The sequence below is a fragment of the Lepidochelys olivacea genome (assembly GCF_965140295.1).
Source record: "Lepidochelys olivacea isolate rLepOli2 genome assembly, chromosome: 13".
Lineage (NCBI taxonomy): Eukaryota > Metazoa > Chordata > Testudines > Cheloniidae > Lepidochelys > Lepidochelys olivacea.
The window spans coordinates 37,632,173-37,770,712 of NC_140423.1; the positions used below are offsets into that span (position 1 = coordinate 37,632,173).

At 54.6% G+C, this 138,540-nt stretch overlaps 5 protein-coding genes and 1 long non-coding RNA gene across 14 annotated transcripts; 1 reads left to right on the forward strand and 5 right to left on the reverse strand.

The window, feature by feature from the left end:
* Positions 1-17,461: 17,461 nt before the first annotated feature.
* Positions 17,462-35,128, reverse strand: LOC311529979. Its single transcript, XR_014713890.1, has 3 exons — positions 34,707-35,128; positions 31,145-31,212; positions 17,462-18,711 (listed from the first exon to the last, which is right to left on the reverse strand). It is a non-coding gene; the product is annotated as an uncharacterized lncRNA (long non-coding RNA).
* A 1,032-nt stretch (positions 35,129-36,160) lies between these two features.
* Positions 36,161-62,808, forward strand: ADCY4 (adenylate cyclase 4). The gene is made up of 25 exons (XM_084645490.1): positions 36,161-36,325; positions 37,273-37,470; positions 37,772-37,933; positions 38,359-38,508; positions 39,726-39,868; positions 40,085-40,196; positions 41,800-41,927; positions 42,939-43,097; positions 43,643-43,775; positions 44,089-44,271; positions 45,136-45,179; positions 49,868-49,954; positions 50,339-50,408; positions 50,669-50,766; positions 51,163-51,247; positions 51,414-51,551; positions 51,779-51,883; positions 52,030-52,214; positions 53,004-53,088; positions 53,635-53,793; positions 56,287-56,433; positions 56,635-56,742; positions 57,006-57,120; positions 57,653-57,777; positions 60,425-62,808. The coding sequence occupies exons 1-25, from the start codon at positions 36,173-36,175 to the stop codon at positions 60,575-60,577; spliced, it is 3,225 nt and encodes a 1,074-aa protein (XP_084501616.1). The 5' UTR covers positions 36,161-36,172; the 3' UTR covers positions 60,578-62,808.
* Positions 62,809-62,870: 62 nt separating this feature from the next.
* On the reverse strand, positions 62,871-74,137 carry LTB4R (leukotriene B4 receptor). 4 transcript variants are annotated; one of them, XR_014713835.1, is made up of 4 exons: positions 73,887-74,137; positions 72,224-72,468; positions 69,118-71,610; positions 67,049-67,250 (listed from the first exon to the last, which is right to left on the reverse strand). XR_014713835.1 is itself a non-coding variant. In XM_084645493.1 (3 exons), the coding sequence occupies exon 3, from the start codon at positions 65,494-65,496 to the stop codon at positions 64,450-64,452; it is 1,047 nt and encodes a 348-aa protein (XP_084501619.1). In that variant the 5' UTR covers positions 65,497-65,513; positions 67,043-67,250; positions 73,887-74,137; the 3' UTR covers positions 62,871-64,449. The 4 variants fall into 4 exon arrangements, 3 of the variants coding, with proteins under 3 accessions (XP_084501619.1, XP_084501617.1, XP_084501618.1); XM_084645493.1 differs by lacking the exons at positions 69,118-71,610; positions 72,224-72,468 and adding an exon at positions 62,871-65,513 and having other exon boundaries at positions 67,043-67,250; XM_084645491.1 differs by lacking the exon at positions 67,049-67,250 and having other exon boundaries at positions 68,864-71,610.
* Positions 74,138-84,326: 10,189 nt separating this feature from the next.
* Positions 84,327-91,774, reverse strand: LOC311530059 (uncharacterized protein). Of its 3 annotated transcripts, XM_084646404.1 has the most exons (6): positions 91,580-91,774; positions 88,780-88,818; positions 87,881-88,180; positions 86,183-86,242; positions 85,572-85,673; positions 84,327-84,753 (listed from the first exon to the last, which is right to left on the reverse strand). In XM_084646404.1, exons 1-6 carry the CDS (start codon positions 91,608-91,610, stop codon positions 84,587-84,589), a joined length of 699 nt encoding a protein of 232 aa, XP_084502530.1. In that variant the 5' UTR covers positions 91,611-91,774; the 3' UTR covers positions 84,327-84,586. The 3 variants fall into 3 exon arrangements, with proteins under 3 accessions (XP_084502530.1, XP_084502531.1, XP_084502532.1); XM_084646405.1 differs by lacking the exon at positions 88,780-88,818; XM_084646406.1 differs by lacking the exon at positions 86,183-86,242.
* A 6,869-nt stretch (positions 91,775-98,643) lies between these two features.
* Positions 98,644-118,057, reverse strand: LOC311530053 (Fc receptor-like protein 1). Of its 3 annotated transcripts, XM_084646390.1 has the most exons (10): positions 117,924-118,057; positions 117,768-117,806; positions 116,685-116,984; positions 112,601-112,930; positions 110,842-111,171; positions 108,144-108,464; positions 106,508-106,828; positions 105,811-106,131; positions 104,355-104,459; positions 98,644-100,742 (listed from the first exon to the last, which is right to left on the reverse strand). In XM_084646390.1, the coding sequence occupies exons 1-10, from the start codon at positions 117,952-117,954 to the stop codon at positions 100,645-100,647; spliced, it is 2,196 nt and encodes a 731-aa protein (XP_084502516.1). In that variant the 5' UTR covers positions 117,955-118,057; the 3' UTR covers positions 98,644-100,644. The 3 variants fall into 3 exon arrangements, with proteins under 3 accessions (XP_084502516.1, XP_084502517.1, XP_084502518.1); XM_084646391.1 differs by lacking the exon at positions 105,811-106,131; XM_084646392.1 differs by lacking the exons at positions 105,811-106,131; positions 106,508-106,828.
* Positions 118,058-123,317: 5,260 nt separating this feature from the next.
* LOC311530033 (Fc receptor-like protein 5) lies at positions 123,318-129,277 on the reverse strand. Of its 2 annotated transcripts, none has more exons than XM_084646354.1 (7): positions 129,196-129,277; positions 129,024-129,062; positions 128,552-128,848; positions 125,242-125,538; positions 124,409-124,510; positions 124,225-124,297; positions 123,318-123,601 (listed from the first exon to the last, which is right to left on the reverse strand). In XM_084646354.1, exons 1-7 carry the CDS (start codon positions 129,224-129,226, stop codon positions 123,535-123,537), a joined length of 906 nt encoding a protein of 301 aa, XP_084502480.1. In that variant the 5' UTR covers positions 129,227-129,277; the 3' UTR covers positions 123,318-123,534. The 2 variants fall into 2 exon arrangements, with proteins under 2 accessions (XP_084502480.1, XP_084502481.1); XM_084646355.1 differs by lacking the exon at positions 124,225-124,297 and having other exon boundaries at positions 123,342-123,386; positions 123,548-123,601.
* Positions 129,278-138,540: the final 9,263 nt, after the last annotated feature.

Consider the following 138,540-nt stretch of genomic DNA (forward strand, 5'->3'; position numbering starts at 1 on the left):
TGCTCTCAGAAACCCCCTCCCCATGGAGGTTCCTACAGATGGGAGTTGAGTCCCCTCTTTGACTATGTAATGGTGCCTCCAGGGGTGAAAGTAAGTCTAGGGACTTACCGGTACGGGGCTGGGCTGGGGCCGGCTCTGGCCCCTGGAAGGGGCAGGGCCTCGGGTGGAAGGGGTGGGGCTGAGGGAGGTCAGAGCCAGCCCCGGCCCCCCTGTACTGGCAAGTGCCTATTTCCCCCTCCCCGGGGTAACAGTGGCAGCTGGGGGCTCTGACAGCGGTTTAAAGGGCCCTGGGTGGTAACGGCGGCCGAAGCCCTGGGCCCTTTCAATCGTCCCCGGAGCTCCCCGCCGCTTCCCCAGGACTCTGGCCGCCACGACCGCCCCGGGCCCCTTCAATCGTCCCCGGAGCCCCGCCACCGCTTCCCCAGGACTCCGGCCGCCACGACCGCCCCGGGCCCCTTCAATCGTCCCCGGAGCCCCGCCGCCGCTTCCCCAGGACTCCGGCCGCCACGACCGCCCCGGGCCCCTTCAATCATCCCCGGAGTCCCGCCGCCGCTTCCCCAGGACTCCGGCCGCCACCACCGCCCCGGGCCCTTTCAATCATCCCCGGAGTCCCGCCGCCGCTTCCCCAGGACTCCGGCCGCAACCACCGCCCCGGGCCCCTTCAATTGTCCCCGGAGCCCCGCCGCCGCTTCCCCAGGACTCCGGCCGCCACGACCGCCCCGGGCCCCTTCAATCGTCCCCGGAGCCCCGCCGCTGCTTCCCCAGGACTCAGGCCCCCACTACCGCCCCGGGCCCCTTCAATCATCCCCAGATCCCCGCCGCCGCTTCCCCAGGACTCCGGCCCCCACTACCGCCCCGGGCCCCTTCAATCATCCCCGGAGCCCCGCCGCCGCTTCCCCAGGACTCCGGCCGCCACGACCGCCCCGGGACCCTTCAATCGTCCCCGGAGCCCCGCCCCGCTTCCCCAGGACTCCGGCCGCCATGACTGCCCCGGGCCCTTTCAATCGTCCCCGGAGCCCCGCCGCCGCTTCCCCAGGACTCCGGCCGCCACGACCGCCCCGGGCCCCTTCAATCGTCCCCGGAGCCCCGCTGCTGCTTCCCCAGGACTCAGGCCCCCACTACCGCCCCGGGCCCCTTCAATCATCCCCAGATCCCCGCCGCCGGTTCCCCAGGACTCCGGCCGCCACGACCGCCCCGGGACCTTTCAATCATCCCCGGAGCCCCGCCACCACTTCCCCAGGACTCAGGCCCCCAACACCGCCCCGGGCCCTTTCAATCGTCCCCGGAGCCCCGCCACCACTTCCCCAGGACTCCGGCCGCCACCACCGCCCCGGGACCCTTCAATCGTCCCCGGAGCCCCGCTGCCGCTTCCCCAGGACTCCGGCCACCACCACTGTCCCGGGCCCCTTCAATCGTCCCCGGAGCCCCGCCCCGCTTCCCAAGGACTCCTGCCGCCACCACCGCCCCGGGCCCCTTCAATCGTCCCTGGAGCTCCGCCACCGCTTCCCCAGGACTCCGGCCCCCACGACCGCCCCGGGCCCTTTCAATCATCCCCGGAGTCCCGCCGCCTCTTCCCCAGGTCTCCGGCCGCCACCACCGCCCCGGGCCCTTTCAATCGTCCCCGGAGCCCCGCCGCCGCTTCCCCAGGACTCCGGCCCCCAACACCGCCCCGGGCCCTTTCAATCGTCCCCGGAGCCCCGCCACCGCTTCCCCAGGACTCCGGCCGCCACCACCGCCCCGGGCCCTTTCAATCGTCCCCGGAGCCCACCGGAGCCCTGGGGAAGTGGCGATTTAAAGGGCCCAGGGCTTGGCCACCGCTACCACCCAGGGTCCTTTAAATCGTCACCCCAGCCCCGCCGCCGCTTCCCCAGGACTCCGGCCCCCACGACCGCCCCGGGCCCTTTCAATCATCCCCGGAGTCCCGCCGCCTCTTCCCCAGGTCTCCGGCCGCCACCACCGCCCCGGGCCCTTTCAATCGTCCCCGGAGCCCCGCCCCACTTCCCCAGGACTCCGGCCCCCAACACCGCCCCGGGCCCTTTCAATCGTCCCCGGAGCCCCGCCACCGCTTCCCCAGGACTCCGGCCGCCACCACCGCCCCGGGACCCTTCAATCGTCCCCGGAGCCCCGCCCCGCTTCCCCAGGACTCTGGCCGCCATGACTGCCCTGGGCCCTTTCAATCGTCCCCGGAGCCCCGCCGCCGCTTCCCCAGGACTCCGGCCGCCACGACCGCCCCGGGCCCCTTCAATCGTCCCCGGAGCCCCGCTGCTGCTTCCCCAGGACTCCGGCCCCCACAACCGCCCCGGGCCCCTTCAATCATCCCCAGATCCCCGCCGCCGCTTCCCCAGGACTCCGGCCGCCACGACCGCCCCGGGACCTTTCAATCATCCCCGGAGCCCCGCCACCACTTCCCCAGGACTCCGGCCGCCACCACCGCCCCGGGACCCTTCAATCGTCCCCGGAGCCCCGCCGCCGCTTCCCCAGGACTCCGGCCACCACCACTGTCCCGGGCCCCTTCAATCGTCCCCGGAGCCCCGCCCCACTTCCCCAGGACTCCGGCTGCCACCACCGCCCTGGGCCCCTTCAATCGTCCCCGGAGCCCCGCCGCCGCTTCCCCAGGACTCCGGCCGCCACCACCGCCCCGGGCCCCTTCAATCGTCCCCGGAGCTCCGCCACCGCTTCCCCAGGACTCCGGCCCCCACGACCGCCCCGGGCCCCTTCAATCGTCCCCGGAGCCCCGCCGCCGCTTCCCCAGGACTCCAGCCCCCACGACCGCCCCGGGCCCTTTCAATCATCCCCGGAGTCCCGCCGCCTCTTCCCCAGGTCTCCGGCCGCCACCACCGCCCCGGGCCCTTTCAATCGTCCCTGGAGCCCCGCCGCCGCTTCCCCAGGACTCCGGCCCCCAACACTGCCCCGGGCCCTTTCAATCGTCCCCGGAGCCCCGCCACCGCTTCCCCAGGACTCCGGCCGCCACCACCGCCCCGGGCCCTTTCAATCGTCCCCGGAGCCCACCGGAGCCCTGGGGAAGTGGCGATTTAAAGGGCCCAGGGCTTGGCCACCGCTACCACCCAGGGTCCTTTAAATCGTCACCCCAGCCCCGCTGCCGCTACGCCAGGGCTCTGGCAGCGATTTAAAGGGCCGTGGGCTCCAGCTGCTGCTGGGAGCCACAGGCCCTTTAAATTGCGCCTGTGGAAGCCGATCCACCCCGCTACGGTGCACCGGCTCTTGCCAGTATGCTGCACCAGGGCATACTAGCTTACTGTCACCTCTGGTTGCCTCCCTCTCGGGCCCAGAGGAAGGCCACTCTGTCTCTTCACAGCCGATAGCGAGCACCCAGTTCCTGGCTCTCTGGGCAGGGCAAAGCAGTGAGCTCAGAGCCTTCTGACTTCAGCAGACAGCAGCCAACAGTCTAGGGCCAGGCCTTCAGGCCCCAGCTGAGTGGTCATCAGTCCCAGCTGTGGGGTTGGCGGAGAAGTGGGTATGGGGACCTGGCCCTACTCTACTCCACTGCAGGATCCCAACCCAGGGGCTTGTTCGTGGCAGGTGGTCCCGCCACGGGGTCAGCCGGGAAACTGAAATCTGCTGCTTGCTTCCCAGCAACATAGCCTGACCAAAGTCTGATTCCCGTGGGCCGCTTCCTGCCGCCTGTTTTGCACGGCTCCGTTGGAAGCGAGCTCCCAGTCAGCCAATGGTAGCTCCAGCAATTCCTCATGGCTCCCAGCCGCCTCCAGAGGCAGGGCGCTGTGCAGCTCGGCATCGGGTCCGGGATCCTGCAGAGGGCTTGAGACGTCCACCTCCTTCCTTAGCCCAGCACCACCTGAGCTGGTGGGCCTCTCTATACTTCCTGTCCTGCCCCCTCTGCTTCCCACGTGGATGATGGGGGTTGCTTGACTCCATCCACCAGGGCAGAGCGGTCCCTTGCTCTCAGGCTCAGAGGGAGGTGTGACAAGGTCCACAGGGTGCAGCCTGGACTGTGGGACCTCTGAGCCCTCCAAACCCACCAGCCTGGGCTGCCTCTCACCCTGTGATGCTGATGTCAGGCTACAAGCCTCTGGCAGGCCCTGCACTTACACAGCCATCCACAGGCAGGGACACGCCCAACCGAGGTGGCTGGTGACCACATGGTAATTCAAACGGAAGGAATTTGGTCGAGGACTGTGGAACCTCCCAAATGGCTAGCAACAGGGGTGGGATAAGCGAATACCCCTGGCGAAGTTCCCCTGGGGTGAACTTCCATAGCGTGTCTTTGAGGGTCCGGTTGAACCACTCTACCAGCCTGTCAGGCTCGGGGTGTGTCATAATTATACAGCTAAAGGTAGCCTAGAATTCCTCCTTACCTGTAAGGGGTTAAGAAGCTCAAATAACCTGGTTGGCACCTGACCAAAAGGACCAATGGGGAAAGAAGATTCTTTCATACCTGTGTAAGCAGTGTCAGGATGAGCTCCACCCTGACATCTGGTGGTGAGGTGTGGCAAGTTGTGGAAAAGAACTTCAGGGGCCGATCTCATTTGCATAGGCACACCCACCACGCCTAGAATGAGACCATAGCTGCCCAAATGGTCACTTTGGCTGCTGTGGGATCCCCAGTGTCTCTGTTATTGGGGCAGGAAGAATAAATTGTTATTACCCTGATTATGGGAACTGTGCTTGGAACTGTACGTGGCCTTTTGTTACGATGGAGGGATTCACCATCATCTAAGTAGCACTCGCTAGGCAAGGGTCATGGGTTCCAAAAGTGTGTGAATAGAGAGAGGCTGGGGACAAGTATTAATACTTGGTGGCATGGGCCCTTTGGTGAGGGCCTTACATGCTGATTGCACTTCCTCCTCTCTCCACTGTGGAATATCAGAGCTAATTTTGATTTCATTAGAAGTCTAGTTATAGGCTGCTGAGCTCACTTTGGGCTGACAGTGCACCAGCACTGGGGCTCCCCTACTACAAGCTGAATTCACCTAAGAGCTGAAATCACTGAGTGTTGTGTTAAGTAGTGGGGGAGCCTGAAGATATATTGTGGAGCAGTTTGCGGGATGGCTTGTGAAGCGGTTCGATGCGGAGCAGTGTGTGGATGGCAGGAGCTGCTTGTGGGCCGTGGAGCTGAGTGAAGGAGTTCGTGGGGCGGCTGGTGGAGCGGAGCGCAGCTGAGCGAAGGAGTTCGTGGGGCGGCTGGTGGAGCGGAGCGCAGCTGCGCGAAGGAGTTTTGTGGGGCGGCTGGTGGAGCGGAGCGCCGCTATGGAGCTATGGGGCGGTCAGCTTCAGATCACGTAAGGTGCCTCTTACCCCTGTCCCATTTCCACCCAGGTTGGGAGGTAAAGCTCCGCCGATAAACTTTCGAACTCTGGGGCTGCCCTGACCAGGGACAGAGACTTTTGGGGCATTGGACTTTTGGGGTTGCTGGACTCAAGAACCAAAGGGAAAAGGGCATGCCCCAATTTGCCTGGGGTGGGGTTGTTTTTGCTCATGGGTTGTGTTATGAATCCCGTTGGTGGGGTTTCCCCAACATAATGCCACATTGTTTCTCTCTGTTATTAAAAGACTTTTGCTACACTCAGACTATGTGCTTGCGAGAGGGGAAGTATTGCCTCTTGGAGGCGCCCAGCGGGGGTGGTATATATTTGTCCCAGGTCACTGGGTGGGGGCTCGAGCCGGTTTGCATTGTGTTATTGGAATGGAACCCCTAGATATTGAACCCGGCCCTTGTTGCTGCCAACTCTGACGGGCAGAAGGGTTACATTTTTGGGGGCTCGTCCAGGATCGCCTGGGTCAGTACCCCTCGCAAGCACCTGTTGAGTGATCCACTACATTGGGAAACAATTTATATTTTTTTTTTGTTTGTGCTTATATTTTGAGGAAATTACTGTTTGTATAATGGCTAATATGTCAGGTTTGTTGGGCCCTGGCTCAGCAGCTTCTAGCTCGGAGGCTGCAGCCTCAGCTGATGATTGGACAAAAGCTCTGGGGCAAATATTGGAAAAGGTTGTGCTGCCCCATGCTGAGTCAGACTCTTGTCGTAAGTTAAGATTATTTGCTGGGGAGGAGGAGTTTGAACCCTGGTTAGAGCATACCACTGAAATGCTGCAAGAGTGGGCCGTACCAGATGCAGAAAAGCGAAGATGCCTTATAGAGAGCCTTGGCGGCCCAGCATTAGATGTGATTCGCACCCTGAAGCTCATTGACCCTGGGGTCAGTGTGAAGGACTGCCTAGAGGCCCTTGAACACAACTTTGGGAGCGTAGAGGGCCCTGAAGACAGCTACTGTAAGTTCCTTAATTCCCGACAACAAAAGGGCGAGAAGGCTTCAGCCTACATACAGAGACTGGAGAGACTGCTTCAGAGAGCTGTCATGAGGGGAGCAGTGACTGCTGAGCAGATGGATCAGACCAGACTGGCTCAAATTGTAAGAGGAACTCAGTATCAGAACCCGATTCTACTTCATCTCCGGCTAAGAGAACGACGGGAACATCCCCCAAGTTACTCCCAGCTGATAAAAGAGGTCCGAGAGGAGGAAGAAAGGCAGGCTGCCAGTGAGTTTTGGGAAGCCCAAACATCGGAGCCAGCCAGCACAACACCACTGCAAATGGCCGGTGTACTGATGGTGAGCACCAGAGAGGAACTTGCCCAACAAATGCAGGTCCTGACGGAACGGATAGCTGAGCTGCAAAGTACCGTTGACCGAGTTAAGACTTCTAGGAATAAGAAGCCTCAAACTGTGGCGATTGAGAAGCCCGCACTTAGAGCCACCATCCCCCCCAGGCGAATTGGGGAAAGGTCAATTCTTCTGCTACCGATGTGGTCAGGATGGACACAGTGCTGCCAAGTGCCGTAATGAAGAAAACCCCTCCTTAGTGTATGGAAAGCTGAGGATCAGTTGGGAGAGATCCGGTAGCTGCCAGAGGGTCTGGGAGCAGTCCTGTACCAGGAAGTGGAAGGCAAATGTAAACCTGTAGCCTTTGCCAGCCGAGGATTGTCTGATAGTGAAACTCGCTATCCCACCCACAAGCTGGAGTTTTTGGCCTTGAAATGGGCCATCACTGAGAAATTTCGAGACTACTTGTATGGTGCTCAGTTCCAGGTGTGGACAGACAACAATCCACTGACTTATGTGTTAACAAGTGCTAAGCTGGATGCTACAGGGCAGAGATGGGTGGCCGCCTTGGCTAGCTATGAGTTCAGCATTCAGTACCGATCAGGGAGAAGCAATGTAGATGCAGATGCATTGTCCAGGCGTCCGCAGGCTCCAGAAGTTGCTGTGATACCCACAGATGGAGTGAGAGCTATTTGCAGTGTGAGTCGCCGAGAGCCAGAGGCCCGTGAAGACTTTCAGGGATGTGTTGCAGAAGCTTTGGGCCTGCCCCCTGAATGCATGCCTTCTGCTTCGGTGAACTATATTGCATTAGACCAATCTCCTTTGCCCATGCTCAATGCGGCTGACTGGCAAGAAGCCCAGCGGCAAGATATTGACATTCGTGATACACTACTTGCCAAAAGGGAGGGGCGAAGCCCAACTGCGGTTGTCCCACCTAACCCGGAGGGTAAACTACTATTGAGAGAATGGACCAAACTAAAACTGATTCAGGGAGTGCTACACCGAATGACCACCGACCCTTTACAAAAACAACGAGCACAACTAGTACTGCCAAAAAAGTACAGAGCCCTGGCCATGAGGGCCCTGCATGATGACTTTGGGCATTTAGGGATGGAGAGGACCCTGGAACTTATTCGTAGTAGGTTCTATTGGCCCCGAATGGCTGAAGATGTTCGCAGGAAATGTGAGACTTGCGCTCGATGTGTTCAAAGGAAAACTCTGCCCACGAGGGCTGCATATCTCAAGAACATCACCAGCAACAAACCTTTGGAGTTGGTATGCATTGATTTCTTGTCTGTAGAGGTAGACAAGAGGAATGTTGGAAACATTCTAGTAGTGACTGACCATTTTACACGGTATGCACAAGCATATCCCACACGTGATCAGAGGGCCACCACCGTTGCTCGAGTATTGTGGGACAAATATTTCTCAGTCTATGGATTCCCGGCTCGGATACACTCTGATCAGGGGCGGGATTTTGAGAGTCACCTTCTGAAGGAGGTGCTGAAGATAGCAGGAATTAAAAAGTCTAGGACAACGCTTTATCACCCCCAAGGTGATCCTCAGCCAGAGAGGTTCAATCGAACCCTATTAGATATGTTGGGAACTTTGCGACCAGAGCAGAAGGCAACCTGGAGCCAGCATGTCGCATTTCTGGTGCATGCCTACAATGCCACAAAGAACGATGCTACGGGAGTCACCCCATATCTCTTGATGTTTGGGCGAGAACCAAGATTACCCATAGACTTGTGCTTTGGTGTATCAGAGGATGGAGATAGCTATGAAACTCATCAGCAATATGTATCCCGACTAAGAGAAAAGCTGCGGGATGCTTATCGCTTAGCTACCGCTGCGGCTCGGAAGAACGCAGACCGCAACAAACATCGATATGATGCTAGAGTGCGTTCGCAGGCGCTCCAGCCGGGGGACAGAGTCCTGCTGCGAAATTTGGGTATTGCTGGCAAACACAAGATAGCTGACAGATGGAAGGCAATACCTTACCTGGTGATGGAAAAGCTGGGAGATCTGCCGGTCTACAAGATCAAACCTGAAGACGGTCCAGGGCAAATAAAGACGGTGCATAGAAACCTTTTGCTCCCTGTGGGGGAATTGGTAAGCACCCCTTGTGAGATGGGCCACGGCAGGGCCGCCGGGCAGAACAGAGGTGCTAGACCAAAGCCGCCATCCAACACAGACAGTGGGCCCCCTGCAGCTAACTTACCCCTATTCTGCACATCTGAGAGTGAGTCTGAGGAGGAAGACGCAACCCTGGTGTATCCTGGGATGGAGACAAGATTTCAGTCTCGATCAGCTGAACCAAACGAGAGTTTTCCCTCTTCCGCCCTAAACCCAATGGCGGAACTATTTAGGCCCCTTTCTGATACCCCGGTGCTGCTGATGAGACCCCCCTGTGATGACACACACAGGTTATTGGACAATGGGGACAGACAGGTAGAGGATGTCCTGGGCACCTTGGACCCTCCAGCGTTAGAACTAGGAGTGCAGGGGCCTACGCCAGTAGCCGAGGGACCCTCCAGGGAAGCCTCTCCATCCGTCACTCAAGAGGATGTTCCCCTTACTTTGGCAACAGAGATTCTCAATAGACGAGACAGGGTGATAAGACCAGTGAAACGGTTAACTTATGATGCACCTGGGGTGACTAGTGAGGAGCCAATACATTTAGCACACAGGCTTGTGGAAGCTAAAGTGGGCTTCCTGAGGCCCTTTGGAGGAAACCAATGAGTTGGTATAAAGGGAGTGTGATTTGTCGGGACGACAAAGTCTCGGCTGGGGGGAGGATGTAAGCAGTGTCAGGATGAGCTCCACCCTGACATCTGGTGGTGAGGTGTGGCAAGTTGTGGAAAAGAACTTCAGGGGCCGATCTCATTTGCATAGGCACACCCACCACGCCTAGAATGAGACCATAGCTGCCCAAATGGTCACTTTGGCTGCTGTGGGATCCCCAGTGTCTCTGTTATTGGGGCAGGAAGAATAAATTGTTATTACCCTGATTATGGGAACTGTGCTTGGAACTGTACGTGGCCTTTTGTTACGATGGAGGGATTCACCATCATCTAAGTAGCACTCGCTAGGCAAGGGTCATGGGTTCCAAAACTGTGTGAATAGAGAGAGGCTGGGGACAAGTATTAATACTTGGTGGCATGGGCCCCTTGGTGAGGGCCTTACATGCTGATTGCACTTCCTCCTCTCTCCACTGTGGAATATCAGAGCTAATTTTGATTTCATTAGAAGTCTAGTTATAGGCTGCTGAGCTCACTTTGGGCTGACAGTGCACCAGCACTGGGGCTCCCCTACTACAAGCTGAATTCACCTAAGAGCTGAAATCACTGAGTGTTGTGTTAAGTAGTGGGGGAGCCTGAAGATATATTGTGGAGCAGTTTGCGGGATGGCTGGTGAAGCGGTTTGACGCGGAGCAGTGTGTGGATGGCAGGAGCTGCTTGGGGGCCGTGGAGCTGAGCGAAGGAGTTCGTGGGGCGGCTGGTGGAGCGGAGCGCAGCTGCGCGAAGGAGTTTTGTGGGGCGGCTGGTGGAGCGGAGCGCCGCTATGGAGCTATGGGGCGGTCAGCTTCAGATCACGTAAGGTGCCTCTTACCCCCGTCCCATTTCCACCCAGGTTGGGAGGTAAAGCTCCGCCGATAAACTTTCGAACTCTGGGGCTGCCCTGACCAGGGACAGAGACTTTTGGGGCATTGGACTTTTGGGGTTGCTGGACTCAAGAACCAAAGGGAAAAGGGCATGCCCCAATTTGCCTGGGGTGGGGTTGTTTTTGCTCATGGGTTGTGTTATGAATCCCGTTGGTGGGGTTTCCCCAACATAATGCCACATTGTTTCTCTCTGTTATTAAAAGACTTTTGCTACACTCAGACTATGTGCTTGCGAGAGGGGAAGTATTGCCTCTTGGAGGCGCCCAGCGGGGGTGGTATATATTTGTCCCAGGTCACTGGGTGGGGGCTCGAGCCGGTTTGCATTGTGTTATTGGAATGGAACCCCTAGATATTGAACCCGGCCCTTGTTGCTGCCAACTCTGACGGGCAGAAGGGTTACACCTGGGGGGCTTCTTTTTTGTGTGTTCTCTTGGGAAGCAGAGAAGCATCAGGTCAGAAAACTCTTTCTCCTATAAACCATCCTAAAAGTCTCTCATATTACAAAAATTGTAAGTAAAAGCCAGGCAAGGCGTGTTAGATTATCTTTTGTTCTGCTTGTGAATTTTTCCTTTGCTGGAGGGAGGTTTATTCCTGTTTTTTGTAACTTTGAAACTAAGCCTAGAGGACGTTCTGCTGTGTGTTTGAATCTTTTGTTACCCTGTAAAGTTATTTTCCATCCTGATTTTACAGAGGTGATTTTTTTACCTTTTTTTTAAAATAAAATCCTTCTTTTAAGAACCTGACTGATTTCTCTATTGTCCTAAAACACAGGGGTTTGGGTCTGTGATCACTTTGTAACCAATTAGTTAGGATATTAGTCTCAAGCCTCCCCTGGAAAGGGGGTGTAAGGGCTTGAGGGGATATTTTGGGGAAATAGGAACTCCAAGTGGTCCTTTCCCTGATTCTTTATTAAATCACTTGGTGGTGGCAGCATACCCCCCAAGGGCAAAGAATTTTTGCCTTTGGGAAGTTTTAACCTAAGCTGGTAGGAATAAGCTTAGGGGGTCTTTCACGTGGGTCCCCACATCTGTACCCTAGAATTCAGAGTGGGGAGAGAACCCTGACAGGGTGGTAAATAGATGTCTGCAACTTCTTCATCTGTAAGATATCACAGACCTGTTGGAGCAGCCTTGAGGTAAAATTTGCACCATGATCCATTAGTATTTCCCTGGGGAGGCCCACCTGGGGAAAGACTTTAATTTGTTTCCCAGCAATGGTTCAGGCTGTGATATTTCAGAGGGATTGCTTCCAGGAACCAGGTGGCATAATCAAGGATGATGAGGATATATTTGGACCCCATGGTACTCTTTGTGAGAGACCCCATGAGATCCATAGCGACCCTCCTGAATGGGACCCTGATCACCAGCAATGAGATGAGGAGGGCTTTTGGCACTTCCCTCAGTGCCGTGAGTTAACTCTTAGGGCACGAGTTGCTATAGTCCTTTATGTCCCAGTGTATCCCCAGCCAGGAGAACCGTGTCAAGACCTGGACCAAGGTCTTTTCGTGCGCTAGATGTGCCATCACAGGGGTATCATAGGGAAATTTTAGGCCTGGGTGTCGGTGGCACCGCAATATGACCAACTGGGTCTGAGTGTCTTGGGTCTGGAGGTCATGGTCGATGCGATAGAAGCGGTCACCTGTCAATTCAAAAAGGGAGTACTGGGTCACCCACTGGGGTTCTGTCACTTCCTTGTTGACACAGGCCAACTGCTTGTACACCCAGCTAAGTGTAGTGTCTTCCTGCTGAGCCTGGCTGAAGTCAGTTCCCAAAGCTGGGGCCCCTTCACAAGCCAGTGACATGGGGGTGACCCCTTCATCAGGGAAGTTGCGGTCAGTCACGTGGGTTGGCAGGTTATTCAGGTCAGAGGCTTTATGCAGCTTTTCCACTCTGTAGAGGGGATCTCCCTTGAAGACCACCCTCCAGCAGGGAGGGTCCCAACGTTTGCAGCACTCAGGACTTCTGTGAACTCCCCCCAGTCCCGCCCTAGGATGACGAGGTATGCCAACCTTGGTGCCAAGCCCAGCGACATGGCCTGGATCACCCCATTCATCATCATAGTGACCCAGGTGCTGGAATAGGGCTTCACTTCCTCGTGAATGCACAGGGGCCGAATAACCCCAGGGGTCAGGTCAGAAGTGACGAACCCTTGATGGACAAGACTCTGCCCACAGCCAGAGTTGACAAGGGTGGCAACCTGTAGCCCGCCCATGTCCACGGGAATTGTCACCTTACCGTTGGGTTGTTTTGGGGCATGAGATTCCCCAATCCAGACCTCTCAAAGCTGCAGTCCATCATGGGACAGTCATGTTGCAGGTGTCTGAAACAGCCACAGGTGAAACAGGGACCAAGTTCCGAGCGTGCAGGCCAATTTTCAGAGTGCGCTGGCTGCCCGGGTTTGGGGACATCCCAACTAGGTCAAGGCCTCCAAATGCTCCTCAAAATGCTGGTGCTGCATGACAAGGGTTGACAATATCTCGCCCTTTGGGCTGTCTCAGGCCAGGAGATGTTCTTTTGACTGCGAGTCTTCTCTTCCTATGGGAGGGTCATCCCCGGTGTTGCAGTCCTGGTTCTAGACCTGAGAGGGGTCTCTGTGGCCAAAATATCCTCCATAAGGGAAACTGCCACACTCATCATTGCCAGGCAGCGGCAGAGGATCCAGGCCCTGCCCCGGGGTGGGAGAACGTGGGTAAATTGTTCGAGTGCCACTTGCTCTGGAACCACTCAGGCGGCAGACGTCTCCTTGGCTGGGCGCCAGGTGGGTAGGTCCTTCCCCGGAATCACTGTCAAAAGGTTTGGGGCATGATGTTGAGCACAGCAAGAGTCATCACTTTCACCTGCCCGTAGTGTTGGATCCCCTCGACCTGGAGCCCACAGTACACCGCTTGGGCTGGCCACATCAGATAGGGGGCCAGGAGGGTGGCCCACTGCTCAAGCTCCCCGTTGGCCAACAGTAGCTCCAGCAATTCCTTGCGGCTCCCAGCCGTCTCCCGTGGCAGGGCATTGTGCAGCTCGGTGCCTGGTCCGGGATCCTGCAGAGGGCTTGAGACGTCCACCTCCTTCCTTAGCCCAGCACCACCTGAGCTGGCGGCCCTCTCTTTATACTTCCTTTCTTGCCCCTTTGCTTCCAGAGCAGGGGTTCGGGGGAGCCTGGCTCTGCCCACCAAGGAATGTGTAATGGTCCCTCTCTCTCAGGCTTGGAGGGAGGCCACTCTGCCTCACTGCAACCTACTAAACCCTCAGGAGATCGATCTCCTTGGAGCTCCCCACACCAGGCAGGGTCTCCAGATTGCAGCTTGTTCTTGTAGCTCTTTCCAATTTGCCAACTTCCTGTTGGAGATGTGGACATCAGAGTGGGACACAGTCTCCAGTCATAGGTCAACCAAGACAATATCCCAAGATGACCCCACCTCCCTGTTCCAACTTGATATCCCCTGGCTTATACACTCAAGGATCGCGTCCGCCTGCCTAGCTCCAGCATGGGGCTGGGAGCTGTTGTATTAATTTAGATGGACTATATGAGCCAAAGTTTTAACATAACTCAGCCACTGTCCAACATTAAACAGTGTTTGTAAGGTCCAGAGTTTGGTGTACAGAGATCTCAGCCTGCTTAGGACCATGGCAAACACACCATTGAACATCCTTTTCACCTTTGATTAAAGATAGAGAAATAAGGAAAACCAGTTAAAGCCTTTGAAATGTAAAGTATTAAGTGAGGCTCTCATTATAACAACATCCCTTGTTCCCTGTCCCTGTAGCTGGAGAGAGATTTCAGAAGGAAAAACCCCTTGTCTGACAGACTCTTAGACAACATCAAAGCTGGTAGTAACTGTCCTTTGGGGGAAAGAGAAGTTAGCTGAGACTGGCTGGAGCTGTTGTTGTTAAAGTCTGATCCCGTTTGATCCCAGGTGGGGTTTGGGATTCAGCTGGAGCTGGGAGGGGTGATGATATGATCTGGGTCCCTCTCTCTGCCTGGTCCAGTCTCAGGACGTCTCTCAGGATAATGAAGATCTAGGGTCCCAGGAGATGGGTGGGGTGGGGTGGCAGCCATGATGGTGAGGCTCACTCCAGTAACCTCCATTTGTTCTTTCCTTCTTCCTTTTTTGTTCTTTCTTTTCCTGCTTTCCTCCCAAAAGATCTTTTTCTTTAAGGACCCAAAAAGGGCAGTGTTGGGTGGAATGGCCCATCCCCTTATAATGTTGTCCACCAATTAGGCCTAAACTCCAACAGACCAATTTTGGGTCATTAATTTATGGCTTCACATCATCTGTTTTTTAACAAGCATGATTTCAGCAAGGTCCTTGGATTATCTCAAAGTGGCCTTTTTGGTTTAGACTGATCCTGTTTCTCAGTCTGGTTTCCTTGTGCCTTCCCCATCAACATTTGCTACTGTTGGTTATTGCAACATCTTATGAGCTTTCACTCACTTCTCCCAATTCAGCTCCCAATTCGGGTAACTTTGTAGGCCCTGTTAGCGCAATACAACCCCTCTCTTTTATGAACCTGTTCCCCCTAGGATCAGAAATTTGTTCATAAAACCACAATTACAAAAGCCAAAATCTGATTTCAGTTGAAGTATTTAGAGGAAGGTGAGAAAAATACTTGACTATATTTTAAGGGTGGCAAATTCCTTATCCTAAAATTGGGATTTACAAATCTTAACTTGATCCAACATTACAGAAAAATGACAGTTAAACCTTTCAAATGTGAACAAAGTTTACGAACTTACAACTCACTTCCCTTGTAGCTAAAATGAAATGGAAAACTGCGGCTTTTCTATAGTTGTAAGAGATTTAAGAACAAACCAGCTGTTATCCCTGCTTTGGCTGTATGCCCAGAATGGGCAAAGATGGAAAAAGTCCCCCCGCCCCCTCTTTACCATTGACACAATTAAAGTGGGGCATTCACACAGAGGATGGAAGTTGAACCCACTAGTGGGTAAGCTTGCTGACTTGGAGAAAACTGTCTGCCCTGGGCGCATTCTTCCTCAAGCGTGTGGCCGCTGTTCAAAGAGAAGCAACAAGCCGGTGATCTTTTGGAATCGCTTTTGCTGGCATGAACCCGTTGCAACACCCAAAGATGGTAAAACATCCCAGACTTTTTTAGTCTATGGTAGACCCTGCCCACCTGTTTCACCACCACCATTTGTAAAGACAACTCGGCCACTGTGACAACTTGGCCCATCACGGGATCTCGCCTGCATCCCTAGCACTGTTAGACTTGCCGACTTTCTAATTGCACAAAACTGAACACCCTTGCCCCGCCCCTTCCCCAAGGCCCTGCCCCTTCCATGACCCTTCTCTGCGGCCCTGCCCCCACTCACTCCAGCCCCCATGCCTCCATCGCTCACTCTCCCCCAAGCTCACTTACTTTCACTGGGCTGGGGCAGGGGGTTGGGATGCGGGAGGGGGTGAAGGCTCCAGCTGGGGGTACGGGCTCTAGGGTGAGGCCAGAAATGGGGGGTTCAGGGTACAGGAGGGGGCTCTGGGTTGGCGTAGCGGGTTGGCGTGTGGGGGTGGGTGCAAGCTCCAGGAGGGAGTTTGGCTGTGGGAGGGGTCTCAGAGACGGAGCAGGGGGTTGGGGTGCAGGAGGGGGTGTGGGTGCAGGCTCCAGGAGGGAATCTGGGTGTGGGAGGGGGCTCAGGGAAGGGGTAGGGGGTTGGGGTGCAGGAGGGGGTGTGGGTGCAGGCTCCAGGAGGGAGTCTGGGTGTGGGAGGGGGCTCAGAGACGGGGCAGGGGGTTGGGGTGCAGGAGGGGGTGTGGGTGCAGGCTCCAGGAGGGAGTCTGGGTGTGGGAGGGGGCTCAGAGACGGGGCAGGGGGTTGGGGTGCAGGAGGGGGTAGGGGTGCAGGCTCCAGGAGGGAGTCTGGGTGTGGGAGGGGGCTCAGGGATGGGGCAGGGGGTTGGGGTGCAGGAGGAAGTCTGGGTGCAGGCTCCAGGAGGGAGTCTGGGTGTGGGAGGGGGCTCAGGGACGGGGCAGGGGGTTGAGGTGCAGGAGGGGGTGCGAGCTCTGGGAGAGAGTTAAGGTGCAGAAGGGGGTTCTGACCTGGTGCAGGGGGTTCTGAGTGCAGGCTCCCGCCAGGTGGCGCTTACCTCAGGCAGCTCCTGGGTGGCGGCACAGCAGGGCTAAGGCAGGCTCCCTGCCTGCCCTGGCTCCGTGCTCCTCCCAGAAGCGGCCAGCATGTCTGGCCAATGGGAGCTGCGGAGGTGGCGCTCGGGGCAGGGGCAGCACGCAGAGCTTCCCTTATCACACACGTGCCTAGGGTCTGCAGGGACATGCCGGTCGCTTCCGGGAGATGCACGGAGCCAGGGAGCCTGCCTGAGCCCCACTGTGCCGCCAACTGGACTTTTAACAGCCCGGTCAGCGGTGCTGACCAGAGCCGCCAGGGTCCCTTTTCGACTGGGCATTCCGGTCAAAAACCAGACACTTGGCCACCCCAAGCACGGTGCCATCCGACACGCAGCGAATAACTACAGAAACTATTGGATACTATCACAAAAAGCCAGGTGTTGCAACAGCCCTTGGTTCTGTTGATTTGAGATTCAGCCTGAATTCAGCTGATATTCTCTTAACAAGAGGGGGTTACCCAAGAAGTCATTTCAGTGGAAGTCTGTTTCAGCCACTTAACCTTCAACAATTTAAAACACTTGGTTTTTACAAGTTTTTTTCCCTTAAAAATACCCTGTCATTGAACCGCCAATTCTATTACCAATCGCAGAAACCACCTGTTCTATGTTATTGTGACGTCTTACGAACTTCCACTGACTTTTCACAGTTAAGCTAACAATTGGGGTAAATTTGTAGGCCCTGTTATCACAAAGCATCCTGTGAATAAGCCGAAGGGAGTTGTAAATTGCTGTCGCATGGCTCTTCCATCATCCACCTCTGGTAGTCGTTCTGCAGAGCTGGCTCAATGTGCGAATGTAAGCCAGGCTCTCCAGCCTCCGGGATCTTCTAGCATGGCCGAGCAAGTAGGAGGCACCTCATCCACAGCACGTTCTTGCTCAGAAGCCACCAAGGGACCAGAGGTGGATCCGGCGACCGGCTGTCCCAGGACCACCCGCTTAGGCTGGAGACACATGGATCACCCCTGGCAAAGGGATGCAAGGAGCGGCAGAACCTCCACCCCATGCTCCACCCCAACCCTTCAACCATCCCTGAACCAAACAGCTCCCGGCCTGCCATAAAACCTCCCCCGGTTTCCATTTTCTGTCCCCACCCAGGCAGCCCCTCGATTTGTGGCGCTTTTTGAGGCATGACCCATCAATAAGGCTTCGATTTTGTCATGGAGGTCACAGAAGTCACAGGCTCCATGACTTCCAAAGATCTCCATGACTTCAGCCCTAAGTGGCTGGGAGCTGCAGGGTCCCACCACCTCCTGCAGTGACAGGGGGCTATAAGGTACCCCCGCTGCCTGAGGCAGCAGGCCCCCAAGCTCTCAGCCGCCATGGGCAGCAGGGGTACCCGTCAGCTCCCCGGTCACCCCCATGGGGTAGGGAGATCCTAGCAGCCCCTGGCCACCGTCGTGGGGCAGAGGGAACCCCACAGCTCCCTGGCCACCACAGCGGGGCAGGGGGAGCTCCACAGCTCACTGCGGCCGCAGCCGGGCAGGGGAATGCCTGCAGCTCCACACCGCAGTGGCGGCAGGCAGATCCCTGCAGCTGCCCACCGCCACGGGGGAAGGGCAGGGTGATCCCCTCAGCTCCCCTCTGCTGTGGAGAAGCACGGAGACCCCCAGAGCCCTGGGCACCATGAGGGTTCAGGGGGACTCCCGCAACTCCCCACGGCTGGGGAGGGGTCAGGGGGATTCTTCAGCTCCCCTCCGCTGCGGGTGCCAGGAGGACCCTGGAGCTCTGAGCCCCCATGCATGGTGGGGGCCCCAGAGCTCCTAGCCACCCTGCAGCTGCCCAGTTCCTTCCCATTTGATCACGGATATTTTTAGTAAAAGTCACGGGCAATAAAGAAAAATTCACAGAGGTCCGTGACCTGTTCCTGCCTTTTACTAAAAATATCCATGACAAAATCTTAGCCTTACCCATCAATATAAATCTCACTTCACAAAGTTTTTTTATCGGATCCACGTCATGGCCTCGGTTTTCTCGGGTGCTACCCATGACTTCCTCTGTGCAGCTCTGGAGTCTGCAGATGTGGGGAGAGCCCATGGCATTGTTTTAGCTTTTTGCCAGTCATGGTAGGAAAATAATCATATTTTGTACATTTAAAAACATTTGCAATGTTGTATGGATACAAAACCATTAACAGCCTTTCACTGATAACGGTTTTGCTTTGTTGCTTTTCAGAATACGATGCTTTCGGTGTTAATTCGGGCTGAAAGCCTTGCTCATGTAATGGATCGAATACTTCTGGTGCTCGCTTCTGTTGAAAGGCTTGGTCATGTTCCCGCAGCATCGCTGGCCGGCTCATGAATCTTAAACGTTTCCTGGCATCCCCGCGCAGAGAGGGGGAGGATCTGGGGAAATAAGGGAGCACACTAAGAATGGGGTGACACCCCCCAGAGCCAGGATTTTGGGGAGGGATCTGAGAATGGAGGGAGAGGGTCTGAAATTGGGGTGACTCCTCCCAGAGTGGGGCTAGGGAACCTGGGGTATAGCTGGGGAGCGAAGTAAACATGGGATGATGACCCCTAGGGAGGAGTTGGGGGTGTCAAGGGAGAGGAGGATTTGGAGGACTCAGAAGGGAACCCTCTGAATACAAGCTAAGAGAGCCAGGAGGCTCAGCATTGGGTGATCTTGCCCCCAAAGATGGGCTGCGGGAGCCAGAGATGGGGGCCCCCAATGGTGTGACCCCTAAAACAAGGAGATCTCTGGAGGGGGAGGCTTTCAGTGGGATGACCCCCAAAATGGAAGATCTCGGGGGGGAGGCTCTCAATGAGGTGACCCCAGAACAGCAAGACCTCTGGGGTGCAGCCAGGGGTTCAAAGGGGTCCAGCCCCCCTGGCCCAGACCCTCAGGATGGGACATCCCTCAGGGACATGGGCAGGTTGGGGCAGCCGTTCTCCAGGGTTTGTTTTGGCGCAGCTGCTGGCCCTCTGGCAGCAGGACGACCCGCTCAGCCCCAAGGACAACCTGCACCGCCCAAACGTCGAAGGTGGTGGGTAAGGCAGCAGAGACCCCACTGAGCACCTCACAGATGCCCTCCTCGCTTCCAGCCTTGGCCCCATGTCCCATTCCCCACACCCCTGAGCCAGCCAGTCCCCTGCCCTGGGGCCAGCTGGGAGCCAGTGCCCCCTGGAGGGCCAAGGCCCCGGGCCCCATCATTTAAAATTCCCACATAGCCTGATTTGCTGGACCAGCCTCATTGTTTCATGTTGGTTCCTCATGGAAATCTTGTTCCCATGGGCCACATACTGCTTGGAATGCAATAACACACCTGAGGCAGCAGCCTCTGCTTGCTTGTGGGGGTAAGAAGTCTGGATTGGCCGGTGACCACCCTGCCTGGAGCCCTCAGTGCTGGAAAGGGGAGGAGATACTGCCCCATCCCAGCCCCCATCACACGGGCGCAGCAGGGATGGAGACCTTCCTGCTCTAACCCACTGGACCCTCCTCCCCTCCTAGAGCTGGGGTAGAACCCAGGAGTCCTGGCTCCCAGCCTCCCTGCTCTAAGCACTAGCCCAGGGGTGGCCAATCTGGGGCTCCGGAGCCACGTGCGGCTCTTCAGAAGTTAACCTGCGGCTCCTTGTCTAGGCACCGACGCCAGGGCTGGAGCTACAGGAGCCAACTTCCCAACGTGTCGGGGGGGGGCTCACTGCTCTGCCACAGGCCCCGCCCCCAGTCCACCCCTTCCCGCCCCCTCCCCTGAGCCTGGCGTGCCGTTGCTCCTCCCCCTCGCCCCAGAGCCTCCTGCACGCCAGGAAACGGCTGATCGGGAGGTGCGGGGAGGGTGGGGGAGGTGCTGATCGGCAGAGCTGCCGGTGCTGGGGAGCTGATGGGGGGCTGCTGATGTATTACTGTGGCTCTTTGACAATGTACATTGGTAAATTCTGGCTCCTTCTTAGGCTCAGGTTGGCCACCCCGGCACTAGACCCTGCTCCCCTCCCAGATCTGGGATAGAACCCAGGAGTCCCGGCTCCCAGCCCCCCTCCTCTAACCTACTAGACCGAATTCCCCTCCCAGATCTGGGATAGAACCCAGGAGTCCTGGCTCCCAGCCCCCCTCCTCTAACCTACTAGACCGAATTCCCCTCCCAGATCTGGGATAGAACCCAGGAGTCCCGGCTCCCAGCCCCCCTCCTCTAACCTACTAGACCGAATTCCCCTCCCAGATCTGGGATAGAACCCAGGAGTCCTGGCTCCCAGCCCCCCTCCTCTAACCTACTAGACCGAATTCCCCTCCCAGATCTGGGATAGAACCCAGGAGTCCCGGCTCCCAGCCCCCCTCCTCTAACCTACTAGACCGAATTCCCCTCCCAGATCTGGGATAGAACCCAGGAGTCCTGGCTCCCAGCCCCCCTCCTCTAACCTACTAGACCGAATTCCCCTCCCAGATCTGGGATAGAACCCAGGAGTCCTGGCTCCCAGCCACCATTGTTTAGGGCACTCCAACAACTTGGCTGGGATACTTCTCAATCTCCTTTCACTCTCAGCTACACAGAGGAATCTCACAGAGTTCAGAGGGATCTTGGTTTGACCCAGCAGCGCAGACCAGCATCCTGGACATAAGGAAAAGCCATTGACAATCAAGAGAAAAATGTTGTCCCGTACTGAGAAGAAAACACAGGAATCCTGGCTCCCAGCCTCCCCTGCTCTAACCACTAGACACCACTTCCCTCCCCAAGCTGGGATAGAACCCAGGAGCCCTGTACAGTTGATATTTTCAACGTTAATTTTCCTGTTTCATTTCGATCTCTGGTTCTGTCACTTCCAGGGCACCAGAGCCACCTAGTGGAGGTTATGGTTATTTTTATTAGCCATATTTTCAACACAGAGCACCTAGAGGCCCTAACTGAGATTGGAGCTGGGCACTGCCCAGCCCCGACCGAGATCAGGTCCCCATTGTGCTGATGCGGCAGTCACTTTGTGAGAGCCAGTCCCTAGCCCCAAGAGCTCACACAATTCATAGCCGAGACAAACGCACAATGGAGTCTTATCCCCATTGTACTGATGGGGAAACAAGCCCAGTGGAAGCTGGATTTTCACAGACACCCAAGGGGTTTGGGCACTTCACTCAATCCAATGGGATTTAGGCATCTAAGGCTTCAACCTCTTTGCAAAGCCCAGGCCTAGTGACAGAGCTGGGGCTGGAACACAGGGGTACTGTGCCCCATTGCCAGTGCCTTATGGACAAGCCCACCCATCCTCTCTCACTTGGTTCAGCCTGGTCGCCACAGCAACAGCTCCCAGTTTCAAGGCTTGGCAAGTTCATTCCGTGCCTGAGAAGGTGACACATTAATTGTGTAACTTTCTGTGAGGTCATACAAAGCAGGGCATGGAATGAAGCAGCAAACACGGCGGGGCAGACAGGTGATGGGACAAGTACAGTTCTGACGGGGGCGGGGGGGGAGATCTCACAGCAGGCTCAACTTGCTGTTTGTTCATTTCTCTGGAACATCAGTAGCTCTCTGTCCGACTTTCGTCTGCAATATCCAGCTGTCTGTCTTCTTATCTGCCACATCCATCCCTCCATCCACACTTCTTCAATGTCCATCCATCTCTCCGTCCACCCTTCTGCAATGTCCATCCCTCCATCCATCAATCCATCTGTCCACCATTCTGCAATGTCCGTCCATCCATCCATCCACCCTTCTGCAATGTCCATCATCCATCCGTCCACCCTTCTGCAATGTCCATCCATCCCTCCATCCGTCCACCCTTCTGCAATGTCCATCATCCATCCATCCATCCGTCCACCCTTCTGCAATGTCCATCATCCCTCCACCCTTCTGCAATGTCCATCATCCCTCCATCCATCCCTCCACCCTTCTGCAATGTCCATCATCCCTCCATCCATCCCTCCACCCTTCTGCAATGTCCATCATCCGTCCCTCCACCCTTCTGCAATGTCCATCATCTATCCCTCCACCCTTCTGCAATGTCCATCCATCCCTCCATTCATCCCTCCCTCCACCCTTCTGCAATGTCCATCATCCATCCATCCCTCCATCCACCCTTCTGCAATGTCCATCCCTCCATCCATCCATCCACAATACCATGCCAGCCAGTCAGCCATCCTTCTGCAATACCCAATCACGCTAGAGGAGATGGATACTCCCCTCTAAGGCCTCAGCTTTTGCAGAGTTTTCTTGACCAAGCACACATATTTGGAGACTCTGGTGAACACCCTGGGTGCTGACCCATCAGCGCTGCCATGGGAGACAATGCCCTGGGCCTTCCCATCATGGACCAGGGGGGCTCTGGAGTAGCCCTGAGATGCAAACAGCAAGTGTGGGGTTACACATGTCCAAGCAAAGGGAGGTCTGCTTTCTGTATTCACGTTCCTGAAATACACCTCTGTACCCCGCTTCCTGGGGACTCACGGTCAAGTCACTCCCAGGACGTGCCCAGGGCTCCCACTCCACAGTCCAGGGACTCAGCTGGCCCCTATCCCTGATTTCTAGGATCTGGCCAGTTCCAGTCCCTCATTTCTAACCTTCATCCTTGGGTCCTAGGATCTAGTCAGTTCTGGTTCCTGGTTCCCAGGATCTGCCTGGCTTACCATGGATCCTTGCTCTCCCCATTCTGCCCAGCCCTGTCGGTCTCCTGTTCAAGCAGCACCTTGTCCCGGGCACCATGTGCCCCTGTCCCACACTCACCCAGAATGACGCCTTCCTCTCCTGGGGGCCCCCATGCACAGCATCCTGGATGGGGCATAGGGCGGATACGACCAAGACAGACACACACCCTTCCCCATTACCTTCAGCTTCACCTCCTGCAGAGTGGTGGAGGTCCGGGCATTTGCCTCAGTACTAGTCAGCCCCAGCAGGCCATGCAGCACACAGCCCCCTCCTCACCTTCGCTGGGGCAGGGGGATGGTGCCCACAGCCTGTGTCAGCTTGGCCTTGTGCCTCAGCTTTGATAGGGGAGAGAGAGAAGGGAAATCAAACTCCTCTTGGGGGATGGATCTGCCCCAAGGGGATGGGGCCAGATGGGACTAGATGGGGCATCCCCATGACAACTGTGCAACACTGTGATGCCACGTGCTCACTGGGATGGGGTGATGGGAGGGGGGCGGTACCTGCAGCAGCGTGAGGTCACTGTGGGTGGGTTGTTGGGATGGGGATGGTACCTGCAGCAGTGTGAGGTCACAGGGGGCGGGGTGATGGGATGGGGGTGGTACCTGCAGCAGTGTGAGGTCATTTTGAAATGTCTCATCATTGTGTTCTCAGTGGGGGACTCAGCGACATACCCAGATCTTCCGCCTCCCCAGTTCATCTATTGCAATGTTGTGGGGGCCCCGCAGCACGGTGATGGTGCTGTGAAACACAAGGGGGATGCAGGTGCTGCAGACTCGCCAATGGATTCAGTCATGAGTTGTGTCACGGACTCACGCTCCTCGGCTCCGCACGGTCCCTGGGAGGAAATCCCCTTTAGAGGGACAGCCTTCCATGAAGGTTTCACTCTCTCACAGGCTGGAACTGGCTGCTCAGGTCATTGGGGTGCTCTCTCCTCAGGCTTTTGTCCTTCCACTGGCCAGAACCGGCTGCCTTCCAAGCTGGGCTGGGCCTCCCAGTCACCAGTTGCTGAGGTACCCCATCTCCAGGCCATTGTCTGGTGTCTTGACTGCTAGGTAAGTTCACCCTTGGTGTGCCACAACAACGCCCCCCCCTTCTCCCACCTCATTAAACACACAGAACACAGGGAAACTGAGGCACACACAGTGTTCATGCAAAACACGAAGAAAATTCCCCACTTCGTCACACTCCCCCCTTCAAGTCTGAACTGAGCGGGGTCACTTCAGCCAGTGACCTGGGGAAATTCAGGTACCCCTCTCCAGGACAAAGCATTGCCTGTAACATTTGAATTCCCATCAACATGGACCACTTCCATGTCATAACCCTGGAGGATCAGACTCCATCTCAGGGCTTGGAATTAGTCCCTTTCACTTGGTGCAGCCCTGCCCTGCATCTGAGGCCTCGTTGGACACCCTGAACGCATGTCCAAGTCTGGGTTTACCTGCCCCAGCCCAAGCATTAGCACCTCCTTTACCACACAGAGCGCCCTCTGGCACTGCTTGGTCCAGACTTCCTTGTCTGGCTCGACCTCCCTACAGAGCTCTATGATGGGAGCTGAAGTGGGGTACAAACCTCCAATAGTGCCCTGCCACCCCACCAGCGCCTGTTCCTTGTGTGAGGAATGGGCCAATCTCTGCTCACCTCCACCTTGGCCAGATCTGGCTTTAGACAGCCACTTCTCACCTTGCGGCCCACGTACGGCACCTCTGCCATCACCACCTTACTGTTTCCGGCCTCTATCATCCGTCCTGCATCCTGGAGGTGTCCCAGCCCCCTCCTCACCTGGTCACATGGTCTTTGCAGGTCGGACTGAAGACACAGATATCATCAATATACGCTAGGGCAAAGTCCTCCATCCCCCTTAGTAATTGATCCACCAGGCGCTGGAAGCTGTCAGGTGCCCCATTGAGGCCGACAGGTAGGACCAGGAATCCAAAGAGCCTATAGGGGTGATGAGAGCAGATTCCAACCCGGCATCTAGGTCCAAAGGCACCTGCCAGTAGCCCTTGGTGAGATCCATGGTAGCGAGGTCATGCCCCCCGCCCCAACTTGTCTAGGATCTCATCAGTCCTAGGCATGGGGTAAGGCATCAAACGTGGTGACGGCACTGAGCTTCCGATAGTCCACACAGAGTCAGATCGACCAGTCTTTCTGGGGGACCAGCACCGGGGGCAAGGCCCAGGGCTGGTGGATGGCTGGATTGCCCCTAAAGCCAGCATGTCTCTGACCTCTCTCTCTCTGGGTCCTGGGCTGTTTTCCCGGTGACTGTGAATGGGGAACATCTCCCCTCCCCCCATGGACAGCGCGATTAGTGAGCCCAGGCTGGCTGGCTGGCACCCGGCTGCAGGGACGAACACAGCCCCTCTGATCTCTGCCTGCGGATTGGGGTTAGCTGGTCAGAGAGGGGGATTGATTCCAGCAGGAGGCCAGCTCCTGGCTTAGGGCAGAGGTTTACTTTCCCCTTCTCCTTCCCCTGCCCACGCACATGGCCACAGCAACGTCTCCCCGTCAAAGCATGACCTGGTGCACTCGCCCAATCGGGCAGCCCCAGCACACGACTCACCCCCTTGCGCTGGCTGATGATTTCACAGGGCCCCCCCCAGGCACCCTTGGCACTGAGCCGAGATCCCTTCTCCTGCTCCCCAGTGCCATCGGAGCCAGCAGGCTGTTGTACCACTCTTTGGCTTTTCCTGGGCCCCGGCTAGGTTCTTCCTGGCCAAACTCAGGAATTCAGTGAGCTTTCCCCAGAACGTCCTCCACCACCGGTTTCCCATTCATCTTCCCCTTCCATTCGTCTCCCGTCGAGTCCGGGGGTCATCGAACTGTAGGACTGGAAAGGACCTCAAGAGGTCATCTAGTCCAGTCCCCTGCACTCATGGCAGGACTGAGTATTGTCTAGACCATCCCCGACAGGTGTTTGTCCAACCTGCTCTTAAAAACCTCCAATGATGGAGATTCCACAACCTCCCTAGGCAATTTATTCCCGTGCTTAACCACCCTGACAGTTAGGAAGTTTTTACTAACGTCCAACCTAAACCTCCCTGGCTGCAATTTAAGCCCATTGCTTCTTGTCTCATCCTCAGAGGTTAAGAAGAACAATTCTTCTCCCTCCTCCTTGTAACAGTCTTTGATGTACTTGAAAACTGTTATCATGGCCCCTCTCAGTCTTGTCTTCTCCAGACTAAACAAACCCAATTTTTTCAACCTTCCCTCATAGGCCATGTTTTCTCGACCTTTCATCATTTTTGTTGCTCTTCTCTGGACTTTCTCCAGTTTGTCCACATCTTTCCTGAAATGTGGTGCCCAGAACGGGACACAATGCTCCAGCTGAAGCCATATCAGCTCGGAGTACAGCAGAATTACTTCTCGTGTCTTGCTTACAACACTCATAGAATCATAGAAATCATAGAATATCAGGGTTGGAAGGGACCTCAGGGGGTCATCTAGTCCAACCCCTGCTCAAGGCAGGTCCAATCCCCAGTTTTTGCCCCAAATCCCAAATGGCTCCCTCCAGGATTGAACTCACAACCCTGGGTTTAGCAGGCCAATGCTCAAACCACTGAGCTATCCCTCCCCCGCAAAACTTCTTCTGGCAGTAGTGGGATTTGAACCCACATCCCCAGAGAGACTGGAGCCTAAATCCAGTGCCTTAGACCACTCAGCCACGCTACCACCAGCTACTCCTTCTAGTACATCCCAGAATGATGTTTGCCTTTTTAACAACAGTGTTACACTGTTGATTCATATTTAACTTGTGGTCCACTATGATCCCCAGATCCCTTTCCACAGTACTCCTTCCTCGGCAGTCCCCTCACCCTCCTTCCACACAACAACTCAAAAGGGTGGACCCCTGTGAATTCCTGGGGCAGTAAAAGTTCTGCAGAAGACCTCGCCTGGTATGCTTGACCCCTCTAGGGTGATCAGATAGCAAGTGTGAAAAATTGGGACAAGGGGTGAGGGGTACTAGGTGCCTATATAAGGAAAAGCCCCAAATATTGGGACTGTCCCTATAAAAGCAGGACATCTGGCCACCCTCGGGACTTCTGGGGAACCACCAGCTGCCCTCTAAAACCACAAGGTTCAATTTTCCCTCAGGGAGCCTTTTTCTGATACTGGGTCCCTTCTCTCACATGGATCTTTCCCTGCAATCCTTCCCCAGGATCTTGCAACACTGTGGCCCACAAGGGCCCTCAGCTTCTTCTAGGAGGGATCCTTCTGCTGCTCGGTCTGGAATTCAGCTGCTGGGTTCGGGGCCCAGCCCTCTTGGCTGTGCCTTAGTTTCCCCACCTTGGGACAGGGCCTTAGTCTAAGCCCTGTTAAGCCCTGTCTCTGCTAACTCGCTCCCCCCTGTTGGAGGCGTTACATCCCCTGTAGGGTAGATCGCTGGTGCCACTGAGGGGATGCCGTCCGGTCCAGTTCTCCAACCCATCCCCCTCTTTGGGACCCCCATCTTAGCTGTATCCTCACTACAGACACTTTAACCCGGGGTATCCGAGCACCCCGCCAGGGTTAGGTTTGCACCGAGCACTCCCTGGTCCGGGCCCACCACTTCGGCCATGCCATCATCACCTCAGGGCCCATGTTCCAGTGCCCCTGGACTTCCCTCCCATCTACTTCTGGGGGGGATGAGGTGGCAATTGCCCCATCGGGCTCCTCCCTGCAATCCTCTTGCCAGCGGAGACCTCCCCGATCCTGCCTGTGTCTGCACGGGGATCTGAGCCAAAGGCAGGGTGAATGGCTTTATATTTGGGAGCCTTCCCCCAAGTTACACGGCCCCTCAGCAGCCGGTGGGGTTGCCCCACACCAACAAGGGTCTCTTGCTCCCAGAATCTCTCCACCCCATGACTGTATCCCCGTTGACTCCCACCTACCGCTCCCACTGGGGATCAGAGGGGCCTGCACCCAGGAGAGCACAAGAAGACATATCTGCTGGGCTTGGGGTGGACGCCCGTCTGGCATGCCTCCCCTCCCCGGCCAGCCTGCCACCAGGCCCTGCTTCTCCCAGGGGATAAACACACAACTCCCTCTCTGGCCTGCCCTACAGGCTGTCTTCCCTTGGCCACGTTAACCCTTCGAGGGGTCTCCTGGCTGAAGATTCCCTGTGTCTTTGAGTATGGTACCGCAGTAATTACATCTCAGGCCCCATGGAGGTGGTCTGCCTGTTCTGGCATTCATGGGCACCCCCTGCATGGAGCTTGCTAGTCCCCCCTTGCAGAGATATTTCCCCCAGCTGGGTGGTGACCTCTTTGTACGTGATGCCTGGGGGCTTCTCGTACACCCCGGGATCTTTTCCTATCTGCCTCAGGAGTCCATTCAAACTTAAGCGGAAAAGCCTGTTTGAACATTCATAGTCCCCAGCCTCTGCACTGCCCATTTGGCTGAACTCCCCTCCATCATAGAATATCAGGGATGGAAGGGACCTCAGGAGGTCATGTAGTCCAACCCCCTGCTCAAAGCAGGACCAGTCCCCAACTAAATCATCCCAGCCAGGGCTTTGTCAAGCCTGACCTTAAAAACCTCGAAGGAAGGAGATTCCACCACCTCCCTCGGTAACCCACTCCAGTGCTTCACCACCCTCCTAGTGAAATAGTGTTTCCTAATATCCCACCTAGACCTCCCCCACTGCAACTTGAGACCATTACTCCTCGTTCTGTCATCTGCCACCACTGAGAACAGCCTAGACTGATCCTCTTTGGAACCCCCTTTCAGGTAGTTGAAAGCAGCTATCAAATCCCCCCTCATTCTTCTCTTCCGCAGACTAAACAATCCCAGTTCCCTCAGCCTCTCCTCATAAGTCATGTGTTCCAGTCCCCTAAACATTTTTGTTGCCCTCCGCTGGGCTCTCTCCAATTTGTCCACATCCCTTCTGTAGTGGAGGGACCAAAACTGGACACAGTACTCCAGATGAGGCCTCACCAGTGCTGAATAAAGGGGAATAATCACGTCCCTCGATTTGCTGGCAATGCCCCTACTAATGCAGCCCAATATGCCGTTGGCCTTCTTGGCATAAGGGCACGCTGCCGACTCATATCCAGCTTCTCGTCCACTGTCACCCCTAGGTCCTTTTCCACAGAACTGCTGCTGAGCCATTCGGTCCCTAGTCTGTAGCGGTGCATGGGATTCTTCCGTCCTAAGTGCAGGACTCTGCACTTGTCCTTGTTGAACCTCATCAGATTTCTTTTGACCCAATCCTCCAATTTGTCTAGGTCACTCTGGACCCTATCCCTACCCTCCAGCATATCTACCTCTCCCCCCAGCTTAGTGTCATCTGTGAATTTGCCGAGGGTGCAAACCATCCCATCCTCCAGATCATTAATGAAGATGTTGAACAAAACCGGCCACAGGACCCAGCCCTGGGGCACCTTGCTTGATAGCTGTCAACTAAACGTCAAACCATTGATCACTACCCGTTGAGCCTGACAATCTAGCCAGCTTTCTTGGTCCCTATGGCCTTGGGACCAAGCCGGGGTTTAGACAGCAGAGCCTGTCCGTGGGGTCAACCTGGTTCAGGTCACAGGTCTTCACGCAGGCAGTGAGGTCGGCATCGACATCTCCGCTGGGCACACTTTAGGATCTAGGTTTCCTCCAGAATTGGCATCTTGGGGTCCTTCCCCACTTACCGCATAGCAGGTCCTCTTGGCCCACCTCTCCTCCAACTCCAGTTCGTGTTACCGCTGCTCCAAGCGGTCTGCTAGCCTCCGTTGTTCCAGCTCCATCACTCTTAGCTCCAGTTTCCATCTCTTCACCTCCACCGGGGGCCAGGCAGAGGGGACTCAGCTTGGGAAGTCGCCCTCCTGGCTGGGGAACCGGGTCCCCCTACTACTCCCAGTCTGTCCAGGTGCCCTGCTGGGATCTGGATCTTGCTCCTTGGACTGGTCACTCTCCACCAGCCGGGTAATCAGCTGCCCCTGAGTGAGCCCCCCAATGCGGCTCAGCCTTCTCTCCCTGCACAGGGGTGCAAGGTGCCTGTTAGAGAACTGGTTATAGGCCATTTCCTTGCTGGTTCCTTTAATTTCCTTGTTTTATCGCTGGCAGCCACTCACTGCAAGCCCCTCCACTCGCAGCCAACTGTCTACAAGGTGCATCCACCAACCATCTTCTGCTGCCAAGTTGTCCTAGACTCACAGGATTCATGCTTCCCAGCTCCGCACAGCTCCTGGGAGTAACCCTCCTTTGGCGTGACAGCCTTCCATGAAGGGTGCACTCTCTCTCGCTGGGGTTAGGCCCTTTGGCCCCACCGCCTCCTGGGCCGGACCTCTGAGCCTTAGCACACCTGTCTCTCGCCATGGGCCCCCTCAGAAAGTCCACACACCCTGGCCCCCGCGGGGCCTCCACGCCCAGAGGGAATAATGCCACCCTGATCTCGAGACTGGAGTGACTCTCAGCCAGCAGAAAACAGGAGGTTTAATGAACGTCTGAACCCAGCACAGGAAACTTTCCGGGCCCTCGGGCCTAGTAACCCTCAGCCCAGTTCATCTAGCTCTCCCCCACATCCAGATGGGCTCTGGCTGCTCTCTCTCCCCCCAGTCCAGCTGCCCCCTCCTTCCTGCCTATATCAGTGGTTCTCAACTAGGGGCTCACATGCCGTTGGGGGTACACAGAGCTCTTCCGGGGGGGACATCAACTTATCTAGATATTTGCCTCGTTTTACAACAGGCTGCATATGAGGCATTAGCAAAGTCACCGGCTGGAACCGGCTACTCTGGTCGCTGGGGTCCTCTCTCCTCCGCCCACTGTCCTCCCACTGGCCAGGATGGGCTGACTTCCAAGCTGGGCTGGGCCTCCTGGTCACCAGTTGCTGGGGTACCCCATCTCCTGGCCGTTGTCCGGGGTCAACTGCTAGGTGAGGTCTCCCCAGTCCTCTGCAACAACTAACTCCCCTCTCCAACCCCCTCGTTACACACGCAGCACACGGGGAAACTGAGGCACACGCCGTGTTCCTGCAAAAGACTAAGAAAATCTCCCACTGCGTCACAGGTTGTTAAGCTCACTAAAGTAGGTGGGTGTAGATGCTGCCTTGTACTCAGGCTCAATGTACAGAAGCCAGCCCACCAGGGTCTTTCCCCTGCAGGGGGTGCCGGCCTTGGCCTGGCCCCAGGGTGGGGACTGGCTGGCTCCGGGGCAGGGGCTCTTGCATTTCTTACTGCAGGTTGCAGTTACAATGAGCTGCCGTCACCAACACGTCCTCCCGGATCAGGAACCCAATTTCGCCTTACCTCTATGCTCACGATGGCCATGTAGGGTCTGGTGTGAGGCCGGGTTTCCTGTCCCCCGATGATCTCCCCTGGCAGATCCCCCAAGAGAAGGAGTTAGTTCGGGCCCTTGATCCAGCCAGCTGGTGAAACCCACCCCTGACCGAGATCAGGGCCCCTGGGGCTGGGCACATTTGGAGCACTGATGCCCCCCCCTACTCACCAGCCTGAGCCCCTGGAGCAGCAATAGGAGCAGCACTGTCAGGGCCCAGCTGGGAGGGAGGGGGGCATCTGTCTGGAAGGTGGGTTCCAGGCCTGGCTGTGCAGCGGGGATGCAAGGCGGGAAACCTCAGGGCCATGCGCTCTAGGGCATGAGTGGGGGGATCTGCCGTCTTAGCACTTGGCCCGCTCACCACACCAGCTGGGTCCATCCTGGTGGGGCCATGGGCATCTCAGTGCTGCGCTCACCCTGGGCAGTGCCCTGCAGCCCTGCTGAGTGGGGAGAAGTGGCTCAGACGCTCAGCGGAGGGGCCCAGTTTGAGGCTGTGGTTAACTCGGTCTCATCTCAGTGTCTCTCTGCACCGGGAGGGCTCCTGTGTCCTGCTGGGACCTTCACAAGCCGCAGGCTCACAGACTCGCTGGCCTGCTGTCTGGCAAAGCAACGCCACCCCCGCCCCCTCCCGCTTCCCGGCCAGGTGAAAGAGCAGGAGGAAGGTTCCCCTGCAGCCAGGCGCCCTCCACAGCTGGGGCTGGGACACATCTGGGCACTGGCCCAGTCTGGAGCCATGCACATCTGGGGTGGAGCTGAGCCCTGATGCACCTTGCACAGCCCCCCTCGCCCCCCTGCTCCATGCACTTGCCTGGTGGGGTGTGGGGCTAGGGCTGAATCAATTGCCAGGATCGGAGCAGAGATGGAGGTGGGGGGATGTGATGTTTCCACCCGGCAGGTGGGATCTCGGCCGTCTCCGTTTCTGGAAACCCCACCACACAGTCTCGGGGGCGGGGGGGAAGATCAGGCCCAGCTGGGTCATGGCCCCCCCACGGCTCTGCCCAGATGGGGGCTGCCCGCTCCGAGGCCAGGCACAGCTGGGGACAGACCTATCTGGGACCCCTCCGTGCCCCCGGCAGCCATGCACCACTGGGTATCATGCACCCCTGAAGCGGAGCTGGGGGAGGGGGCTCAGCACCTCTGCAAATCCCCTCTTGCCCCACCAGGCAGCATTACAGCCCCTTGATGGAGATGGGGGAGAACAGGAGCAAAGCCGAAGGAGGTTGGAGGGATTCTCCCCGGCCTGGGCCCGCCCTGCTCTGCGGGGCCCTGGGGTCAGGGAGCAGCCGGTGCAGGGCTCAGCAGCAGGAAGGAAATCTGGAGCCATGGGTCTGCACCAGCTCGGGGCGTGGGCGCTTATCGGCCAGCCAGGCCCTTCCTGTGACGTATGGGAAACTGGCAGGGGAATCAGGGACCGGGTGGGACCCTCACTCCCAACCCGCAGCCCCCTGCCAGCCCAGCCCTGCCCCCCCACCCCCAGCTCTGCCGGTGCCCCTCACTCCCAACCCGCAGCCCCTGCTAGTGGGCACAGTACCAGCCCCGGCGGCTTGGCAGACACTGGCTGCGATTCCCAGGGGGCAGGGGTGGAAGCAGTGAGAGAGTGGGAGTGGCAGGCGAGGGCCAGGAGGGGCCACGGGGGAGGGGGGTTCTGGGGACGTGGCCTCCATGGGGGACCCCTATCCCGCTGTAAGAGGGGATGCAGGGAAGAGTTGGGAGTGGAGGAACGGGGGGGGGGGGAGGTGGGGCCCATGGGGTGAGAAGGGAGGGGGTTTGCTCCCGGCGCTGAGCTAAGGGGAACCAGCCCAACCAGCTTTTCAGCTCTGGATCAGCTTCTTCTCAGTCCCACTCCCCCCCCCGCCCCCCAGGCCTTCCTCCAACTACCCCACTCTGACCACTAAACCCCACTCCCCTCCCAGAGCCAGGGAGAGAACCCTGGAGTCCTGGTGTCCAGCCCCCCCACTCTATCCACTAGACCCCACTCCCCTCCCAGAGCCAGGGAGAGAACCCCAGAGTCCTGGCACCCAGCGCCCCTGCTCTGAGCACTAGGCTCCACTCCCCTCCCAGAGCCAGGGAGAGAACCCTGGAGTCCTGGCGCCCAGCCCCCCCCCGCCCCCCGCTCTAACCATTAGACCCCACTCCCCTCCCACAGCCAGGAAGAGAACCCTGGAGTCCTGGTGCCCAGCCCCCCCCCCGCTCTAACCACTAGACCCCACTCCCCTCCCAGAGCCAGGGAGAGAACCCCGGAGTCCTGGCGCCCAAACCCCCTGCTCTGAGCACTAGGCCCCACTCCAGGCCAGGTTACCCAGCCAATTGGTCTACCCAGTACAATGGCCTTGTGGCCATGTAGGGGGCGGGGCCTGGGTGAACAAAGACGCCCCCTGGGGGTTAAATGGGGAAGAGGCGCTTTGCTGTGTCTGTGTCAGGAATTGGACTCCATTAGAGGATTCCTGGTGGGGCGGTGAATTTCCAGGAAACCATTATAGCCCAGTGGCTGCCTCCCCTAAGTGAGGAGTGGATCGCGCTGATGGGCTAATCTACTCCGAGCCGCAGAGAGACAAATGAGTCTGCTGGGCCTTGGCCAACCTGCTGGAGGATGAGAGAATCTGGCTGCGGGTCGGGAGTGAGGGGTGTCGGCAGGGCTGGGCTTGCAGGGGGGCTGCAGTTCGGGAGTGAGGGGCATTGGCAGAGCTGGGGGGAGCCCAGGGCTGGGCTAGCAGGGGGCTGATGTTCCCCCCGGGGGTTCAGGCTGTAGGTCATTAGCCCACACGACCCATCCCAGCACCTTCTCTTCCTACAGTGACTCTTCCCCTTGGCCAATCTCCCAGCCCCATTCAGGCTGGAGGGGCTGTGGGGCCCAAGGGGGTTAGGCACCCGGCTCCCATTTATTTTAATGAGATTTTGGTTTCTGGTTCCCCTGAGGCCTTTTATCCCCATCATCATAAAGGGAAACAGAGGCACTTAAAGCGGTAGGGACTGGCCCAGTGTGACAGTATCCCCCCCCCCGCTCTAACCACTAGACACCACTCTCCTTCCAGGAGCTGGGGTAGAACCCAGGAATCCTGGGTGCCAGCCCCCCTGCTCTAACCAGGAGACCCCACTCTCCTTCCAGGAGCTGGGGTAGAACCCAGGGGTCCTGGCTCCCAGCCCCCCCTGCTCTAAGCACTAGACCCCCACTCTCGAGTTAGGAGACCAGCTGCCAGGTATCCCCGGCTCTGGGAAGGGAGTTTCATTGGGTGAACACGAACCCAGCTTTGGTCTGTGAGTGTCCTGGGCTGCTGGGGGGACGGGTGCGTCTCGGAGCTGTGTGGGGCAGGTGACCTGTGTGTGGGTCTAGCTGCGGGTGTGGGTGTTGTGTACCTGTGACTGGGGGGGGGGGCGGGGGGCTCTCTCTCTGTGAGTGATTCTGGGCATATTCCCGGCAGGGCTGGGCTAGCAGGGGGCTGCGGGTCTGGAGTGAGGGGCACCCGCGGGGCTGGGGAGGTAGCTGGGACTAGCCCCCCCGTCCCCCTCTCTCTTTTGTCTCCCCCCCCCCCTTACCTGACTCTTGGTCCTGCAGGGAACAGCCAGTTGGGGGGAGGGGCGGATAATTTCCGCCCCTCCCCCAGTCAGTTAACCCCACGGAGCCTGGGTCACAGCTCGCCGTCCCAAGCGAAGGTGGGGTGAGCATTGCCACCCCGGACTCCTGGGTCCAATTCCCCATCTTCGCTTCCCCTCCTCCTGAGATCTGAGGGGGTTGCGGAGGCTCCCTCCTGGACACCTGCGTCCAATTCGTGCTGGGAGCCGAGAGCTATGGGGCCCCTCCCGGACTCCTGGGACCCCTTCCTTCTCTTGGTTTCTTCCCCAGAAAACCCGGACTCCTGGGTCCTCTTCCCGGTCTTCCTTTCTCCCCCGTGACATCTGAGGGAGTTCTGGGGGCTCCCTTCCGGGCGCCTGGGTCCCCTTCCCCATGCCGGTCTCTTCCCCAGCTGACCCGGACGCCTGGGTCCCCTTCCCCATGCCGGTCTCTCCGCCCCGGCCGTGAAAGCGTTAAGGCGGAGGGATGAGGGGGAGGGAGGTGTGGGAGGGGATCCCAGCTCCTGCGGCCAGAGCGGAGAAGCGACAATCTCGGTCTTCCCCGAGCTGGAGCCGCCAGGTGAGGGGGCAGGAGATCTGGGCCGGGGTGCCCCATAGGGGAGCAGGGGTGTGTGGGGGGGGTATAATCTATGGGGGAACGTCTCTTTAAATGGGGGGCTGTGCCTATGCACCCCCCAAGCTTAACCCCCCCATCTGGGCAGCCTCCCGGAGAGACAGAGAAGGGTCCACGGTCCCCATTGTGAAAGTGGGGAAACTGAGGCGGGGGGGGGGGGAATCTGGGAACCGAAGCCAGGTCACTGCTTTCTAACCACTGGCCATCCTTCCCCTTAGACAGACAGACAGACGGGTGCAGGGGGATGGAAAGATAGATAGAGCGTGTAGCCAAAATGGGGATATCTGTCTCCTAGGGCTTTAGAGAGACATTGTGGGGCAAAGGTGAGGGGGGGGGCAGCCCTGGGCTGGCAGGAGCTGCGGGTCGGGAGGGAGGGGCACCGGCAGAGCTGGGGGGGGCGGGGCTGGGCTATCGGGGCTGCGGGTCGGGTGTGAGGGGCCCCGGCAGGGCGGAGGGACGGGGGGAGCCCAGGGCTGGGCTGTGTGGGGTTTAGGCTGCGGGTCAGGCTTGACATTAACCCTTTCCTTTCCTTCCCCAGACTGGCGAAGAACCCCTCCCCCTCGCCGAGTGTCCTGAAGACCCCCCCCTTTCTGCAACCCCAAAATTCCCTAGGAGGGGCCCCTCCCCCTCTGCCGCATTGGCCCCCCGGATAGAGGGAGGGGAGCCAGTTAACCCTTTCACGCGCGGGGTGGGGGAGCCCCCCAGGGAGGGAAGGGGGCGATCCCTCGGGGGAGGCGCAGGGGGGGCCCCGAGCGGTGAGGCTGGGGCAGCCCAGAGGGGCGTGGGCTGGGGAAGGGGGGGGTCTCCCCGCGGCAGGATGGGCTGGCGGCGGCGCCCCCCGGCCCAGCGGGAAGAGCGTTTCTACGAGACCTACTACAGCCTGAGCCAGCTGTACCCGCTGCTGCTGCTGCTGCTGCTGGTGCTGGGCACCTGCCTGGCGCTCCTCGCCGCCCACCTGGCCAGCGGCAGGGTGAGGGGCCGGCCGGGGGGGCAGGAAGGGGGCCCCGGGAAGGGATGGGGCACTGCCCCCCCCCAGTGACCCACGGTGGAGTCTACTGCTGGGGGTCTTGTGTCCGCTACCGGGCCCCAGTCACGCCCCCTCCCCTTTGCTGCCCCGCTGGGACATGCTGCCCCCCCTCCCCGCTTCATCCCCACTGCCCCCCCCAGCTTCCCCAATCCAGCCCACGCCGGCCCCTGCCCCTCTTTTCCCCACTGCCCCCACCATGCTCTCCCCGCTCCCCCCCCCCCCCCCATCAACCCTTTCTCCACTCAAAGCCCTGGTGGCCTCCGGATCCCAGAGCCCTCTTCCCCGCCCCCCCGCTGTCCCCGGCCCATGACCCGTCCCCCCGCTGTCCCCAGACCTCTGAGCCATCCTCCAGGATCCCCGTCCCTTCCACACCTCTTTCCCCCCCTCCCCGGGCCCCCAACCGCGCCTCCCGCCCCTCTCCCCTCTCCCCAACCGCCCCTCCCCCCCTCCCCGGGCCCCCAACCGCACCCCCCCGCCCATCCCCCTTCCCCCGGCCCCCAACCGCGCCCCCCGCCCCTCCCCCCCTCCCCCGGCCCCCAACCGCGCCTCCGGCCCCCAGTCCATCCTCTGAGCTTGCAGGTGCCAGGGGAGGCAGAGGTTGAGGGGGACTGGGGGAGAGGGAGCCAGGTGACCTGGTCAGGCTGGTTAAAAGCCGACCAAGTTGGGGGGCCAGGGGTTTGTCTTCCCCTAGGATGCCAGCCCCCAGAAATCTTTAGCTGCTCCCCAAAGGGTTAATAGACCAACACCACCACCCAATGGCCAAAGACTGCAGCTGCACACCGTGCGGCTCAGTGTCCCCTAGTGAGCCCCCAGCACCGCGGTGACCCCCTGTGCCCCAAAAGGGCGTTGTGGTGGCTGGAATTTCACTCTGCCATGGGTCTGATCCCCAGGAATTCTCCTCCAACCTGAGCTTCCTCATCACCTTATTCGTGGCCCTGGCTGTTTTCTCCCTCATCCTCACCCTGGTCTGCATCGAGAGCATCTTCCAGGAATGCACACGGGTCTTCTCGGCCATCATCTGGGCTTGCCTCCTAGCCATGGGCTACATCTTTGTATTCACCAGCGGCGTGGTCAGTGCCTGGGACCAGGTGAGACCTAGGGGCGGCTGTACTGTACAATGGGCACTAGGGGGCAGCAGAGGGTGGGGGTGGGGAAGGGGCGGCTGTACTGTATAATAGGCACTAGGGGGCAGCAGAGGGTGGGGGCGGGGAAGGGGTGGCTATATGGTATAATGGGCACCAGGGGGCAGCAGAGGGTGGGGGTGGGGAAGGGGCGGCTATATGGTATAATGGGCACCAGGGGGCAGCAGAGGGTGGGGGTGGGGAAGGGGCGGCTATATGGAAATAGGGCTCCATGCTGAGACCTGCCTGGCCTGACTCCCCCCTCTAGGTCTCATTCTTCCTCTTCATCATCTTTACTGTCTACACCATGCTGCCCGTGTGCATGCGGGATGCCGTGGTCGCTGGCCTCGCCTCCTCCCTCTCCCACATCATTGTTTTGGGTGTCTACCTGTCAGCTGGGCGGGGGTCGCGGGCTGAGCTGGCTGTGCAGGTGAGAGCCCCCTACCCGCTGCTCCCCTGCGGTCCTTTGTTCCCCCACAGCAACACCTTCCCTCTCTGCCCTGCTGCCCTCTTGCCTTGATTCCCTTCACTGCCCCCTCCCGACCCTTAGCCCAGCTCCTACCCACCCCATGTCCTATTGGTGTCCTGCATTTCCCAGAACCCCCCTTGTCTCCTGACCCCCTCCTTCTAGCTTCCCTGTCTCCCCATATTGACCCCTTTCCTAGCTGCGTCTCATCCCCTGTCTCCCACCAATTGTCCTGTAGAAGCTGCCCCCCCACACACCCTCATCCCCATCTCCATCGCCTCTCCCATCCATCCACCCCCAATTGCCCCATAGATTCCCAAAGCCATCTCCCTTTTCATGCCCACCTCTGAGCCCCATCTCATCCTCCTCTCTACCCCCACCCCCCACAGCTGCTGGCCAACGCCGTGATCTTCATCTGTGGCAACCTGGTGGGGGCCTATCACAAGCACCTGATGGAGGTGGCTTTGCAGGAGACCTTCCAGGAGACCTTCAAACTCATCCAGTCCCGAGTCAAGCTGGAGTCTGAGAAACGGCACCAGGTGAGGACGGGGGATACCTGCATATTTGTCCCTCTGTCTCACCTTCGCATACCCACTCTGTCCTTCCATCTATCTGATTTCCACATAACCCCTCCATCCATCCACTGATATACCAGACACAGCCCTTCCATCTCTCCCCCTTCTTCATCCATCCCATCTCCAGATTCATACCTTGCAAGCCCAGATGGGATCACTGTGACCATCTCGTTTGAGCTTCTGTACAACACATGCCAGAGACCGACTCCAAAATAATTCCTAGAGCGGATCATCTAGAAGAAACATTCCATCTTGATTTTAAAATTGTCACTGATGGAGAGTCCACCATGCCCCTCGGTCAATTACTCTCACCTTTGAAAATCTGCACCTGATTTCCAGTCTGAATTTATCTAGCTTCAACATCCAGCCATTGGATCATGTTAGACCTTTGCTAGTCTGAAGAGCCCATTATTAAGTGTTTGTTCCCCACGTAAGTACTGAAAGACTGTGACCGTGTCACCCCTGAACTTTCTCTTTGTTAAACTCAATAGATTCAGCTCCTTGAGTCTATCAATCAAAGGCAGGTTTTCCAACCTTTGAATCATTCTTGTGGCTCTTCTCTGAGGCCTCTCCAACTTATCACCATCCTTCTTGAATGGTGGGCATCAGAAGTGGACACAGGATCCCAGTAACGGTCGCACCAGGGCCAAATCCCAAGGTAAAATTACCTCTCTGCTCCGACTCGAGATTCCCCTGTTGATGCCTCCCAGGGTCCCATTAGCTCTTTTGGCCGCAGGGTGTCAGCTGACTATCCACCACAATTCTTAAATCCTTCTCCGAGTCAAATCTGTGTATCCATGCGTCCAGCCTCCATGCACTGCCCTTCCTCCCCACCCCCATCCGTGCACCCACCCACCCATAGCTTTCCTTCCGTCCATCCGCCCCATACTCAATGGTCTATTTAATCTCCATACATACCCCTCCCTCCCTCCGCCAGCCCATACACATCCATCACTCCCTCCCTCCTTCCCCATATCCACTCACCCACCTTCCCATCCATCCCTCCCCATCCCCATGCCCATCCATCCACCCACGCATATCTGTCCTTCCCTCCCTCCCTCCATATACACACCCATCTATCCATCAAACCCCATCTCCATAAATATATATCCATCCATCCATCCATCCCCACCCCTGATGCCTCTCACTCATTCTCTACACCTTCCCTCCCCCCCACCCAGGAGCACCTCCTTCTCTCCATCCTACCCGCGTACATTGCCATGGAGATGAAGGCCGAGATCATCGAGCGACTGCGGGACGGGGGGCGGCAGGAAAGCGCAAACAACTTCCACAACCTCTACGTCAAGCACCACAAGAACGTCAGGTACCAAACCCCCCATCCCCACCCCACCCCACGCTGCGAGGGGACAGCAGGGCGCAGGGGGGATGGGTGTTGTGAACCCATGATCCCCTTTTATAAGCACCCTATTCTCTGAGGGCTGCCAGGGCGGTGGAGCAGGGTTAGGGCATGTCTCCCCAACTCTCACCCCTGCATCCAGGACCCTGATGCTGTTTCCCCGCTTCCTAACTCCCCCCACAGCATCCTGTATGCCGACATCGTGGGGTTCACAAGACTGGCCAGCGAGTGCTCCCCAAAAGAGTTGGTCCTGATGCTCAACGAACTTTTTGGCAAGTTTGACCAGATCGCCAAGGTAAGACAGCCGGATCTCCCCCCTCATCCCCCCCCACAAAAAACCTCCAGCCTCCCAGAAGCTCCCTACACCTCTGCACCCCTCATCAGTAGACCTCTGACCCCGGCACCTCCCTGGGACCTCTCCACCCCACTGGGGGGCCCTTCCTGCGTCCTGTGGGACCCCCACCCCCAGCATGGATCCACCTCCTACACCGTTCCAGAGATCAGGCCCCTTCTGTGCCATCCCTACCCTCCTTCACTCCACAGGGTGCCCTTGCACCCCCATGGAAACACCTCCACTCCCTCCCCCCAGGGGGAGATGGGGACCCCTGCCTCCCAGAGATCCACTGTCTCAGACTGAGACCCCTTAGGGACTCCACACCACCTCCAGCTCAAAGACCTCCTACTTTCTCCCAGGGGCCTCCAGGGGACCCCCTCTCCCCTGCACGAAACCCAGATCTCCAAGGATCAGCCAGGGGTCGCAGGAGGGAGGGATTTCACATCTCTGTCATAGACTTGAAGGCCAGAAGGGACCATTGTGATCTAGTCGGACCTCCTGCACACCTCTGTCGTGGCTCAGAGCCCTCCCCGTCTCCAGACATTGGAGATATTTACTATTAGCCGACATGGATGAGGCCGTATGCCTTCGGACGCAACCTTGTCAGACCATCCCCTCCAGAAACTTATCCAGCTCAGTCTTGAAGCCAGTTAGGTCTTTGGCCCTACTGCTCCCCTTGGGAGCCTGTTCCAGAACTTCACTCCTCTGATGGTGAGAAACCTTCATCTAATTTCAAGCCTAACCTTGCTGGTGGCCAGTTTAGATCCATTTGTTCTTGTGCCAACTTTGCTCCTGAACGTCAGTAACACCTCTCCCTCACCTGGTGTGTTTCTCTCGTGAGCGCTGGCAGAGCAGACCAGCAACTCAGCATGGATTCCCAGTGCAATGCTGGGGCAAACCAAGAGAACGTGATCCTTGGACGTATAGCAGAGGAGCGGCGAGTGTGGGAATGGAGGTGATTTTTGCCTCACTGGGAAGACTACCACGGGGACACCGCATCCAGTTCTGGTGCCCACCTCTTACAAAGGACATTGGGAGCTTGGACCGGGGGTAGAGAAGAGCCACAAAATAATTTCGGGGGCTGGAGAAAATGCCAGAGACATAAAGAGCTCATTCTGTTGAGCTTGGCAACAAGAAGCCTGAGAGATGTGCAAGGACCTCCCTGGGGAGCAAATGTGAGGTACTAAACCCCTGTTTAATCTACCAGGGAAGGAACAAGAACCAACGGCTGGAAGCTAAAGATGGAGAAATTCAAACTGGAAATAAGATCTGAATTTCTAAGAGTGGAGGTGATTAACCAATGGAACAAACTCCCAAGGGAGGTGGTGAGGGGCTTCCCCACCTCTTGAAGGTTTCTGATCCAGGCTGGAAGCAACTCTATTTTGGCCAAACCCAAGTGACTGGGTCACTGCAGGGGGAACTGGGTGAAAGTCCCTGGGTATACAGGAGATCAGACTGGGTTATCCTATAGTTGCTTCTCTCCTTTTTGAACTCTGAATTTGGGAGGAGAGGACCAGAATTGCCTTGCTATGAAGGACAGACCCTCTCTTCCCCCTCTCTCTAGGACAATGAGTGCATGCGCATCAAGATCTTGGGTGACTGCTACTACTGCGTCTCGGGGCTGCCGGTCTCGCTCCCCAACCACGCACGCAACTGCGTCAAGATGGGATTGGATATGTGCCAGGCTATCAAGTGAGTACGGATGGCTGCCAAGAGAGATCCACACCTCTGAGAGTATGCTGTGCGGGTGGCCCACCCCTTGGTTGCTGTGATGGGCTTCAGAGCCTGCTCCAATGGGCTGCAACCACTCCACTGGGAGGAGTGGTAGATACGCTGGAGGGCAGGGATAGGATACAGAGGGACCTAGACAAATTGGAGGATTGGGCCAAAAGAAATCTGATGAGGTTCAATAAGAATAAGTGCAGGGTCCTGCACTTAGGATGGAAGAACCCAATGCACAGCTACGGACTAGGGACCGAATGGCTAGGCAGCAGTTCTACGGAAAAGGACCTAGGGGTGACAGTGGACGAGAAGCTGGATATGAGTCAGCAGTGTGCCCTTGTTGCCAAGAAGGCCAATGGCATTTTGGGATGTATAAGTAGGGGCATAGCGAGCAGATCGAGGGACGTGATCGTCCCCCTCTATTCGACATTGGTGAGGCCTCATCTGGAGTACTGTGTCCAGTTTTGGGCCCCACACTACAAGAAGGATGTGGATAAATTGGAGAGAGTCCAGCGAAGGGCAACAAAAATGATTAGGGGACTGGAACACATGACTTATGAGGAGAGGCTGAGGGAACTGGGATTGTTTAGTCTGCAGAAGAGAAGAATGAGGGGGGATTTGATAGCTGCTTTCAACTACCTGAGAGGTGGTTCCGGAGAGGATGGTTCTAGACTATTCTCAGTGGTAGAAGAGGACAGGACAAGGAGTAATGGTCTCAAGTTGCAGTGGGGGAGGTTTAGGTTGGATATTAGGAAAAACTTTTTCACTAGGAGGGTGGTGAAACACTGGAATGCGTTACCTAGGGAGGTGGTAGAATCTCCTTCCTTAGAAGTTTTTAAGGTCAGGCTTGACAAAGCCCTGGCTGGGATGATTTAATTGGGGATTAGTCCTGCTTTGAGCAGGGGGTTGGACTAGATGACCTCCTGAGGTCCCTTCCAACCCTGATATTCTATGATTCTATGATCTCTTGTCCTCCCCCAGGAAGCTACGGGATGCCACTGGTGTGGACATCAACATGAGGGTCGGAGTGCACTCGGGGAACGTGCTGTGCGGGGTCATAGGACTCCAGAAGTGGCAGTATGATGTCTGGTCCCACGATGTGACACTGGCTAACCACATGGAGGCTGGAGGAGTGCCAGGGTGAGAGAGGGGCATGGGGGTGCCCCCTAATGATGCATGATGCATGGAGGAACGCGTGTGTTTGTGAGTGTTGGGCCGCCACCAGATGGTGAATGGAGGTACTCCATATAGCATGTGTTTGTGTGTGTTTAATGCTGTCCCTGGTGGTGAATGGAGGAACTGCATATCGGTGTATGTTGTGTCATGCTGCCCCCTTATGAGGAATGGAGAAAGTCCATGTAGTGTGTTGTGTTATGTTGTGCTGACACCTAATGGTGCATGGAGGAACTGCATATCCATGTGGCACTGCCCCCAAGTGGCACGTGGAGGAACTATATGCCGCTGCGCTGCCGCCCTCTCTTGGTGATGGAAGGACTATCCTGCGTCTCTGCGGGGGGTGCTGCCCCCTGAAGGGGAAAGTGGGAATTATGCCGGGAATTTTCAAAGCCTCCCCAGGAGAAATGAGGCATCAGCTTGGAAAAATCACAGCCTGCATAAGTGTGTGTGTGTGTGGCATGCTGCCCCCTACTGGTGCACAGAGGAATTGCATGCCCTCTCTTCCACAGGAGGGTGCATATAACCGAGGCCACCTTGTCTCACCTGGGAGGGGTCTATGCTGTGGAGGAAACCTGTCGCTGGCAGCGTGACCCCTTCCTGAAGGAGAACAAAGTAAAGACTTTCCTGGTCATTGACCCTTGGGTGAGTCGATGGCGACGACAGGACACTTAACTGGTGCTGATGCAAAGATTAGCGCACAAAGGGTTAATGGGGGTGGGGGTGGGATAGGGAGCCTTTCCCCTCTAGGGGGCGCTGGTTCCCATCCAGCCCCTGGGATGGGGGATGGGTTGGTTCAGGGGGGCAGGGAATGGGACACAGAGCCTGTCCCCTTGAGAGGGTGCTGGTTCCCATCCGGGCCCAGGACTGGGGACTGGTTGGCGCATGGGGGGCAGGGAATGGGATAGGGGGTGAGCGTGTCTCTCTCTGGCTGTTCTGTTGTTCTCCATGGCACCAGGTGGGAGCGGAAAGCTGCAACAACACCCTGTCCCCGGTGCCTGGGGAGGGCCAGAAGATGAGGGCGTCTGTCCGTATGACCCGCTACCTGGAGTCCTGGGGGGCTGCCAAGCCGTTTGCCAACCTCAAGCACCTCGATACCATCCCAGCCGATCAGCCGGGATTCACCAGGAACAACCATTCGGTGCGTCCAGCAGGGGGAGGTGTTTGATACGGAGTGAGCCGTGCTGAGCCTCCTCCACACCCCAGCCTTGCTCTCTGCGGCACGGCATCCCCCCAGCGACCCCCTTCGTGCCACTCCCTGCAGCCTGGCGCCCCCCTCCTGAGCCCCCCCCACCGCACTCCCTGCAGCCCGGCGCCCCCCTGCCGAGCCCCCCCCCACCGCATTCCCTGCAGACCGGAGCCTCCCCCACCACACTCCCCGCAGCCCGGTGCCCCCCTGCCGAGCCCTCCCCCACCGCACTCCCTGCAGCCCAGCGCCCCCCTCCTAAGCCCCCCCCACCGCAGTCCCTGCAGAGCGGAGCCTCCCCCACCACACTCCCCGCAGCCCGGTGCCCCCCTGCCGAGCCCTCCCCCACCGCACTCCCTGCGGCCCAGCGCCCCCCTCCTAAGCCCCCCCCACCGCAGTCCCTGCAGAGCGGAGCCTCCCCCACCACACTCCCCGCAGCCCGGTGCCCCCCTGCCGAGCCCTCCCCCACCGCACTCCCTGCGGCCCAGCGCCCCCCTCCTAAGCCCCCCCCCCACCGCACTCCCTGCAGAGCGGAGCCTCCCCCACCGCACTCCCTGCAGCCCGGCGCCCCCCTGCCGAGCCCTCCCCCACCGCACTCCCTGCAGCCCGGTGCCCCCCTGCCAAGAACCCCCCCGGACACACTATTTAACCAACCAGTTCTCAGTTCCTTCACACACCACTAGGGGGCAGCAGCAGAGACTGAGACATGCCGTGCTTTAAAGGGGTAGCACAAGTGGGAGCTGTCTTACACTGAGTCCCCCTATAGGGGCAGCACAACACCCCATAAATCTGACCCCCCCTTCCCTTTTCTCTCCACAGGAGAGCTCTCTGGGGTCCCTGACCCAGTCGAAGACAGTGGAGCGGTAAGGTGTATCCCCTTCCTGTCCCTTAAAATTTCAGGGGGGCATGACTATCCTGGGGGAGGCAATGAGGGGTGGACTCCTTGTTTGGCCCACAGACGCCTCCCCCTCTGAATCAGCGAACCCCAAATTGTGATGCTCATTCTTCTTCCCCCCTCCTTGGCGGATTTGGGGGTCTTGGTTCCAACGGGTAGAGACGGGGGTGATTGTGGGGGGGTTGAGCCTGTCTGGGGTTCAGTGGGGATTGGAGGGTCAGTGCGGAGGTCACTTTAGGGGTCAGGCTGTGGGGAAGTGAGGAATTGGGGGTCAGTGTAGAGGCTGAATTTGGGGGGGTCAGGCTGGGGAAAGCCGGCGAATTGGGGCAGTGTGGGGGAGATAGTAAGGAGTTTAGACTTGGGGCACAGTGGGCATTTTTAGGGGGTCAGTGTTGGGGTGATTTTGGAGGTAGTGGGCTGAGTTTGGGGGTTCCCTGGCACTGGTCCCCTATGGCATATTGGGGCGACCCCCACTACTGCCTCCTGGGGTCACTGTCCCTTACAGCGGGGGTTCTCAGTGTTCTGAGGCCCCCCACAACAGGGGGGGAGGGGGAACTCTGGGTCAGGGGGTGAGGTAGGGGTCAGCGGGCTTAAGCCAGCTCCCCCTGGCAGGGTCCAAGGAGGGAGCGCCACCTCCCCACCTTGACTCACCTCAGCAGGCCCCGCAGCCTATCTGGGTTGGGGTGGGGAGGGCTCAGCTCAACCAAAAATTATAACGGAAAGGTTGGGGGGCTCAGCTCAAAAAGGTTGAAAACAGCTCAGGGTGCAGGCGGGGGGTTGCTAGGGGCTGTGTGTGGGCGGGGGGTAGCTCAGGGTGCAGGCGGGGGGTTGCTAGGGGCTGTGTGTGGGCGGGGGGTAGCTCAGGGTGCAGGCGGGAGTTGCTAGGGGCTGTGTGTGGGCGGGGGGTAGCTCAGGGTGCAGGCGGGGGGTTGCTAGGGGCTGTGTGTGGGCGGGGGGTAGCTCAGGGTGCAGGCGGGGGGTTGCTAGGGGCTGTGTGTGGGCGGGGGGTAGCTCAGGGTGCAGGCGGGAGTTGCTAGGGGCTGTGTGTGGGCGGGGGGTAGCTCAGGGTGCAGGCGGGAGTTGCTAGGGGCTGTGTGTGGGCGGGGGGTAGCTCAGGGTGCAGGCGGGGGGTTGCTAGGGGCTGTGTGTGGGCGGGGGGTAGCTCAGGGTGCAGGCGGGGGGTTGCTAGGGGCTGTGTGTGGGCGGGGGGTAGCTCAGGGTGCAGGCGGGAGTTGCTAGGGGCTGTGTGTGGGCGGGGGGTAGCTCAGGGTGCAGGCGGGAGTTGCTAGGGGCTGCGTGTGGGCGGGGGGTAGCTCAGGGTGCAGGCGGGGGGTTGCTAGGGGCTGTGTGTGGGCGGGGGGTAGCTCAGGGTGCAGGCGGGAGTTGCTAGGGGCTGTGTGTGGGCGGGGGGTAGCTCAGGGTGCAGGCGGGAGTTGCTAGGGGCTGCGTGTGGGCGGGGGGTAGCTCAGGGTGCAGGCGGGGGGTTGCTAGGGGCTGTGTGTGGGCGGGCGGTAGCTCAGGGTGCAGGCGGGGGGTTGCTAGGGGCTGCGTGTGGGCGGGGGGTAGCTCAGGGTGCAGGCGGGAGTTGCTAGGGGCTGCGTGTGGGCGGGGGGTAGCTCAGGGTGCAGGCGGGGGGTTGCTAGGGGCTGTGTGTGGGCGGGGGGTAGCTCAGGGTGCAGGCGGGAGTTGCTAGGGGCTGTGTGTGGGCGGGGGGTAGCTCAGGGTGCAGGCGGGGGGTTGCTAGGGGCTGTGTGTGGGCGGGGGGTAGCTCAGGGTGCAGGCGGGAGTTGCTAGGGGCTGTGTGTGGGCGGGGGGTAGCTCAGGGTGCAGGCGGGGGGTTGCTAGGGGCTGTGTGTGGGCGGGGGGTAGCTCAGGGTGCAGGCGGGAGTTGCTAGGGGCTGCGTGTGGGCGGGGGGTAGCTCAGGGTGCAGGCGGGGGGTTGCTAGGGGCTGTGTGTGGGCGGGGGGTAGCTCAGGGTGCAGGCGGGAGTTGCTAGGGGCTGCGTGTGGGCGGGGGGTAGCTCAGGGTGCAGGCGGGGGGTTGCTAGGGGCTGTGTGTGGGCGGGGGGTAGCTCAGGGTGCAGACGGGGGATAGCTGGGAGCTGTGTGTGGGCGGAGGGTAGCTCAGGGCTGTGTATGGATGGGAGGTAGCTCAGGGTGCAGGGAGGGGGTAGGTTGGGGGCAGGGAGGGGGGTAGTTAGGGGCTGTGTGCGGACACGGGGTAGCTCAGGGTGAAGACAGGGCAGGTAGCTCAGGGTGCAGGGAGGGGCGAGCTAGGGTGTAACCGTGCCTTTGTGGGTCACAACTAGGATGCCAAATCCAGGACGAACTGCTGAGAAATAGGGCAAACGCAACCCAAAACTGATGGTTATTCTTTTATAAGATAGACCAGACCAGCCACACAAGTAAACTCCTCTTTCCCCACACTGGCTAACAGGAGAACATAACGGCAGTTTCCTCAGGCATTCCAGCTCTTACATCCCCACCAAAAGTCCTGGATTCAGAGATGAGTGGTTCTTTGCCACCAGGCTCCTCAAATAATCGGTTCTCCAGATCCCAAAGGACCAGCCACACACCCAGGTCAATCTATAATTTCAATCTTACCCAGAAATCACACTCATGCCAGTCCTTTAGCATCTAACATTTTTAAAGGTTTATTCCTCAAAAGAACGAAAAATGAGAGTTCAAGTTGGTTGAAGGGATCCATGACACCCAGTCCTGGCCAAGTTCCTGGTTCAGGCTTGTAGCCGTGATGGGCTAAACTGCTGGCCGAAGTCAAGTCTCCGTAGTGCGTCCACAGCTGGGGTGGGTCATTCAGGCCTTTGTTCTGAGCTTCCGGTTGTAGCAAAGTCCCCCCAGCGGTTGAAGCAGGACTGAAGACAAAGTGGAGAAGATGCAGCTGCCCTGTATAGTCTCTTGCCGTGCGGCCTCTGCTTCCTTTGTTTCCAACACAAGCTGGCCTGCACCTGGCTGGGAAGCCTGAGCTCTCTCCATGGGCGGGCCCCTGCAGGCCTGGCTGAGTCACCAGGCCTGTCTGCCTTCTCTCAATGGGTCGACTGGGGAGGTGTGGTCCTCAGTGGGCATCCGGCAGGCTAGACAGAGCTGACGCCAGCTTGTCTGGGGGTGTCACCCAGAAGCACAGCCCAAGTTTGAAACACAGACGTACCGCCATGTCTATAACTTCTAGGGCAACGGTGGTACAAACATGTAAGCTAGAGTATCATATCTGGCAAATGAGAACCTTTTTGCAGATATCTTACATGGCCTATCGGGCTGTGACAGGTGTCCCAGTGGCGGTCATTCAATTAGGGGGAACTGCCGAGAATGGGGCAGATAATCCCCATAAAGCTGGTGGGTATTCCAATACTTAGAACGTCACATACAAAAATGATACATGCATGCAGATGGCGTAGTCATAACCAGCGAATCAAACCCTGTTCACAGACACCTCTCTTGACAGCCTTTGTCCAGTATTTGCTGCAAATATAGAACAGTGGTTGCAACAATGATCTGTATGCTCATATTCTAGTCGGATAACATCACCTAGGTAGCTCAGGGTGCAGGGAGGGGTTAGCTGGGGCTTTGTATGGATGGGGGGTAGCTCAGAGTGCAGGGAGGGGGTACCTAGGGGCTGTGTATGGGCAGGGGGTGTAGCTCAGGGTGCAGGGAGGGGGTAGCTCAGGGCTGTATATGGAGGATGGTAGCTCAGGGTGCAGGGAGGGGGTAGCTGGGGCTGTGTATGGATGGGGGGCAGCTCAGGGTGCAGGGAGGGGGTACCTAGGGGCTGTGTATGGGCAGGGGGTGTAGCTCAGGGTGCAGGGAGGGGGTAGCTCAGGGCTGTATATGGAGGATGGTAGCTCAGGGTGCAGGGAGGGGGTAGCTGGGGCTGTGTATGGATGGGGGGCAGCTCAGGGTGCAGGGAGGGGGTACCTAGGGGCTGTGTATGGGCAGGGGGTGTAGCTCAGGGTGCAGGGAGGGGGTAGCTCAGGGCTGTGTATGGAGGCGGGTAGCTCAGGGTGCAGGGAGGGGGTAGCTCAGGGCTGTGTGTGGACGGGGGGGTGTAGCTCGGGGCTGTGTATGGACAGGGCGGGGGTGTAGCTCGGGGCTATGTGCCAGGAGGGCTCCCCTGCAATCCCTCTTCCCCAAGGGCTCTGCCAGACAGGGAGCTGGGTCCCCCACCCCAGTGGCTCTTATGGGCTGCGGGAGCAAAGGGGGCTGGGAGCTGAGGAGCAGCCTCAAAGCCCACCAGCGGTAGCTGAGGGAACGCGGCTGCCTGCCCCATGGCACCAGCCAGAGCAGCAGCTGCCCCACACTGCCCAGCTGTGGCTTCCCGCCTCTGACCGGGCCAGGGAGCGGGGTGAGAAGGAGGTGGACCAGGGGCATGGAGCTGCCTTGCTCTTGCACGGTAGCCTGGTGGGGGGCATCGCCCCCGTGTCTCCCCAACTCTGCCCATGGGCTCGGGGCTCCAGAATTCAGCCCAGCTGCTCCCGCCTCCCACCCCACGGCTCCTGGCTTCAGTCCTGTGGGAGGTGCTGGGGCTCGGGCTCTGGGTTCTAGCCGCAGGGCCCCACGGGACCCCTGTTGAGAACTGCTGTCTTACAGGGTGCTCTCTCCCCTCCCCCATGTCTCCCTCCCCCACCCCCCATTCTATTTTCAGGGTTCGTTCCCCCAAGGGGCCGGATGAGGAGCTCGATGGGGTAGATGAGAAATTTTTCCAGGTGTTGGAACAGCTCAACTCCCAGAAGTAGGGTCCTGGGGTGTGGAGGGGGGGCAGATGGGGAGGGGCAGGAGGGGGGACCTTGGGGTAGATGGGGAGAAAAGGGTGCGGAGGGGAGAGGGAGGAGGGTCTGGGGTATTGGGGAACTGGGAAGCGGGGAGAAAGAGGGAGCCGGTGGGACATAAGAGAAGGTGCCATGGGGGGCAGGACACAGGGGCTGAGGAATCAGTGCAGGGGAAAGGCAGAGGGGGAAGGGTGCATGGGGCGGGAGGGAAGAGAGGAGCAGCGAGGAAGAGGATGGGGGCAGAGGCTGGGATTGGGTGCTGGGGCTGGGGTATGTGTGTATCTGGGGGGTGGAGGCAGGGGGGAGTCCCAGACCCCGCCCACTCCCCTCTCTCCACCCTGTTTCAGGCAGTGGAAGAAGTCAGAGGATTTTAACCGCATCACCCTATACTTCAAGGAGAAACTCATGGAGAAGGAGGTGAGCTGGGCTTCCCGATGGGCGAGGGGGCACTGCCAGGGTGGAAGCTCGCAGCCCCCAGGGCAAGCAGGGCACCAACCCCGTGTGACGGCTGACTTGGGATGCTCTGCCCCATGGGCCCCCTGATGGCCAGTGTCCCTCCTGCAGCTCTCTCTGCTCCCTCCCCCCCGCCCCCCCCCCGCGCAGGACCCACTCTCTGCCCCATGGCCCCCCTGGTGGCCACTGTCCCTCACTGCGGCTCTCTCTTTCTCACCATGTAGTATCGACTCTCAGCTCTGCCTGCCTTCAAGTACTACACGGCCTGCACCTTCCTGGTCTTCCTCTCCAACTTCCTCATCCAGATGCTGGTGGCCCACAAGTGAGGATGAGAGAGGGGTTGGGATCCCCTCAATCCTGACCTGCAGCCCCTTGCAAGCCCAGCCCTGGGCTCCCCCACCATTGCACATGGATTGTCTGAGCCAACCGGAGTCATGTCCCAGCCCTGAGCCAAGGAACCTCAGAGTCATAAATCATCCAACTGGTGCTAATGGGACAGAAATGCCTCCTGAACTTGTCATCACCAGGGCTTCCCTCTCTAACCCCCCTCCACAGCTCTGCCGGTGCCCCTCAATCCCGACCCAGAGCCCCCTGATAGCCCAACCCTGGGCTCTTCCCCCCACAGCTCTGCCAGTGCCCCTCACTCCTGACCCGCAGTCCCTGCTAGCCCAGCCCGGGGGTCCCTATTATTTCTAGTTTGTCTTCTGTTCTCCTCCAGGACCCCAGCTCTAGGAATCTCCTACGGCATCTCCTTCTTCCTCTTCATCCTCCTCCTCTTCACCTGCTTCGCTGGGAACCTGGCGGTAAGTGAGATGAGCAGGTCACTGCTGTGGGGAAGCTCACAGCTCCAGAGTTGCCCTTGTATTCTCCCCCCTCCCAACATGCCCCAGCTAGGGAAATCCCTCGTCCCTTCAGCTCCTGGCTGGGGGCTATCTAACCCTCCCCTCTCCCCTCTGCCTGCTCTCCCAGAAGTGCTTCCAGAAAGGCCCCAAGATGCTGTACTGGGTGCCCTCCCTCTCCACGGCCGTCTGCACCCAGCCCTGGCTCCGGGTCACCCTGGGCATCACCACCATCCTGGTCGTCCTCACCATGGCTATGTTCAACTTCGTGAGTAACCAAAGGAGGGGGCGTTCTCTCCCCAGCTCTGGGAGAGGAGTGGGGTCTAGTAGAGTAGAGGGGCTGGGCTCCAGGACTCCTGGGTTCTATCCCCGGCTCTGGGAGGGGAGTAGGGTCTAGTGGTTAGATTGGGGTGGGGATGGGAGCCAGGTCTCCTGGGTTCTATCCCCAGCTGTATCCCTCTTGCTGCTTACGATTACCTCCTCCTCTTTGAGCAGTTCTTCATACCCACGCCCTGGTGTCCTCCACCATCCCACAATCCCGCGGTGCCGGTGAACGCCACATGGGAATCTCCCTCAACCGATTCCTTATTCAGCATTCCGGTAAGCTTCACGCCCCAGTGGGATGCTGTCGCTCTTGAAGGTGGACTTGGGAAAGTCTTTAACTCACCACCCCCTTTCTCCCTTGCCCTGCCCCCTTCCCTGTGCCCCACCCCTTCCCCCCATGCCCCTCCCCCTTGCCTCCACAGTACTATGTTTACTGTTGCATCCTGGGACTCCTCTCCTGCTCCCTCTTCCTCCACATGAATTTTGAACTCAAGCTCCTGATGCTGACGCTTTGCCTGGTGATCTACAACGTCCTCTTTCTCCACAGCCACGCCTGGCTCTCCGACTGCTACGTCGGGCGCCTCTACCCCAACCAGACCGTGCTCCGGTAACTGCTGGGGCGGTGCCCCTGCAGCGCCCCCTAGGGCAAGCACTGACCGTTGCGCCCCCACCCTGCTCCCTGCAGCACAGCACCCCCTAGGGCCAGCACTGACTGTGTGGAGGGAGCGCCCTCTACTGAGTCTCCACCCCCAGCTCCCTGAAGCGCAGCGCCCCCTAGTGTCTCACTGGGGCCAGCACTGATGGCCAGGGTAGAGCGCCCCCTACATAGCCCCTGCCCCAGCAGAACCTGGAAGTCTTCCACTCAAACGCAACGCAGTCCTGCTTAGCCAGTCCGAGCTGGGCCCAGGTCTGCTCTCCGCTTAGGGTTACCAGATGTCCCGTTTTCTACCAGAAAGATGTACTGACCGGACACTACAAGTCCGGTAACCCGTGGCGGGAGGCAAGGAGGGGAGGCAACAGGTTGTCAACCCGTGCCATCCCCTGCTCAGCCACGGCCACCTCCTATGGCTTGTGAGCAGGCAGGCAGGCTCTGCAACAGACTGCAGCTCCGGAGCAGAGGGAGCCCAGGGCGGGGAGGGAGCATCCGGCTAGGAGGAAGTGGGAGGAGAGAGGGGAGCGAGCAGGGCCTTGGGGAAGAGACAGAGAAGTGGGCAGGGCTTTGAGGGAAGAAGCTGTGCGAGGGGCATGGCTGGGGTCTCGAGGAAACACATGGAGCAGGGTCAGGGCCTCGAGGGAAGAGGCGGGGCATGGGTACAGCATGGGGTACTGGTTGTCAGCAATTAGAAAGTTTGGCAACACTCTCTCTGCTACCTGGTCTCTCTCCTTCTGCCCACAGGCCAGGGGTCCTGAAGGAACCCAAGCTGATGGGAGCCGTTTCCTTCTTTGTCTTCTTCTTCACCCTGCTGGCCCTGGCTAGACAAGTGAGTCACAGCGCCCCCTAGGGGTGGGGCACTGCCACCCCAGACGCCTGGGTCCTATTCCCCTCCCAGTTTCTCCCCCTGTGGGGCTGAGAGCTGCAGGGCCCACTGGGGACCTCCCCTGGGTTCCCTTCTCTATCCTAGTTTGTCCTGCTGCGGTGCCCCTGGGGTGAGCACCTGGTACTGCAATCCAGGACACCTGGGTCCAGTCTCCCATCCCAGTCTGTTGTGGTGCAAGCCGCCTAGAAGAAAGTCTCCTGTACTGCTGTCCCGGACACCTGGGTCCCACTCTCTCCCTGGGTGCTGGGAGCTGCAGTGCCCCTACAGGTGAGTGCCCTGCACTTCCGTCCCTGGGGCCTGGGTCCCATTCCTTGTCCCAGGCTCCCCCCCCCAGGTGCTGGGAGTTGAATGCTATCCTGGATGCCTGGGGCCCCTCCCAGTCGCTCCTACTGGGTGCTGGGAAGTGCAGGGCCCATTAGGGTGAGAACCGCCCCTCTCCGGGACTGAGGGGCCTGATGGGCCCGGTCCCTTTGTCTCTCTCTCTCGAAGAACGAGTATTATTGCCGTCTTGACTTCTTGTGGAAGAAGAAGTTCAAGAAGGAGCGTGAGGAGATCGAGACCATGGAGAACCTGAACCGTGTCCTGCTGGAGAATGTGCTCCCGGCCGACGTGGCACAGCAATTCATCGGCCAGAACCGGCGTAACGAGGTCAGCCCGGCTGCGCGCCTCCCCTTTAACGGGGGAATTTCTGACTGCCACCATTCAATTCTCCAATGCTGCCACCCGGTGGCCAAGCTGGGTACTGCAGCCAGAAGGAAGTGGGCTAATGATTCATAGAATTTCCCCAAGTTTAAGGCTGGAAGGGACTGTTAGGTCAGCTAGTCTGACTTCCTGTGGAACATAAGTCACTGATCTTCACCCAGGTACCACTGTACTGAGCCCAGCTTGGGTTAGACCAAAGTGTTTCAGTCCTTGGGAGGCTAAACTGTTGTGGCCACTGGAGAGACTGAGGTACTGCCAATGCCCGAGGACCCTGCAATGGCAGGAATTTGATTTGGTAACATGAGCCGAGGTGATGCCGGCAGGCATCCCACGCCCTATGCTTCAGAGGAAGGTGAAAACTCGCCCCAGATCCTTGCCAATCTGACCTGGAGGGATGTTCCTTCCCCACCACAAATCTGGTGACCCAGAGCATGTGCTCCAGACTAACCAGCCAGGCATCTAGACCCAGGGTTCTCTGAACCACCTCAGAGCCCTGGTCCACCCCATCCAATGTCCCATCTGCAGCTGTGGCCAATCCCTGATACTTCAGAGAAAGGTGAAAAAATACCATGGAATGCATCTGGCTAATTATGCATTGAGGGGGAAAAGAATCTGACCTCTGCATTCCCCATCCTGGTCCCGTCTCCCTGGGGCTGAGAGCTGCGGGTCCCATAGGGATGTCACTTTGGATGTCAGGGTCCCATTCTCCATCACACTCCCCCTGTGGGGCTGAAAGCTGTGGGACCCATGGGGATGTTGTCCCAGATCTCTGGGTCCCATTCCCCATGCTACTCCCTCACCTGTGGTGCTGAGAACAGCAGGGCCCATAGGAGAACTCTCCTGGATGCCTGGGTCTCATTCCTGAGATCCTGACATGACGTGTGTCCATATAAATTTGCCAACATATGGACACTCAGTTCCTATTGAAATTATTGGGATTTAGGACCGTAGGACTGGAAAAGGCCTCCTGGGTCACCAAATGCAGGTTCTGCTACCTCAGATAGCCCTGTCTTCCCTATTGAGCACCATCCTCACACTACTATAGGGTTTCCCCACCACCACCAGTCCTATTAGAGGCTGTTCCAGAACCTTCTTTGTCTGATGGTCAGAAACCTTCTCATCTTCTCCAGCCTCAGTTGCTCCCTTGTTAGTTTATCCCATTTGTTCTTGTGTCAGCATTGTCTTTTAGTTTCATAAGCTCTTCCCCGGCCCTGGTGTTTCCCCCGATGCATTTACAGAGAGCAATCTGCCTATGTTTCAAGCTAAATAAACCCAGCTCTTTTTCCTCTTGTCAGACTGGCTCTCCATTCCCCCGATCATCCTTGCCGCCCTTCTCTGCATCTGGTCTAACTTGAATGAGTTTGAGCTAGCGAATCATGCTGGCTGGTTTGAGCATCTCAACAGCTGCTGTTGAATTGCTCTTGTGGGGTCTGTTGTGGTGGTGTAGTGGAATCTTTTTGGTGTGATGTTGTTGAATGAGGCAGTGGTTGCGTTGGGTGGGTCATAATATTGGTTGTGTTGGGTTTTGTTTCATGCGAGGTGATGGATCGGTTCAGGAGGCTATGGTGGTCTGGTGGGGTTTTGCTTTGGGTTGTGGTGTAGCAGGGGGCTGGTTGGTTGGGTTTAGCGATCGGTGGGTTGTCTGGGTTTGGTGGGTAGTGTTGGTTGGGGCTGGTTGGGTTTCACTGACTGTGTTGGTTTGCTGTGGTGCACTGTGTCAGTTGGTGGTGTTTGGGTTTGATTGGTTGTGACGGTAGGTGTGTTCACTGGAGCCGGGTCGCTGGAATGGGCTCTGCTGGCTGACTGGGATGGGCTGCGTTTGGATTAGTTGGATGGGTTTGGTGGCTGCTGTGTGTGTTGGGGGTGTTTGGGTTTGGCTGGCTGTGGTGAGGGGTGTGTTGCCGGAGTTGGCTAACTGTGGTGGGTTGTGTTGACTGGGGTGGTTGGGTACATGCTGGTGGCTGTGTCCACTGGGGATGTTTGGCTTTGATTGGCTGTGGTGATCAATACGTTGGTTGAGTTTGGATAGCTGTGTTGGTTGGTGGTGGGGTCTACAATGGACGGTGGGGGTGTGGTTTGATAGGCTGTATTGTTTGGGAGTGGCTGGGTTTGTATGGCTGTGCTGCTTGGAGCTGGCTGGTCGTGGTGGGCTCTGGCTGGCTCAGGTGGGCGGTATTGATCATGGTGGCTGAGTGTACTGCCAGGGGATGATGGTTGGGGTTGGTGGACTATATTGGCTGTACTGATTGTGGTGGTTGGATAGGTTTAGTGAGGTCTGTGTTGGCTGGGGGTGGTTGCGTTTGGTTGGTGGTAGGGTTGGCTGTGGTAGGTGGGTTTTGGCTGTGGTTTGATTTGCGTCTATCTGCCCTGTCCACGCTCTGTGTGAAGTTATCAGAAAGTGATGCACTGTCTCTCTCTCCCACCCACCCTCCCTTCCAGGACCTTTACCATCAATCCTATGACTGTGTCTGCGTCCTCTTCGCCTCCATCCCTGACTTCAAGGAGTTCTATTCTGAATCCAATGTCAACCATGAAGGACTGGAGTGCTTGCGACTGCTCAACGAGATCATTGCAGATTTTGATGAGGTCCGAGGCGGTTCAGATGAGATCTGGGCACTGGAAAGTGGGCAGCATCTCAGCACATAGTTAATGGGTCATGGGGCCGATCTGGGGCAGAGGGCTTCTGTCTCGATAGAGCTGGTTGGGCTGAGGATCCAATCCAGGGGAAGTAGGGAGAGTGAGATGGGGCTGAATGGACCAATGACTTGGTTATTTCCAATCCTGCAGCTGCTCTCGAAGCCAAAATTCAGTGGCGTGGAGAAGATCAAGACCATTGGCAGCACCTACATGGCAGCTACGGGATTAAATGCCACTTCTGGCCAGGACAATCAGCAGGTACCTCCTTTTTCTCTCCTTTCCAGAGCTCCAGCCAAGTGTTCCCCAGTTTCCCAGAACCCCTTGGGGCTGGGTGACAGCTCCTGAGCTTCCCCTGTGTCCCATCTCTCTCAGACCCTTGCTCATCTCCTGGACATATGCTCTGATGGTGGGTTGACTGTTTTCTCATTGGTTGTGGGTGGGGTTAGGCATTGGTTCCCTGATTGTGATTGGTGGATTTTCCTCCTCCTCCCACTGTGGTGGTGGTGGGGTTTACCCTTCAGGATGCCGAGAGGAGCTACACCCATCTGGGCATCATGGTGGAGTTCGCGGTGGCCCTGATAGCCAAGCTGGATATCATCAATAAACACTCCTTCAACACCTTCAAACTCCGTGTGGGTGAGTCCCCTCCAACCTAGATCAGGAACTGTCTCCCCCAGGCTCTGCAACCTTTGCTGTCCATTGGATGTGGCCAGCATTGGCATGGCCAACATTGACCCTGCTGACGGCCAATGTTGGGTCTGTTGGTTGGCCTTGCAGGTTGGGCACACCAACTATGGCCAATGTTGACCTCACTCAACTGGCCGTGCTTCCCCAGTTTCCAGTGATGACCCAACCCACTTGACCACATGCGCAATGACCAGTGTTGACCCTTCTCAGATGGCTGATTTGGGGATATGTGACTGGGGAGGAACAATGTAGGGATTTGGGAAATGTGTTTGGTATTTGGGTGTCAGGATTTCAACATTGGGTGCTGGAATGTTGATGTTCGGTGCTGGGATTTCAGAGGTGTTCCAACAGACTGTCATCCTAGATAATTTTTGAGGCTCTCATGAAATGTTCACGTGGTCTCACCCTGCACAAATCTTACTAGCTGTGTCCCCCATCCTCCTACATTTGTCTCTCTCCCACCTTCCCACATCCTTTCCAGGTATAAACCATGGCCCAGTGGTGGCTGGTGTGATTGGAGCCCAGAAACCACAGTATGACATTTGGGGAAACACAGTGAATGTGGCGAGTCGCATGGAGAGCACTGGAGTGCTGGGGAAGATCCAGGTCTGAGGAATGATGCAGTGTTGCCTACTTAGCAACTTAGTGACTTTTTAGTTTCCCTAGCGAGAAAATAAGTGTCAAAGTGACCAGTGACAAATCTAGTGACTTTCACTGCCCATTGCAGTGACATTCAGAGAAAGACGTCACCAATGTGTGTAGTCACAAAATCATTCACAAGCAGCTCAATAGTGTTAATCAAATCCATTCCATGCTCTTCTTACTACATTCTATTGCACACCAGGTCAATGTCATCAGGTCTCAGCTGAGCATGTCCTCGGAAGGAATCACATTCCAGGGCTGTCAAGGTTCCTTCCCCACTCTGAACTCTAGGGTACAGATGTGGGGACCTGCATGAAAACCTCCTAAGCTTACTTTTACCAGCTTAAGTTAAAACTTCCCCAAGGTACAAACTATTTTACCTTTTGCCCTTGGACTTTCGCTGCCACCACCAAATGTCTAACCGGGTTTATTATTGGGAAAGAGTTGTTTGGACACGTCTTTCCCCCAAAATCCTACCAAAACCTTGCACCCCCCCTTCCTGGGGAAGGTTTGATAAAAATCCTTACCAATTTCAATAGGTGACCACAGACCCTAACCCTTGGATCTTAAGAACAATGAAAAAGCAATCAGTTTCTTACAAGAAGAATTTTAATAGAAGAAAAAGTAAAAAGAATCATAGATTCATAGATATTTAGGTCAGAAGGGACCATTATGATCATCTAGTCTGACCTCCTGCACAATGCAGGCCACAGAATTTCACCCACCTCTGTAAAATCAGGATGGTAAATACCTTACAGGGTAATTAGATTCAAAACATAGAGAATCCCTCTAGGCAAAACCTTAAGTTACAAAAAGACACAAAAACAGGAATATCCATTCCATTCAGCACAGCTTATTTTCTCAGCCATTTAAAGAAATCATAATCTAACGCATCTCTAGCTAGATTACTTACTAAGTTCTCAGACTCCATTCCTGTTCTGTCCCTGGCAAAAGCATCACCCAGACAGACCCAGACCCTTTGTTTCTCCCCCCTCCAGCTTTGAAAGTATCTTGTCTCCTCATTGGTCATTTTTCAGAGTAAGAGCCGTGTTAGTCTGTATTCGCAAAAAGAAAAGGAGGACTTGTGGCACCTTAGAGACTAACCAATTTATTTGAGCATAAGCTTTCGTGAGCTACAGCTCACTTCATCAGATGCATTCAGTGAGCTGTAGCTCACGAAAGCTTATGCTCAAATAAATTGGTTAGTCTCTAAGGTGCCACAAGTCCTCCTTTTCTCATTGGTCATTGTGGTCAGGTGCCAGCGAGGTTATCCTAGCTTCTTAACCCTTTCCAGGTGAAAGGGTTTTTCCTCTGGCCAGGAGGGATTTTAAAGGTGTTTACTCTTCCCTTTATACTTATGACAAGGGCGTCTTGGGCTGAGATCACTATAATCTTCAGGCGAGGAACAGAAGTTCGTGGAGGCTAATTAAATATTTGCTAAAGCCAGGAGCACTTTGGTGAGAGCAGCACATTCGCCAGGGCCTGTGTGTTCTTTCTCCCTGCTCCGTAGTAGGTAGCCCAGCCTGTGTGATGCAGGGAAAGCCGGCTAATGAAGCGAGCAGGGCGGGCGAGGCAGGTTAGCCAGCAAGGAGAGCTGCACGGATGGAAGATGGGGTGGGATGAGATGGGGCCATGTGCCCCAATGGGGCAGGGGGCACCGTTGCCTTCAGGGATGAAGCCCTTACTACAGGGTCAAAGGTGGAGCTAGCTTGATTTTGGTTCCTCTTTACTCCTTCCCTTGGCATGGCCTGGGTTTAGTGGCCCAGCTGTTTTCAGAAACGAAACCCCGGCAGTGGGGGGAAGGGGTCCGGCTAGCAGATTTTTTTGTTTTTAAATCTACTTTCTTGGCTCCCTACAGTGCTGAGCTCAGGTCAGGCAAATGCCCTCTTCCCCCTGGCTCTGGGCCCTCCCTTTCACTCACCTGCTGGCTCAAATCCAGGCTGGCAAGATGAGGCTCAGCTGAAATGAACCAACCCCAGCCGCCCTGGCTGCAGTGTACAGAGAGCCCTTCCCAATGCGCAGAGGGCTGTGGTTTCCTTCCCAATGCGCAGAGGGCGCCCTCCTGATGACGACTGTACTGGTGTAGTTGCTTCTGGTGTGCAACAGAACGTAGTAAGAAGAGCCTGGAATGGATTTGATTAACACTATCGAGCTGGTTGTGAATGATTGTGTGACTATACTCACCTGTGTGTGTGTGTGATTCTCTGTTGAATTCTCTGGAAATCTGGTTCGGTGACATTTTTGACCCCTTTTGAGTGCTTCAACAGCCGCATCTAGCGACTTCTCAGGGTTTGTCTGGTGCCTTCCTGCTATATGGAGTTGGCAGCACTGTCGTGGGGGGCACTGCTGTGGGGTAGCTCACCGCACTAGGGTCCCTCGCTGGGCATGCAGTGGGGAAGCTCACACCGGAGGGAAGAAAGTGGGGGGAGCAGGGTGGAAGTGTGGTCCCCAACCTCACCTAGGCCCTACCTGTCATGACCTACTCAGGGACCATGGCATCGCTGTGGGGAAGCTTGCAGCACCAGAATCCCTCCAACCTGGGAGCTCGGAGAGATGCTGAAATTACAAGGCTAATTTTCTCCCTTCCCTCCTTTACTCCTCCTCCCCCCAGGTCACAGAAGAGACAGCCAGGGCCCTGGAGACCCTGGGTTACACCTGCTACCTCCGTGGGATTATCAAGGTCAAGGGCAAAGGCCAGCTACGGACATACTACGTCTGCACCGACCTGTCCCGCTCTGGCCTGCAGGCCCCCATGCTCAGCTGAGAGCTTCCCTCCCTCTCCCTCCCCCGGACAAATGGACACAGCACGGCCTACAGAGGGCTGGTCTCCTTCTGTCCCACTGCAGTACTTCCTCTCCACCACTGGGGGGAGCTGGCACAGGAGCCTGATGGCTTTGCATTCGTCCCACTCATGTCATGACTTGATGCCTGGACTCAGTCTTTCACAATGAGACAAGCGAAGGGCTGCGGGAGACTTTGGGGGCAGCTCACAGGGCGATGAACCCCACCTGAAGGAGGCATGGAAGGGGGGCTGTTTTGAGGTGGATGGGGTTCAGAAGGGAATGACACCCCTGAAGAGCTGGGTGAGAGAACATGGGGGTACAGGGAGAGTTCGGAATAACACGATCCCCCTCAGTGAGGGGCTGGGGGAGCCAGATGAGGAGAGTCCCCCCTCTTCCCCTTTAATCCCTCTTCCTTGAAGCCGGCCCACCCCCACCCCCCAGGCCCCAAATGTGCTGTGGTCTCAGCCTCATCTGTGTATGTGCTTCCTGTTACCCAAGATCAGTGGCAGGAAACCGCGGCTTCCGGAGAGACCAGAACTGGCTTCCCCGGGAAGATCATCCTTCCCCAGGGTGTGCCAGGGCCTGCAGGGCAGGGGAGGTTTAAGTGGGGATTGTGTGTGCAGAGTAGGGAGGGAGTGTGTGTGAGTGTGAGTGTGTAGGGGGAATTTCCTATAGCTTTAGTATAGGCAGGGCCATTAGTCAGCCTGATTGCCTGGCAGCCTGCCACTATAAGATCCCAGTTTCTGGTGATCTTGCTGAACTCACGCTGAAATTTCCCACACCGGGCTGATTTTATTTTATTTTATTTTTTTTTCTGGAAAGTTTCAGCCCACTAAGTTCAGCCGTTTCGGAGAACGAGGCGAGTGAAAAATCTACTCTGGCAAGCTTTTCTTTCAGCCGCCCTAGTGCCCCCTTGCTTCAGAGCAGGAACTTGGAAATTTGGCAGCTAAGAGCCTCTGCCCATTCGGTCTGTACCTGAGGCTCAGCAGGGTTTTCCCGGCAGTTGCAGCTCTGGGCCAAGATGATGCTGAGGACAAGCACTGGGAGCAGGGCTCCTGTCTCACTTCTGCGCTCAACGCGCCCCTGCCGGGCCCAGGAGACGGAAGCTGCCCGAGTTGAATGAAGAGGGGAGAAAATTGGGTGAGGGGAGTTAGGCAAGGGGAATGAAGAGCCAGGAGGGGAGGGAAGGGGGCATAGCTTGGAGGCGGGCAGAGTATGGCACTAGGAGCTTAGAAAGGGGACTGGGACTGGTTGGGCAAGGAGACTGGGACCAAGAGGGGAGACTGGGACTGGCTGGGCAATGAGACTGGAACCTGAGAAGAGACAGTGGGACTGGGAGCTGCTGGGGTGGGGGATTTTTAGGTCAGAAGTGGGCAATAGATCGTTTAGTCTGACTTCAGAAGACACTGGGGCTGTCTGGGCAACAAGACTAGGGCTGTCTGGGTGGGGAGCCTGGGACTGGCTGGACAAAGAGGCTGGGACTGGAAGCCAGGAAGACAAGTGGAAAATGGGAGATAGGGGAAAGGGGGCTGGAAGCCAGGAGGTGCTGGTGTGGGGAGACTGTATGCAGACAAGGCACTGGTATGGGAGCAAACAGGTGTGCAACCAACACTTGTCCCCCTCTAGTGCAGGCCCACATAGAGGATGACTGCCTGCTACTGCTACCCGTTATTCTGCCGATCTCTGTGCAGGGGATCCAATGATTCCAGCCCTGCTGATGGGCCACGTGCGTGCCAATAGGATGCCACAGGAGGGGATTTCTGTGCAGGGTTTTTTTGTTTGTTTTTTCAGTTTCCTTTTGTAAAAACCCAGGAAATCACCCACAAAAGCTACATTAAAAGAATATTATTAAGGTTCCAAAGCTGAGCATGCTCAAATAAGGAAATGCCCAAAGTCAGGGGCCCTGTGCAAAATTGACTGCGGTAATGTCTTTTAACTTAGTTTTTTGTGGATGTAATTATTATATTTAAGGTCATGTAGGAATACACAGCATTACTGATTTGTAAACAGTGTCTCTGTGGCTATCTGTTACTCGCCGCACACACATTAAGCAATTTTTTCCCCCTGAGCAGGGGCTGGCAGGGACACACACACACACACTGCAGGTCTGATCCCCTGCAGCAGGGGGACACACACACATCACACAGCAGGGCTCATTTCCTCCAGCAGGGGGCAGCAGCAGGGGCTAGTGGGTCAAAGGGCTAACGACAACGGAACCGACCAGAATGCTAGCGCAGGTGTGAAGGATGCACAACCTCCCAGGGCCAGCGGTGATAACAGGCTACAAAGAAACTTTCCTTTAATTAAGCAAATTAACACGGAGGGTGAATTCACACGCTGAGGGGCTGGGTTGGAGTCAGCGCCCCCTGGCAGGGATAGGCCGTGTGTCCCATTCCCCACCCGCTAAGCCAGCCGGTCGCCCCCCCGCCACGTTGGGGCTGGATCTGAGCTGGCACCCCCTAGGGGGCATGAATCGCATACTTACTACCCTGGTTTTAAGCAGGTGCCAGAGCTTAAAATAGCTGCTTTTAGGCGCGTCTCTACGGAACGATGGCTTGCAGTACCCGAGCTGGCCACTGGGAGCAGCCAACCTTACATCTCCACTCAGATCGGAGATAGGAAAGCTCCCTGGTGAAATCCCAGACACCCTTTTTATCTGGCTGTGAAAATAGACTTAGGGGAAGGATGGTTTTGTGGTTCAGGCCCCTGGACTGGGTCCCCAGACACCTGCATTCTATTCCTTGTTCTGCCACAGACTCCCTATATCACCTTTGACAAGTCGCTGCACCTCCCACATGCCTCAGTTTCCCCATTTGCAAACTAGGGACGATAATCCTGTCTTTGCCCATTTAGACTGGAATTCCTAGAAGCAGGGGCTGTTTCACTGTGGGTTTGTGCAGTGCCTGGCACAACGGGGGCCCTGCTCTTGGATGGGGCCAGTGTAGCCTCAAGCGCCTCTTGTAACTTCCTGAAGACGTGGACTCGCCCAGCCTCAGCCTCTCAAAGTTCCCTCCGTCCCTCTCGCCCTCCCCTGTTTCTCGCCGTCTCTTCCCCCTCCACCTGCCTCTGTCCCTCAGCCATTCTCCTCTACCCCTCAACTTTCACTTCCCTGCCACTTGAACAGACGGGGTGCGTCCTCTCCACAGAACAATGGCAGCGCCTTCCCTCCCTAAATCATATATCCCCACTCAGACTTGAGTCCCTGTTCCGTATTTACACAAAGTCTAATTATTCTCCTGGTGTAGCTGGGCCAGTCCCTGTTGGGGTCAAGGTGGAGATATTGGAGTCTGGGTTTGATCCCGCAAAGTCACAGCTGGTGAGAAACGGGGAAATGGGTGTTGCGGGAAGGTTGTTCAGACCAGGTCAACCCCCAAATAAAAAGCAAATGAACACTCTCCCAGCAAATTCTTGACAGTTTCACCATCGCTCCATGAAGGTGGGGAGGGATAGCTCAGTGGTTTGAGCATTGACCTGCTAAACCCAGGGTTGTGAGTTCAATCCTTGAGGGGGCCATTTAGGGATCTGGGGCAAAAATTGGGGCTTGGCCCTGCTTTGAGGAGGGGGTTGGACTAGATGACCTCCTGAGGTCCCTTCCAAGCCGGATATCCTATGAAGGAGCCAGTGGGAAGATTTTGTCCGTTCTTGTTCCACACGGACACAGGACTAGCCCAAGGTGTTGATGGATGAGGTGGGATTGTTAGGAGTTCCCATCCCACATGCCCTAGTGCTAGTCCAGAGTGATGGTGGATGCGCTGGGATTAGTGGTGCTCCAGTCCCACATGGCCCCAGGTCTAGTCCAGGGTGTTGCTGGTGAGGTGGGATTGTTGAAGTGGCTGTCCCACGTGGCTGAGAGCTATTCCAGGGGGTTGGTGGAAACAGTGATGCTCTCTGGGTTCCCATCCTGCAGCATCTCCAACTTGGCCTCCTCGCGCCGCTGGATGGTCCGCCCCGTCCCCTGCCGCGTGCTGGACATCTCTGAGGCCGTCCCCTCAAAGAGCTTGGCCATGAAGCCTATGCCGGCTGACTTAATCAAGGCACCGCCGGTGAAGGTATAGAGGATGGGGTTGACACTGCTGCTGAAGAAAGCCAGGGCCGTCAGGGTGGGCCGGGCCAACTTCCCGGCCATGATGAGGCCCTTGGAGTGGCTCAGAGCCCCAGCCACATCTAGGATGTTCACCACGTGGAAGGGTAGCCAGAAGAGGGCGAAGGCAGCCACAATCAGCACAATGAGCCGGTTGGTGCGGCGCTTCCTCCGGAAGCGGGTCTCCTGCAGCCTGCGCCCGATGACGCAGTAGCTCCAGATGATGGCAGTGAAGGGCAGCACAAAGCCGGTCAGGGTCTCAAAAAGGTTGTGGAAGACAAGGTGGCCAGTGGCGGGATGGGACAGGTCGCAGAGCAGGTGCCTGCCCCTGTGCACCAGCTTGCGGTAGAAGATGACGGGCAAGGCAAGGAGGAAAGAGACCATCCAGATGGCCAGGACCAAGGACCTGACCACCAGGGCGGTCCGGATCTTCTGGGAGATGAAGGGCTTGGTGACAGCTAAGCAGCGGTCCAGACTCATGAGGGTGATGAGGAAGATGCTGGCGTACATGCTGACGCCGCAGACATAGTGGCACAACTGGCAGACCACAGGGCCGAACTCCCACTTTCCGACGCTCAGGAGCCGAAGGAAGAACGGGGAAGTGAGCAGCACGGCGCAGTCGGCCAAGGCCAGGTGGAGGATGAGGAGGCAGGTGACCGTGCGCTTCTGGACACGCCAGAGAGCACTCCACACCACGAAGACGTTGCCCGGGAAGCCCAGGATGAAGGCCAAGGAGAGCACGGTCAGCCCCAGCTTGGCGCCGGGCAATGGGGGCAGCGCACCTGGCTGGGCAGTGGCATTGAAGGTGGCGTTGGTCATTGGGGCGAGAGAAGGGTCTGGAGGATAGGAAGGTGAGTGAGAACTACAGTAAGGACTCTGTACTGCATCTCCTGCCTCAGTTTCCATAATCCCAAATACAGCCCTCCATCCCCCTCCACCGCTCCACCCGTCCCCATACGCACCCCTCCATCCCCCCTCATTCCCCCCTCCATTCACCTATACACCCCTCCATCCCCCCCACATACACCGCCCTATCCTCCCACTCCTCTGTCTATACATCCCCATATGCACCCCTCCATCCACCTATACCCCCCTCCGTCCCCCCACATGCACACATCCACCCGCCCACTCCTCTGTCTATCTATCCCCATTCACAACCCTCCATCCCCCACCTATGCCCCTCCATTTCCCCACACTCCTGTCTATCCATCGCCATACACACCTCTCCATCCCCCATGCTGCTGTATCCAGTCCCATAAGCACCCCTGCCTATCCATCCCCATATGCACCCCCTCCAGCCCCCACATACACCACTCCATCCCCCATACTCCTCTGTCTATCCATCTCCATATGTCCCTATCTATACCCCCATACACACCCCTCCATCCCTCCACATGCCTCGTTCTATCCATCCCTCCCACACCCATCCATCTCCCCACTTCCCTCTGTCTATCCATCCCTATGGACATCCATCCACGCCGCCATCTACTCCATACATATCCATCCCCACATAACCCCGTCTATCTCCACATCCACTCCTCCATGCACCCCACCCCATTGTCTATCCATCCTCATGTACATCTCTCCACCTCCAGCCACACCCCTCCAGCCACCCCCACTCGTCTATTTATCCCCATATACATCCACCCCCTCTGTCTATCTATCTACCCACCCCCGTACGTCCCCTGCATCCATCCCCCCATTCATCGCCATACACCCACCGTCTATCTGTCTATCTACCTGTCTTCAGCCTCCACTTTGCTCCGTGGCAGTGGTGGGGGTAGGGGAGGGGATGGACGGGTGGCTCTCAAGGCGGGAAGAGGTGTATGGTTTCCTGAGGACAATGTGGGTTGCTGATGGGGCAACTTCCTCCCTGCGCTTACACGGTGCTAATTCCACCCGTCATTTCACAGCAAAAGGGGGGTAGATTGTGGGAAGGAGGAGAGGGAGACACCTCCCCGTGAAAGAGCCGACCAGGGGACTGGAGGGCAATGGGGAGGGCAGGAGTTTGGCAGCACCCCAGGACCCAGGGACCCGACTGCCCTCCACCCCCACTGACTTAGATGATGTGGTTCCCCCCCATACACCCCCCAGCTCTGCCACCGACCCGCAGCCCCCTGCTGGCCCAGCCCAGCCCCCACCCCCAGCTCTGCCAGTGCCCCTCACAGCCAAACCGCAGCCCCCTGCTAGCCCAGCCCTGGGCTCCCCCCAGTTCTACCGGTGCCCCTCACTCCCGACCCGCAGCCCCCTGCTAGCCCGGCCCTGGGCTCCCCCCAGGTCTGCTGGTGCCCCTCACTCCCAACGCACAGACTCCTGCTAGCCCAGCCCGGTCATCCCCACAGCTCGGCATGAACTGAATGCTTACGGCTAATCCTTAGGACCTTCTTGCCCTAGTCAAAGCTTCCTCCAGCCGCATCAGCTGTGGGGCGTCTCTCAGAGCCACCCCAGCCCGTCTGGCTGCTCCGAGGTGGCTGAGTCAGTGGGTACGAGCATCTAGCGGAAGCTTCAGCAGCATTGGGTAACCCACAGGCAGATCCGCCCCGCTGAGAGCTGGGTGTCTCGGGGGAGGTGACCTAAAAGCAAGTGGGGAAAATGGGGTCACTTTTTTTTCAGGGTTGGGAGGGGATAGTTGCATGTCGAAGACAAAGCTCCCTACTGTCAGGACATCGGGTCACCCTCGGTGGAGGGGAAAAGGGACCATGCTTCTTGGGACCCAGGCGTCCGGCTCTGCTTCCTCTCCCCCCTTCCCCAGAGTGGAGCCCATTGGGAGGGAGGCGAAAGGAAAGCTGGAAACCTCTATCCCCCTTCTCCCCTACCCCCACCTCCCCGGAGCCCTGGACTGGATCGGTGAGTGAAGTGACCCCCGCCCTGATGCTGGAGAACAGGTTCCCACATGAGGATCACGCCTTGTGTCGAGTCACACCCCCTGCAACGACTGTGGGGGGAGAGCGCCCCCGATGAGCCCCCTCCCCACAGCACAGCGCCCCCTAGCACCACACAGGGGTCAGCACTGACTGTGGGGAGAGCGCCCCCTACTGAGCCCCCACTCCCTGCAGCACAGCGCCCCCTAGCGACGCACTAACAGTGGGGGGAGAGCGCCCCACTGAGCCCCCTACTGAGCCCCCACTCCCTGCAGCACAGCGCCCCCTAGCAACGCACTGACAGTGCGGAGAGAGCGCCCCACTGAGCCCCCGCCCCTCCTCACTCCCTGCAGCACAGCGCCCCCTAGCGACGCACTGACAGTGGGGGGAGAGCGCCCCACTGAGCCCCCGCCCCTCCTCACTCCCTGCAGCACAGCGCCCCCTAGCGACGCACTGACAGTGGGGGGAGAGTGCCCCACTGAGCCCCCGCCCCCCCTCACTCCCTGCAGCACAGCGCCCCCTAGCGACGCACTGACAGTGGGGGGAGAGCGCCCCACTGAGCCCCCGCCCCCCCTCACTCCCTGCAGCACAGCGCCCCCTAGCGACGCACTGGGGTTAGCACTGACTGCAAGCTCTGAATCAGCTCAATGAGTCTGGTGGCACCTTACAGACTAACAGATTTTTGCGGGCATAAGCTTCTGTGGGTAAAAAAACCCACTTCTTCCGATGCATCAGTGCTGTCACTTCCCGATCTACTTCATACTGTTTGCTCGTGTGGGCTGAGGAGAGCCCAGCCCTACACATTTAAAGAAGCATAGAAATGTGGAACGGGGAGGGACCTTGAGAGGTCACCGAATCCAGCCTCTGCATTGAAGTTTGTGATGCCTCAAAAGCAGATTGGCACCCTGACTCACAGCCTCCCCACCCCCCACAACCACTCGACCCAACTCCCCAAGCAAGCCAGGATAGACCCCTGGAGCCCTGACTCTCAGCCTCCCTACCACCACCACTAGATCCAACTCCCAAAGTGAGCCAGGATAGAACCCAGGAGTCCTGGTTCCCAGCCCCCCTCCCTGCTCTAACCACGAGACCCCACTCCCTGAGCCACAATCGAACCCAGGAGTCCTGGTTCCCGGCCCCCCCACACGGTCTAACCACTAGACCCCACTCCCTGAGCCCTGGGCCCCCCACGCACAACCCACTAGACCCCACTCCTCTCCCAGAGGCTGGGATCGACTCCACCTTTAATTGACCCAACCCAACTTGTAAAGGTCTGAAAGCTTTTCATGACTTCCTGAAGTTGAACAGGAACTCGGGGTGTCAGATGAATTTTCAATACCTATGAAGTGGTTTATTACAGTTAGTTCGATGTAACATAAACATGGGCTCTTAACACACCAATGATCGATTTATCTACAGATCTACTGACCAAAGAATGAGTTTGATGTATGTAACCCTCAACCCATCACCTCACGTGGGTGTTGTTTGAGCAAAGAACTTGTTGCCCTGTGGTTCAGAGACAAGATGGTATCGGTCCATAAATTCAAAGCATGATATTTTTAGTACTGTCAGCACAAACCTGAGTCAGATCAGGCCTTCCTGTTGTGGCAGGTGCTGCAGAGATCCCCACCGAGATCAGGGCCCAGATTGTGCCAGGTGCTGCCCAGACCCCTGACTGAGATCGGGGGGCCCTCCCTTGTGTCGGGGGTTGCACAGACTCAGAAGGACAGCCAACTCCTGCCTTATTTACAAACTAAATAGACAAGGGATGGGAGGAGAAACTGAGGCAGAGAGAGAGGACGTTTCTTGCCTAAGGACTCATAGCAGATCAGTGGCAGAGCCAGGGATGGAACCCAGGAGTCCTGATGCCCAGCCCTCAATGTTCTAACCCACCACACCCCACTCCTCTCCCAGAGCTAGGGATAGAACCCAGGAGTCCTGGCTCTCAGCCACCACTGCTCTAACCACTAGACACCACTCCCCTCCCAGAGCGGGGGATAGACCCCAGGAACATTGACTGGGTAGTGCTATCCATATAACAACCTTTGTATTACGTCAGGTGAGTAGCTGGCCTGGCCTCTCTTCTGCACGGTCTGTGGGATAAGAGGCAGTTATTGGGCAGAACGGGTGCTGCTCTGTATTCACGGCACCTACAGGTGGTAACCGCATGAGTCCATGGGGCAAGGGACAGCGGCATGTGCCCTGGGCCGCACCCGGCAGAGTCATGGAGCCAGTCTGGGAGCAGGGCCGTTCCTATGTCTTTCTCGTCTATGACCTGGACTCGCAATGCCCACATTTCACCACAAGGAGGCAGCAGTTTGCTCCCATTAATACAACATGGGAATGGGAGTCCAGCACAAAGACATTCCCCTTTAAATGCCCCTTAAAGGGGAAGTGACCCTGAAATTTGGACTCTGGCAGTGAGAAACGGTGTCCTTAAAGGGGACATCTCCCTGAGGATCAGAGTCTGGCAATGAGAAATTCCACTCTTAAAGGGAAAGTCTCCATGCTGATGGAGTCTGGCAGGGATAAACTGTGCCTGTGAAGGGCGTGTCCCATGACACAGGAGGGGCACAAGAACGTAAGGCAGCAGTGTTTGGCAGTAAGAAATTTCCCTTTAAGAGCAAATTAAAGGGGAAGCATCTATGAGGGCCAGAATCTGGCAGTGAGAAATGTTTGGCACAACTTCCCTTTAAAAGCAAATTAAAGGGGAAGTGTCCATGAAGACAAGTATCCAGCAGTGAGAAATGTCTGGCAGCGAGAAACTCTCCTTTAAGAGCAAATTAAAGGGGAGGTGTCCTTGAGGACCTGCTCTTAAAGGGAAAGTGTCCATGAGAAGTCATGTCCAGCAGAGAGAAACTTCACCCTTAAAGGGAAAGCACCCGCAAGGGCAGTGAACAAGTAGGACTGCATAAGGGAGGGCTAAGGGGCTGCAGCTTGGTGTGGATCCTGTCCAGGGGGTGTCAACTGCCCTATGGTCCCGTCCTGCTTGGCCCCCTCCCCCCATGCCTGTAGCTGCCCTATCTCCATGCCTTCCCTTGCCACTGTGTCCTTGTCTAGGTCCCTCTGGGAGGGCGACTTCTTGTGCACCTCCCCGGAGGCCCCCTCGAAGAACTGGGCAATGAACTTGGCCCCTGAGGTCTTGATCAGGTCCCCGGCGGCGAAGACGTAGAGGACGGGGTTAATGCTGCTGCTGAGGAAGGCCAGGGCGGTGGCCCCCGCCCGGCCAGCCTTCCACGCATGGCCCAGGCTCTCCGCCACCCTCCCTGAGGCCACGTTGGAGGCCACCTGCAGCACATTGACCACGTGGTAGGGCACCCAGAGGGCAGCAAAGCAGAGCACCACGGCGGCTATGAGCTTCCCTGTCCGTGCTCCCCGGCGGTGCCACCGCCGGCCCCGCAGCTGCACCAAGATGGCGGAGTAGCAGCCCACAATGACTGCAAAGGGCACCACAAAGGCCACCACCGTCTCCATGGTGAAGTGGAAGACAGCCAGGCCCGGTGTGGCATGGCACGGCTCGCAGATCAGCCACCGCCCTGACTGGTCTGACAGCAGCTGCCGGTACACGAAGGCCGGGACAGCCAACAAGACAGCCGCTGCCCAGAGGGCGGCCAAGATCTTGACCACCAGGTGCTTCTTGCGGATGGCTTGGGAGAGGTAGGGCCGGCTGACGGCCAAGCAGCGGTCCACACTCATGAGTGTGATGATGAAGATGCTGGCGTACATGTTGACGCAACAAAGGTAGTACACGCCTTTGCAGACGGCAAGGCCGAAGAACCAGGTCTTGAAAGTGAGGAAGAGGATGAAGAAGGGCGTGAGCAGGAGGACGGCCCCGTCGGCCATGGCCAGGTTGAGGACCAGCAGGCAGGTAACTGAGCGGCAGCTGGGCTTCATCTTCCACAGGATGCTCCACACCACAAACAGGTTGCCCGGCAGCCCGATCAGAGCGGCCAGGAGGAGGAAAACGATTCCGGTCACGCTGGAGACCGAGGACGTCAGGAGGGTGACGTTGCTGGAGGTGTGCAGGCAGCTGTTCATGGTGGCATCGGGCATGGGGCCAGGACAGATTTCCCTGTGGGGGAGGGAGGAGATGAGGTTAGAAGGGTTGAGATACAACAGAGATGGAGGGGGTGGCATCTAGTGAGAGAGAGAGAGAGAGAGAGAGAGAGAGGGTGTATGGAGATAGATAGCTAGATTAGCTAGATAGAGGGTACGGGGATGGATGGATGGATGGATGGATGGATGGATGGATGGATGGATGGATGGATGGATGGATGGATGGATGACAAGAAAGAGATACAGGTGGTTTATGAGGATAGACCAATGGATAGATGGAAGAACACAGGAGGTTCGTATGGGGAGATAGATTAGAAAAAGAAAGTGCATTAGAAAGAAAGAAAGAAAGAAAAAGAAAGAAAGAAAGAAAGAAAGAAAGAAAGAAAGAAAGAAAGAAAGAAAGAAAGAAACCCACACTCTGTCAGTACCCCTTAATCCTGACATGCAGCCCCCTTCTATCCCAGCCCTGTGCTCCCCCCCGAACTCTGCCGGTGCCCCTCACTCCCAACCCACAGCCCCCTGCTAGCCCAGCTCTGCCCCCCCCACCCCCGCCAGTGCCCCTCACTCCCAACCTGCAGCCCCCTACTAGCCCAGCTCTGCTGGTGCCCCTCACTCCCGACCCAGCGTACCCCACTGAGAGGCCTCCAATCCAGGCGGGCGTGTCCTGTCCTCTCCTAGCCCAGTCCCTCCATGGCCGGGTGGGGGCTGGCTGGAAGCTCGGCACGTCTGGACTGGAGCCGCTGAGTAATGGGGCCCCAGAGCATGGGGCTGGGCCGAGGAGCAGCCAGGCGGGTTAGCAGGATCCCTCCAGCCGCTTCTGTAGGCTCCCAGGGAGGGAAGGTTCGGGTGGGGGCACACCTCGGAGCGCCCAGGGCTGGAAGAAGTGGCTTCTGGAGACTCTGTCATTCCTCCTGTCCCCGCCCCGCTCCCGACACCCACAGGGAAAAGATGACAGCGCAGGATGGGTGCTGGGGGCTGATAAGGTCCCCGGAGCCCTCTGCGAGAGAAAACCTGGAGGGCTCTGAGAGCTTTCACACGCCTCTGCCCCTCACTCCCGACCCGCAGGCCCTGCTAGCCCAGCCCCGGGACCCCCCCTGCCCTGCCGGTGCCCCTCCCTCCCGACCCGCAACCCCTGCTAGCCCAGCCCCGGGACCCCCCCTGCCCTGCCGGTGCCCCTCCCTCCCGACCCGCAACCCCTGCTAGCCCAGCCCCGGGACCCCCCCTGCCCTGCCGGTGCCCCTCCCTCCCAACCCGCAGTCCCTGCTAGCCCAGCCCTGGGACCCCCCCTGCCCCGCCGGTGCCCCTCCCTCCCAACCCGCAGCCCCTGCTAGCCCAGCCCCGGGACCCCCCCTGCCCTGCCGGTGCCCCTCCCTCCCAACCCGCAACCCCTGCTAGCCCAGCCCCAGGACCCCCCCGCCCTGCCGGTGCCCCTCCCTCCCAACCCGCAGCCCCTGCTAGCCCAGCCCCAGGACCCCCCGCCCTGCCGGTGCCCCTCCCTCCCAACCCGCAGCCCCTGCTAGCCCAGGCCCGGGACCCCCACTTTCCTGCCGGTGCCCCTCCCTCCCAACCCGCAGCCCCTGCTAGTCCAGCCCTGGGACCCCTCCTGCCCTGCCGGTGCCCCTCCCTCCCAACCCGCAGTCCCTGCTAGCCCAGCCCTGGGACCCCCCCTGCCCCGCCGGTGCCCCTCCCTCCCAACCCGCAGCCCCTGCTAGCCCAGGCCCGGGACCCCCCCTTTCCTGCCGGTGCCCCTCCCTCCCAACCCGCAGCCCCTGCTAGCCCAGGCCCGGGACCCCCACTTTCCTGCCGGTGCCCCTCCCTCCCAACCCGCAGCCCCTGCTAGTCCAGCCCTGGGACCCCTCCTGCCCTGCCGGTGCCCCTCCCTCCCAACCCGCAGTCCCTGCTAGCCCAGCCCTGGGACCCCCCCTGCCCCGCCGGTGCCCCTCCCTCCCAACCCGCAGCCCCTGCTAGCCCAGGCCCGGGACCCCCCCTTTCCTGCCGGTGCCCCTCCTTCCCGACCCGCAGCCCCTGCTAGTCCAGCCCTGGGACCCCTCCTGCCCTGCCGGTGCCCCTCCCTCCCGACCCGCAGCCCCCTGCCAGCCCAGCCCTGTCCCGCCCACAGCTCATGGGAAATGATCCCATTAAAATGGTTTCTCTCAGAGATCCCAGGCCTCTCTGCCAACATGGTATTTCAAAAATAAGAGACTGTTTTCCAAGCACCCCCACCCCACCCTCCTCCTGATATTAATATTATTATTGCCATTATTATTAGTAACACTAATGAGCAGGACTCACCTGCATTCACCAGGGGTGTTTCCTGCTGCTGTTTGGAGCACTCGGCAACCCCTGATCTTGTTGCACAGAGATGAAAACAGAAGGGAGGCGTCTTGCAATAAGGCCACCCTGTAACATTTGCATCCGTAACTATTCAGCTGAGACTCCTTTGGGGAACCGAGGAGCCCTGGCTAACGTGCTCCAGCGGGGCCAGCGGGAGATTCCCTGGCCGGCCCGTCGAATGGGGGGCCCACCGATGTTCCAGAATGAGACTCCACACCTGGCTACTCCACCTACGCACGCCTCCGTCCTCAGCCCGGGTTGGGCGCTTCAGGGAATGTCTGTTCCCTTGTCAACTCCCCTGCCAGGCATGCTGAGACTGGAGCTGGAAGAAAACCCCGGATTCCTGCTGGCCTGATCTCATCCTTAAAATCTTCACCACGCCCTGAGCTGGGGAGAGAACCCAGAAGTCCTGGCTCCCAGCCCCCCTTGCTCTAACTCACTAGACCCCACTCCCCTCCCAGAACCGGCAGTAGAACCCAGGTGTCCTGGACCCCAGCTCTAACCCACTACGCCCCTTTTCCTCCCCTCCCGGAGCTGGGGATACAACCCAGGAGTCCTGGCTTCCTGTTTTGTTGTGATTGCAGTACTGGAAAAGAGGCCCCCAGAGTCACCTGCCTGCTCCCTGCACCACAGCATCCCCAGGTGCCGATGCTAATTGCAAGGGGAGAGCGCCCCCTACTGAGCCTCCCACCCAACTCCCAGCAGCACAGCGCCCCCTACTGCTGCTCCAGGGCCAGCACTGACTCATCTCCGTCACTTCCTGTAGCATTCACTGACCTCCCTCACCCTGGTTTGCTGGGTAGGTTGAGGACAGCTCGGCCCCGCATGCAGGGCTGGGAGGGACCTTGAGAGATCACCAAGGTCAGCCCCTGCACTGAAGTGTGGGATGCCTCAGAATCCCAGCCCCTCTGCTCTAACCACTAGTCCCTACTCCCCTCCCAGAGCTAGAAGAAAACCCCGGCCTGCAGAGTTTTAGCGATGGAGAGAGGGAGAATGGGTGCCCCGCTCGGTGTGTGTGTGTGTGTGTGTCTATGCCTCCTGCTGCCGTAGTGACCACACGACAGCGAGAGTCTAGCTGTGTTCTAACACGGCCATGACCCATCTGGACTTCCTTTTGCCCAATCCCCACCGCCTCCCCGCTTGGTCATTGCCCGCCCCCTCCCTGCTGCCAGAATCCATCCCAAATACCCATCCCCAGCCTGTACTCCCCCCCACAGCACCCACCTCACCTGCCACCGGGTCCCACCCTGATCCCCTGCTCAGTCTGAGCTCTCCACTCCACCCTCCTTGCTCGTCACCGGGATCCCATCCTGATCCCCCCCATCCATGGCACTCCTGGTCTCATCAAGGGTTGCTGCTGGCCTAAGAGTGGCCAAACACCTGGGTTCTCTGCCCCTGACCCCCAATGTCTGTCCTGGGGAGGGGGTGAACACACCATCTCACAGCTAGGAAGGTCAGAGAGGCTGGGGGGCTGGCAGGGGGGCTGCAATAGAGACACTGAGACATAGAGACATACTTTTCTGGAATATCATCTGATGGTACCCAAGTACATAACACAGGGAGCTGCTCCCCCAGAGTATAATCTGATAATACTCAAGGACAGCACGATGCACGGAGATGTGTCCCTGGAGCAGCTTCACCTCAGGATCTCATAGTGCTACTGAAGACGATAGTACTGTAGTATGGAAATAGTATTAAATGCAGAAAGATACTTCCCTAGAGTATCATCTGATAATACCTCATTATAGCACAGTACCACTGAAGAAACCTATGCTAAGAATAACCTATGCCAGGAATACTATTGAATGCGCTCAGATACCTCCCTGGAGCAACACCGACTCCGCGGTGTAATATTTGCAGTGCCGGTGCAGCTGTGTTGAATAGTAGAGCGACAAGGCAGGTGAGGCAATATCTCATATTGGACCAACTTCCGCTGGGGGATGAGACAAGCTTTCAAGCTTGCACGGAGCTGAAGGAGAGTTGGTCCAATAAAAGATATCACCTCACCTACCTTGACACTAATAAGAACATGAGAACGGCCAGACGGGGTCAGACCCAAGGTCCATCTAGCCCAGTGTCCTGTCTTCCAATGGTGGCCAATGCCAGGTGCCCCAGAGGGAATGAACAGAACAAGGAATCATCACGTGATCCATCCCCTGTCGCCCATTCCTAGCTTCTGGCAAACAGAGGCTAGTGACACCATCCCTGCCCATCCTAGCTGATAGCCACTGATGGGCTTATCCTCCATCCAGGCTGCTTTTGAAGACATCAAGAGATGGAGAATCTATCACTTCCCCTAGGAGTTTGTCCCACTGGTTAATCACCCTCCCAGTTAGAAATTTGTGCCTTATTTCTAATTTGAATGTGTCCAGCTTCAACTTCCAGCTATTAGTTCTCATGCTGCCTTTCTCCCCTCGATTACCGAGGACTTCAGTAGCCAGGATTTTCTCTTATACACCGTAATCAGCTCACCTCTTTGTTTGGATGGGCCCAGTTGACCATCCGTCTCCCTCCATAGAACTGCCCTAGCCTCATCCCCATTGTCCGGTCCTCCAATCTTTGTGTCCTCTGCACATTTCGTCAGCAGTGATTTCATAGTGACTTCCAGGCCATTGTTGACACCGTTGAGTAGCGTCAGGGGACCTCACTGGAAACACCTCCTTTCACTGATGATGATACCCCAGTGAGGACTACGTGACAACAATCTATCAATCAGCTATTCCTTAGTCCACTACCGTGTGCTCCATTGGTGTGATAAGCTGTGCTGTGCTAGGTCAAATACCTCACCAAAGCCTGTGTCTGTTACATCTACGCAGTGAACTTTACCAACCACACTTGTGATTTCACCAAACTTCTCATCAAGGAATTAAACCAGGTTTGTTTGACAAGAGCTACTTTCCATAACACCATGTTGACTGAGTTCTTGTGTGCTTGATTGGGGAATGACCCACCCACCTATCTCCACCCTTTAGCTCCTCTTTCATTCTATGCTCCTAGATGGGCAACCTCCAAGTTGTATGAGGTCTTTAAGATGTAGGATGTAGAAGGCGGTGGCAGAACCTCATCTGGAAGGCCGAGTCCAGTTTTGGCTGGAGAAAGAGGAATTCCAGCTGGAGCAGGTGCAGAGAATGGCTCCTGGGATGATCCCGGGACTGGAGAGCCAGTCTCATGGGAGGAGAATTAAAGGGAGCCTAAAATGAAGGCCAAGAGGTGGTGTTATTTCTCTCTATGAATAGAGCAGTGGCGAAACACCAGGGAGGCCTAAGAGCTAGTGAAGGTAGCGGACAATGAAGGCTTGTGACCACCAGAGGAGGGAGGTTCTGGGACAGCCTCCAACAGTAGCACTGAGAGGGCAAATGACCTAACCAAAGTGAAGATGGCACTGGATAGGTTTATGAATGGAATTATGAGATGGGGCTGCATCCAATAGCAAGGGAGTGGACTCCACGGCCCAGGCAACCTTTTCCAGTTCTACGATCCTTAAGGAGATGGGGAGGACACCTTAGACCCCTCCCAGGAGATCTGATTTCCAGGTCACCAAATCAAGGCCTTTAAAATCTAGACCATTTAACTCAAGATGGGATATTTTCCTAGCTCTACCAGGGACGGATTCAGATTTGATCCGGTGTCTCAGCTGTCGGCAGCTTGTCCTGACAGACTGAGGGAATGCCTCGGGGGTCCATCTGTACCCCAGCTATAGTCCCCAGAGTTCATTGCTTCACCCCCCCGGTGGCTTTTGTTTTTTCCCTCCATCCTGTGTCATCCACGGGTTTGCTCAGACCGCCAACGGCCGTTCAGTGTGAACGATACAAGACTCCGTCAGCCAGAGTGAGATACGCATCTCCTTCCTCCCTGCTGCCACGGGTATGTGACTCAGAGAACATAATTTTCAGCATAGCTACATAACTCTCTCCATATTTTCCATACACACGTGTTGCAAAGATTACAATGACCAGCGCGACACGGGCATTCACTAGATACCTCATGTGAGGTTCTTGGGTGAACCCACGGGATCCCTCTGTCAGCTGGCATCACGAGGTCTTTGGGTCCCAGCATGGGCACCATGGGGGGAAGGTTTCATCAGCTCTGATGGAAAACAGGAGAGGGGAAATGCGTGAAACAGCTACGCCACCAAGCAGAGAGGAAGCCGTAGATAACATCAGTGCACTGGCAGCAAGATGGTGCCGATACCACTAGAATGATGAGCTAGTCGTGCGGAACAAGGGGTTTGCAGGATAATAAGAACAGTGTTTACCCTTCTCCAGACCTCGCCGTTATGGGAGCATGGCTGAGACTTTTGCCCATGTGAAATGACAACACCACAAGCCGGCAGAGGGGAAACTGAGGCATAGCCATGGCCGGTGACCTGCCCAGCGAGGGAACTAGAAGCCAGGAGTCCTAACTTCCACCCTCCCCTGCTCTAACCCATTAGTCCGCACTTCCCTCCCAGATCTGGGGATGGAACCCAGGAGTCCTGGTGTCCAGCCCCCCAGCTCTAACCCCCCTAGTCCCCATTCTGCTGCCAGCACAGGCACCAACTCTGCGGGTGCTCTGTGGCTGGAGCACCCATAAGGGAAAAATGGTGGCACCCACCATCAGCCCCCTTATCAGCTCCCCCCCACCTCCCGAAGCGCCTCCCACCGGCCAGCAGGCCCCCGATCAGCGCCTCCCCCTCCCAACTGCTGAGATCAGCTGTTTCGTAGCATGCAGGAGGCCTGATGGGTAAGGGAGAGGAGCAAGGAAGCGGCATGTCTGGTAGAGGGGGCGGAACTGGGTGGGAAGAGGTGGGGCGTGGGTGGAGCAACATGAGCTATTACCTGTAATCAGGGAGACTCTGCAGGGCGGCTGTAAGGGAGAAGGGAAGGGAGGGGATGAGAGTTCTGGGGCTGGGAATGAAGGGAGGATGGGGCTAAAGAAAAGGAGAGCGAGAGAGAGAGGGGGAAGAACGTCAGATAGAATCCAGGCTTCCTGCCTGCTCTAACCCACTGCACCCCACTCCCCTCACAGAGCCAGGGATAGAACCCCGGAGTCCTGAATCCCAGCCCCCCCCCCCCCCCCGCGCTAACTCACAAGATCCCATAGCCAGGAATAGAACCCAGGAGTCCTGAATCCCAACCCCCTCTGTTCTACTCAACAAGAGAGGCAGACAGAGGATGTCCAGGGGAGGTCACTCTCCCAGAACAGTCAGAAGGAGAGTTAGCACCATGCTGAGCTGCTTCCCCTGGGCTTGGAGCAAGGCTCTCGTCTTAGCCACTGACCCTGTCTCCGCCCAGGAAGACTGACCCAACCCTGCCCATCTGACCAGCCCATAAGACCTGTGTGCACAGGAAATTCAGCCGCGAGTCCTCATGGCCGTGATGAGCTACTTTCTGCAAAGTCTTCTGTAAGGAGCGGGAGCTGGCTGTAATATTTTTATGAAGCCGACGCATGTCTCAGTTTCCCCCTGTGCTTTGCATTACTCCTCAGTGGCATTAACTTTGCTCTCGGGGCCAACTGAGAGACATGAGGACAGGGTGTCCCCTCGCTGTCTGAACGGACTGTCTGGGTCATTAAAAGGACCCACCCCATCTCAATGGAGAAGACAGGGACAAACCCACTGCCCAGCACCCAGAGCAGACAGATTTCCCCGCTTCTCAAAAGGGAAGCTGAGCAGAGACCCCAGCTCAGGAGCAAAGGATGGAGAGGGGTCGGGTGGGGGGGACGGGGTGTCCCCTCTGCTGGGGCTAACGAAGGAGGTCAAGGAGAGAGTCTGAGGACGCTACAGCTCCGGGTGAATTGCTGGGGCTTGACCAGCACAGAGTGTGTGTTAGCTGTTATTTCTTTGGGCTAAGCTAAGGCCTTCCCTTGGTGAGGTCCTGCTGAGCAATAACCCTGGCTCTGTTTGGGGTGGGTGTCACTGCAGAGAGGGGGCACCTGGGTCACTTCTCTGCCGTGGGGGTCTGTATCGTCTGGATTCGCTGGGCAGAGCTCATGGTGCGAAGCAAGAGGGCTGGGGTGCGGAAAGAGGAGTGGGACCCCTCAGGGGTCAGGCACACTGCTGGGGGTCCGCCAAAAGACATTTTCAAAGCTAGGGAGTAGCACGGAGCCTGTGGATCTGTGACAACATGGCTTTCTGGCTGTATTTTTCAGCAGCAACTCTAGACCCTGCTCCCCTCCTAGAGCTGTGGATAGAACCCAGGAGTCCTGGCACCCAGCCCCCCTGCTCAACTCCATTCCCCTCCCAGAACTGGGCTGAGAACCCAGGAGGCCTGGCCAGTCCCTCTGCTTTAACCCAGGAGACCTCACTCCCCATTCAGGGCTGGGGATAGAATCGAGAGTCCTGGGTCTAGTATCCCCCCAACCCCCACTCTAACCACTAGACCCCACTCCCTTCTAAGGGCCAGGGATAGAACCCAGGAGTCCTGCCTCCCAGTCACCCTCCCCACCCACTAGACCCCATTCAGCTGGGAATAGAACCCATATGTCCTGGTTCTAGGCCCTTCCCCTCTAAGCACTAGACCCCACTCCCCTCCCTGAGTCAGGGATGGACCAGACAGGCCATTATAGTGTCAGATCCCCATATATGTCCCAGCCTGGCACATAGGGGAGACAGAGGAGGGTGCGGTGAATGAATGAATGATATGGATGAGGAGACAGGGTGGCGAAAGGGAGTTCAGCGTCAGGTTCGGAGGCAGGATTGGGGTCCTGAGTATCACTGAGATGATGGGGACTGTAGCAGGCCTGTTGCAATGACCAGCCCGTACCCCTCGTGGACTGCCTCTCTCTCTGACCCTCAAACTTCAGGGCTAGGTGGCAGTTTTCTGCTCCACTGGGTGGCTCAGCAATTGGTGGAAACCACCGGCCTCAGCCCCACTCAACAGGGGAAGGAGTTGCAGTTTGTGGTCCGAAGGAGAATCACCCTTCTGTGTCAGCAGTGCAGGGCCAATGACACACACTGCGGGGTCAAAATAACCACAGTGAAGGAAACAAGGTTCAGAGGCCAGAAGGGGCTAAAAAAAAAGTTGAATTAAAAGCTGGAGATGGGGGAATTTACAGCTTTGACTATACATAGAGAAGGAAGATCTGAGGAGAAATGAGAATAGAATCTTTCTTTCTTTCTTTCTTTCTTTCTTTCTTTCTTTCTTTCTTTCTTTCTTTCTTTCTTTCTTCTCCATCATCTTTCTTTCTTCCTTTCTTCTCAGTCCCAGAGGATGGAGTGACAGATGCAAGGCAGGCAGATGTATCTTTGAAGTCAAGATACTCACTTTATCCCACGTCTCCTGCATTCTGGTGAGCTGGATATTGGAAGCAGGAAAACTTCATTGACTCTTCTGTTGAGATGTTCTAGGCACCATAGACCTCTGTATCAATACTTGGGGGTGGGGGTAGGGTGTTCCTGGGTTGCTGGATGGGTTCCGTGTGAAGCCACTGTGGCGATAAACGGGGTGATTAGACTGCACCAGGAGGGACAGAGAGAGGTGATGGACAAAGAGATGGAGGGCCCTGCAGGGGGCCGGCACCCCACAGAGACGTTCCCTGATCAGAGCATGGAGATGGGGGCGGGGGTTCAGAGACTGTGACAATGCCCCCTAGCATCACGCTGGGGCATTGGGGTCAGCACTGACTGCCAGGGGAGCGCTCCCTGCCACCCAGCGCCACCCAGCCGATATCAAGGAGGATGAGGAACTGACAGCCACTCACCCAGCACCAGCACCTGGACAGAGGCACTGAGCCTGGAGGGGACGTCCCCCCTAATTGCATTGACTTGTAGCATAGATGAAGAAGCCGGCCACCACAAGCTTGGCCTGGAGGCCCAGCTGGTCCCTCTGCTCCAGGGCTGGGACCTTCGCAGCCACCTAGTGCTTTCCCCTGAAGAACTAGAATTTGGTCACCTCCACCCTCTCTGGCACTGAGCAAATCAGGGTCACATGCTCTCTGGGAAGGAACGTGTGGTGTGGGGGGCCCAGGGAAAGTCAAGAGGCCAGCAGGGGGTCTGGAATAGACAGGGGAGGGTGACGAGAGACGATCCACCAGCCCCCCACATTCTTGATCTCTATCCCCGAGCACCTTGGTCTTCCAACAGAGGGTCTTCTATGGACGAGGGAGTTTGATCCCTCCAAGCGGGAATGATGGGAATTCCCCATAGACACTGTTAGAATATAAATATTCAGGCCTGCCTGCAAAGGCCTGTACTTTGAGAACTTAGGTGTATTTTTATCACTTAGCTAGTTACAGGGGTATAAAAATAAAGAATGAAAATCACAGTCCACCTGTGTCTGGGACTTCTCTCATGAGGATATTCTGAGGCCCTGTTCTTAGGCTAAGGCCTTTGGCTAAGCAACAGAGGCAGCCATAAGCTGGGAAGCGAATGGTCGCATCCTCACATCCCAAACCAGCCACACTGAAATAAGGTGCCATTGGGCTGTTCGGAAGAGGATCCTGTCCTGATAGTGGCCATCGCCTCCAGAGAAAGAAACAGATCTTAAAATGGTTAAAGAAACCTTAGTCTGATAGCATCCTTTCTGGCAACAACTCACTTATCAGTGGTTGTGGTTGTGAAACCCTCATTTCTGTGTGGTTTATCTTTATGGCCCCCACTTCTCTCTTGTTAATCTGTCTGCTTCTCTAATTGTTTCTGTCTACTGTATAATTAATTTTGCTGGGTGTAAGTTAATTAGGGTGGGGGGATATAATTGGTTCGAGAATTATGTTACAATATGTTAGGATTGGTCGGTTAAATCTCAGTAAAATGATTGGTGAAGGTATAGCTGAGATTATTACACTGTCAACTGGGGTCAAACAGGAAGTGGGGGGAAGGGAAATTGGAATCATGCTTGCTAAGGGGTGGGGAACAGGGACAAGGCTCTGGGGCATCAGAGCTGGGAAGGGGACACTGGGGAACAGACTCTATCGGCATACCGAGAGAAGCCCGACTGGTGTGAAGGGCTTCGGAATATGCTTGCTTGGAAATTAACCCCAAGAAACGTCACCTTGTCCGCACTTCGGACTTCTGGTCTTTTGCTGCTTGCTGTTTGAGTGAAGAACCAGGGAAGGTGAAGCGAAAGCCCTCAAACACACACCCCATTGCTGGACCTCCAAACCCCACTGCGGGAGCAGCAGAGCTCCCCCCCACAGCCAGCCTCACCCCAAATGGGGCATTAAAGAGAGGAGGGAAGTCGGCATTATGTGCAGGGAACACTGGCCTGGCGAGAATCTCCAGAGCAGCTGTTAGAGAGAAGGGAAGGGAGGGGATGAGATTTCCGGGGCTGGGCACGAAGGCAGGATGGGGCGGCTAAAGAAAAAGAGAGAGAGACATGGGAGAACATCAAATAGAACCCAGGTTTCAGAGTAACAGCCGTGTTAGTCTGTATTCGCAAAAAGAAAAGGAGGACTTGTGGCACCTTAGAGACTAACCAATTTATTTGAGCATAAGCTTTCGTGAGTGAGTGATCACTCTAGATAAGCTATTACCAGCAGAAGAGTGGGGTGGGAGGAGGTATTGTTTCATGGTCTCTGTGTATATAATGTCTTCTGCAGTTTCCACGGTACGCATCGGATGAAGTGAGCTGTAGCTCACGAAAGCTCATGCTCAAATAAATTGGTTAGTCTCTAAGGTGCCACAAGTACTCCTTTTCTTTTTGTAAATAGAACCCAGGCATCCTGGATCCCTGCCTGCCCCCTCCTGCTCTAATCCACTCACCCCACTCCCCTCCCAGAACCAGGAATAGAACCCAGGAGTCCTGCCTCCCAGTCATGCTCCCAACTCACTAGACCCCATTCAGCTGGGGATAGAACCCAGGTGTCCTGGCTCTTGGCCCTCCCCCCTAACCACTAGACCCCACTCCCCTCCCTGAGCCAAGGATGCCAGATAGGCCATGATAGTGTCAGATCCCCATGTATGTCCCAGCCTGGCACATAGGGGAGACAGAGGAGAGGGGGGTGAATAAAGAGACAGGGGGGCGAAAGGGAGTTCAGTGTCAGGTTCGGGTGCAGGATAAAGGCCTTGAGTATCATTGAGATGATGGGGACTGTAGCAGGCCTGCTGTAATGACAAGCGCCTTCCCCTCGTGGACTGCCTCTCTCTCTGACCCTCAAATTTCAGGGCTAGGTGGCTGTTTTCTGCTCCATTGGGTAGCTCAGCAAGTCATGGAAACTGCCGCCCTGAGCCCCACTCAACAGGGGAAGGAGTTGCAGTTTGTGGTCCAAAGGAGAATTACCATTCAGTGTCAGCAGTGCAGGGCCAATGACACACACCGTTTGAGGGACAAAATAACCACAGTGAAAGAAACAAGGGTCAGAGGCCAGAAGGGGCTAAAAAAATGGTTTAATTAAAAGCTGGAGGTGGGGGAATTTACAGGGATTCATACAGCTGTGAATATACAGAGAGAAGGAAGATCTGAGGAGAAATGAGAATATAAACTTTCTTTCTTTCTTTCTTTCTTTCTTTCTTTCTTTCTTAGTTACATTTTTTCCTCTTTCTTTCCAGTCACCTTTCTTTCTTCAAAACACACCCATCTGGTTTCTCCACATTTGTAGCAAAGAAAGCAACACACAGTAATATCTTGGTTTGCCTGTAATATTTGAGGAGCAAAACATTCTCCCCTGAAGCCAATTGAGCTGCAGAACTGGCCAGCCATCCGCGGGCAGGGGAGGAATATTCGCAGTCAGTAGCTGAGCCTTCACACCTCTTCCTGGTACTCATTATTCCCACGGGACAGGGGGCTGGGGATGTGGTTTGCCTTGGCGGTCACAGAATGACCAGACTGACGAATGACCGATCGAACAGGGACTGAGTAATAATCTGATTGAAATGGGTCTGAGATGCCTGCGTGCTTCTCCTTGGAACCTGAGAATGAGAAAAGCACATGAGAAAACTCAGATAAGAAAGAAAGAAAGAAAGAAAGAAAGAAAGAAAGAAAGAAAGAAAGAAAGAAAGAAAGAAAGAAAGAAAGAAGCTTGGGGCACGTTTTGAGGGGGTATCTTTTTGGAGCAAGCAAAGTGATGAAGCCAGTAGGGGGTGAATGTGGGGTCTCAGTAGAGGGCGCTGTGCTGTAGGGCGCAGGGAAGGGTCTCAGTAGGGGGCACTCTGCCCTCGCAATTAGTGCTGACCCCAATGCCCCTGTGCAGCACTAGGGGGCGCTGTGCTGCAGCTGGAGGGATGTGAGACCCTTCAGGGGGTGCTGTTCCCGCAGTGATCATGCTGGAGCTGTGGCTGAGATGTGGAGCTGCTGCAGCTTGCTAGGAGTCTGCATTCGCATTCCTTTCTGGCCTGCTGTGCTGCATCATCTATGCCCAGCTGCTAAACAGCTGCCGTGGCCCGCCCCAGAGACGGCTGCATCTGGAGGAGCGATCCCTCTGTGGCATTACGCTGCGGCTGCCCGCCGGCTGCCACGCCCCACCCCAGAAGCAGCTGCCTTTCAGCCTTGGGGACTCCTAGGCAGTGTTACTGGGTGGCGGTTACCCAGCATTTCAGCAGGTGGAGCTGAGGGGTCAGAAGAGGAGATATAACGGTGTGGCGGGTGGACAGATACTAGGCTCAGTGTTGTCGACAGCAGCAGCTGCTTTGCCAGGCGAGACTCAGAAGGAGAAATTTCAGGGTTCGTTTGTTTAAGCTTCTCCAAGCTCCTGTGAAAGCAGGGACGGGGGAGGGAAATGTGCGATTACCTTTGCCCTTCATGCAGAGGTGGAAGATGAGGAAGATGAGGCCATTAATGGTGAAGAAGGACCCACCCACAGCCAGCTCCCGGACCCAGAAATGTCTGCGCACTGCAAAAAAGGAGGAAATTGCCAGGAAATAATACACTGGCACGAGTGTGTCCCCCTGCTGCAAGTGTGTGTGTGTGTGTGCATGCATGCTCGTGTGTGCATCACTGCTGCCCCCTCCTGGAGGGGATGTGCACAATGTCTGTGATTGAGTGTGTCCCTGCTGCCCCCTGCTGGAGGGGATGAGCCCTACTCAGTGTGTGTGTGTGTGTGTGTGTGTGTGTGTACATTCATGACTTCTGCTCCCTTCAGCAAGCATTAGGTATATCTTAGACTGGTGAGTCTGGGGCAACTTCACCTATCATGGTAACATTCACAGCCAAGCTCCTTAGGGACAGAATCCACCTCCCACTCATGTTCTCCTTGTACGCACAGGTGAATTCTGTTGGGACCAGCTCATGGGATGCTGAACATCATAGAGCTGGTCCTGGTCTCTGTTGTGCTGACCACAGACCCCATGTCCCTGGGGATGAGCTCAGCTCCATCCTTGTAGAAGTGAAACCTCTGCTCACCAGCATTGCTCACCGCTCCGGACGGAGGATCCACACTCAGCTTCGGCCAGGGAGGGAAGTCTGAGGTTAGGAGAGGCAACAAGAATGAATCGGGGATGGGGTGGGGGGTTGACATGGGGGGAAAGCAGAGATGTTGCCCCAAACTCAACACTGGTAAGATTCAAACTGATACCTCGTGCCTCCCTACATGAGGATCTTTGTGTAGCTGCAAGCGATAGCCTAGGCTTTATTCCTTCCTCCAGATTCTACAAGGTGAGTGTTGTTAGCCATTAGTTTGTCATGTTGGAGAACAGGTTCTGGGAACTTAAATATCATAGACATATAGGACTGGATGGGACCTCGAGAGGACATCTTGTCCAGTCCCTTGCACTCCTGGCAGGATGAAGTATTATCTAGACCATCCCTGACAGCTGTTTGTCTAACCTGCTCTTAGAAATCTCCAGTGATGAAGATTCCACAACCTCCCTTGGCAATTTATTCCAGCGCCTAACCACCCTGACAGTTAGGAAGTTTTTCCTAATGTCCAACCTCAACCACCCTTGCTGCAATTGAACCCCATTGCTTCTTGTCCTGTCCTCAGAGGTTAAGAAGAACAATTCTTCTCCCTCCTCCTTGTAACAACCTTTTATTCGCTTTATGTATCAGGTTGTCCTGAGTGTGGGGCATATGCTAGATCTCCGTGTTATTGACAGTCAAGTAGTCATGTTGGGTGCCATGTTGTTGGCTGTTGGGTAGGCATGATGAATTGCTATATTGCTAGCTGTTGGAGAGTCATGATGAGTCTCATGTTGCTGGCCATTGGGTAGCCATGTTGAGCAGTCATGTGGGGCGGCCATGTTGTCAGCTTTTTGTCAGCCATGTTCAGTGACCCTGTTGTTAGTTGGGAAGGCATTTCAGATGACATGTTGTCGACTGTGTCTGTTAGATCGCCATAGTGTGTGGCCATGTTGTTTGTAGTTGGATACCCATATTGGGTTGCCATTTTGTTGATAGTTTGGCAGCCATTTTGGTTACCCTTATATGGGAAGTGAAGGGCATGTTTGGTGAGTATTGTTGGCAGCCTGATTTCCATAATTTGGCTCAGTATTTGTACAATGGCTGAGGGTGTTGCTAGCTTTTGGGTAAGCATGCTAATAAGTTACGTTTCTGGAAGCCTGGAGATTGTGTTGTCAATTGGTCCGACATGTTGGGAGACTATATTTTTGGCAGTCATGGCAGGGGGTGGCCCTGTAGTCAGTAGTTCGGAAGCCATATTTCTGAAAGCTGAGATGTTTGATATCAGTTTTGCAGCTGTGTAGGTTGTTGTCAGCTGTTGGGCAGCAATTATTATTTAATTATTTGTATTATTATAGTGCCTAGCAGCTCTTGTCCAGGCACAGAATTCCAGTGTGGTAGGCGACCAATATTGGATGGCCATGTTATCAGTAGTAGGGAAACCATGTTGGAGGGCCATATAGTTGGTAGCTGGGCAGCCATGCTGGGTGTCCATGTTGTTGGCCGTTGGTCACCCATACTGTGTAGCTGTATTCACTGAGGGATTAGCCACGTTGGGCAGCCATAGTTGGGAAGTGAATGGCATGTTGGGGGACTGTGTCATTGGCTGGTTCCTTGCTATACTTTTGTCTGCTTATGTCTTTATGCATCTTGGAAGTGTTCACCTCTGACTCAAAGAAATGTTAGAGACTGTGCAGAGCTCACCTTTCACTCTAATGAGGACGGCATCACTGTCACTGGACCTGTTCCAAGAATGACCTTGGCCTATCCAGTATCTGCAATGATATGACCCCCCGTCCTCAGGCCCTGTGAGGCTCATCTTCAAGATATGGCTTGTCCTGGATGAAGCTAGGACTGTGATGGCCTTTCCAATATCACTGAGGTACTGGAATCCTCCAACGCTATCCACCGAAGGAGGAGCAGAGCACTTGATCTCAACAGTGTCTCCGGGAAGGTACTCCTGCTTCTGGGGGTGCAGGGACAGGGATGGGGCTGCAGGGACACCTGGGAAAGAAAAGTTTCCATTGGCATTAGTTGGGAACAAGGGCAGAAGCAGCAGCCAAGAGAGAAGCCCACAGATGTCCCACATCCAACCCTCAAACAGGGGCTACCGCCAGGCCAGGCCAAAGAGTTAGGACCCACCCTCCTGGAGCATACAGGCACAGAACTGGGGGAGCGGGGGCAGGAGAAGAGGGGGATGAGGGTGGGGCAGGAGGAGAATGTTCTGCAATGATGAGGCTTGCTCCTAAACTGGCCTTTCAAGACCTCAGGGGATGATGCCCCCCAAAAAGCACACTGCCACCTGTTGATGTACCCCACCCTCCCCACTAGGGGGCAGCAGGGTACCCATCCAGCCTCTGGACTCCCTGGGCTGAGACCCCACCAACTTGTCTCACCTATGGGATCTCTGGGTGGGGCTGGCATTGGTGCTGGGCTGGACAAAGCGGGAGCTTGGTGTGTCCAAGGGGGGGGCTAACAGGGGATCCCCACAGACCCACCCCCATGGGATTCCAAACCCCAAAGCATAAGCACAGGCGAATTCTCCTCTAGAAACAACCCACCCCAAAATGAGTCATCTAGGTGAGCACAAGAGTTGGCATTACCTGCAAGGAACACTGACCTGGGGAGAATCTTGAGAGTGGCTGAAAGATAGAAGAGAAGAGAGGATGAGTCAGAGATCTGGGGAGGGAGGAGTGTGATGGGAGTCAGGAATGCTAGAAAAAAGGCAGGGGGGTAGAGGGAGAATGGGGAGAGGGATATGTGATGGGTTCCCCCGCGGGGGCCACTTGGAACTGGGGTACCACTGATCCCACCTGACCCACCAGGCAAGCCAGCTAAGCCCTCCCTCAGGCTTCAGACTGCACTTTACCAGCACACAAACAGGTAGGGACACACCCAGCTGCAGCTACACACAGATGTTGAGATCAGCCCTGCATGGGACAGCTCAGCTAAGGAATTGCCCAGTACTCAAGTGCACACCCTCCTCTAGAGGGTAAGCCCAACACTGTACAGTCTTGCGCTGCCCAGAGAAAAGTACAGCGTAAGCTGATGAAAATCACCCCCTCCCTCAATGTGGAGAGGGATAAGCACAGCTTTCTGCCCCAGGTTAAAATCTCCACACACACACACACTGGTTTTAGACAAAACAAAACAAGTTTATTAACTACAAAAGATAGATTTTAAGTGATTATAAGGGATAGCAAACAGATCAAAATAGATTTCAGAGTAGCAGCCGTGTTAGTCTGTATCTGCAAAAAGAAAATGAGGACTTGTGGCACCTTGGAGGTAACAAATTTATTTGACCATAAGCTTTCGTGAGTTACAGCTCACTTCATCGGATGCATGTAGTGGAAAATACAGACCTAAAAGTGGCAATTCTTCAACAAAAAAACTTCAAAAACAGACTCCAATGAGAGACAGCTGAATATGAATTAATTTGCAAACTGGGTACGATTAACTTAGGCTTGAATAAAGACTGAGAGTGGATGTGTCATTACACAAAGTAAAACTATTTCCCCTTGTTTATTCCTGCTCCCCCCCCCCCCGTTCCTCAAATGTTCTTGTCAACTGCTGGAAATGGCCCGCCTTGATTATCACTATCCCCCCACCCCCGCTCTCCTGCTGATAATAGCTCACCTTACCTGATCACTCTCATTACAGTGTGTAGGGTAACCCCATTGTTTCATGTTCTCTGTGTATATAAAATCTCCCCACTGTATTTTCCACTACATGCATCCGATGAAGTGAGCTGTAGCTCACGAAAGCTTATGCTCAAATAAATTTGTTAGTCTCTAAAGTGCCACAAGTCCTCCTGTTCCTTTTGTAGGATCAAAGTAGATTACCTAGCAAATAAAAAAATGCAATCTAAGCTTAGTATACTAACAAAATTCGATATGAGCAGCAAATTTTCACCCTAAATGTTGTTTTAGGAAGATTGCAGATATTCTTGAAGCCAAGCTGCACTTGCTTTCTGCTTAAAACTCCAGTTACCCCTTTCACAGGCTAGACAACCTCTAACCTGGGGTCATCAGCCCTTCTCCCCTAATTCAGTCTTTTTGTTTCTCAGGTGTGTTCAGCAGTCTTCTTTCTTGGGCAGGGAGGCAGTGAAGAATGAACCATGATGATGTCACTCCCCTGCCCTAAACAGTTTTTTGCATGTGGCGGGAATCCTTTGTCCCCCATTTGATCCCCACCCCCAGTCAGTGGAAAACACAAGTATTGTCCTGGAGTCCAGTACCAGGTGACTTGGTTACATGACCCTGCAGCCATAACTCAGAGGTTGTTTGCAGCATTTCCAGGAAGGCTTCTCAGTGGGTGATCAGCATCTTCTAAGACCTATTGTTTTCTCTAATGGCCCTTCCCAGCAAGACATCTAGACTGACTGCATTCTGCCTAGTGGATGTTCCCCAAGTGTAAACACATTTGTAATAGATGCATAGACAATATTCATAACTTCAGTTATAAAAATGATAATGTATACAAATAGGAAAATCATATTCAGTAAACCATAATCTTTTCAATGATAGCTCACATGACCTCTCTTGTATAAAATACCTCATAGTTAGGCCATAATCATATCATAACAATATCTCTATGAAGAATATGGGGTCATAGTGTCACAGGGTAGTACAGCTCAGATGAGAAAGAAAGCAAGAAAAAGCAAGCAAGCAAGAAAAGAGACAGAAAGAAAAAGCAAGCAAGCAAGAAAGAAATCTAGAAAAGAGCTAGAACAAGAAAGCAGAAAAACAAGCAAGCAAGAAAGAAAAGTAAGAGAGAGCGTAAACAGGAGGATGGAATGCAAGCAAGACAGAAAAGAGACAGAAAGCGAATGCAAGAAAACAAACACGCAAGAAAAGAGCAAGGAAGCAAGACAGCAAGACAGCAAGACAGCAAGAAAGAAAGAAAGAAAGAAAGAAAGAAAGAAAGAAAGAAAGAAAGAAAGAAAGAAAGAAAGAAAGAAAGAAAAAGCAGGAAAGCAAGCAAGAAAAGAGAGAGATTGCAGGGAAGCGAGAAAGAAAAGAGAGAAAGCAAGCAAGCAAGAAAAGCAATTGAAGAGAATAAACAAGATAGGAAGAAAAAACAGGAAAGCGAGCAAGCAAGCAATATAGAAAAGGGGAATCAGAAAAGCAAGCTAGAAAGAAAAGCCATAGCAAGAGAAAGAAATTAAAGAGATAGAAAGAAAAAGCAAGAAACAGAGAAAAGCCAAAGAAAGAGAAAAGCAATCAAGAAAGAAAAGCGATAGAAAGTAAAAGATGGAAAGAAGGATGGCGAGCAAGCAAGCAAGGAAAGAGCTAGAGGAGAAGCAGGAAAGCAAGCAAGACAGCCCAAGGAGAGGAAGGACAGCCCAAGGACAGCCCAAGGAGATAGCCCAAGAGAGGAAGTGGGCCCCGGGAGGCTACTTACCCAGCAGCGGCAGAAGGAGAGTTAGCTCCATGCTGAGTGAGCTGATCTGCCTGGGGCTTAGAGCTGGGTTCTGAGCCACCAGCCCTGTCTCTGCCCAGGGAGGAGACTGGCTTCCTTACTGTGAGATAGCCGAACCCTGCCATGGACGTGACACTCAGCCACTGCTTCCTCCACGATGTGGGAGGTGTTGTGGCATCCCAGTGATGGTCACATGCGGGGCTCTTAGGAAATGTGACAGCAGTTGCTGACCACAAACTGAGGCCCTCCTCCCTGGATTTCCCCTCCAGTGTCTTGCAAAAGCAACACAGCCCTGGACCAGCTCAGCTCAAAGTGGCTTTACCCACCCAAAAAACCTTCTCCAGCTGTGTGGGGAAACTGAGGCACAGTGCAGGCGAGGTGGGTGATGCACCAGCCTTTATACAGTCTCCACTGAGAATCAGATCTTTGTGGTGGCCAGCGTATAAGAAAATTAATTAGTTTCCTCCATTTGCACTGAAATTTTTCACCCTGATTTTCTAAGCAGCTCAAACTTGCCTGCTTATGCCGAGGCCTAAGGGGTTTGAATGCCCATGAACAAGGATGGGAATTAGGTGTCCAAATCCCTTTGGTCATCTCAGTTTTGGATTGAGGCTCTTACCGGCAGCAACTGGCTGTGGGCCCTGGGATGGTAGTGCTAGTAATCTCATGATAAAGACCAGAGGCCAGGAATTTCAAGAGTGCCTAGAGATTCTGTCTGGCTTGCTGGGAAATTGCCCTCGGAGGATCACGGCCTTTCTGGATCCCAAGCACCCACAGTCCCTAGTCAACTATGAAAATGTTGATCGCATGTCTTCCCAACTGATAGGAATCATGCCCCTTCTTGGAACTGGGAGGGGAACCCAGGAGTCCCTCCATGTGGGGAGAGAACCCAGGAGTCCTGATACCCAGCCCCTCCCACTCCAAACACTGGACCCCACTGCTCTCCCAAAGCTGGGGTGAGACCCTAGGAGTTCTGGCTCCCAGCACCCCCCCTGCTTCAACCACTAGATCACACTCCCTGCTCAGAGCTGGGGAGAAAACACAGGAATCCTGGCTCCCAACTCCCCTGTGCTCCAATCACTAGATCCCACTCCCTGCTCAGAGCTGTAGTGAGAACGTAGGAGTCATGGCTCCTAGACAGCCACCCCCCCCCCACCAGCTCAAATTACTAGATCCCACTGTCCTCTCAGAGCTCTGGAGAGAACCCAAGAGTCCTGATATCCAGCCCCCGCCACGCCCCCCTGCTCCAACAACTAGACCCCACTGCCTGCTCAGAGCTGAGGATAGAGCCCGGGAGTCCTGGTGCCCAGCCCCTCCTGCTCTAGCCACTAGATCCCACTCCCCTCTGTGAAAGTAGAGTGAATTATATTGAAATTATAATTCATTAAAGAAATGCTACTTGAAGGGTTTGTTGAAATATAGTTGTCAGGAAGAGAAACATTAAGGTGTGTGAGACAATGGGTCCTCAAACTAATTAACTTAGAGATCCTACTGAGCTAGGAGATTGGTAAACGTTAGTATGCAAATGAGACATGTATGTATATTTGTCAGTTTCTGCTTCCTTTTCTCTCTTATGTTAAATTGGCTTTGGCTTAGCTGTATAAATAGGTTATCTTTAGCCTCAGAGAGGGGCTCACATCTGGGTGCATTGGCAAAGCGCTTTGCTAATAAACAGAAGTGGTCTGACAAATTATGTGAGTCCTGAATCTGACTTTGACAATTTGGAGGTCCCACCGAGATGGCAACCGTCTTCACTGGGGCCGTATGACTCCTGACCATTCTTAGGACGGCCGTGGCAAGCCGGCACCTGGGCATTTGGCCCGAGCGGTCCTCTGCCAGAACGGAAGGGTGCATGACCACAGTGAAGTCTACGCCATCAAACCTGTTGGTTCCCGCTCTGTTCTGGTAGGGATCCCGGGATCTGACATCAGGAATCTGGTCAGGTAATTATTTCTGTGTTTTGTCCGGACTGAGGACTGTCTTGTCTCTGTGTCTATCCGTCCTCCCTGTGGTGTGTTTGAGTCTGGGCGCCGTCTCCGTCCGGGGATCGGCTGACCAAAGGGTTCCTGTCCCCACGGTCTGAGTGAGTGAAATCTGCACAATCACAGCCGCACCACGCCTTGGGTAAAACCCTTGGTGTGAAAGCAAGGGCGATTGAGGCAGTAGCCTGTGGGCTCCTTTTATGTGTTGCACCGGGCATCGCTCTGACGAACTCGACTTTCCTTCTTGTGTGATTGGTGTGTAAAGTCCTCCTGTATGGGTAACCAGACGTCTAAGTCGGGACAGTTCCCTAAAGGAACGCCGGCTCAGTTTATGTATTTTAGGAAGGGTCCGGACTCCTGTAAATTTCTGGAAAAATGGTCTAGGCTAACTCAGGAGAATCCCAAAATTCAGTGGCCACTGTTAGGATCTTGGGACAAAGACCGAGTAGACGTCTTAAAAGACAAACTCGGCCAACCTAAAACTAAAGTGGCAAAAGAAGAGGTTGATTGTTTCATGCAGTGGTGGGAAGAGGCAAATCATAGGTGGACAGAATCAAAACTTGCCCCTCTCAAAGATTCTGGCTTCTATCCCACCAGCTGCAACTCATTTTACCGTTGTTGATTTGTGCTCTGCTTTCTTTTCTGTCCCGGTTCACCCTGACTGCCAGTTCCTGTTTGCCTTTTCTTACAAGGGGCAACAGTACACATGGACCACACTGCCCCAGGGGTATACTGAAAGCCCATCATATTTTTCCCAAGCATTAGCCCGAGACCTTGCTGATCTTGTTTTCCCATCCAGGTCCACACTAGTCCAATATGTAGATGATCTACTCCTCTGTTCCCCTTCATTGTCTGCCTCTGAAACTGACTCTTTAGTGCTCCTTACTGCCCTAGCAAATAAGGGTCACAAAGCTTCTCGCTCTAAACTACAACTCTGTCAAGCTTCTGTCACATACCTTGGCTTTCTCCTCTCCCAGGGTTCGCGTGCATTTTCTCCCACCCATGTCCAAGCTATCCTTAGCTTTCCCCGACCCCGCTCCCCACACCAGGTCTGGAAGTTTTTCGGCATGGCTGGATTTTGCAGACAATGGATTCCCCAATATGCCTCCCTTGCAAAACCTCTCCAGGAACTCACTCAATTCTCTGCGCCTGACCCCATGCCGTGGCCCCCTGAGGCCAATTCTGCCTTTGTTTCCCTCAAACAGGGTTGGCTTCTGCCCCTGCCTTAGGGCTGCCTGACTATTCTAAGCCTTTTACCCTTTTCTGCCATGAACCATCTGGGTGTGCACTTGGAGTTCTCACTCAGATGCTCGGAGAAAAGAACCGCCCAGCGCTTATTTCTCCGCCACTTTAGACCCTGTTGCCCAAGGCTTACCCCCCTGCCTGCGTGCTGTGGCTGCTGCAGGGCGCCTAGTCAAAATGTCTGAGTCCCTTGTTCTCCGCTCTCCTCTTACCGTCCTGGTCCCTCACTGACCTCACCCTGCTCCAAGACTCTGCACCAGAAACCGAGAAAGAATCCTGGGTCGCCCAAGGTTGCTCTCTACATCCCTATTCCTTTTGGCGCTCGCCTACTGGCGCCTTTGTAGCCCCCTTTTCACTCTACCCATCTCTGGCCGCCCTGCTACATGGCGTTTCGCATGTCAGAAAGGATGGGATGGTCTCTGCTGTAACTAAGACAGGATGGTGGGCCCCCCATTTTAGCTCTTTTGCAGCCCGCCACTGTGCAGCCTGTACCATTTGCCAAAGCCATAATATTGGTAAACCTGTAAAAGTGGCCCAGGGGTTCTGAGGTCTGCCTCAAGCACCGTTCTTGCATTGGCAACTTGATTTTGTACAAATGCCTAAGTGTCAACAATATGAATTTATATTGTTAAGGTATGTTTATTCTCTGGTTGGATGGAAGCCTTTCCTTGTCGCAAGGCTGACTCACTGTCTGTTGCCAAATGTTTGTTAAATCATATTAGGCCTGCCAAGGGAATTCCTGCTACTCTGTCCAGTGATTGGGGTGCACATTTTACTGGACACCTTGTTCAACACCTGGACCGTATATTGCACATCAAACACCTGTTGCACTGTCCCTACCACCCACAGCGTGCAGGGGCAGTTGAAAGACGAAATGGTGCACTTAAGAATAAGCTTGCTAAAATTTGTAACTCTACAGGATTAAGCTGGCCAGTAGCCTTACCATTAGCCCTTATGGACAGGAGATCCACTCCATCCCAAAGGCATAAATTAAGTCCCTTTGAAATTGTTATGGGACGCCCTATGCGAGCTATGACTACCATTACTCCCGTTCCAGATTTGAACTTGACTCACAGTGCGCTCCTTCAGTATTGCAAGGGACTAATGCAAGCTGTAAGTCACTTCCATTCACAGGTTCAAGCCGCCTGGCCCACGGAACCCACCTCTGACGCTTGCCACAACCTCGAGCCAGGTGATTGGGTCTACGTACAGTGCCATCCTCGAAAGCACGCCTTGGAGCCCCGGTGGAAGGGTCCTCATCAGGTACTGCTTACTACACAGACAGCTGTTAAACTATCTGGCATCGCAGTGTGGATACATGCTTCACAGTGTAAGAAGGCACCATCCCCAGAGAACCAATTATCACCTCAGGACGACGCAGAGTCAATTTTGGCTCCAGAAGAAGATGTAGAGGAACAGTCTGCAATACCTTACAATCTACGCTCTTGTAACGGTTGCCAGAAGCAGACACTGTTCCTCGGCTGCTGGTATCTTACGGTCTGGGGAGACCATGATGACAATTCTTTTATCCCGCAGCAGGTATGGATAGCTCAGACCCTTAATATTTCTAATTGCTGGGTCTGCAGCCACATCCCAGCCCACTCTCAAACTGGTGTTCCTGTCCTGGCTATCCCACTCAAGTCCCCAGACCGCACTGGAGGGCCTCGTCCGTTTAACAAAATATGGAACAGCAATGACACTTGGGAAGCGGTGGGAATAAATGCATCTCAATGGATAAGTGTGGTGGAGGGAAAAGGTCATTGGTGTTGGGTGTGTAATGGGACAGGGCTGGATCTGGGGAAAAGCCGTTGCCTTCAGCATATGGTGGCCAATGGTGTATGGGATTATTCAAACAAAACTAAAAAGTGGCGGGCCAGGTATGGAGATATGAATTTTTTCTCAACCTGGGATCAAACAGAGAAATCAATCTCATGTTCCCCCTACCGTCATGCAAATAACACCACTCCTCGTAAGGAGAATTACCCTGTACCCTTTGGGGGATACTCCTCCTCCTTTGCAAACACCTATATGACAAATGGGTGCAACCGACCCTTCCCGGCCTTAATAGGCCTTCACTGGGTGTGTGGGACGAGGGCTTATACCGCACTACCAGCTAATTGGTCAGGAGTCTGTTATCCCGCCCGACTCTTCCCACAATTCCGAGCGCTAGGAACCTTCCCTCGAGAATGTCTCCACAATTTCAGGCGAAAAAGAAGGGACTTAACAGATGCCCAATGGTATGTAAATAACATAAGCCCCTTAACCTGGGAAGAGGCCATTGGCGGTTCCTTCATACCATTAGGGGGAGTAATACACCATGCAAAAAGGCTCCTAAGGTTACAAGCAGTAGTTGAAATAATGGCAAATGAAACCGGAGAAAGTTTAAGAACCCTGGCCAAAGAAACAGGGGCAATCCGACAGATGGCCCTCCAAAACCAACAGGCATTGGACATGGTGCTGGCGGCAAAAGGAGGGACTTGTGCTCTCATTGGAAAAGACTGCTGTGTGTATATACCAGACAACACCAGTGAGGTAATAGTTGGTGCTAGCCACTTAGAACAAATCGCATTTCTTACCCACGAAGAGCCAAGTTCTTTATGGAAGTGGCTAAGTAACCTTTTCAATTTCTCTGGCATAGGAAACTGGTTGTTTCAGGGAGCCCTAACTCTCCTGTTTGGAATCCTAATAATTTTTGTATGTTTTCAGTTACTTTCCTGTTATATCCAAAATTGTGTCAGGCATGCTACACAGATAGCTGCCCCAAACCACAGTGCTAATTTGATGATTTTAAATATCACTGATGAACAAAGAGATAAAGAACGATTGATATGTGGAACCCAGTCATTGTTGGTCATTGCGTAGCTTGACCAAAAGGAGGGATTGTGAAAGTAGAATGGATTATATTGAAATTATAATTCATTAAAGAAATGCTACTTGAAGGGTTTGTTGAAATATAGTCGTCAGGAAGAGAAACATTAAGGAGTGTGAGACAATGGGTCCTCAAACTAATTAACTTAGAGCTCCTACTGAGCTAGGAGATTGGTAAACGTTAGTATGCAAATAAGATCTGTATGTATATTTGTCAGTTTCTACTTCCTTTTGTCTCTTATGTTAAATTGGCTTTGGCTTAGTTGTATAAATAAGTTATCTTGAGCCTCAGATCTGGGTGCATAGGCAAAGCGCTTTGCCAATAAACAGAGTGGTCTGACAAATTATGTGAGTCCTGAATCTGACTTTGACACCTCTCAGAGCTGCAAATGGAGAAGATGGGCTGTGGCAGGACAATCAGAAAGATCAATATGTCCCTGCCCTGCATGGAGCAGAGGTGGAGTAGGGGATGGGAGTGAATGATGATTTACGGACAAGGAGGTTGGAGAAGGAGTGGCTGGGCCATGTCTACAGGGAGGGTCAGGGGCCAGGATTGGGGCCCTGAGTGTCACTGAGCTAATGAGAGAACAGGGACCAGAGCTGGAGGAACTGAATTCAGCTCACTGTGGGCTGCCACTCTGAGCCCTCAGCCTCATGGATTCAGGGCAAAGTGGCTTCTCCCTGGTAGTGTGGCTAGTGGTGGGTGCACACAGCTGGCCACAGCCTAACTCAGCAGGGACAGGAGTTCTAAGGAGAATCTCCCTTCTGGGTCAGGAGTACAGGGCCAATGACACACACCACACTGGGGACGGAATAACCACAGCAAAGGTAATAGAGAAAGAACAAGTTATAAAATATTTAGAGACATTAGGTGTATCCAAGTTGGCAGTGCCTGATGAAATCATCCTAGGGTACTTAAGGAATTAGCTGAAACAATCTCAGAACCATCAGTGATTATCTTAGAGAAGTCATGGAGCATGGGTGATATTCCAGAGACCTGGGGAAGGGCAAACATGGTAGCCATCTTTAAAAAGGGGAAGAAGGAAGACCTTGTTTATTATGAACCAGTCAGTCTAACTTCAAAACCTGGAAAGATGCTGGAACAAATTATTAAGCAATCAATCTGTGAGCACCTAGAAGATAAGAAGATCATTAGAAAGAGCCAGCATGGATTTGTCAAGAGCAAATCATGCCAAAGCAACCTCATTTCCTTCTTTGGCAGAGTTACTAGCTTCGTGGATGGGAGGAAGCAATAGACGTGATGTATCTTGATTTTAGTCCGGTGTTCAACAGTCCCACATAACATTCTCATAAGCAAACTAGGGAAATGTGCTCTAGGTGAAATTATTATAAGCTGGGTGCACAACGGGTTGAAAGACCATCCTCAAAGAGTAGTTAGCAATGGTTTGCCATTAAAGCAAGAGGGTGTACCTAATGGTGTCCCACAGGGCTCAATTGTGGTCTGGTACTAGTCAATATTTTCATGAATGACTTGGAGAATGGAGAGTGGAAAACAGGCTTAGAGGAGGACACCAAACTGGGAGGGGTGGCAAGCGCTTTGGAGGACAGGATTAGAATTCAAAACAACCTTGACAAGTTGGGGAATTGGCCTGAAATCAACAGGACGAAATTAAATAGAGACAAGTGAAAAGTTTTTGTGGATACAGACTAACATGGCTACCCCTCTGATACTTGAAGTGCAAATAATTTCACTTAGGAAGGAAAAATCAAAGGCACAGCTGCAAACTGGGGACTAACTGGCTAGGAGGGTCGTACTGCTGACAAGGATCCAGGGTTAGGGTGGATCACAAATTGCAGATGAGTCCCCAACACGATGCAGCTGTGAAAAAGGCTAATATCATTCTGGGGTGTATTAACAGGAGTCTTATATGTAAACCATGGAAGGTCATTCTCCTACTCTACTCAGCATTGGGGAGACGTCAGCTGGAGAACTGCGTCCAATTCTGGAATTTTAGGAAAGATGTGGACAAATTCGAGAGAGTCCAGAGGAGAGCAACAAAAATGATCAAAGGTTTCAAAAACCTAACCTATGAGGAAAGGGTTTTTTTTTAAAACGGGCTTTTTTAGTCTTGAGAAAAGACGACTGAGGGCACCTGATAACAGTCTTCCAATATGTGAAGGGCTGTTACAAAGAGGGCAGGGATCAATTGTTCCTCATCTTAGGGAAAAGTTTCTAACTGTAAGGGGAGTTAAGCTCTGTAATCGGCTTCCAAAGGAGGTTGTGGAAGCCCCATCTCTGGAGGCTTTGGAGACCAGGTGGGACAAACACCTGTTGGAGATGGTCTACATCAGTGCTTCTCAAGCAATCTGACGTGGGGGACCGGCAATTTTTTTCCCCAGTGTGCACGCAGACTGGCAGCTGATGGCTCACAGACCGGCACCAATCCGCGGACCACTGCTTTGAGTAGCACTGGTCTACATCGTCCTACCTCAGTGCACGGGGCTGGACTTCATGACCACTCCAGGTCCCTTCCAGCCTGACATGTCTCATTTTATAGAATCATGGGGGAGGGGGCGGCAGAAAGACCATAGGAGGTTAAAGGGAGGTTTAATGACAAACAGGAGATGGGAAATTTACAGAGATTTACATCAGCTTGAACGTTCCTGGTAAAGGGGAGATTTGCTGAGAAGTTGGGAGAATAGAAACTTCTTCCTTCCTTTTGAACAGTCCCAGTCTCTCTGCAGCAGGCAAAGAGACACAATCACATCTCATTTTGCCAGGGATGTTTTCGGCTGGAGACTTGGTGTGTGCCTGCCAGTATGAAGGAGACCTTGGGAGAATATGCACAGTGAGTGTGGTAAGCTTCACAGATCTTCATTGGCCCTATGATGTTGCAGGGAACACAGAGGCAAGGAGCTGAGGGGACACAGAGGCAAGGAGCTTGAAGTCCAGCCCCATGCACTGAGGTAGGACAGTGTAATTTCCCCTGGAGGTTAAAGAGTGTCTGGGTTGATCATTGCCAGAGGTATAGGTGAGTAACTGCTGATGGAACCATCGTTCTCGGTTCTCCTCCTTCGCTCCCACTTGAAACCTACCAATGAGAAAAGCAAATCAGTGACATTGCTAACGTACTTGGGGCATTTCATAATGTGTTTCTATTCCACGTTAGGGTTCTGGCTCAGAATGGGAAAGGGTGGGGTGCACTTAGATGGGACAGCAACAAGGGATAGCAAAGCAAGGAAGCCAGGAGGGGGCATTGTGGGTAGCTCAATAGGGGGCACGCTCCCCTGGGGAAAAGTGCTGTCTGCAATGCCCCCATGCATTGCTAGGGGGTGCTGTGTTGCAGGGAGCGGCGGCTCAGTAGGGGCTGTTCTTGCATCTTAATCAGCACTGACTCCAATGCACCAGCATAACACTAGGGGGTGCTGTGATGCAGGGAGCGGGGCACGGGGGGCTCTCCCCTAATAGTCAGTGCTGACCACAGTATCACAGTGTGGTGCTAGAGGGCGCTGTACTGCAGGAAGTGGGGTGAGGGGGCTCCCCCCTGATAGTCAGTGCTGACCACAGTGCCAGAGTGCAGTGGTAGGGGGCGCTGTGAGGCAGAGAGAGAGGTAGTGTTGAACCCAATGCCCCAAGATGGCACTGTGCTGCAGGGAGCAGGGCCAGGGCCCAGTAGGGGGTGTGTCACAGCAGAGAAACCATAATAAACCTGGTCTGATGCATGGAAGGGGAAACCGAGGCACACTACCTCATGGCATTGCTGGCTAAATGCCAAGTTACCTACACTCTAGAAAACATTAATATCTGCATTGAGTTAATACCAGTTAGAAAAGAAGACCGTTTAACAATACTGAACAGATACAAAGAGATGCTTTCTAGCATCCCAGAGGAGACACACTGGCTATCTTCTGAAATGACCAGACTGATCCACAAAGGGTTAAAAGATACACAGAACTTTACAAGAGCTCATGGGGGTAACATGACAATGCTTAGCAACACTTAGGAGTTGTATGGTCAAAGCCTAAAGAGGACCTTGGGTCCACTGCCACCGCATTAGTCAGTGACTAAAACTCCTGCAGTGAACTAAGAGGGATGGGGTGATGCTCTGTACCTCAAAGTAGCACCGTATTCACCACTCTCATACAATTATGATATGTTTGCTACAAAGTGTACTTTGTGAGGTATTATTTTAAAAGTCTTCATCGGTTGAACATTAATGTCCTGTTGGATTGCGTATGCTGTCATTGTATGGGAAGTTACGGAGTATTGCTGTGTGTGTGACTGAGATATGTTGTGAGGTTGGGAACACCCACAACCAGCCTTTCAGGTACAACAGTGGAGTAGCCAGGCAGTATTAATGGCTCATCAACACCCATCAAGGAAAGAATCCACTTTCCATAGACTGTATACAATGGAGACTGCTTGACCAATGGGGACCACCTGATCTTAGCAAGAAAGTATAAAAGAGGAAAAGTAACATCATCTCTTGGTCTCACTTCTAAAACACGTTTGGAGGACAAAGACCTTGAACTGTGGGAGGCAGGTCCCAGGCTGGAGAAGAGTCCTCGCCTGTGTACTGAGGATCTATAACCTGCTTGTACCATCTTCAGAGTGAGACACTGCTTGATTCAAATCCTGTTTAGTCTGTAGAACTTAGACTGTGAATTTATTTTTATTTCTTAAGGAACCAACTTTGATATCTGCACTTGCTCCTTATAATCACTTCGAAACCGTTTTTCTGTAGTTAATCATCTGTTCTATATTTTACCTAAAACAGTGTGTTTTGGTTCAAGTGCCTGGGGAATCTCAGCTCAGGTTACAAAGATGGGTGCACGTCCATTTCTGTTGACGAAGTGGGGAACGAGGTAATGAGCTTACCTTGGCCAGGCTTCTGACCAGTGCAAGATGATACTGCTGGGGGAGGAGGAGCTGGGGGAATTGGCTGGAGCCTCTCTTTTAATGTTTCATGGGTGCCTGGGAGATCATTCATGTACCTCAGTTGGGCGTGTCCCTGCCTGTGGATGGCTGTGTAAGTGCCGTGCCTGTCAGAGGTTTGTGGCTTGACAGCATGTCACAGTGTGAGAGCTGTAGCTCACGAAACCTTATGCTCAAATAAATTGGTTAGTCTCTAAGGTGCCACAAGTCCTCCTTTTCTTTTTGTGAATACAGACTAACACGGCTGCTACTCTGAAACCTGTGAGAGAGTGTGACGTTCGGTACCACATGGGAACACCCTACACCCCCATGTTCATCCTTATAAAATGATTGTGTGGTATCCAGTGCAAAGTTTGTCATGTCGGGTGTCTTCAGAAGGCTCATGATGTACTGAGCTTGGTTATTATAGTGATGTTGTAGTAATTGTATTAGTAATGTTATAGGTTATAATTTCATGTATATAGTTATGAGGCTGAAAATGTATCCTCATGGCTTAAAGCAAGCCCAGGCAAAAACTCTCTAAGAGCAGAGGGCCAGTTCACACCTCATCGAGGCATGTAGGGGACAAACCCAGCCCTACCTCACAGGAACAAAGGATGCTGGCCTAGGCAGCAACAAAAGGATCTGTTTGAGTGAGTCACCCCCCTTCCTTTGATCAGTTTGGGACTGCAATGAGGTAATGCTCACCTGACTCTGAAGGCAGGGGGCAAAGCCAAGATGGAAGAAAGAACATGCTAAAAGGGAGAGACGTTTGCCATGCTCTTCCTCTCTCTTCCACCTACATCTACAGATACGACCACCGCCATGCGACTGAAGCATGGGAGAACCCGGCTGAAGGGAAACCAGCCAGCCTGTGGTGAGAAGCATCTAAGGTTGTAAGGGCACTGAAAGTGTTAAGATCAGCTTAGAATGCGTTTTGCTTTTATTTCTTTTGCCCAAAGCTGACTTGTTATGCTTTGAGTTATAATCACTTATAATCACTCCTTCCCCTGCTCCCCCTATGTAATTTGCCCAGGACTCTGGCCATAAACTCCAGTATATCCCCAGACCTGCTGACCTGATTCTGTTGTCCTAAATTCCTCTACCCCAGCTGCTTCCATGAGATCTAGCATCTGCTTTTGCCCTTCCACTCATTTGTGCAGCTGACTTCAAGCTGCTGTGTTCCATCCTAGAGCTGGCTGCATCTCAGCCTAGAGCGAGTGATTGCTGGGTGATGTCTCATTGCACCTGTAGGCCCAGATACCCCACCCCAGAGTTGGCTGCATTTCAGCACCAGTCGTGTGACCTCCTGTCAGTATTGCTTGAATGCCCACCATTCCTCACCCTGAGCTCTCCTCTGCGAGGCCCCCTGTGGGTGAGCTGTGTGCACGGTCATCCTGGATGCCTTGGTCCCAATCCCCATCCTGGCCTCTCTCCCCTGAAACACAATTCTTTGCACCTTATAACTACCCAATTACCCATGATCTATTGCAGCAGAGTCTCCCTCCTGTAAACTCCCCACACTCCTTTACCCCAAATTACCCACCGTCCTTTGCACTGAAGTCCTGTATTACCAAATCACCGATGAGCCCGTGAAAGGAAGTCCTGCTCTAGCCAATTACACAGAGTCCTTTGCAATAGGGTCTTGTGATCCTAAATTAATCTTGCAGGTGGAGGGGGGAGGAAGGAGAGGGACTGAGAGCTGCGGCGCCAGGTAGGGGTGAGCGCCCTGTGCTTCCGACACGGTGCCTGGGTCCCATTTCTCATCCCCATCTCTCTCCCTACGCACCTTTCTTCTTCCTCTTGTAGAAACAGATGAGAAGCAGCAGCAGAACCAGACCCACCGCGGCACCAACGCACCCAGCCACCAGGGCGATGGGCAGAGACCAGGTAGCTACGAGAAGGGGAAAGGAGAGGTGTTAATCGCCAGCAATCGTATGGACAGGAGAACAGGGAATAGGCACCTACTACCTCCACTATACCCCAGACAGGGCAGGGAACTACGGGTGCCCTCCCCTATAAGGAAAGATTTTCTGCCTGCCAGATGCTTTTGGTACCAGCCATGGTGAAATGCTGCCACCTGTGTGTCAATCAGCGATACTGCAATAGGGGGGAATGGGTCTCCTTACTGTCCCCTATAAAGTTTGCAACCAAGGTCTCTCCTTGAAGGTAGCAGGGGCCTGCTGGTATGATACTGAGGTGGCTTCATTTTGGGGGGCTGTCAGGCGCATTTGGGGGCCTCACCCTTCACAGTGACGTTCACAGGCCAGTTTCTGGGGGATGGGACCATCTCCCATTCATGTTCTCCTGGTACCTATATTGTATATTGAACATGAGAGGCAGCAGAGGATGGGGCAGGGGAGGGGTGGCTATACTGAATAATGTGCACTAGGGGGCAGCAGAGGGGGGGGGCGGGGAAGGGGCGGCTATACTGTATAATGGGCACTAGGGGGCAGCAGAGGATGGGGCAGGGGAGGGGCGGCTATACTGAATAATGTGCACTAGGGGGCAGCAGAGGGTGGGGGCGGGGAAGGGGCGGCTATACTGTATAATGGGCACTAGGGGGCAGCAGAGGGTGGGGCGGGGAAGGGGCGGCTATACTGTATAATGGGCACTAGGGGGCAGCAGAGGGTTGGGGTGGGGAAGGGGCGACTATACTGTATAATGGGCACTAGGGTGCAGCAGCGGGTGGGGGCGCGGAAGTGGCGGCTGTACTGTATAATGGGCACTAGGGGGCAGCAGAGGGTGGGGCGGGGAAGGGGCGGCTATACTGTATAATGGGCACTAGGGGGCAGCAGAGGGTGGGGGTGGGGAAGGGGCGGCTATACTGTATAATAGGCACTAAGGGGCAGCAGAGGGTGGGGTGGGGAAGGGGCGGCTATACTGTATAATAGGCACTAAGGGGCAGCAGAGGGTGGGGGTGGGGAAGGGGCGGCTATACTGTATAATAGGCACTAAGGGGCAGCAGAGGGTGGGGTGGGGAAGGGGCGGCTATACTGTATAATGGGCACTAGGGGGCAGCAGAGGGTGAGGGTGGGGAAGGGGCGGCTATACTGTGTAATGGGCACTAAGGGTAGTATAAGGAATGGGAGTTGAGTCAGGCAGCCATTCATTACACAGCTGCATCATTTCAACAACCGTTGTCCTTCAAAAGACAGCTGGGTGTGTGTGTTTCCCTGTTCTCCCCACTGCAGGACTCTGCAGTATAACGTCAATGGCATTTGGAGGTTTAATGGCAGCCTCACCCTTCATGGTGACGTTCACAGCCCGACTCCTGGGGGACGGGATCCACCTCCCCCTCACGTTCTCCTCATATACGCAGGTGAATTCCCCGGAGCATGCAGGACCAGCCCTTGGGAAAGTGAGCATCATAGAATCCGTGCTGGACTCTTTGGTGCTGATCTCAGACCCCATTTCCCCGTGGATAATCTCAGCCCCGTCCTTGTAGAAGTGAAATCTCCACTCGCTGGCATCTCCAGGGGCTGTGCAGGTGAGGACTAAGGGGACCCCCTTGATCACCACCCCAGATGGGGGATCCAGGCTCAGCACCGGCAAGGGAAGGGGATCTGAGGGGAGGACAAAGTGGATGGGTCAGCAGGAGATCCAGATTGGGGAAACTGGTAAAAAGTCCACTCTACTGTATAATGGGCACTAGGGGGCAGCAGAGGGTGGGGTGGGGAAGGGGCGGCTGTACTGTATAATGGGCACTAGGGGGCAGCAGAGGGTGAGGGTGGGGAAGGGGCGGCTATACTGTGTAATGGGCACTAAGGGTAGTATAAGGAATGGGAGTTGAGTCAGGCAGCCATTCATTACACTGCTGCATCATTTCAACAACCGTTGTCCTTCAAAAGACAGCTGGGTGTGTGTGTTTCCCTGTTCTCCCCACTGCAGGACTCTGCAGTATAACGTCAATGGCATTTGGAGGTTTAATGGCAGCCTCACCCTCCGTGGTGACGTTCACAGCCTGACTCCTGCGGGACGGGATCCACCTCCCCCTCACGTTCTCCTCATAGATGCAGGTGAATTCCCCGGAGTTCGCAGGACCAGCCCGTGGGAAAGTGAGCATCATGGAATCCATGCTGGACTCTTTGATGCTGATCTCAGACCCCATGTCTCCGGGGACAATCTCAGCCCCGTCTTTATAGAAGTGAAATCTCCACTCGCTGGCATCTCCAGGGGCTGTGCAGGTGAGGACTAAGGGGACCCCCTTGATCACCACCCCGGATGGGGGATCCAGGCTCAGCACCGGCAAGGGAAGGGGATCTGAGGGGAGGACAAAGTGGATGGGTCAGCAGGAGATCCAGATTGGGGAAACTGGTAAAAAGTCCACTCTACTGTATAATGGGCACTAGGGGGCTGCAGAGGGTGGGGGTGGGGAAGGGGTGGATGTACTGTATAATGGGCACTAGGGGCCAGCAGAGGGTGGGGTGGGGTGGGGAAGGGGCAGCTGTACTGTATAATGGGCACTGGGGGTAGCAGAGGGTGGGGTTGGGGAAGGGGTGGATGTACTGTATAATGGGCACCAGGGGGCAGCAGACGGTGGGGACGGGGAAGGGGCGGCTGTACTGTATAATAGGCACTAGGGGGCAGCAGAGGATGGGGGCGGGGAAGGGGCAGCTATATTGTGTAATGGGCACTAAGGGGCAGCAGAGGGTGGGGGCGGGGAAGGGGTGGCTATACTGTATATTAGGCACTGGGGGCAGCAGAGGGTGAGGTGGGGAAGGGGCGGCTATACTATTTAATGGGCACTAAGGGGCAGCTGTACTGTGTAATGGGCACTAGGGGGCAGCAGAGGGTGGGGTGGGGAAGGGGCGGCTATACTGTATAATAGGCACTAGGGGGCAGCAGAGGGTGAGGTGGGGAAGGGGCAGCTATACTGTATAATAGGCACTAGGGGGCAGCAGAGGGTGAGGGTGGGGAAGGGGCGGCTATACTGTATAATAGGCACTAGGGGGCAGCAGAGGGTGAGGGTGGGGAAGGGGCGGCTATACTGTATAATAGGCACTAGGGGGCAGCAGAGGGTGAGGTGGGGAAGGGGCGGCTGTACTGTATAATGGGCACTAGGGGGCAGCAGAGGGTGAGTGTGGGGAAGGGGCGGCTATACTGTATAATAGGCACTAGGGGGCAGCAGAGGGTGAGGTGGGGAAGGGGCGGCTGTACTGTATAATGGGCACTAGGGGGCAGCAGAGGGTGGGGGTGGGGAAGGGGCGGCTATACTGTATAATAGGCACTAGGGGGCAGCAGAGGGTGAGGGTGGGGAAGGGGCGGCTATACTGTATAATAGGCACTAGGGGGCAGCAGAGGGTGAGGTGGGGAAGGGGCGGCTATACTGTATAATGGGCACTAAGGGGCAGCAGAGGGTGAGGGTGGGGAAGGGGCGGCTATACTGTATAATGGGCACTAAGGGTAGTATAAGGAATGGCAGTTGAGTCAGGCAGCCATTCATTACACAGCTGCATCATTACAACAACCGTTGTCCTTCAAAAGACAGCTGGGTGTGTGTGTTTCCCTGTTCTCCCCACTGCAGGACTCTGCAGTATAACTTCAATGGCATTTAGAGGTTTAATGGCAGCCTCACCCTTCATGGTGACGTTCACAGCCTGACTCCTGGGGGACGGGATCCACCTCCCCCTCACGTTCTCCTCATAGCCGCAGGTGAATTCCCCGGAGTTCGCAGGACCAGCCCTTGGGAAAGTGAGCATCACGGAATCCGTGCTGGACTCTTTCGTGCTGATCTCAGACCCCATGTCTCCGGGGACAATCTCAGCCCCGTCTTTATAGAAGTGAAATCTCCACTCGCTGTCATCTCCAGGGGCTGTGCAGGTGAGGACTAAGGGGACCCCCTTGATCACCACCCCGGATGGGGGATCCAGGCTCAGCACCGGCAAGGGAAGGGGATCTGAGGGGAGGACAAAGTGGATGGGTCAGCAGGAGATCCAGATTGGGGAAACTGGTAAAAAGTCCACTCTACTGTATAATGGGCACTAGGGGGCTGCAGAGGGTGGGGGTGGGGAAGGGGCGGCTGTACTGTATAATCGGCACTAGGGGGCAACAGAGGGTGGGGGCGGGGAAGAGGTGTCTGTACTGTGTAATGGGCACCAGGGGGCAGCAGAGGGTGGGGGTGGGGAGGGGGCGGCTGTTCTATATAATGGGCACTGGGGCAGTAGAGGGTGGGGGTGGGGTAGGGGCGGCTATACTGTATAATGGGAACTGGGGCAGCAGAAGGTGTGGGCAGGGAAGCGGCGGCTCTACTTTATAAAAGGCTATCAAGAGAGTAGCAAGAAGGGTTTCTTCAGGGATGTTAGCCACAAGAAGAAAGTCAAGGAAAGTGTGGGCCCCTTACTGAATGAGGGAGGCAACCTAGTGACAGAGGATGTGGAAAAAGCTATTGCACTCAATCCTTTTTTGCCTCTGTCTTCACAAACAAGGTCAGCTCCCAGACCGCTGCACTGGGCAGCACAGCATAGGGAGGAGGTGGCTAGCCCCCTGTGGAGAAAGAGGTGGTTCGGGACTATTTAGAAAAGCTGGACGAGCACTAGTCCATGGGGCCGGACGAGTTGCATCCGAGAGTGCTAAAGGAGTTGGCGGATGTGATTGCAGACCCATTGGCCATTATCTTTGAAACCTCATGGCGATCATGGGAGGTCCCGGACGACTGGAAAAAGGCTAATGTAGTGCCCATCTTTAAAAAAGGGAAGAAGGAGGATCCTGGGAACTACAGGCTGGTCAGCCTCACCTCAGTCCCTGGAAAAATCATGGAGCAGGTCCTCAAGGAATCCATTCTGAAGCACTTAGAGGAGAGGAAAGTGATCAGGAACTGTCAGTATGGATTCACCAAGAGTAAGTCATGCCTGACTAATCTAATTGCCTTCTATGATGAGATAACTGGCTCTGTGGATGAAGGGAAAGCAGTGGACATGTTGTTCCTTGACTTTAGCAAAGCTTTTGACATGGTCTCCCACAGTATTCTTGCCAGCAAGTTAAAGAGGTATGGGCTGGATGAATGGACTATAAGGTGGATAGAAAGTTTGTCGGGCTCAAGGGGTAGTGATCAATGGCTCCATGTCTATTTGGCTGCAGGTATCAAGTGGAGTGCCCCAAGGGTCGGTCCTGGGGCCGGTTTTGTTCAATATCTTCATTAATGATCTGGAGGATGGTGTGGATTGCATTGCACCCTCAGCAGTTTGCAGATGACACTAAACTGGGGGGAGAGGTAGATACGCTGGAGGGTAGGGATAGGATACAGAGAGCCCTAGACAAATTAGAGAATTGGGCCAAAAGAAATCTGATGAGGTTCAACAAGGACAAGTGCAGAGTCCTGCACTTTGGATGGAAGAATCCCATGCACTGCTACAGACTAGGAACCGAATGGCTCGGCAGCAGTTCTGCAGAAAAGGACCTAGAGGTTACAGTGGACGAGAAGCTGGATATGAGTCAACAGTGTGCCATTGTTGCCAAGAAGGCCAATGACAATGACAATGAATTGGCTGTATAAGTAGGAGCATTGCCAGCAGATCGAGGGATATAATCGTTCCCCTCTATTCGACATTGGTGAGGCCTCATCTTGAGTACTGTGTCCAGTTTTGGGCCCCACAGTACAAGAAGGATGTGGAAAAATTGGAAAATGTCCAGCAGAGGGCAACAAAAATGATGAGGGGATGGAGCACATGACTTATGAGGAGAGGCTGAGGGAACTGGGATTGTTTAATCTGCGGAAGAGAAGAATGAGGGGGGATTGGATAGCTGCTTTCAACTACCTGAAAGGGGGTTCCAAAGAGAATGGATCTAGACTGTCCTCAGTGGTGGCAGATGACAGAACAAGGAGTAATGGTCTCAAGTTGCAGTGGGAGAGGTCTAGGTTGGATATTAGGAAAAACTTTTTCACTAGGAGAGTGGTGAAGCCCTGGAATGGGTTCCCTAGGGAGGTGGTGGAATCCCCTTCCTTAGAAGTTTTTAAGGTCAGGCTTGACAGAGCCCTGGCTGGGATGATTTAGTTGGGGACTAGTCCTGCTTTGAGCAGGGGGTTGGACTTGATGACCTCCTGAGGTCCCTTCCAACCCTGATATTCTATGATTCTATGCTTCTATGGGACAGGATAAGGAATGCAAGTTGCATTGAGGGGGCATTTATTTCACCTCTGCGTCACCCCAACAATCGTTCTCCTTCAAAAGGCAGCTGAGTGTGTGCACGGGTGCCCATGTGTGTCCCTTTGCCCCCTATTTGAGGAAGCACTGAATATATCTTGCATTGGATTTGAGTCTCTAGGGCATCCTCACCCTTCACGGTGATGTTCACAGGCCAGCTCCTTGGGGACGGGACCCACCTTCCGCTCACATTCTCCTCATACCCGCAGGTGAATACCCCGGCGCTGTTGGGACCAGCCCGTGGGATGCTCAGCACAGAGACATTCCTAGAGCTGGTGCCAGGCTCCTTGATGCTGATCTCAGACCCCACATCCCCAGGGACAATCTTTGCTCCATCTTTGTAGAAGTGAAACCTCCATTCGCTGGCAGCCCCAGGGGCTGTGCAGGTGATGAGCAGAGGGAAACCTTCGTTCACCTCTCCTGATGGGGGATCCATGCTCAGCACTGGTCGTGGAGGGGGATCTGCGGGGAGCAGCAACACGGAGAGGTTAGCACGGGAACCACAGTGCTGAGTGTGGAAAAGCAGTGGCTATACCAGGGCTGGCCAACCTGAGCCCGAGAAGGAGCCAGAATTTTCTAATGTACATTGACAAAGAGCCACAGTAATACGTCAGCAACCCCCCATCAACTCCCCGTTCCCCCCACTCCCAGCTCCTCCCACCCACCGGCAGCCCCACCAATCAGCGCCTCCCCTCCCTTGCCGCACCTCGCCATCAGCTGTTTCCTGGTGTGCAGGAGGCTCTGGAGGAGACGGGAGAGGAGCGAAGGCAGGGCAGGCTCAGGGGAGGGGGCGGGAAGGGGTGGAGTGGGGGAAGGGGCTGTGGCAGAGCCAGGGGTTGAGCAGTGAGCACCCCCCCGACACGTTGGGAAGTTGGCTCCTGTAGCTCCAGCCCCGGAGTCGGTGCCTAGACAAGGAGCCGCATGTTAACTTCTGAAGAGCCGCACGTGGCTCCGGAGCCACAGCTTAGCCACCCCTGGGCTGTACTGTACAATGGGCACTAGGGGCAGCAGAGGGTGGGGGCGTGGAAGGGGCGGCTGTACTGTATAATGGGCACTAGGGGGCAGCAGAGAGTGGGGTGGGGAAGGGGCGGCTATACTGTATAATGGGCAGTAGGGGGCAGCAGAGGGTGGGGTGGGGAAGGGGCGGCTATACTGTATAATGGGCACTAGGGGGCAGCAGAGAGTGGGGTGGGGAAGGGGCGGCTGTACTGTATAATGGGCACTAGGGGGCAGCAGAGAGTGGGGTGGGGAAGGGGCGGCTGTACTGTATAATGGGCACTAGGGGGCAGCAGAGAGTGGGGTGGGGAAGGGGCGGCTATACTGTACAATGGGCACTAGGGGACAGCAGAGGGTGGGGTGGGGAAGGGGCGGCTATACTGTACAATGGGCACTAGGGGCAGCAGAGGGTGGGGGCGTGGAAGGGGCGGCTGTACTGTATAATGGGCACTAGGGGGCAGCAGAGAGTGGGGTGGGGAAGGGGCGGCTGTACTGTATAATGGGCACTAGGGGGCAGCAGAGGGTGGGGTGGGGAAGGGGCGGCTATACTGTATAATGGGCCCTAGGGGCGGCAGAGGGTGGGTGTGGGAATGGGCGGCTATACTGTATCATGGGCACTAGGGGGCAGCAGAGGGTGGGTGTGGGAAGGGGCAGCTATACTGTATAATAGGCACTAGGGGGCAGCAGAGGGTGGGGGTGGGGGAGGGGCAGCTATACTGTATAATAGGCACTAGGGGGCAGCAGAGGGTGGGGAAGGGGCGGCCATGCTGGGTGGCACTGTTTGAGAGCCAAATATTTTGTTGCCTTACTGAGTTATTGGTTGCGGTGTGTGTGTGCGCTGTAGGAAGTGTTGTTTGTATGTAGGGGTTGATTTAATTCTCTAGGGCAGCCTCACCTTTCAAGGTAACAGTCACAGCCTGGCTCCTGGTGGACAGGATCCACCTCTCACTCTGTTTCTCCTCGTACTGACAGGTGTATTCCCCGGTGCTGTTGGTGTCAACTCGCGGGATGCTGAGCACAGAGACTGTCATTGAGCTAGTCCTGGTCTCCGCGGTGCTGATCTCAGACCCAGCGTCCCCAGGGATGATCTTGGCTCCATCCTGGTAGAAGTGAAACCTCAGCTCTCTGGCGTCCCCGGGGGCTGTGCAGGTGATGAGTAGGGGGTGCCCTTCACTCACCACTCCAGACATGGGATCCACACTCAGTGTCGGCTCTGCAGGGGGGTCTGAACGGGGCAGCAAAGGGTCGGGGTCAGCCAGGGCAGGAGATGGAGGAATGTGAAAATGTGGTTCGGAGAATGGAACAGATGCATCTTCCCTCCCTCCAGGACTTTGAACAAGTTGTTGGAGCTGGAATTGGGAATTCCTTCCTCAGAAAACTGCCTTGGGGGGTTGCTAGCCATTGGGTTACTGTGTTGGGCAGCCATGCTCCTGGAACCCTCTGGGTCTTGGTTTTTATTGGACAACTAAGACTGGTGGCCATGTTGGTAGCTATGTTTGGGCAATCAGGCTCTTTTCAGTTGGGTAGGAATGTTGGATTGCCATGTTGTTGGCAGCTGAACAGCCATGATGGGTGGCCATTTTAGAAGTTGGGCAGTAAGTTGGGTGGCCATGTTGTTGCCAGTTGGGCAGCCATGTTTATTTTGTCGAGTGTGAGCAGCCATTTTGGATGGGCATGTTAGTATTTGGGCTGCCATGTTGGGCTGCAAAGTTGTTGCTAGTTGACCGGCCATATTTACTGGCCATTTTGCTAAGTGTGTGACTCCATATTGGATGGGCATGCTTGCCTGCTATTGGGCAGCCATACAGTTGCCAGTCGGACAGCCATGTTAGGTGTCCATGATTCGGGAATGAATGGCTGGGAAATAACCCATGAAAGATAAACCATGGCATATATTACCTGCTCCTGACAGACAATGGGGCAGACAGACCCGCCTCCATAATGGCATGACTTTGACAGTCATTGACATTCAAAAGATAAGTGTGTGTGTGCGTGCGTGTGTAAAAGCAAGAACAAAGGGAGAAGCGTGTCTCTTGATATTTAAATAGCTACATTGTGGTGTACAGAGATAGATAGAGGGGGGTATGGAGAGAAAGAGAGAGAGAGAGAGTATGGGGATAGATAGATAAATAGATAGATACAGTAACTTCTTGCTTAAAGTTCATAGAATCATAGAATATCAGAGTTGGAAGAGACCTCAGGAGGTCATCTAGTCCAACCCCCTGCTCAAAGCAGGACCAATCCCCAATTTTTGCCCCAGATCCCAAACGGCTCCCTCAAGGATTGAATTCACAACCCTGGGTTTAGCAAGCCAATGCTCAAACCACTGAGCTATCCCTCCCTCGGCATAAGTTGTAGTTATGTTCCAGAAAAATGCTTCTTTAAGCAAAGCGATGTTAAGCGAATCCAATTTCCCGATAAGAATTAATGTAAATAGGTGGGGTTAGATTCCAGGGAACTGTTTTTTGCCAGACAAAAGACTATATATATATACACACACACACAGTGTAAGTTTTAAACAAACAATTGAATACTGTACACAACAAAGATGATTGTGAAGGTTGGTTGAGGTGATGAAGCCAGAGGGTGGGATATTTCCCAGGGAATCCTTTACTGCTAAATGATGAACTAGCACTTGGCTGAGCCCTCAAGGGTTAGCACATTGTTTTTAATGTAATCTCACACTCTACAAGGCAGAAGGGATGGAGGGAGGAAACACAACAGACGCAGGGCAGTGACTGCAAACATTCCCTGCCGAAACTGAACGTTATGATGAACCCAGGCTATCCCACTGGAGAGCATCACTCGCTCCACTTTCCAAAGTGCCAGGTGGTGCATGTGTGTGTGAGAGAGAGAGACAGACACACACACACTGGGTGTGTGTGAGAAAGAGAGAGAGACACCGTGTGTGTGTGTGAGAGAGAGAGACACGCATTGCCCCTTTAAGTACACTGACTCCATTCTAAGTACATTGCCTTTTTAAGTAGATCAGTAAGTTGAGACAGCAGCCGCTGCCAGCAAGTTCCCTCCGTCCTGAGCCCTGTCGTGTGTCCGTCCCCCCCCCCGCGTGGCGATGGGGGCCAGGAGCAGGGGCAGGAGCGGGAGCGGGAGGAGGGGACACCCTGACATCAGCAACACTCTCCCCGCCCCCAGAAAGCAAGGCAGAGGGCAGGAGCAGAACAAGGCAGTGGCGGGGAGGGACACCTGAACTGCCGGCAATTGGTAGCGTGCTGGGTGGCTGCCACCCAGGAAACTTAGGGGAGCCGATGGGGGGGCTGCCGGCCCACCCTGGCTCCGAGCCCCCACCAGCTCCACCGGCTGCTCTCCCTGCAAGCAGTGGACAAAGCAGGCGGCTGCCAAACAGCGTTATAAGGGAGCATTGCGCAGCTTTAAACCAGCCTGTTCTCTACGAGATCAGCCACGTCACATCGTTAACTGGGGATGGTCAAGGAGGAGTTCCTGTAGATCAGGGGTCTCAAAGTCCCGGCCCACGGGCCATCTGCAACCCAAGATCCTCCCCATTGTGGCCCGCGGGGCTCCAGCAATTTGGAGGCGGGTCTCTCCCTTGGTCCCGCCTGCTACCCTCCCCCTGGGCGTCCCCCTGGCGATTTAAAATGGCCCGGGGCCCCGCCCACCATCGGCAGCGGCGGCTCCACATGGCTGCCTGACCCTCCCTGTGGCCCCGGGGTGGGGCCTCCGCATGCTGCCCCTGCACCCAATGGGAAGCTGCAGGGACGGTGCCTGAGGGCAGCAGCGCATGGAGGCCCCCTGGCCCATCCCGCCTTGGAGCCCCAGGTAAGCGCCGCACCCCCCAACCCCCTCCCAGAGCCTGCACCCCTCCCCCCTGCTCCTGCACCCCCACTCCCTGCCCCATCCCAGAGCCTGCACCCCTCCCCCCTGCTCCTGCACCCCCACCCCCTGCCCCATCCCAGAGCCTGCTCCCCAGAACCTCTCCCCCACCCAAACTCCCTCCAAGACCCCAACCTCTCACCCCTTCTGCACCCAAACTCCCTCCCAGAGCCTGTGCCCTGCACCCCAATCCTCTGCCCCAGCCCAGAGCCTCTAACCAAACTATGTCCCAGAGCCGGCATGCCAGTCCCCCTCCCCCACCCAAACTCCCTTCCAGACCCCAACCTCTCACCCCTTCTGCATCCAAACTCCCTCCTAGAGCCTGCACCCTGCACCCCAACCCCCTCCCCCCACCCAGAGCCTTAGGCAGGTGGGAGGCAGAGTTTGGGGGGGCGGAGTTTTGGGCGGCATGAGTGACATTATTGTCCCACTGGAAGGATTTGAGGACTGGCACCAGTGCTAAGGTAAATTGAGTTGGAAACCCCTGCTGTAGCTCGTGTGACAAAGTCAGGCTGGACAGCTGCAGGAGGGGCTGGGAAAACAGGTGTGTCAGCCCTAGAATGGGAAAGGCCCTTTTTCCTACAAGCTGGGAAGGGATTACTTCAGGTCAATTAGGGACACCTGAGTCCAGTTAAGGGCTGCCTGAAACCTGTTAAAACCTCTCTCCGGGGAGGGGGAGAAGTTTGCTTCCATGCATTATAGACTTGTTTCCCTTTGTTTGGCAGAGGAGCACTCCTCAGGCCTGCCCCGAGGCCGACCGGGAAAGCTCTGAGAAACAAACCCCGAAGAGGGAAGACAGACACGCTCCAGAGTGGGGCTGACTTACCCGAGGCCATGTCCCTGCCAGAGGAATCATAGAATCATAGAATATCAGGGTTGGAAGAGACCTCAGGAGGTCATCTAGTCCAACCCCCTGCTCAGAGCAGGACCAATCCCCAATTTTTGGCCCAGATCCCTAAATGGCCCCCTCAAGGATTGAACTCACAACCCTGGGTTTAGCAGGCCAATGCTCAAACCACTGAGCTATCCCTCCCCCCGGGAGGAGGGAGCACTAAGTCCAGCAAGGCAAAAGGGGTGCCTTGCCACAATAGATTGTTAGATAGATAGACAGACAGACGGACGGACCTCACCTTTGACTCTGATGGTGATCCGGTTGCTCTCCCCGGAGTGGACGAAATGACCAGGCTTGCCCGTGTAATAGTTACAACTGTACGAACCCGCAATCCGTGGCTCGGTGATGCTGAGGTTGTAGGTGTGTTTCCACCCGGAGGACACCTTGGCTGAAACAGCCCATCCCATGTTGCTGTAGTATTGGAATACCGACACCCGACCCTTTGCAGGGGGAGCAGAGCATGTGAGGCCCACGGTGTCTCCAAGGAGGTATTCAACCTTCTGGGGACGCACGGAGAAGGCTGGGGCTGGGTGGTTAGCTGGGGAACCAAGGTTACATTAGCACCGGCTCATAACCCACCATGGGGTCATGGGATTCAAGCAGAATCTCGGCATTTGTTAAAAAGAGATGAAAGAGTGGTGAAGGAGGAAATCTCAAGATGGTGACTTGACTATGAGCAGGGGCAGCTGCCCTGTGTGTGACGGGGCTGAGGTGGACACGGCACAATCTCTCCCCCCTTGGGAAGGTGGAGGGAGGCCATCCCGCATCAGCTCCCCTCAGGGCTGCCCCGTGGCGTGATGCAAGGTACAAGAGAAAGAGGAGCTGGGAACTCCAAATAGATGTGGGGTCAGGCCACTTCCTCTCTGAGCGGAAGCGTTCACAATGTGCAGGTTTCCTCCACCAGGGGAAGTGTGCTGGCTCAGCTGGTCCCAGAGCTGAGCTCATCATCATTAGCCCTGAGTTCCTCTCCACCCAGGTCCCCACAACCCCCAACCCCCGCCAGTTTATGGCTCCCTCCCCTGCAGAAGGCAGGGGGGCACCCATCTTTCATTGCCTGGTGGGGGCCTCTCTGCTGGGACCTGGACGGAGACCCACCCAATTCATCTCACCTGCTCTGGGACAGGAACGGTGTTAGTCGAAATGAACTGGGGCCGGTCAGGCATAAGGAGCAAAGAGGGAGTTGGAGACCTCTGGACTCAGCTACCCCCTACCTGCACTTCCACATCTCACAGCTTCAAAGGGGGGAAATACCCCACCCCAGCTCCCAAGACATTCCTACCCCCAGCAGTGGCATCTCAGCAAGGACCGGCATCAGCATTACCTGCAGGGGACACCAGCCGGGGAAGGAGCTGGAGAGAGGCTGAAAGAGAGAGAAGAGTTGATGAGACCTCCAAGTACACAAGAGATGGGATGCTGGGGAGAATGGGGGAGGTGAGTACCAGGAGAAGACAGACAGACAGACAGGGAAGTCACTCACCCAGCACAGGCAGAAGGAGAGTTAGCGCCATGCTGAACGGGTCCTTCTGGGGCTGGGAGCTGTGTTCTCAGCTCAGCCACCAGCTGTGTCTCCCTCCAGAAGGGTGACTGACCCTTCTGCTTTGTCCGTCCCACGAGATGGACAATCCCATGACAGGATGCGTTGCTCATCCCTCGGCCCTCCCTCCCTCCATCCCATGATCTCTGAGAAGTCACAGGCTCCAACCCAACACAGGAAATCCTGGCGCAACCACAATCTCGGCCTCTTCCCCTCCACAGCCCATCTATTCGCCTCCAGATGCCACCGGCCCTTGTTCTGTGGACCATCCACACACCTTTTCCTGCTGCCCCCTCCCAGCTCCAAGCTCCTGAGCTTGTATTTCCCACTCTGCAATCCAGCAAGTGTCCCTGCGCTAGGCTCCCAGCTCCTCGGCCGTCACCTCTCTTGGGTGGAGATGCACATCTCTCACCCTCCCGTGTGGGGATTTTCCTGGCTGCACGGTCTCCTGCCTTCACTGGGACTTCTCTGGCGAGTACCTCTGTCTATAGCTGGGTTTGCGCTGCCTTCCTCTCAGAGTCTATAAACAACACAATAGCTAGCGGTTTCCAGTGATCACACAGCACTTTCTAACCAAGCCCACTGCGTCCTGAGGGGGAAGCACTACTGGGGAAACATTTCAAAGCAACAAAAGACCCTCCACGCATGCTAATAGGCTCACCGGAGATCAACCCACCCATCCCCACCCTGGCTCTGGCCGGTGTCAGTCTTTCCAGCCCTCAGACCCTTGGCCTGGCCTCTCTGCTTGGACCTGGATTCCTCTGTGGACCGGAGCTCCTCTCCTTTAGCTGGGGCAGAACCAACTAAGCCCCAAGCCTGTTGTCAACCAAGCTATTTATCCACTGTCCTTTCTTCGTAGGCTCATCTTGGGAGAATCCAGTTTGAACCAATATTTGGGAGCATCTTCTGTGGTGGATGTGGGGGGTATGTCTCTGAAGTTGTTACAACCTGTTCTTAGTTCCTGGGTGAGCTGTGGTTACCCCTCCCTCCATGGGACTACACACAGTAATATCTCCCAGAGATAGAGCAGGAAAGTGTCCCATTTCCATCTCTGCGGTGCCCGGACCCCTTACCAGTAACGATCCAGTCCAGATTGGAAGACATCAGGAGGTGGAGAATTGACCTCTTCCCTTAGGAGTGCGTTCTAATGGCTGATCACCCTAAGCGGTGCCTTATTTCCAATTTGTATTTATCTGGTTTCAGCTATTTAGAAAAGCTGGACGAGCACAAGTCCATGGGGCCGGATGCACTGCATCCGAGGGTGCTAAAGGAGTTGGCGGATGTGATTGCAGAGCCATTGGCCATTATCTTTGAAAACTCATGGCAATTGGGAAAGGTCCCGGATGACTGGAAAAAGGCTAACGTAGTGCCCATCTTTAAAAAAGGGAGGAAGGAGGATCCGGGGAACTACAGGTCAGTCAGCCTCACCTCACTCCCTGGAAAAATTATGGAGCAGGTCCTCAAGGAATCAATTCTGAAGCACTTAGAGGAGAGGAAAGTGATCACGAACAGCCAGCATGGATTCACCAAGGGCAAGTCATGCCTGACTAACTTAATTACCTTCTGTGATGAGATAACTGGTTCTGTGGATGAAGGGAAAGCAGTGGATGTGTTGTTCCTTGACTTTAGCAAAGCTTTTGATATGGTCTCCCACAGTATTCTTGCCAGCAAGTTAAAGAAGTATGGGCTGGATGAATGGACTATAAGGTGGATAGAAAGCTGGCCAAATCATCGGGTTCAATGGGTAGTGATCAATGGCTCCATGTCTAGTTGGCAGTTGGTATCAAGCGGAGTTCCCCAACAGTCGGTCCTGGGGCCGGTTTTGTTCAATATCTTCATTAATGATCTGGAGGATGGCGTGGATTACACCCTCAGCAAGTTTGCAGATGACACTAAACTGGGAGGAGTGGTAGATATGCTGGAGCGTAGGGATAGGATACAGAGGGCCCTAGACAAATTAGAGGATTGGGCCAAAAAAAAGCTGATGAGGTTCAACAAGGACAAGTGCAGAGTCCTGTACTTAGGACGGAAGAATCCCATGCACCGCTACAGACTAGGGACCAAGTGGCTAGGCAGCAGTTCTACAGAAAAGGACCTAGGGTTACAGTGGACAAGAAGCTGGATATGAGTCAATAGTGTGCCCTTGTTGCCAAGAAGGCTAACGGTATTTTGGGCCGTATAAGTAGGAGCATTGCCAGCAGATCGAAGGATATAATCGTTCCCCTCTATTCAACATTGGTGAGGCCACATCTGGAGTTCTGTGTCCAGTTTTGGGCCCCACACGACAAGAGGGATGTGGAAAAATTGGAAAGCGTCCAGCAGAGGGCAACAAAAATGATTAGCGCACATGATTTATAAGGAGAGGCTGAGGGAACTGGGATTATTTAGTCTGCAGAAGAGAAGAATGAGGGGGGATTTGATAGCTGCTTTCAACTACCTGAAGGAGGGTTCCAAAGAGGATGGATCTAGACTGTTCTCAGTAGTAGCAGATGATAGAACAAGGAGTAATAATCGCAAGTTGCAGTGGGGGAGGTTTAGGTTGGATATTAGGAAAAAAACATTTCACTAAGAGGGTGGTGAAGCACTGTAATGGGTTACCTAGGGAGGTGGTGGAATCTCCTTCCTTTGAGGTTTTTAAAGGTTTTAAGGTTTGACAAAGCCCTGGCTGGGATGATTTAGTTGGGGATTGGTCCTGCTTTGAGCAAGGGGTTGGACCAAATGACTTCCTGAGATCCCTTCCAACCCTGATATTCTATGATTCCAGCTGCTGTTTCTTTCCTCTGTAGATTAAAGAGCCCTTTAGTAGCCAGTATTTTCTCCCAGTGAAGGTCCTCATGTGCCCTTATCCATCATCTTTCTCTCTTATTGATAAGATAAAGAGATTGAGCCCCTGCTCTAACCACCAGACCTCACTCCCTTCCCAGAGTTGTCTATAGAAGCCAAGAGTCCTCACACTCAGCCCATTTGCTCTAACCCACTAGACCCCACTCCCCGCCCACAGCCAGGATTAGAACCCAGGAGTCCTGGCTCCCAGACCCCCTGCTCTAAACCAGTAGATCCCACTGTTACATCCAGACCAGTGAGGGATTGAGTCTCCCCTGCCTTGCAACCTCAGGTGCCATACAATGCCTTCCTGAAGTACTCCCACCTGCCTTGCTCACAAACAGCCTTACAGCATGCAAGCCACACTCCATCTCATCAGCCTGGGTTATACTGGCAGGGTGACCCCAGCACATCCCCAGTCCCAGATCTTCCCCCAGAAATGCATATCTTGTCCTGCCCAGTCCTCTCTTGGACAGTAAAAATATATTAAGTTTGTTCTATTTCATACCATCTTATTACCTTAAATAGTTACCCAGACACTTCAACTTCCACACACTGGATTAGATAAAACAGTAAAACAAGATTATTAATTACACTGAGACAAATTTCAAGAGACTGTGAGCAATGAAGCATCAAAGTGAGAAATTCTTCCAGGAAAAATGAAGATAAAATGCTTCCAAGTATCTGCTTAAGAAACTATCGGAGTTGCAAAACAAACTTCCTCACCCTGTGCTCCAGCAGATGACATCAGGACCCCCTTCCCCAGAGTCCAACAGCTGTTTCCTTTGTCTTCTCAGGTCCGGAGAATGAGGTGGACGGGGGGGCGGGTGTCTTGGGGTGTTTGTCCTTCCTTTTGATAGTTTCAGTCCCTCTCTTGAACAATGTTTCCAGCTGAGACCCAGGAGCCAAAGAGTCTCTGTGAAAGGATGTTCCCTGCTGGTTTTTCCACTGGTTTGAACTTCCGTTGCTTGATGATTCTGTTTACTGCTTAAATGCAAATTAAGGCAAGCACACATTCCTTCCTTTGGTTGGGACAGACCTGCCTGGGCAGGGCTGAGGTTTGGAGCATGTGTTAATCTTGTGATGCCACATACAATGGTGCCACGCATAGTTTACCAGGACAATAATGACCAGCAAATTATGAGTTTTCAAATGATACCTTACAAGGCATGCTTTGCACAAAGAGTATTACAATAGTGTGTAGGGTGTGAATACAGGGGTATATTCTGTCATACGCACTCCCTTCCCAGAGCCAGGATAAAATCCAGGAATCCTGGATCCTAGCCACTTGCTGTAACCCACTGGACCCCACTCCCCTTCCCGAGCTAGGATAGAACCCAGGAGTCCTGGCTCCCAGTACTCCTTCTGTGATCACTGGACTAGTACCTCTAGCTGATGCACACACGACGATAGAGAATTTTTTACATTCAACAAACACAGTCAATGTCTGAGAAATAGCTCATTGGCACCAGCTGGGGATCTGGCCCATGCACTCCAATGTCGCTATGGCTGATTGACACTAGTTCCACTGAAGTTAATGGATCAGATGCCCAGCCAACCTACAAGAAGGCCATATTGGTTAAAAATCTGACCTGGTTTAGAGGGAAAGTGAAGGCAGCTATATTGCGAATGAAAGAAAGGGAAATTGATAGTAATAAATATAAAACAGAAGCTAGGAATTATAGAAAATTGATAAGAGAAGCAAAAGGAACACAAGGAGAAATCTATGGCCAGCAGTGTTAAAGACAATAAGAAGGAAGTTTTTAACTATATAAGGAACAAAAAGAATCCTGACAATGTTATTGGGCCATTACTAGATTGAAATGGTAGAATTATCAATAATAATGCAGAAAAGGCTGAAGTGTTCAATAAATATTTCTGTTCTGTATATATACAGATGATGTAGTCTCATCATATGATGATGATAGCACTCTTTCCTTTCCACTAGTATCTCTGGAGGGTGCTAAACAGAAGCTAGTAAAGTTAGATATTTTTAAATCAGTCCAGATAACTTGCAGCCAAGAGTTTTAAAAGAGATGACTGAGGAGTTCGCTGGACTTGACTGATTGGATATTTTTTCTAAAAGATCCACTCTAGGAATTATTTTGAGAAAGCCCTATGGTCTGTGTTATCCAGGAGGTCAGACTAGGTGACCACAATGGTCCCTTCTGGCCTTGGACTCTATGAATCTATGTGGGAAAGAATTTGCTCAAAGTGGAGGGAGAATTGCCCCATCTGTTGGCAATGTGGAGGATATGACACAAACCGTGTGAGAGAGCACATAAATACCAGGTCCGTCAATGAGATAGAGACTGAAGTGGGTTGGAGTAAAATTTAATTATGAAGCAGGAAGGGAGGGGAGTTTACAGGAATTCGTACAGATTGGAAACAAGTGGCAGATGGGCTCTGGAAAAGGAGAAGGCAGGTCAGTTTTCTTTTCTTTCTTGTTTGCTTTCAGTTTAGAAGAAGCTCCCACGTTGGCAGTGGAACCCATGGCAACGATGTGACATGGAAGATTACAAAAGCAGGCTAAAATGTACTTTGTGTTGCATTCCTGGTGCTGCACATGACCAGGGAAGAGACCTGCAGAATATTCAAAGCAAATATGTTAAGCTTGACAATGCCCCACATGGAAGATGGAGGTCATGAACACCATCTGTCAGATGGGGAAACTGAGGCAGGGGCAGGGACAATTGATTGGGCCTCGGCATCACAGACAGATTGGAAAGATTCATGCTAAAGACCTTTGGAGGTTCTTCTTCAGGCTTGGATCTCCATCCTGTGATTCTCCTAGGATCCTGCAAACAAAAAGTGACAATGCTGGAGTCCATACCATGCTTCAGTCCCACCTTTTATTTAGATCTCTAGCTAAGGGTAGGGGAGGGAAATAGTGAGGAAGGAGGGATGAAACTGCAGGGGGAACAACCAGTGACTGACTCACCAATGCTCTCCATGGGGCTAGGGGCACTGTCCTGCAGATAGCAGGGTGAGCAGGTCACTAGGGGGCGCTCTCCCCCTTGGAGTCATGGGTGAACCCACTTCCCCAGAGCTGCAATACTGGGTGCCGCGCTGCAGGGAGCGGGGCGGGGACTCAGTAGCTGGCGCTGTCCCCTGGCAGTCAGGGCTTGATTTCGATATCGCAGTGAGGCTCTCGGGGGCGCTGTGCTGCCGGGAGCCCCATGGCCAACTGCTGGAGTGTGACCCCCAGCGTTCAATCCCAACACAGCTGATTCCGCTCTGCCTACCTCCTTCCCACCCCTGCCATTTCAGTGCAGTTCAGGAGCCTCCTTTGCTCCACATCCGAAATGGTTGGCCAGCTGTCATGCATCCAATGCACCCCACCCCAGAGGTGGCTGCATGTCAGCCGATGGCCAAAGAGCTGCCCATGGGAACAGAGCCTCTGACACACACGATACCTCACCAGCTACGGGGCATGAGCTGTAACTGCGGTACTGGGAGATGCAACCTTCCCTCTGCAACTAGCCTTGTGTAGGCTGAGAAAGAAAAGGGGGAAAATTTCAGCCTTGGTGGGTCATTTTGGGTGTGGGGACAAGTACCCAAGACCCTGCTAATCAGAGCTGCCTGCCCCGGAAGAAGCCAGTTACCTTCGTGCTTCATCAGGAAGTAGGTGATGAGGAAGATGAGGCTGTTGAGGGTGAAGAATGAACCCCCCACGGCCAACTCCCGGGACCAGCTGCCTGTGTGGGCTGAGGAGAGGAACCGTGATGGCGATGGAGGGTCAAGGCACTGCTCAGAGTGTGTGTGTTGTTAGGAGAAGGAGCAGGCTGACCCAGAGGCAGATTTGAGTAGATGGGCTTCTTTATCGCGGTACTCGTTCCCCTGGACCCGATTGTCCGGTAAGCCCTGGATTAGTTACAGCCCACTCCTTTTGTTTAGGTTAGTAGGTACACGTCTACATCTGCTACAACACCCCAAAAACCCTTATTAAGTAATGGAAACACCCACTGTTAGTAAACCCACCTCTATCGATTGCTCACAGCATTACATACTTTTACCTTGAAGATATATTTCTTTGCAACAATTTGTTGCCATAAATCTTTCTCCTTAGCAGTTCCCAGGAGAAAGAGGCTGTGAACAGTTCTCAAGGGAAGGGTGGTGGGGGCCCTAAGCCAGGGCTGGTTTATGTAGCTGGGAAAGGGAGGGAGGGGAAGATAACGTTCCTTTTACCGTCTTCGACACAAACGGCATTTCTTCTGCAGCCACATCTTTATCAATCTGAGCAACAGAGAAGGGAAGAATCTGGCAACTTATATTTTAGACAAAGAAATACTAAAGAATTTGCACGTACATGACGCTGGAAGGTGGGACACAAAGCAAAAGGGTGCGTGGAAACCTGTGAAAATTGGTATGATGGATAAAAGGTACAGAAGTGCTACCATCTCTCTCCTCAGGGGTATTACAGACATGCAGAGCTCACCTCTCATGCTGATAACCACTGGCTCACTCCTCCTGGCTGGGACATTCCGTCCGGACAGTCGTACCCAGTATGAACAGCTGTACGACCCAGATACCGTCGGTCCAGTGATACTCAAGTTGTAAGTGTAGCTGCTCTTGGATGAAGCCAGCGCGGACACAGCTATTCCATCTCCAAAGTACTGGAAGCCTTTAATCCTGTCCCATGGAGGGGGTGCTGAACACACAAGTCCCACGGAGTCACCAGCATGGTACGCCCGGTGCCAGGGATTCAACGAGAGGGATGGGGCTGCGGGGGCATCTGGGAAACATCAATTTCCATTGGCACCTATCCATCCTAATGAACATAGGACCAGCATCTTCAATCCCAACCCAGTGCCTTCAGGCTGTGGGGGACCCTGCCCAGTCTGCGGCCCACCCATGTCCTTCCTGAGGTCCTCGTCAGAACTCACCAATAACCCCATGGCCTGGATTAAAGGGGACTCTGTATGGCAAATGTAACTATGGTGTTTCTACAGCCAGAGTATCTGAGTGCCTCCCAATCTTTAATTCGGGAGGGGGGCAGTGATATTACTTCCCCCAGGAGCAAAGGATGCTCCCTAAAAGTGGTTGGGCCATGGGCACCCAAACTGCGGCCCTGCCCCTCCTCCCTGAGCTCTCACCCTTGTGCCGCCCCTTCACCCGAGGCCCTGTCCTCATGTGGCCTCTTCCCCTGCGGCCCAACCCCTGCGCCACCTCTTCCCCCCAAAACCCCCACCCCAGCTCGCTCCTCTCTGTCCCCTACTCCTGCTCCCTCACCCTTACAGCTGGTAAAAAGTGGGAGGGCATAGTCACCCCACTTAAAAAAGTGATGGGGCCCTGGCCCCCTCTTCTGGCACCCCTGACTCCCTACCCTATAACAGATGGCACGAAGAGCCAACAATTGCAGTTAGGTGCCTACATGGCTCAGGCCCTTTTGAAAACCCCACTAGGGACCTAGATGCCTCTTGAGGTGCCTAAATACCTTTGAGAAATGGAGATTATGATTTTCAAAGCTATTTAGATGCCTAAAGACAGAGGTAGGCCCCAACCTCCCTTGGATTTCATGGCTTCATAGATTCCAAGGTCAGAAGGGACCGCTGTGATAATCTGGTCTGATCTCCTCTATCACCCTTGCCAGAGAACAGCCCTGAAATAATTCATAGAGCGGATCTTTTAGAAAAAAGATCTCATCTTGAGTTAAAAATTGCCGGTGATGGAGCATCCACCATGGCCCTTGGTAGATTGGTCCAGTGGTTAATTACCCTCACGGTTTAAAATGCGTGGTAAGTGTAAAAATGTAATAAGAAAAGCCAAAAAGGAGTTTGAAGAACAGCTAGCCAAAAGGTAGTAACAAAATGTTTTTTAAGTACATCAGGCGCAGGAAGCCTGCTAAACAACCAGTGGGGCCCCTGGACGATCGGGATACAAAGGGCGCACTTGAAGACGATGAAGTCATTGCGGAGAAACTACATGAATTCTTTGCTTCAGTCTTCACGGCTGAAGATGTGAGGGAGACTCCCAAACCTGAGGAATGTAGGTGACAAATCTGAGGAATTGTCACAGATTGAAGTGCCACTAGAGGAGGTTTTGGAACTAATTGAGAAATTTAAGAGTAACGAGTCACCGGGCCCAGATGGCATCACCCAAGAGTTCTGAAAGAACTCAGATGTGAAATTGCGGAACTATTAACTATGGTTTGTAACCTGTCATTTAAATCAGCATCTGTACTCAATGACTGGAAGACAGCTAATTTTACGCCACTATTTAGAAAGGTGACACCGGCAATTACAGACCGGTAAGACTAACGTCAGTACCAGGCAAATTAGTTGAAACAATAGTAGAGAATAAAATTGTCAGACACCTAGAAGAACATAAACTGTTGGGCGAAAGTCAACATGGTTTCTATAAAGGGAGATAGTCTCTTACTAATCGATTAGAGTTCTTTGAGGGGGTCAACAAACATGTGGACAAGGGGGATCCAGTGGACATAGTGTACTTAGATTTCCAGAAAGCCTTTGACAAGGTCCCTCACCAAAGACTCTTACGTAAATTAAGTTGTCATGGGATAAGAGGGAAGATCCTCTCATGGATTGAGAACTGGTTAAAAGACAGGAATAAATGGTAAATTTTCAGAATGGAGAGGGGGTAACTAGTGGTGTTCCCTAAGGGTCAGTCCTAGGACCAATCCTATTCAACTATTCAATATTCATAAATGATCTGGAGAAAGGGGTAAACAGTGAGGTGGCAAAGTTTGCAGATGATTCTAAACTGCTCAAGATAGTTAAGACCAAAGCAGACTGTGAAGAACTTCAGAAGGATCTCACAAAACTAAGTGATTGGGCAACAAAATGGCAAATGAAATGTAATGTGGATAAATGTAAAGTAACGCACATTGGAAAAAATAACCCCAACTATACATACAATATGATGGGGGCGAATTTAGCTACAACTAATCAGGAAACAGATCCTGGAGTCATCGTGGATAGTTCTCTGAAGACGTCCAGGCAGTGGGCAGCGGCAGTCAAAAAAGCAAACAGGGTTTGAGGAATCATTAATCATTATGGAGGGAGGAGACACAATAGATGCAGGGCAGTGGCTGCAAACATTCCCTGCGGAAACTGAATGTGATGTTGAACCCAGGCTATCCCACTGGAGTGCACCTTCCCTCCACTTTCCAAAGTGCCAGGGTGGGACGGCGCATGTATGCATGTGAGAGACAGAGAGACAGAGACACACACCGTGTGTGAGACAGAAAGACACACACACACACACACACACACTGTGTGTGTGAGGGTGGGTGTGTGAGAGGCAGAGAGAGACGCGCATTGCCCCTTTAAGTACGCTGGCCCCACTCTAAGTACATTGCCTTTTCAAGTAGATGGGCAAGTTGAGACAGCAGCTGCTGCCAGCAAGCTCCCTCCGTCCTGAGCCCTGTTGTGTGTCCCCCACCCCTGCTCTGTACAGATGGGGGCAGGGGCAGGAGTGGGAGGAGGGGACACCCTGACATCAGCAACCCACCCCCCAACCCCCCGCACAGCAAGGCAGAGGGCAGGAGCAGCACACGGCAGTGGGGGGGAGGAACTTAGGGGAGCTGATGGGGGAGCTGCCGGCCCACCCTGGCTCCAAGCCTCCACCAGCTCCACCGACTGCTCTCCCTGCAAGCAGTGGACAAAGCAGGCGGCTGCCAAACAGCGTTATAAGGGAGCATTGCGCAGCTTTAAACCAGCCTGTTCTCTACGAGATCAGCCACGTCACATCGTTAACTGGGGATGGTCAGGGAGGAGTTCCTGTACCCTTCACTTGAACAGAGACGGGCTGGCTCTTCTCAGATGGGGTTTCTTGCCCGGATGCCCCCATCCAGTATGCACAGCTGTAGGCCCTGGTGGTGGCCAGCTGCGCTCTGAGATGGAGCCGGGCTTCCCTGTAGGGATCAGGGGGTGTTTCGAGGAGCCGCTCCCCATGTTGGTCGAAGAACCGGTAACCCGTCGGCTCCTCAGCTCCAGGAACTGAGCACTTGAGGGTCAGACGCTCCCCCTCAAAGAACTCCGGGTGTGGGGGGTGCAGAGAGAGTGTGGGGGTTGATAGGGGGGCTGGAATGGAAACACAGGGGTTAGTGCAGAGGTGGAGACCACTGGGGAGTGAGGGGGAGAGGAAATGGGGGGAAGACACAGCCCCCACCCATCCCCCTGCCCATTCCTTCCCCTCCAGGGGAGGAAATATCCCAGGGCAGATACAGCACCTCTGGGTACATTGCAGCCCACTTACCTGTAGGTGACACCAGGCTGGGGAAAATGTGGAAAGAGGCTGAAAAAGAGAAGAGAGGGAGTGAGAACTCTGGAAAGAGAAAGAAAGAAAGAAAGAAAGAAAGAAAGAAAGAAAGAAAGAAAGAAAGAAAGAAAGAAAGAAAGGGAGAGCGATTGGAAAGAAAGCCTCTCACCCAGCACAGGCAGAAGGAGACTCAATTCCATGCTAAGCTGGTTCTTCTGCTGCTGGAAACGGAGTTCTCTGCCCAGCCACTGGCCTCGTGTCCTGCCTGGGGCCCGACCAAGCACTTCCCCTCTGCCGGCCAACTAGCTGCACAAACCCCCCCTCTGGCAGATTTCCGGGGCTCAGCCCAGGCACACACCAGGCTCCTGGGCCAGTCTACTGCACCTGCCCGGGGCTCTAGGGATATTTCTTCCCATACCCCTTCTTTTCTCTGGGAAATGGGAAGAAGAAGAATTGCCTGCCTGCCGTATGGGGTTACAGTATAAGGATTAGTTTGAGATCTGCGGGGCCGGGAACGTTACAGTTTTAAACCTAACCGGTGTCCCTTAAGTGACTTGCCACAAGATGTCAGAACGTGTTAGTATTAGAGCTGGAAATGTCTCTCAGCCCGGATCCCCATTCTGCGACTCTACCCTCCCGACCACTCATGCTCCTGGCTAATGACAGAGATGATGGAGAATCAGATTGTTCACTGGCGTATCTTGTATGTCCAGCCTGACCAAAATAAATGTGGGTTTTTCTTTAAAGTCCAGGTGTGGTCAGAAAAGCGGCTCTGCAAAAACATCACCACAGTCACAGACCTCAACTTTCTCTGTTTCCGGTCAAATCTGCTTATTTTATGGCTACAGACATGTTTTTCCTCTTAATGGTGCAAGAACCAATGTCACTGAAGGAACGCAAGCTCTATTCTGTTTGGCCTCAGACAACAACAGAAGTGTTGAAGGCATGGGGGGAAGGGATAGGTCAGTGGTTTGAGCATTAGTTTGCTAAACCCAGGGTTGTGAGTTCAATCCTTGAGAGGGCCATTTAGGGATCTGGGCAAAAATTGGGGATTGGTCCTGCTTTGAGCAGGGGGTTGGACTAGATGATCTCCTGAGGTCCCTTCCAACTCTGATAGCCTATGAAATTACAGCTGAAGATACAAGAAGCAGAAAGAACCCAATTTGACTTTCAGGGTTATGCAAGGGCAGGCATTAAGAAAATGAATTGATCCAATTTAATCTGGAGTCAGAGGATGAGTAACTATGGGAAAGCAATATTTAAATAGTAAATAAAATATTTAAATATTAAGTAAACATAAAGTTACATTATGTTATTATGTTAATCTGTGAGCATGAGTTAAAAGGCGATAAATGAAGATGAACTAAAATGAATTAAAAAACAAAGGTTCGTTTTTAAACACATTCTAACTGCTATGCCATTGTTCTGTGGTCTCATCTGAGATTTACAGTAGACACCTAGTTCCTGGCAAAGATGTCTAAACTTTCATATAATGCTGGGAATTAAAGTGATCTGTGTGGTTGCAAAAGTAACCCGCCGTTTTTGTGTACAATAAAAATATTAACTACAAACATGAGCTCACGAAAGCCAGTAAAGAGACTCACAACCATTACTAGAATGAATAGAAGAATGCACACAGAAGAATGCACACAAATTAACATCTGACAACCTCACCCTGGGATGAGTTCAGGTGACGCTTGATTTAAGCAATACTCTCCTGATGCCCAGATATTAAGACTGACATTAGTGGCACTAGGAAATTCACCCCATGCTAAAATGGCTATGTCCGTAGGAAGGAACTGTAGAAGAAGTTCCCCACCAGAGCTACCACCATTGTAGCTGGGAGTCCTGAGGTAGACAAGGTGCTACCAGCCTCTGTCACCGTCAGGTTTAAAGATATGTCTACACAGCATTGGCTAGTCTCGCCAAGCTAATTTGAATCCAGCTAGCACAAGTAACAACAGCAGTGAAGACAGCACCGTCAGCCTTCAGAGTGGGCTAGCAAGCCAAGCGTGCACCCAGTGATGGGTCTTCCACAACCTCCCTTGGAAGCCGATTCCGGAGCTCCACTCCCCTTCAAGTTAGAAAGTTCTTCCTAATGTCTAACCTCAATCTCCCTTGTTGCAGATTAAGCCCATTACTTCTTGTCCTGACTTGAGTGGACACAGAGAACAGTTTCTGTACATTCTGAGTTTACCTGACTCATGTGTGAAGGCCTGATTATTGACAGCTGGGAGGACTAACAATTCTTCAAGTCAATATCTCTCAGGGGGTCTTTCTTACCCCACAATCATTCTTCCATGTTGATTTCCCCAACAGAAAATATCTGCTATCACAAACATTGCTTATTAGATCCAAGTATATATATATCCTTATGTCAGTATTTTATATATATGTTAAAGAGCTGGTTTCCAAGAATATCTGGAGTTGTATAGACTTGAAGGCATGACAGAGTTATTAAATACAGCATAATGAACAAATTCCTGACCAAGGTTACTTATTGGTCAAGGACCAGTGTTTTGGGCATAGGCGCCGACTCCATGGGTGGTTCGGGGCTGGAGCACCCACGGGGAAAAATTGGTGGGTGCTCTGCACCCACCGGCAGCCAAGCACCCCCCACCCCACCCCACCCACCTCATCTCCGCCTCTGCCTCCTCCCCTGAGTGCACCACGTCCCCGCTTCTCCTCCCAGTTCTTGCTGCTGCAAAACAGCTGTTTTGTGGCATAACAAACTCTGGGAGGGAGTGGGGAGGAGCAGGAACGCAGCACACTCAAGGGAGAAGGCGGGGAAGAGGCGGGGCCAGGGCGGGGATTTGGGGAAGGGGTTGGAATATGGGCAGGGAGGGGGCAGAGTTGGGGCGGGGACTTTGGTGAAGGGATTGGGATGGGGAAGGGCAGGGGTGGAGTCGGGGCGGGGCTGGGGGCAGAGAGGGGTTGAGCACCCACCGGCGCCAGCAGAAGTTGGCGCCTATGGCTCTGGGCATTAGAATTTAGACATAGTCTTTTTTGAAGATAAAGATTCTAATGAATAGTTAATATATATAAATATAAAGAAAGAAAGACCTGAAAGTATTACTAATTACTAACAGGTACTAACACCTCTTTATAACATATCTGAAGATTGTTATCACGTAGGGTTGCCGACATAAGAATATAAGAATGGCCAGACTGGGTCAGACGAAAGGTCCATCTAGCCCAGTGTCCTGTCTTCTGACAGTGGCCAATGCCAGGTGCCCCAGAGGGAATGAACAGAACAGATAATCATCAAGTGATCCATCCCCTCTTGCCCATTCCCAGCTTCTAGCTAACAGATGCGAGGTACACCATCTCTCTCCATCCTGGCTAATAGACATTGATGGACCTATCCTCCAGGAACTTATCTAGTTCCTTTTGGAACCCTGTTATAGTCTTGGCCTTCACAACATCCTCTGGCAAGGAGTTCCACAGGTTGACTGTGTGTTTTGTGAAGAGATACTTCCTTTTGTTTGTTTTAAACCTGCTATCTATTAATTTCATTTGGCAGCCCCTAGTTCTTGTGTTATGAGAAGGAGTATATAACACTTCCTTACTTACTTTCTCCACACCGGTCAAGATTTTATAGACCTCTATCATTCCAGAACCCTGCGGAATTGTCGAACATGATCATCACCTCTTGTGACTTACATACAATGCTCCTTACCATGGAGCATCACCCACGAGAGAGAGAGAGCGCCTAGCCACAATTAGAGATGCATGGTAGGGGGTGATGATAGCTTTTCTTACTAACAGGGGTTGGTCCAATGTAAGCTTTTACAGCACTCACCTGGTCACTGTAACTCAGAAGTCAGGCAAAGGGGGAAAACTATCCTGAAAAGGTCTGTGTGATTGCTGCCTCCTGCTGGAGGGGATGAGCTCTGTTATGTGTGTGTCCATCTCTGCCGCCCCCTGCTGGAGGGAACGAACCCTGAACAGCGCATGCACAGTAAGCAACTCACTGATTATACCTTCAGCACATAACCCTTCCCGAGCCTCAGTTTACCCTCCCAGACATCACTTCTGTTGTGTCTTTAAACTGTCAGGGCTTTGGGGCAGGGGCTGTCTCTCTGGAGGTGAATAGATGGTGCTAACACAGTGAGGCCCTGCTGTGATCTGGGGCACACCGGCACAAGGACAATGCGTATAAATGGGAGGTTTTCAGTCCCCATGTCCCTGCTCCCTGACGGTCCAGTCCTCACCCCTGTGATCTTACTGGGGCATCAACACGTGGGGGGTGGGGGGGTATTGTATTTCATTTTCTGGCAATTGACGACCAAGGGGGTTGCATTGCCTGTGAGTTTCTTTCTCTAAAGAAAAACAAACAGAACCAGAAAAGAGAAGTCCCCCCAGAAAAGAGAAGTGTCCCAGATTGTGCTGAGACCAGGAACAGGGAACCAGCTGCAGCACAGAGGCATGGTGCAAGCTGCCCGGGATGAGAGCAGGGTTGGCTTTGTTCAGCAGAACTGGGCCTGGTGTTGGGCCTGTCACGAAAATCAGCAAAATTATTGTGCAGCTGCTGGAGGGGCTGGGACCTGCTGTGTGTGTGTGTGTGTCCCTCCCTGCTGCCCCCTGGTGGAGGGGATGGGACCTGTTCTGTGTGTGTGTGTGTGTGTGTGTGTGTGTCCCTACTGCCCCCTGCTGGAGGAGATAAGCCCTGCTCTGTGTGTGTGTGTGTGTGTGTCCCTGATGCCCTCTGCTGCCCCCTGCTGGAGGGACTGAGCCCTGCTGTGTGCCTCTATGTTTGCTGCCACCTACAGGACAAACACAGGGCATGTTATGTAGACACTGGGACAAACTCTAGCAGCATCACCGTGGGTTTCATCCCCCAGCCTAGACACACCTAATGTGCAGAGGAACTGAAATCTAACATCTGTGGTCGGCTCCCTGCAGTTTCCCACTCAATCCACCATCCCTTGTGGTTCATCGTCAAACCAGACACCAACACCTGTCTGAGTCATGGAAGAAACCAGTTGGCATGAGGCCGCTGGCTGTACAGGTGAGGCCTGCCAGCCTGGGGCAGACACTGGAGAAGGGAAGCACTGAGGGTGGGAGTGGGAGTGGAGGGGGTGGATTTTGGGACACCACTCACAGCTGAAGATGAATCAAGAGAAGGAAGGATGAAGGAGAACCTAGGGCACTCCAGCAGGAGCTGGGGATGTGAGTTGGAATCCCACTTCCCACCAAATTCCCTTGGGGTGGGTGTTGGGTTCAGACTTCCATCCATGGCCTTGTAAAGCAGCTGAAGGGGTTTAGGCACCCCAGGGGCAAAGGAAAACCACTCAGAAAAGGACACTGAGACAAAGGTGTGGGGGGATTTAATTGCTAGTGAGAACAGAGGCAATTGGTTTTGTTTGTACAGCACCTGGCACACCGGGGGACTGGTCAGGACTACAGCTCCTAGGCACTACAATAATACAAATAAATAAAAAATCACATCTATCCAGCCATCCGGGACCATATTGCATCAGAGCTGAGGAACCAAGATGGACACTTTTCTTTCTTTCCCTCCCCTCTTCTGTTCTTCCTTTCTCTCTTCTTTCCCCCTTTCTTTCTTTTCTTCTTCCTCTCCATTTCTTCCTTCCTTCCCTCTTTCTCCTCCGTCTTTCTTCTCCTTTCCTTTCTTCTCTTGTTTTTCCCTCTCCTTTTCTTCCTCTCTTCCTCTTTTGCCTTCTTTCTTCCTCTTTCCTCTCCTTTTTCCTTCCTTCCCTTTTCATCTCTCCTCCTTTCCTCCTCCTTTCACTCTTTATTCCTTTTCTTCCTTTCTTCTAATTTAACAGTAATGAACTGGCTGGGGAATGAGACTGGCTCTCTTTGTGCGTGAGTGTCCCTGCTGCCCCTTGCTGGAGGGAACGAGCCCTGCTCAGCGTCCCTGTATCCCTGCTTCTCTTTTGTAGCAGAGCAAGGGAGAATTTGGGGGGATTTTAAAGATGGGTTTCCCCAAACTCCTATTGGATTTTGATGCCCAATGTCCGGACATATCACCAGGAATTGGTGTGTGCAGGGGGGCAGAGGGGGATAGATCTTGTGGCTGGCTCTGAAAATTGCACCCTACAATTCTTGGGGAACCTCACCTGTTGTGTTGGTGGCACCAGTTCACCTTGATGGTCACTTAGGATATGAGCTAACTACTTACGCTACTAAACGAGTTGGTCAGCCTTGTATTTAGCTGTGATGTGCTCAGCCCCTTTCTTGGCTTTGAAGAAGAGCTCAGCGTAAGCATGAAAACTTGAACCTCCACCATCAGAAGTGCGTCCAATATATAATATCACCTCAACCACCTTGTCTCTCTAATATGCAGGGACTGACATGGCTACAACAATATGGTGTTACTGTGACATTCCCAGCCCTGGGGGATGGGATCCACCTCCCACCCCTGTTCTCCTCTTACCCGCAAGTGAATTCCCCAGAGTTGCTGGGACCGGCCTGCAGGATGCTGAGCAGAGAGACATACATAGAGCCGATGCTGGGCTCTGTGGTATCGATCTCAGACCATGCATCCCCGGGGACGAGCTCGGCTCTGTCCTTGTAGAAGTGAAACCTCCGATCACCAGTGTCCTCAGGGGCCGTGCAGGTGATGAGCAGGGGGATCCCTTCACTCACCACTCTGGACAGGGGATCCACTGTCAGCAGCTGTGGGCAGTGCTCTGAGGGGAGCAGCAGAGGGTGGGGGCGGGGAAGGGGCAGCTGTACTGTATCATGGGCACTAGGGGGCAGCAGAGGGTGGGGGTGGGGAAGGGGCGGCTATACTGTATAATGGGCACTAGGGGGCAGCAGAGGGTGGGGGTGGGGAAGGGGCGGCTACACTGTATAATGGGCACTAGGGGCAGCAGAGGGCAGGGGTGGGGAAAGGGCGGCTACACTGTATAATGGGCACTAGGAGGCAGCAGAGGGTGGGGGTGGGGAAGGGGCGGCTACACTGTATAATGGGCACTAGGAGCAGCAGAGGGTGGGGGTGGGAAGGGGCGGCTACACTGTATAATGGGCACTAGGGGGCAGCAGAGGGTGGGGGCAGGGAAGGGGCGGCTGTACTATATAGTGGGTGTTGGAATATAGATATGCAGGCCTGCCTGTAAAGACCTGTACTTTAAGAACTTAGGTGTATTTTTATCACTTTTATCACAGTTACAAGGGTATAAAACAAAGAATCAAAATCACGGTCCACCTGAGTCTTCTCTCACTAGGATAGTCTGAGGCCTTGTTCTTAGGCTAAGCCCTTTGGTGAAGCAGCAGGGGCAGCCCTAAGCTGGGAAGCAAATGGTCGCATCCTCACATCCCAAACCAGCCACACTGAAATAAGGTGCCATTGCGCTGTTAGGAAGAGGATCCTGTCCTGATAGTGCCCATTGCCTCCAGAGAAAGAAACAGATCTTACGATGGTTAAAGAAACCTTAGTTTGATAACATCCTGTCTGGCAACAACTCACTTATCAGTGGCTGTGGTTGTGAAACCCTCATTTCTGTGTGTTTTATCTTTATGGCCCCCACTTCTCTCTTGTTAATCTGTATGGTTCTCTAACTGATTCTTTCTGCTGTATACTTAATTTTGCAACGCTTTGCGGTGTCAGAGCTGGGAAGGGGACACTGGGGAACAGACTCTATTGGCTTATAGAGAGAAGCCAGACTGGTGTGAAGGGCTTCGGAATATGCTTGCTTGGAAACTAACCCCAATAAGGGTTGAGGATGGGGTGGCTATACTGTATCATGGGCACTAGGGGGCAGCAGAGGGTGGGGGCATGAAAGGGGTGGCTGTACTGTATAATGGGCACTAGGGGGCAGCAGAGGGTGGGGGTGGGGAAGGGGCGGCTGTACTGTATCATGGTGTCAAGGTTCCTCCCCCACTCTGAACTCTAGGGTACAGATGAGGGGACCTGCATGAAAAACCTCCTAAGCTTATCTTTACCAGCTTAGGTCAAAACTTCCCTAGGTACAAAATATTCCACCCTTTGTCCTTGGATTGGCTGCTACCACCACCAAACTAATACTGGTTACTGGGGAAGAGCTGTTTGGACACGTCTTTCCCCCCAAAATACTTCCCAAAACCTTGCACCCCACTTCCTGGACAAGGTTTGGTAAAAAGCCTCACCAATTTGCCTAGGTGACTACAGACCCAGACACAATGAACAATCCTCCCAACACTTGCACCCCCCCTTTCCTGGGAAATGTTGGATAAAAAGCCTCACCAATTTGCATAGGTGACCACAGACCCAAACCCTTGGATCTGAGAACAATGAAAAAGCATTCAGTTTTCTTACAAGAAGACTTTTAATAAAAATAGAAGTAAATAGAAATAAAGAAATCCCCCCTGTAAAATCAGGATGGCAGATACCTTACAGGGTAATTAGATTCAAAACATAGAGAACCCCTCTAGGCAAAACCTTAAGTTACAAAAAAGATACACAAACAGAAATAGTTATTCTATTCAGCACAGTTCTTTTCTCAGCCATTTAAAGAAATCATAATCTAACACGTACCTAGCTAGATTACTTACTAAAAGTTCTAAGACTCCATTCCTGTTCTGTCCCCAGCAAAGACAGAATATAGACAGACACACAGACCCTTTGTTTCTCTCCCTCCTCCCAGCTTTTGAAAGTATCTTGTCTCCTCATTGGTCATTTTGGTCAGGTGCCAGCGAGGTTACCTTTAGCTTCTTAACCCTTTACAGGTGAGAGGAGCTTTCCCCTGCCCAGGAGGGATTTCAAAGGGGTTTACCCTTCCCTTTATATTTATGACACATGGACACTAGGGGCAGCAGAGGGTGGGGGTGGGGAAGGGGCGGCTGTACTGTATCATGGGCACCAGGGGGCAGCAGAGGGTGGGGATGGGGAGGGGGCTGCTATACTGTATCATGGGCACTAGGGGGCAGCAGAGGGTGGGGGTGGGAAGGGGCGGCTGTACTGTATCATGGGCACTAGGGGGCAGAAGAGGGCGAGGGCGCAGAAGGGGCGGCTATACTGTATAATGAGCACTAGGGGGCAGCAGAGGGTGAAGGTGGGGAAGGGGCGGCTGTACTGTATCATGGGCACTAGGGGGCAGCAGAGGGTGGGGGCAGGGAAGGGGCGGCTGTACTGTATAATAGGCACCAGGGGGCAGCAGAGGGTGGGGGTGGGGAAGGGGCAGCTGTACTGTATAATGGGCACTGGGGGCAGCAGAGGGTGGAGGCGGGGAAGGGGCGGCTGTACTGTATCATGGGCACTAGGGGGCAGCAGAGGGTGGGGATGGGGAAGGGGCGGCTGTACTGTATAATGGGCACCAGGGGGCAGCAGAGGGTGGGGGTGGGGAAGGGGCGGCTGTACTGTATAATGGGCACTAGAGGGCAGCAGAGGGTGGGGGTGGGAAGGGGCGGCTGTACTGTATAATGGACACTGGGGGCAGCAGAGGGTGGAGGCAGGGAAGGGGCGGCTGTACTGTACCATGGGCACCAGGGGGCAGCAGAAGTTGGGGGCGCGGAAGGGGCCGTTATATTCTGTCAGATCCCGATCTGACTTATATTCTGTCAGATC

What these genes read in the sequence shown, in the direction of transcription:
- ADCY4 (XM_084645490.1), top strand. Translation starts at nt 36,173, where the DNA reads ATGGGCTGGCGGCGGCGCCCCCCGGCCCAGCGGGAAGAGCGTTTCTAC. An exon ending in GAACAGCTCAACTCCCAGAA is followed by an intron (nt 49,955 to 50,338) that starts GTAGGGTCCTGG and finishes ACCCTGTTTCAG; the next exon opens with GCAGTGGAAGAAGTCAGAGG. An exon ending in AGAAACTCATGGAGAAGGAG is followed by an intron (nt 50,409 to 50,668) that starts GTGAGCTGGGCT and finishes CTCACCATGTAG; the next exon opens with TATCGACTCTCAGCTCTGCC.
- LTB4R (XM_084645492.1), bottom strand. Translation starts at nt 71,591, where the DNA reads ATGCCCGATGCCACCATGAACAGCTGCCTGCACACCTCCAGCAACGTC.
- LOC311530059 (XM_084646404.1), bottom strand. Translation starts at nt 91,610, where the DNA reads ATGGAGCTAACTCTCCTTCTGCCGCTGCTGG. An exon ending in CGTCCTCATTAGAGTGAAAG is followed by an intron (nt 86,243 to 87,880) that starts GTGAGCTCTGCA and finishes TCCTAACCTCAG; the next exon opens with ACTTCCCTCCCTGGCCGAAG. An exon ending in CCTCTGCATGAAGGGCAAAG is followed by an intron (nt 84,754 to 85,571) that starts GTAATCGCACAT and finishes TCTCATTCTCAG; the next exon opens with GTTCCAAGGAGAAGCACGCA.
- LOC311530053 (XM_084646390.1), bottom strand. Translation starts at nt 117,954, where the DNA reads ATGGCGCTAACTCTCCTTCTGCCTGTGCTGG. An exon ending in GATCACCATCAGAGTCAAAG is followed by an intron (nt 112,931 to 116,684) that starts GTGAGGTCCGTC and finishes TGCCCCGTTCAG; the next exon opens with ACCCCCCTGCAGAGCCGACA. An exon ending in TGTGAACATCACCGTGAAGG is followed by an intron (nt 108,465 to 110,841) that starts GTGAGGATGCCC and finishes TCCTCCCCTCAG; the next exon opens with ATCCCCTTCCCTTGCCGGTG.
- LOC311530033 (XM_084646354.1), bottom strand. Translation starts at nt 129,226, where the DNA reads ATGGAATTGAGTCTCCTTCTGCCTGTGCTGG. An exon ending in CAGCCTGGTGTCACCTACAG is followed by an intron (nt 128,849 to 129,023) that starts GTAAGTGGGCTG and finishes TTTCCATTCCAG; the next exon opens with CCCCCCTATCAACCCCCACA. An exon ending in AGTGGTTATCAGCATGAGAG is followed by an intron (nt 124,511 to 125,241) that starts GTGAGCTCTGCA and finishes TCCTCTCCTCAG; the next exon opens with CCCACACAGGCAGCTGGTCC.